Genomic DNA, 143,698 nt, shown 5'->3' with positions numbered 1-143,698 from the left:
GTTATTTCCTCATCAGTGAAGAGTTGTGATAGCCATTACTTGCCTTGTGTCCACAGACTTCTGACTCTGCCATAGAGGAAACTATGCTGTATGGCACAGTTTGCTCCTGACAAAATCACACTGGCTGTTATTTGCCTCCTCGAGTTATATACATAAACCGGTTTGTTGTTCCTGTATTTTCTTAGAAGCCAATCTTAAAAAGTGGTCTGTTGTAGAATTCTCCAGTTCTTTCTTTTTCCTGTTTTGCTGAAAGAATCACTACATTTACTTTTTCCCAGTCTTTCAAAACCTCAGAAGATCCTTCATTAGTTGTCAGAAAAAAGACATTAAGAGTTTAGAGGTTATTTTACACAATCCTCTAAGACTTCATCTTTTCAGTAATTTTCTTGATATTCTTGCTCTTCCATATATGATAAACAGAAAATGTTCATTGCCTTTCATATTCCTAATTTAACCTCATATTCGACCTTGAGTTTTCTGACTTTCCATTTTTACTTGTTCATGGTATTTTTATACACATCTTCAATAATTTCACCACTTTCACTTACACACTTTCTGCCTGCTTTTCTCTTAAGATTAACAAGAACACATAATTTACAAAATGGCCTATTTTTTCCAGTTTGAAACTTTTGTTTCATGGTCTTACTCACCTAAACTGTCTTCCACCATCATTTCTCAGCTAGTTCTTCCCATTGCCTCCAGACAAAAATGAAGAAAATTCCCTCTTGCCCTTTCTGCCACCCTTTGAACCTAGAAAACTGCTGCAACATATGAAACCTTGCTGAACAGCCTGCAACCTGAAGTGCTGCTGTCCCTACTAAAATTCTCCGTTGCCACCAAGCCCTATGCTTGGGATAGTCCTGCTTGTTGCTCACAAAACACTTCATGCACCTCCTATCCTGGAGGCCTGGAGCAGACCCCACCATGCCAGATCTGAGTAGGTCCTTGTTCCTCTGCTAGAACATGGTTGTGGAACATGTGTGCGGCACACACCACCTCCTCCAAGTCTTCTTGAGCAATAATTCTATTTTGATATTCTGACTGTGAGAATTACCAGAACAAGCCACCTTCCTCCCAGGCAATCATATTCACATTTGGGCTGGATTGAGCCACTCCTGGCAGTAGTGGCAGTACTCAGAGACACAGGCAGCCTGGACCCTTAGACCCTTACTCCCTGAGCAGGTGAGCCTTGCTTATTTTCCAGCAATGTAGTAGATGGGATTCAGCCTTGCTCCCCAGTAATGAAAACTCCTGTGCATTGTTTAATTCTTCTGAGAAGTAATGGCCTCTGTAGCACTTTGCCTCCCAGTATCACACTGACCCTCACCTGCTGTTCGCAGCATTGTGACTTCATTGGTGTGAAATTGCTTCTGTTCCTCACAGCCATAATTCTCCCCCTTTCTCCACTGATAGTGATGAGGGAAATATTTCTACGTTCCTGGCTTGCTTGGGTTTTGCTTGGTGTTTGTTTTTTTGTTTTATCTGCAGGGCTTCCCATGTTTCTTCAGAGTGTTTAAATTCAGCAATCCCAAACAGAAGCTCTCCAGATTCTTTCCTAAAGGGATGCCACTAAGAGGCATGGTTTCCTGTTGTGGCTCTTACTAGCAAGAAATGAAGACCATAGACCTTGCAAATTCAGTTCAAACCCTGGACTAAAGCATTCAGGATTGGTGCTTCCCTTAGAGTACAGCCCTTACATGAGCTGCTGTAGAGCCATGCAATAGTAGAGAGAATCCTAAAGAGCAGCATTACCTCATTATTTTTGTTCTGGCCACTGACTTCTTTTGTGAAGGATACACTTCCTACTACTGCTGGGAGCTGGGAGAGCAGAAATAATAAGATGCTCACCTTGTTAGCCAAGGATTAGGCCCAAGCAGTATATATTTAATTAGACTTTAAAGAGCTTATTTCAATGTTAGGAGATGCACTCCTTCCCTGTTGCTGCTGCCTCAATAGAATTGTTTCAGTAAGCATTCTGTTTATCAAGAGAAAGGATAGTGTTTTCAGACATTGTGAGTACTCAGTTTTTGTTTGCAGTTAGATTAAGAGGAGGAAAGTTGACCCAAAGCTCTTGTAGAGGTCATCTAATCTCTTTGGTTGAGAAGATCTGTCCTCCCACAGACACACCTTCAGCATTATAAGGGAATACCTCTTCCTGATGACAAGCTCTCTTGACAGGGATACCTGAAACTTGGTCATTCCAGAAGCAGCATCTTCTATTACAAAAATTTAAGACATACATGAGAAATTAGAGTGCTGCTTGCACACCTTTGGACTGCTACTTACCCACAAGATCCAAGGCACTCACAATGAGCATTAGTGAAGACGACGTGGAGAAGTTTCTTGATGGCAACCCTGCTTTTGCCAAGCAGTACTTTGAGAAGAAACTAAAAACAGAGTCCTGGGATAACAATGAGAGCGAAATACTTTTTGAGTTGATCCAAGACATGCAAGAAAGCATCAACATGGAGAAAGTTGTTTTCAAGACCTTGAGAAGAATCAGGTCCCTTATTCATGCTGATCGCTGTAGTCTTTTCATGTATAGGCAGAGAAATGGAACTCCTGAACTGGCAACAAGGCTTTTCAACATCCAAGAGGGAAGTACTCTGGAGGAATGCCTGGTCTCTCCAGACTGCGAGATTGTCTATCCGTTGGACATAGGCATTGTGGGCCATGTTGCTCAGACCAAAAAAACCATGAACATCAAGGATGTCCACGAGGTATGTTTGCCTTTTATTCATTTTCTGGGTAGAAGAGAGGCTCACAGGGGTCAAGAGGCAGCAGCACACCTCAGTGCTTGTGATGTAGTAGCTGTGTATTGGAAACAAGTAGCAAGTCTGGAAGTTGCTTCCAATTTCATTAGTGGAGTGAGGTGAAACTAAGCACATTGATTACACTAGGTCTTACTGCCTGCAAACAGGGCACTGCTACACCTTGTCTGTCTAATTAAAAAAAAAATCACTTCTAGTCCAGCGGAGGAGAGTGAGGCAGCCAGTGCACTGAATGCACATGGAATTTTCCATACAATTTTATATTTTATGAGGAAGGGGCAAAGACAAAGAAATCCTTTACAGTGAGTCCAAAGACAGTTTTCCATCACGAAAGACCTTTGAAAATCAAAGCTGTGATGAAGATTTAGTTAAGGGCATTTAGAGGCATTATTATCAATCAGAGGGAGTGGACCCCAGAGCAGGTGCGTTAATGGCAATCTGTGTATGGGTGATCTTCATCAGAAGCAGCAAGAAACACGCTTTGACCAAAAAAAGTCTTTCAGCAAAAACTGCAATCTGCAATATCAGGAGGGATCTGAGGGATTTTAATGTTTTATGTTTATGCGTTCATGACAGTATTTACTTCCCATACTTCTGGTTCAATCATGTAAACCTGAGTGGCTGGAATAAGAATCTGCTTGTTCTAATCATAGATATAAAACTAAAATCCATGTGACCCAAATATGGCATTTGGGATTACTCCATCTATTGTTTGCTAGTTACAAAGAGGCCATCTGTTTATTCATTCATTTGTTGCTCAATGCAGGCATAGCCCAACCCTCCAGCAAAACCTTCCTTGTCTTCCACGGAACACACTGAGACACTCTTTTGGTTCTGCAACCTGTTTGTTTTTTTTTTTTTGCTGGGGGTATTGTTGGTGTTGGGGGAAGCATCAGAATGTGACTTAAACTTTTTAAAGTTGTTTGGTTTCTGATGTTTCTCCAAATATATGGAAGGCTTTCCGTGCTGTGAGATAAGTGCTGCACTCCAACCCTAGTGCTTTTAGACATTGCCATAAGACAATTCCTTTGAAGAAGACCCAGAGACAAAATAAATGCTTGGTCTACCCCATTTGGCAGAAAAGGCCAACAGAGGGGAAAGTATGGGCAGAAGATGCATTAGGGAGTGATCATTCTTTCTGGTGCAACCTTCTGAATATGATCAGAGCTGTGTGGCTTTTTCTAACCCAAATAGAAGAACTAATAGCTGACAAGCTATTCACCCGAGCAGGGAGAAGATCCTTTGTCAGCAAGACCATCCCTGCAATCCCCCGTGGCAGGTGATGACGGTATCAGTATGGCCCTGTGCAGGTGAAATCATTGGCCATCTGCTTTCTCTATACTATCCTTTCTCTGCTTTCCAAGAGAAACTAGGGGTAGATGCTGCAAGCTGACAACAAGCTTCACAGTAAAAGCAGATGAAAAATGAGGGTGAGTGAACTTGCCAGTCACTGCACTGGTTTATACACTGTGGCTGTGCAGTGCTACCTGGCTCTACCCACTCTGCAGTGCTAACAAGAAGTCAGAGGAAAGGATGGAGGAGGTACTGTGAAGAATGTCATTGATCTGAGAGTGACCAGTGGAGAGCCCCCTTGTTCTGAGAGAGTTTGACATGTTAAAGCTTATGATTTGCAAGATCTTTACAGAAAGTTAAAAGTATACATGTGGCAGTCAAAAGCCACAGCTTCTGCTCTTGATATTAGCTTTATCATCTGTACATTGTCCAATTTTCTGCTAATTCATTGCTTTTCCTGAGTAATTTTTAAGCAAAATTTTTTTAGGCAGCTTACTTCAAGGGGCTGTGCTTTGACTTGATTTCAAGACTACACATGTTGTGGAAAACGCTTATTTGTAAATTCTCTATTAAACAGTGTGCCCAGTTCAGCGCATTTGTTGACGAGCTCACCGACTACACTACAAAAAACATCCTTGCAACACCCATCTTGAATGGCAAAGATTTGGTTGCAGTCATTGTGGCTATAAATAAGCTGAACGGCCCACACTTCACCAGCTCTGATGAAACAGTAAGTGGTAGTAGATGAGTTCCTATCAAACAGCTGTTACTTCTGTCATGTAACAGAGATTCTTTTATGCTAGTGATGTCTGCTCTAGTGGGGCTCCACTGGTGTGCATTTCCCTAAAGAGCACTCACACCCTCATAGAAGAGGCTCATAATGAGGATACTTACCTCAGATCTTTCAGGGAAAGTACAGTGGGATAAGCCTCATGTCATGGCAGTGCAAAGCAAAGCATTTATCCTGGGAAATTACCTTGATGCTTGTAAAGCAGTGTTATGCAATACTGTACACATGAGGTTGATACTGCATTCAATTCAATCTCACAATTTGCCTTTTCAGCTCTTTCTGAAGTATCTGAATTTTGCATCCTTGAACCTGAAAATTTATCACTTGAGTTATCTTCACAACTGTGAGACTCGTAGGGGCCAGGTAAGAGTGAAAATGCAGATTGACTATCTCAAAAGCAAATGAATACATTCTTCTGTTTTAAAAGGTGATTTTGATTTTCTTCAGAGATTTGTTCCTGAAGAGCAGAAAGGAAAAGATGCCCTCAACTGTTTTGAGATACTGATCCTTTCCCTAGAGTCCTTCATTACTCTGCTGCTATTGGTGAAACTGCAGGACCTGATGCAGTGGCACCAGTTTCAGCAGGACTGACCTCTAGATGTTTTGTTGACTTGAGGCTGTGAAACACTCTTGGATCACTTAATCACTTCAGACAGCAGCACCAAGACGTTTTCTGAAACACTTAGGAATGTGGTATTTTTTCCTTATCTGCTCATTAAAAAGTGTTATTGGATTTCCTCTTAGAGGCAGTAAAATGGTTGCCATCTGCCTGTTGTATTGGCCTCCACCAGTAGAAAAGAACATATATTAAGGGTTTAGGATATTCTGGATTGAAGTAATTCAGGCACTATTCTTTTCCATTACTTGGGGTACAATAGAATTCTCAGATTTATTAGTATAGATGTGAATCCTTGCAACCACTTTGTGCAGCAGGTATTGGTTATCACTGAAGAGGACCTGGAATTGTACCTGTGCTTCATGGCAGCCATGCTGTATTCTCCACTGGGATTCCCATGGAGAAATGCCTCTCTTAGCAAAACGGATGCAGAATGAAAGTTTATTTTGAAGCTTTGGGACAGCACTTATACTTTCTAATTCATTATGCTTTGCCTAATTTTTTTCACTTAACAAAACATGAATGATATTCCAGTGATACAGCCACCAGCAATGGTGAATAGTTAACTAAAGTAGAACTGGCAAAGGTTTATTCCCATTGAGAGCTTAGCAGTAGGACTAGTCAGGATAAAAAAGGGGCTAGAAGACAAAATGGTGTCCCAAAAAGTGGAAGGCCTAATGCTTCTGGTCTGGGACTGAACCCAGGAGTCCTGTGTTCATATATTAGTGCTGTCTGAGCAGGTCCCACAGAAAGGGAGGAAAGCAACAATGAGATGCAGAACACACTGCTCTAGTTCTGCCAACAGCTCAGTTGTCAAACCTCTGATTAATATAGGTCTTCAGGGCTTTGTGAAAGTTATTACAGTTCATTGTGTTAGAAATTAAAGTACTGAAGTACAGAGTGAGCAAATGACATTCTCAAAAGTGGTCTAGGATTTTAATATTGCAAATCCCAACAGCAAAGACTGGGCGATACCGTGGGTAAAATGGCTTGTGCAAAGACAGTTCAGTCTGCTTGCGCTCACATACTGTGTAAGAGTCTTACTAGAAGACCATGTAATACATTTTGACCAAATTCTTTGCAAGATTCCTTGACTTAGATATTTTTCAGCTGTTTCTCTCAGTCCTTCTCACTGGGCTTGTGGCTTTCAGCATTACCTATTGCATGCTGTAAAGTGCCAAAAAGCTAAACTGCTGCTCATTTTCATTTGTTTGTATGACAACACCACTACCCTGTTTGAGGGATGCTGTTATTGAATGACTCAGACTTCATACAAGTGGCAGAGTTGTCCCAATTTATGGATTAGAAACAGACCAGTGCATCTCAGAATTGCTCAAAAGACATCTACTAGTGCCCAGTGAAGAGGTGAGACACTTTTTCTGACTGTGGCCATGTAACAGTATTTCTTGGACAAAGCACAGGTCCAGTCTGCTTCAGGTTGCAGCTCTCAGTGCTTCTGAAGCACAGCTCCTCATATATCCTGGACTCGGAAAGCCAGGCACACACCTTGGATACAGGCACACGTGCATTAGCTAAGCTAAGCAAGAGTGTGGGTGCCCTCCTTATCATTTCAGAACAATATCTGTGTAACGTCTGCTTTTACAAATGAAAGGGCCTAATAGCAACAGCTTTCTTAAAGGTACATCTGTAGGCCAGAAGATGAGGAAAAGGATCATGGGCCGATGTACACAAAAAACAGCTGCTCAAAGTCTTTGAGGAAAGTGTTAATTCAGCTATTTCAAGCACGAGCCTCTGGAATTTGCAACATTTTTGGTGTTAACCGGTTTTGGATGCAAGATTTTACTAATGGGTGCAAAATTTAAGTGGGGACAGGTCTTTGCCTGACACTACTACTTTTTTGTGCTGTGTTGGTAACGTTTGACTTCTATATAACACTATGATGACCTGACTCTTCCTCCATAGTAATTCCCAGGGTGAACAAGCAGTGTAGGTTTTCTGCACTTTTCGGGGACTGTAACCCAACATTTGGGAAGCACATCTCTCTGAGAAAGGCTGTGCTTACATTTTGATTTTCTCCCGCAGGTGCTGTTGTGGTCAGCTAGTAAGGTTTTTGAGGAACTGACGGACATTGAGAGGCAGTTCCACAAAGCCTTTTATACAGTGCGGGCGTACCTGAACTGTGACCGGTACTCAGTCGGTCTCCTGGACATGACAAAGGAGAAGGTGAGTGTTCACATATGTGCTGTGCATCTTTCGGATTGCTGCTATCCCCTGAGGGGTGATGCATGGAGATAAGATTTACTGAGGCAGTGAAAGTTGGAGCTAACTTTGAGCTATTATTCTTACTTTGGTTGGCATTCTTTTATTGTGCAAAGATTAAGATAATGGGCTAACTAAAACAGAGGAAAGGCGAAGAGTTTATCACTGGAATGAGACTGTCTGAGACTGGGAATACATAGGAGGGGAAGATGTGTCTGAGTCTGGCAATCCTGGTCAAAGCCTGCAGCACAAACAAAACCTCACAAAGTCTGTGGGTATCAGAAGTGTAGTGAGACACCTGTGGAAACCCCCATCAACAAAGCAGCCATCTTCCTCAAGGACTCATTCATGCTCACAATATCCAGGTTTTTAGATGAAATTTGGCTTCACGAAAACAAGCTGACAGAATTGAAGTTACCTCTGATTTGGTCTGATTGTTTGCAAACTTTATGTGAGGGTTATACAGCATCCTTGCCAGTGGAGCCCTGTTTGTCCCACTGTCAGGCTGACTGTCTTGTTGACAGAGCTCTTGTAGCATATTGTCTTGTGAAGAGGAGTGTTAAAAGATGGTTAGTGTAAGATAAAGACACTTTGATCAACATTATAATGTAGCCTAACAGAACAAAAAGCAAAAGAAGTATTTCACTTCTTCAATCTGGCAAGCAGTAGGTCAGCCTATAGTCACACTCTGGAAAATGAAGAACATAAGAGCATTGTCATTGAGCACAGCTGTTTGCTGTGAGTACAGCCAGTACTCACTGTTCACCGAATGAAGTGTATAGGCAGTGTATGATCATATGCAGCCATATAAATGCACCTGACACTTCCAGATTTGGATATTTGGGTATCATTCTGCTGCCTAGTATTGAATTAGTTTTATTGTTTCCTGCCTTGCTTACACAACTCCAAACCCAGCATGGTAGAGCAATAGTTTGAGGCTCAAGACAGAATGCACTTTCCTACTCTAAAAATACTTTTTAAATTTTAAAACCAGGAATTTTTTGACCTGTGGCCAGTCCTGTTGGGAGAAGTACCCCCCTACTCAGGACCTCGAACCCCAGATGGCAGGGTATGTGAAAACAAGATTTCTTTAACTTTCTCTTGTCCGGATGGATTGCCTCACCAGTCATTTTAATGCCACTCTTTTTTTCACTTGTAGGAAATAGTCTTTTACAAGGTCATTGATTATATATTACATGGAAAAGAAGACATTAAAGTCATCCCGTAAGTGCCCAGTCCCTGTATGCTAGGTACTGACACAGGGTGTAGCTAAAAGCAAGGTTCCCCATAGTTTAAAGACATCCATGTGGAGAAATGCAAAGGACTGATAGAAGACCGAGAGTCAGAATGTAAGTTGGTGCTTCCACTCACATTTCTGTGGGGTAAAGATTCCCTCAAGGGCATTGGGATCCTGACTTGGAAGTCAAGCTCCAAAATCCATTGCAACCAGTGTTTGCTTTTGGCTGGAGAAGTGAGCTGCCTTGATTGCCTGCAGGTTTCCTCTCTCCTTGCCAAGCTGAGGCATCACTCCCCTCCATGCCTTTCCTGTGTCAGTGGGTGAGCCCCACCCAGGATGCCCTTGTGTTGAGGCTTCCTTGCTTCTCTCCAATCCTTCTATCCCTGACCCTATCTTAAGGCTACCGCTAGCCTTTTCTCCCCTCCTGACACGCTGGGACTCCCCCTCTTTGAGAACTGTCCTCTCTTCTTGCCACTGAATTTCTCAGAGAAGCCTTGGGCATCTTAGTGAAACCTGACATTAGAGGGGTTTTGCCCATTTCTTGTAACATTGCTTCACATTGGTGTATGTGCTGCAAAAAAGGCCCCCATTTCTTGGGTACAGCAGTGTTCAAAATTCAGGCTGGCAGACATCCTTAGCCAAGAATCTCCTTTTATCTTTCTCTGTGTTGAAGGTCTGAAACATGGCCCTCACTCTCAGGAGCAACTTTTTATTAAGTCTCTGCAAACTGATACTTTATCAGTCATTTTGTCTTGAATCCTTGAAGGGAAGTGTTTACTTATGTGGAAAATATTTGCCTGTGCACATGGATCCTTTGAAAGTGACAGGACCATTTATGGACTGGGGGTTCCAGGCCTAAACCTGGATTATGCAATCAGCTGAACATACTTCAGCTCCATGATCTTTCTTTAGTAAATGTATGTCTTTAATTTCCCTTATACCTTTTTCTTCCATTAGAAATCCTACCCCGGATCACTGGGCACTAGTAACTGGACTGCCAACGTATGTGGCTGAAAGTGGATTTGTAAGTACTTAAGCTAGGATTCATCAAGTCTTTCTGAGATGAATAATACCCATGCTGCTTTCTCAGCAATTCAGTCCTTTGTTCTGGCAGTTAAACTTCTCGTTGCCCATATTGTAATACTTTTTCTTTTGTGTGATCCCCTAGATCTGCAACATTATGAATGCTGCTGCAGATGAGATGTTTAACTTTCAGGTATTATGAAAACTTCCAGTTCTATCAAGGATTCAACATTTTTTTTGCAGAAATGTAATGTAGAGTCAATATTATGCATATAAATACTTTTTTTGTTTGTAGTCCTAATGTAAAACTGGAGTGCTCATTTATTTAGAAAACATATTAAGTACATGATGTCTTTCTGCTCGCTGTTGCTTCAAGGAAGGTCCTCTAGATGAATCAGGATGGACAATCAAAAACGTTCTCTCCATGCCAATAGTGAATAAAAGGGAAGAAATTGTTGGCGTTGTCACATTTTATAACAGAAAAGATGGGAAACCATTTGATGAACAGGATGAAACCCTCATGGAGGTATAGTTTCTTGCTGGAAGAAATTCATGTGGTTGAAGAGGTCACTATTGCTCCATGTACACCCGCAAAGCATCCCAAGTGTTTTGCAGCTAAGTGGGTACCTTTGTTGCTTAGAGAGGTGTTATACATCGGCTTGAAAATTTTGGGTTGTACACCTAGCCATGAGCAGCTGCTGTGTGCCAACACAACCATTCTCACCTGTGTTTGCATACCTGACCACTGGCTCTCACTGGCTGGGCAAGTGAAAAAATTACACAGAAACTGTCTGTGTAGGTAGGATACAAAGGGAAGCCAGCTATTGAATCTACCAACAGTGGCTGTGACTAAGGGCCTTGCTGTTTAGAAATGTTCCTTTGCTAGTTTCAATGAAATATAAGTATTTAGCTCTTGGCATCTGTTATCAATCAGGACATTTCCTGAAATAGACATTTATTATCAAACAAAAAGACTGTGGAAAAAAATTCCATTTGAATTGGCCATTGGACAGCAAACAAGTTGAAAGCAAGCACAGGATGTGAGTAAATACATGTGAGACATGTTGAGACCACCTTGCTCTCCTTTGATATGAGGGTTCCTGACCTGCTGTCACCATTGTGACAGAAACCTTTCCACAGGCATGGAGACACACAGAAATAGTCTTCTGTATCCTGAACTGGACAGAGGGTCCTTCAGTCTCCACAGCATGGATGCTGTCAAGGCTTGGGCAGATTCAACAGCTGGGGAGCTGCTTTGCTGAGGAGGAAGTCGCAGCTGGGAGCAAAGACATGGTTGCTCGTTGCTGGGATTGTGGCCAAAGTCGAGCTTGCATTTCTTTAAAAATGTATCATACAGTGTCATAAGGCTGTGTCTTTGAGGAACAGATGTTATGGCTATTTCACTCTTGCCTTCTCTTCCCTCACCAAGTCCTTGACGCAGTTCCTGGGTTGGTCTGTACTCAACACAGACACATATGATAAGATGAACAAGTTGGAGAACCGTAAGGACATTGCTCAGGACATGGTGCTCTACCACGTGAAATGTGACAAGGATGAAATCCAGGAAATTCTGGTAATGCCTCTCAACGTGAAACACACACCCAAGTACTGACCTGGCCCATGAGTTGTGGCACAGATACAGGTGTCCCATTTCACAGAAATGCTGCCAGCCACCACGACGTGGCAGCAGCACCTGGGCCCTAGTAACAGCACAGGGGCAGACAAAGCCTTTCTTTTTGTTCTGTGGTCTGCCCTCCACCTTGGCATACTGTGCCACTATGTTCTTTCTAATTTCCTCAGCAAAGCCAGCCTTGGAGGTGGGCTTGAATGAGTGCTACTCAGGGCAGGGCTGTAGGGGTGGAACAGAAACTGATTTGTTCTTCAAAACATTCTTAGTGCTGAGGATGTGAAATTAGAGGACCCAGTGGCAACACTGGGGAACATTTGCAAGTAAGGGAAACACAAAACAAAATTGAGGAGAGGGAGAACACTACCAGGAAAAATATGCTGAAAGACAAGAAACTGAAGTAAGGTCCAGGAAAGAAGCACAATTTGAATATGAGAGCTGCCCTAGATTGCCCCAAAGCTGCCCAGTGCAAAGTCCAGTGGAGTTCAGTTGTCTGCTTAACACACCCATGCTCTTTGCAGCCAACACGAGAAAAGCTGGGGAAGGAACCAAATGAGTGTGACGAAGAGGAGCTGGCAAGCATTCTGGTAAGAACAATGCACTGCTGAAAAGAACAGCCCGGGCAAACAAATATTGCCTGCATAGATGTAGGGAGGAATTCCCAGTGCTGGCATGCTGATCCCTGGTGAAGGGTAAAGGCAAAGCATACCCTGCCCTCCTCTGCTCCACGAGTTTGAGATTATCATTATTATGTCTCAGCAAGTGCCTTCCACAGCTCCTGGTTAGTCCCTGCTCTCTGCCACTTTATCTCAAGGGGTTCAAAGTCTATCTGGAAACACGTCAGCCACCTTGGCTTGTCACACATTTTGATCTTCAGAGTAATTAAGGAAGGCTGTAAGTCTTCTCCCATTCTGAGTCTTCAAATTATATCAAATCAAGTGCTTAACAGGAAACAAACAATATTTCCTGCACTTAACCAAAATTGCCCTCCCTCTTCCTCCACTTAATGGGGTTATCATGAAAAGCTTAATATCAATCTATTTCTGTGTTATGTTCTAGAAGAAAAGCAGCATCTGACTGATATATTTTTATTTAGCAAAGCTTAGGAATGACATAAGTAGAACAGCAATAAACCTGCCCACCTCTCTTACAGAAAGAAGAACTCCCGGGGCCCACTAAGTTTGAAATCTATGAGTTCAGGTTCTCTGATTTTGACTGCACCGAGCTAGAGCTGGTGAAATGTGGCATTCAGATGTACTACGAGCTTGGCGTGGTGAAAAAGTTCCAGATCCCGCAGGAGGTATGAGCTGGAAAAAGCTAGGATCTCCTGTCTTAGATGTACAGCAGACTCACCCATGCTGGTGCTGGGACTGAGGTTCCCGTGTGTACCCAGCCCAGCTCAGAGAGCAGCCACAGAACTGGGTTCACGGGGACTTGCCGGGAGGGGGTCACTGTCCTGAGCCCCCTCACACTGCTGAGGGCAGGAACGGTCTCTCATGTGGGACTGGAGCGTAAAGCTGGCCTCTTCTGCTCTCTTCTGCTCTCTTCTGCTCCTCACTGCCTGCCACAGGAGCAGGTTTGCTATGAGGTCTGTATGGATGGGTGGTGGCCCCTGAAAAAGATTGCTTGCACTTTCTGTATCCAGTGCCACTCACAGCTGCAGTGTAAAAACACATCCCAGCAGCAACACGGGGAGTTCCCACCTGCGTGCCTGTTTCCTTTGCCAGAGTGTGTACCCTGCAGCTTTCAGCCAGCATGTGCTGAAACCCGCTCTGCCAAGTCCCTCTGTTTTTCATTCCCATGCAAACATGGATGTGCCTTCATTTGGCGCAGTTGGCACCAATTTGTCGATGGGAATGGTGTGGCCTTGTGGGAACAAGGACCCCATAAGCCCTGACGTGGGAACTCACGACTTCTGCAGTCCAAAACCCTACAGGAATTGTGAAACTGGTGTTCCAGCAGCTCCATGCTCCCCAAGGGATTTCTCTGCACATCACGTGAAGTCGATTTCCATCTAGTGGGATCTGGCGGTAACTGCAGGAAGAGTTTACACCCTGGAAAAGCAGGATCGCAACTGAGGGGGAAGTGAATGAGAGTTAACTCTGTGCTTCTTACATGTAGAATGTCAGTGTCAAAAATACTCAAAATATCTACTCCGGAACAACTAACCCCTGGAACAGGTGTGAAAAGCAGTAATTCTCATGGTTGAGATTTTAAGAAATGAATACTCATTCATAAATAATTTGCTCTTTAATGAGAAAACCTGCATAGCTACAAGAGGTAGTACACATGGCGAAGTAGACTGCAGAGGGAAAAAAACATTTCTCTGTTTAGTGCCCTATATTGTAATTCTTTAGGTGATATAAATGTCATTCATCTCTACATCTATGGATCCATATCTCTTGAAGAGAGATATCAGTATTAATACATCACAAGACAAAAGGAAAAATCTTATGACTGAGAACTTAGAGAAACATAACCATTCAATAAATTCACAAAAAGTAAGATGAAATTGCTTTTTCTTTAGGCAGAGCTGATTCTTGTTTACCACATAGGCATCTCTTTGGTTTTATTTTTCTTACCAAAAAAAAAAAAAAAGACAGAGAGAGAGAGATTAGAAAACAGCTACATTTTAGTGTCCCCTTTTGCTCTCGACTAGGCTTTATTCTAACAACATTGTCAGGGTAGCCTGATGGTATTACAGCTTCTGATCCCTTTCTGGGCCCACCTGGCTGGTTTGAGCCTCATCCATGATTTCTGTACATGACCCTTATGGCTAGATAAACAGGCAGCAGCATCATCACCCACACTAACATCCTCTTCCCCTCTGGCAGGTTCTGGTAAGGTTTGTGTACTCCATCAGCAAAGGCTACCGGAAGATAACTTACCACAACTGGCGCCATGGCTTCAATGTTGCACAGACCATGTTCACACTCCTGATGGTAAGGTGACACCCCCACGGTTAATTCTGTGGCACAGCTTCACTTACAGCAGGTCTTCTGCTGCACCTGGGAATTATGCAGGGCTCCCTTTGAAACTCCCTTTTGGTGTAGGAAAAAGGTTTGTCACTCCTAGCACAGGTCCTGCTAAAGAAGGTCTCCATTTCCCTGAAGTGACAGTCACTACATTACATGTGAAGAAATCTTTGGTCAATATTGGCCAATGAATGGAGAGCTTTAATTCTCATAGACGCAGATGTGTATGGTGTTGAATAGACTCCAGATTAAATCCTTCTGCAGAATAGAGGAGAGAGACTGCAGGACTTCCATTCTTCCAATAGATTCTGACAGTAAGAGCCAGACTGAAGTCAGCTGGCTGGGATGGACACAACCTTATGCTTTCCATTTCCACCCAGGACAGACGCAGGTACAAGTCTATTGCCAGTGTGAACATAGAGAGTGCCATTTCTCACAGGTCCCCAGGGCAACAGATACCTCAACAAGAAAAACAGGTGTCAGACTGCTGCTCCATACCAGGGACTGATCAGCCAGGAACCAGTGAAGATGGTCACGTCTGTCACACATCTGCTCACACATCTGGCAGCAGACTTATGCCTACCACCCCTGGACAATCCTTTGGGTGATTCAGCTTGACAGCCACACTGACCTGAAAGATGCAGAGCCTTTTCACAAAGTACTTTGTGTGCAGTGTCTGGGAGGGGCACTCATGACAGCCTGGGTGAATCCTAGGGCACAAGGCTCCTATAGCAGTGGGTAGCCAACCCTACAGGTGTGCATCAAGCAGATAAACACTACAGATGTGCCTGCCTGGGTCTGAAATATTTTGTTCCCAGCTGATTCCCCATTCTAACCTAAGTGTACTGTGCATTGCATTTCTGTTCACAAATACTTTGAGTTGTCCTGGACTGTGCCAGGACATCCCCAGCACAGAGCAGTCACTGCTCAGTACCTTTTCCTGTTAGAGATGCTAACATATGGCATTTAAATTCTCTCCCTCCAGACTGGCAAACTGAAGCGTTACTACACAGACCTCGAAGCCCTTGCAATGGTAACTGCTGCTCTGTGCCACGATATTGACCACAGGGGAACCAACAACCTCTACCAAATGAAGTAAGCATTTTCTCACCACTTCAAACCATTTTCTGTTTCTCCTACTTGGCGTGGAATCTGGCTGTGATCACACCAAACTCCAGTACAGCTCTGTTTAATACACAAAGGTGACAACCTTCTTTGACAAGTTACCTTGCTTTTCAGCTTGCTGCAGTGTTTGAGCTCATGCTTTGGCTGCTGGGGAAAATTCACGGTGCTCTCTGGGGCTTTCTTTACCTCCTAGCAAACCTCCTCTGGTTAAAGCAAAACTCTACATTACCATTACCGTGTGGAACAGGTGCAGAGCAGGCACTCAGTATCCTGAGCACTACAGGAGACTTAGGATGCCAATAGAAGCATCCTGGATGTAAGATGACCAGTTTTTCTGTATCTATGGAGAAAGCACCATGAATGGCATTGCCCTCACCACCTACAGAAACAAAGCACCTATGAGAATGCTGCTCTCAGTAGGCGGTCATTAGCTACAGATAAACAACTGCATAATTTTGTTGCCTAGTCAGGACTCTGTTGCTCACTTTAGGAAGTCAGATCACAGCTCTTCTGCAATGCTTGCTGGCTGTATTGTCTTACTTCCTGGAGCTTTGAAAAAACATTAAGTGAAGTTGGCTTGAGTTTTTGATACAAGAGGGCCTTGCTTTTCAGCTAGGAAGGTGTCCAAGGGTTGCAGGTTTTTCTGTTCCTATTACCAGATATCAACATGTAATTATTCAGGAATTATACTTACTTAGCTGAGTAATTACACTGCAGTCATAAAGAAGAGTTGGAGTGATATTTCCAGTTGGAAGACTGTTTTACACAGTGTCCAAAGAGTTATAAGCAACGTCACATAAGTCTTATTAGACTAAAGTCATTACCTACTAAAAAGTTCTACTCACAGGCCTTTTAAAAATAATTGAACTTATGTGTGTGACAGAAATTAAATACGAAATGAGACGCTTCTTTTCAATTTTAAGTGCTGCACTAATATCTTCATTTTTTCCTTTATGCAACCAGATCTCAAAATCCTTTAGCTAAACTTCATGGATCTTCAATTTTAGAGAGACATCACTTGGAATTCGGAAAATTCTTGCTCTCTGAGGAGGTCGGTAATGAACAGTAGTATAAGGGCATGAATAATTTTCTTTTAGGGAGATTTTTCATTAACGACCGAGCTGTCAGCACAAGACTTTTCTCTGGTTTGGATGCCAACAAACTGCAACTGCTTCATTTCCTAAGGATTCTATGCTCGGCCAGGACCAAAGCACATAGGCTTCCTAAATGCATGACTTGGTTTCTTCAGAAGCTACATTGTTATCCCCATAGGAATACATTAAATACAGGGTTGTTCTCCTGTAGCCCCTCTGGCAGGACCAAGGCTAACACATTCCCACAGCTAACTTTCAATTTCGGGCAAATTTCCCCTGTAGCCAGGGGATGGGGTTTGTGTAGACGCTGTGTAACAACCTCCCCCTGTTCAGTGAACTAAAGGGGAAATGGCACCACACCATGAATGGGCTCACACCCTTTGCACCTGAGGGGACCAAGGTAAACAATTGAAAGAAAAAAAGTGAATATATTTGGGAAAGGGAGGTGGCCAGGAACTCATAACAACACAGAGCTTGGATTTTGCAACTCCCTTTCTTTTGCTTTTCAGTCACTGAATATATGTCAGAACCTCAACCGCAGACAGCACGAGCATGTGATTCACCTGATGGAAATTGCCATTATAGCAACAGACCTGGCACTCTACTTCAAGTAAGTTGGTCATGCACACTGTGTGAGAGGCAGAAAGCAGCTGGCCTTTTACAAAGGCCAAATGTGATGCTTTGCTCTGAAAGCCACTCACCAGTGCAGCAGTTCTCTTCATGGACACTGGCTCTAGGAGACTGCCCTTAATACTGACCTCAGAGCTGGTGGGAGAACTCAAATCATTCAAAAGAATTTTGAACCTCTGCTCAATTAAATCATATACATGACTTTTTAACCCTCTATTTCCAACAAGGGAGGGCTATGTGATCCCCTATGGGAAGAAATGTCAGGATTGTTTTGGCTTGTTTTTTTTTACCTAGCATTTCAGCTCTGAAAATACTCCTAGGTGGCAAATGGCCTGGCCAGAACTATACTAACTTCTCTGTGAGAGAGGCATGACACAAATAACAAGTAGTCCATTGTAGGTTAATGTCCAGCTCATAGTCTGTTTCACACCCAAGGGCCAAAAAAGCCAAAATCTTGGAGCAGTGCATGCTAACTTTCTGGGACATAAGACTAAAACTCAATGACATAGAACTTTCTAATTAGCAAGGAGCTTTCAAAATGTGGTTTCAAAATACTGTGTCAAGACCAGAAACTGCTTCTGTGTTTTGCACTGCAGTATAATTACACTAAATTTAAACAGCCCTAAAGAGAGGAATTTAAGGGAGGTTGGAATAACCAGAACTCTTTCTGTGGAGATGCAATATCTGTTTGGCACCATCTATCTGTATAGTACCATTTCCTCACCAGCTGGGAGCAAACTGGTCCTTGCCCTCCTTGGGCAAAGTGAACTGCAAGCAGAGGCTTGGTTGAGCTGACACAGGATTATTTATGTGAGAACACATGCACAAGTCACTTTGTGATATGGCCTGTTTTCTCTGCTAATATTGAAACATCGGGTTTCTTCAGATCTTACGCCACTCCAAACAAGGGTGTATTGTGTATAAACCATTCCTCAGAATTCCCTATATATATTTAGATTATATAAATAAGTCTAACAATGCTTGACTAAGTATATAAAGCCAGGTAGCTTTAAAAATACTCCGGCTAGCTCTAGGTTTCTGCAGTTTGCTTAACATTTAAGGAAAAATGCTTCTTGTACTGCCAACTAAGGTGGAAGCATTTCTCAGCTGACATAGCTTGCAGTAGGTCATACTTTCAAGGACCTGCTCATGTCTCACCACTATACGTATTTTTAAGGCATTTACAATAGTTAAGAGACCAGATGATGGTTCTTGGTTTTGATGGGGGCTTCCTTGAGGACATAAAGTGTCAGGACAGCAACTACTGGAAACCCTTCTGGAAGGGTTACCAATATCAGGATCAGCCACCTGTATTTAACATATTTGTTTCCTTGTTTAATAGATTTTTCTTTTTTTCCTTTTTTTTTTTACCTTCCTCCCCTACCCCCCCAAAGAAAGAGAACAATGTTTCAAAAGATCGTGGATGAGTCTAAGACCTATGACAGTGTCACTGCCTGGACTGAGTATCTGTCTCTGGAGACAACAAAGAAAGAGGTTGTCATGTGAGTAGTTGGCTCTGGGGAAAGGTTAGTGAGGTGGACACCTGATGAGAGTTCCACCACACACTTTGTGCTGCACTTAGTGCAAAGTCAGTGAGTGATACATTACTGGCCACTCAGATTTGATCTTCTGGAGAAGCAGGGAAAATTAAACAGGGGAAAAAAACCTTAAAGTGGTTCTTCATCCAAATAAGTGTCATGTTGGTCATATACTCCTAAGGAGATGCAGGATCCCTTCTGGTTATATACTCCTACCAGGTCACCCTGTAGGCCACAGACAGGGACATCCGATCCATTAGCTGTTCTTCCCAGTGGCAACGAATCTGAGTTGCACAATGCTGCTCTTGTGACCAGACAGACACTTTGCAGGATGAAGTGCTGCTACACTGGCGATGAAGTGCCCTCACAACCTCACCGCAGACTGCACTGCTACACACCCATGAGGGAGCCAAGGTGTTACTCTAAAGTCATGGAGTTCAGCTCAGCAATGACTAAAGAAGTAAATATCTTAGTGCCAGAAGCAAGTAGTTCCTCATCATAATTGCATTTTAATCAAGAGAGCAACCTTTGATGATTGTTCCAGTCAGAACCAAGGCTGTTGCGGCAATACATCTTTTTTTGTCTATCAATTCACCAGGGGCCAGGGTAGACCTGATACAGTACTGAGGTGTGAGGGTCCTGAGCCTGAAAAAATAGGGAATAAATTAATTTCTTTCCTGTTTTTAGGGCCATGATGATGACTGCTTGTGACTTGTCGGCTATCACAAAACCTTGGGAAGTCCAGAGTAAGGTCAGGTGCTTGAAATCCTGTTAGATTTCTGTACTTATACTTCAAAGTAATGCAATTTCTAAGCTGCCTAGAAGTTAAATCAAAGTCTCCTACCAAAATTACCAAAAGGAATAGCTATGGTTTTGATGGATTAACCAGTCTTTCAGATCATAGTTGTGAGTTCCTCAAAAAATTCATGTTTACAAAAAAACCCCCCATCAAAACAAAAAGCAAAACAAACCTCCCAGTAATATAGATTTTTGGGTCACAGTGAGATTTTTTAGATATAACATATGCACTGGCTTTATTACAGCAATACCTACCTCCAGTTTGCTCAGTTGTTTGATTTCCTTAAGGAGTTCATTCCTGAACTGTACTTGAGTAATTGCTAAATAATAAACACTTGTGCCAGTTTGGTCAAATTTAGAAATATATCCTCTGAGAGAAGGTACAACCACCCCTCCCCTCACCAGGTTCAGGAAAAATAAATTTCCTAGAAGGAAATTGAAAGAGATAAAAACTATTTATTTAACAAACACACAGGAAAAGGATAATAATGCTAAATAATAAAACCCCTTGCCCTGCTGAGAGAAACCTGGGAAAATTTCAGAGTCCTTCCGCAGTCTCTCTCTCCCCCTCCTTGGAGCTGGGATTGGGTGGTGAGCCCACCTCCAGGGTCAAGGCCTTGGTGGAAAGTCCTCCCAATGTATTCTGATGTTGAAAGAGTCCAGCAGAGAGAAAAGAAAAAAAATGAAGTCCCAGGAAAACAAAAGTTCAACTCTCCAAAGGAAAAAGAGCTGAGGAAAAAAAACTGCTGAAAGCTGGCTGGAAAGAAAAGCAAGCCGGGTGCTTCCCTTCCCTCCCGCTCTCCTGCTGCAGCTGAAAATAAAAGCCTCTATCTCTGTGTCTCCTTGAACAAGCTGCAAATTGCTTTGAAAAAGTTTTGCTCAATTTTTCCTTCCCCCTCTCAGGCTCAGTTTAAAGGCATAGAAAGGTACAAAAATTAATTCCTGGGCATAGGGCAGTGATATGGGATACACATCATAAAGTCACCCCAAGACAACACTAAAATTTAAAGGAGGGTAAAAGAAATAAAGCCTACCTTCCTGTTCAGCATGAAGAAAAGACAACAGAAAAAAAAAATAAAATAGACACCCACAAGGCGACCAGTAAGCAAATCCTAAAGAGGAATACATTGGAAATATTTCTTAATAGATGAGGAGTGGACTAATGAGATCCAGTGCAACAGGACTGTTGAGTTGTCACTAGACAGGTGCAATCCTATTGCCACAGCTGCCCTTCCCAGGAGAAAGAGTGGGGCTATGGTTGGACTAGAAGAAACAGAAGGATTACAAGTGAGATTTGCTTCAGAATGGAGATGTGAAGTGCATCAAGTTACGAGGCTGAAGTTAGTGCTAACTTTTCTTTTTCCTTCTTTATCAATGTAGGTAGCTCTACTGGTGGCAGCTGAGTTCTGGGAGCAAGGAGATTTGGAAATAAGCGTCCTTCAGCAGCAGCCCATTGTAAGTACCGTGCAAGAACCAGGCAGTTCAATTCAGACAGCAAGCAGTGCTGCTCTGAACTACACACTTACCACAAGCAGTGCTGTTCTGACTGCTCTATGTCTGCCTGAAATCATCATGCTTGCCAAAATCCAATAGAAAACTGTGTTCTGAGATAGTGAAGAGCATCTCTGACTGTGCCCAGTGCTCTCTTGTCCAGCTGTCCGTATAGTTAGATGGGTTCAGTAGCTGTGAACCATCAAAGGGTGACTAACCCCCTGGAGATTTTGTGCAGGTCCCTTACAGAAAAAGTGAAAAACTGAATAGACAGGTCACAGAAGAAAGAAGAGTTTCTAATAAAGAGAAAAAACACAAACACAGACTCCATAGAGTCAAGGAATTATTGATAAATGGAAGGGCATTTCTAACTTTTTTTTTTTAGATAAATTTGACATTGAAAGAACCAGGAGTTTTTCCTTGATGTGGCATCCACCTGTGTGGTTTGGGGTTTTTTTTAAAGTAGATTTTCATGCACCCCCTCTACCTACAGTGGCATCACAAATTATATAGTTATCAACAAGATCTTGTAGAAATATAATTTCTTGTTCAGTCATGTTTTAGAGTATTTAAAACCTCTTCAACGTTTTATAACATGAACCTTTTCTGGTATCTGTTTGGGAGGCACAAGGGAAAAACTTGTTGTTCTCCTCCCCATCTGTAGATGCTTGAAATGCTGCCTCAAATTTCTGCTAAAATGGCAATAGAAATGAGCCCACTTCACTCCTCTGCAGCTGAGGAAGAGATCTGTGATGGACAGTCTTTAGGGTAGCATGACAAAACTGCCAGGCTGACACAACAAGGCAGTTTTGGGGAGAAGATAGAGGTGTGTTTTTCAATTAAGTGGTCTCATAAATCATGGTGAATTTGTGTCCTCCCACAGCCCATGATGGACCGAAGGAAAGCTGCTGAGCTTCCAAAGCTTCAAGTGGGTTTCATTGACTTTGTGTGCACATTTGTCTATAAGGTAAGTAACGTGCACCCTTACACACCTCATCCTTATCAACAGGGGTTCAAATCCCAGGTGACTGAGTCCTGGTGCAGCAACATCACTCCTGGGGAGAGGGATATGTTGATGAGGGAACATCTGCCCTTTTCTGGGGCATTGCAACATGGTGCCTTTTTCTGCCATTAATGCTTTCTGCAAAGCATCAGCTTTGGATGCAAAGTGTCAGGGTCTATCCTGGGGTGTGATGGACAAGCATTCCCTCTGCATTGCATTGTACTGAGAGGTGTGTTTGGATTAGGAATTTTCCCGTTTCCATGAGGAAATTCAGCCTATGCTTGATGGGCTTCTGAACAACAGGAATGAGTGGGAGACTCGTGCTGATGAGTATGATGCAAAAATTAAAGCTCTGGAGGAAGAGAAGAAAAAAGAGGAAGAGAGAATGGCTGCAAAGAGAGGTCAGAAAAAGTAATTAGCTTTTCATTCGTAACTCAAAAACATACTTATGAATACTCTCACAGATCTACAGCAAGCTTTGCTGAAACAGCAGAGTAAGACACCCAGAACAAGTTTCATATATTTGGCTCCACTGGCAAGGCTGAAGGCACCTTGCCTTCAAACCTGACACCATGACAGGTTGTCAAAAAGGCCACCAGCTTAAATTCCCAAACACTAGTATCTGAGAAACTAGTGAGAATACATTCAGCATGAATTCCCATGCACCTGAGGACAGCAGAATATCATTTGCTGTCCCTGGAAAACAGCAGGGAGACATCCCTTTGTACACAGGGGCTGTGGCTGATCTGCTGTCCCACAGGTCATGAAGCAGAAGCTAAGAAAAGTTAACACAGTCCTAGGAGAACACTTAAGAAATAATGGTTCATCCCATTTCTAGCCCGGATTAAGTACTACCTAGAAGCAAGCAGTCCTGGCAGTACCCAGTAGCAATTTATTTTGGTTGAACATGGTTTTCTTTTTCTGTTGGCCCAGCCTGTGCCGTACTGAAATCCATCAGCTGTAGTGGGCTTTGGGTGAAAGCTTGTCTGATAGCCTGAGGATTTGTTTGACTCTCAGAAAGGGAGAAGCAGATGGTTCTCCTGGCCTCTCCCAAATGTCTGACCAAATATCTGCCACGACTGGGTGCTTTCACTCCCCAGAGACTGTATCTGAACTCTTCTTTTGTTACAAACTGGACCAAAATTCCAACAGCCCATGGTGTGGACATTGCTCAAATGACACAGTTTAGAAATTATTAGAGTTGTCTAGATGTTTTATTTCAGTTTAACTCACAGTAGTTAACTTAAAATATCAAAAGTAAGTGTTTTAACTACAATTTAGACAATTTCTGAAGAATTATTTCCTGAATAAGTAATTGATATTCAAGTAAGGAAGATTTTCACTAACTCCACAATACTCTTTCCAATACTCTTTCCAAGCACAATTACTTTGCAGCTCTAGGTAGGGCGCCATAGGCATGATCTACACCAATCACTGGATAACATAAGAGTTCTAAAAAACTCCTGCAATGACTGAGAAGGAAATTTATGACTGTGCCTCTAATTCTGTGTTTCTTTTTATATGGCAGGTGAAATAACATGTAATGGAGGAACAGCTCCAGCTTCCAGAACCTGTAGTATACTTTAGACCTATTATAACTGCAGTATATGCCACCCAAAATGAGAATGCTCACACTTAAAAACAAACAAAAAAAATCATAGCATACAAATATATTCCTGATTGGACTACTCTGGTAATTTATTAGGCTTGTGACCAACCAGGGAAGGGCTAGATCTTGTTTGCCTTAATTACATCTCTTCCTGACGGTAAGGAGCCATTTCTGTCTTGTCTCCTGTCCTCCATTTAATGCACCTGCTGTCAGATGGCATGTGGCAACTCAGAACAACATTTGGCCCAGTAAATCAGGTTGCAAGATTATGATTATTTCCCTGCATTTTTCCTGCAGGGAAACACTTCTTACCCCAAAGCTGATGGGGATAGTCCTGCTCTATACAACCCCATGAGACTGACAGTGAATGCAACCATAGCCTGCAGGGTAGGAAAACTGAAGAAGAGATATTTATCATTTATCATATCTAAGTCTGTATCTGTCAGGATATTAGAAAGAAATCTGAGGGTAAAGATAAAGCATGAAAACTGACCATAGGAAACTTTTGAACTGCTCTAAAATGTTACTATTCCATGTAAATCCAAGAAAAAATCAGACAGATAATAGCTCTGTATTCACTTCAAGAATCTGGATGGGTTGCTATCCCAAAGCTTGGAGCCATCCATGCAACACACAGTAGCTACCTTATTCAGGAGCAGGATCCACACTGTGTGCTAATTGAAGATTTGCTCTTTCACATGTCATTTAAAGAAGACAGTGTTATCATCACCCATTACAGTTCCTCATACAATTAACCAAGCAACCTGAGTTATGGCATCTCATAAATTTGTTCTGTTTTGCCTCTTAATACTAGTTATTTAACACAATTGATCAGAACCAGCTGTCCTTCCTTTCCTCCTCCTGTTCTGAGATGTCTGGTTTTTAGATTATCCTCCAGACTTGTGACTCTTTTATTTCAGATGAATGTTATTTTTCATGTTTATTCATGCAAATATATTAGAACATTCAATCACACTCTTGTACTAGTAAACACACCCTTCTCTGCTCCTGCTTCCCCCCCCCCACCCCCTTCTCTTTCTTTTTTGAAACTGTTTGGAGATCTGTTTTGCTGGGGATTTTCTTCTTCTTCTATTACTCCTGCTACCTTCACGGCTTTACCCTCCAGTATATTGTTTTGCATTGCAAAAATACTGCAAGTAAAAGGAAAACTAGAGCTATGGTGGTATCTGGTGATCATTTATCTGTCTCGGTGTAGTAAGCAAGCTGTAATCTTCAATCACTATGCAGCAATTCTGCGAGAGGCAACTTATCTTTTGGGAAAACACAGAAACTTGTCCACTTGCATGAAAGCTAACATGCCACAGGTAGTGACTCCATGCTGTATGTCCCAGTTTCATTAAGAATCTTAGCATGTTAAGGGTTGGAAGGGACCTTCAAGGTCATCTAGTGGCAACCTCACTGCCATGGGCAAGGACACCTCTCAATAGATCAGGTTGCTCAAGACCTTATCCAGCCTGGCTTTGATCAGGGTTGGGGCATCCGCAGCCTCCCTGGGCAACCTGTTCCAGTGTCTCATCACCTTCGTAGGAAAGAATTTCTTCCCAATATTTAACGCAAATTTCTCTTCTTTCAGTTTGTACCCATTACTCCTTGCCCTGTCACTACAGTTCCTGACGAAGAGTCCCTCTCCAGCTTCCCTGTAGGACCCTTAAGATACTGCAAGGTTGCTAGGGGGTCTCCAACAGCCTTCTCTTCTCCAGGCTGAACAGCCCCAGCTTTCTCAGCCTGTCTAGGGGAGGTGCTCCAGTTCTCTTATCAAGATCGTCACCTCCTCTGGACTTGCTCCTACAGTTCCATGTCCTTATTATGTTGGGGGCACTGGAACTGCTCACAGTACTCCAGGTGGGGTCTCACAAGAGCAGAGGACCATGTGGAAAGCTTTTATCATACAGCAGAAGAAGTCAAATAAGTTTGTTCTTCCGTTTTTAAGTGGAAAAAATGCCACAAGTTTATTGCACAGTGGAGCGGTAAGCAGTGGGCTTTTGAAGATCACCACAAGACACTGTACACTTAAATGCTGAGAAAAGCTCCTCCTGTTCTCAAATGTTTTCTGGGAAATAAAACCTGGAGGCTAACCCTCCTGCTCCCTGCGCCCAATGTGAAGCACTCAGAGCACTGCAGGGTGCTCCAGCAGGGCTGCTCACACAAGGAGCATGGGGTGCCTGCCCAGCACACCCTGTGAGCTGTGGGTGGCTGTGCCCTGTCTGCCCACATGCACTTGGGAGCACAGCTTGTCCTCAAAGCCTCAGGGTGGCCATGCTGCCAGGTATTTCCAAAGGGGACCATGAATGCATGCATGCAGAGGGGTGTCCATGGACACTCAGAGTGGAGTACCAGTGCAGGAGGCTGTTTCTCAAGGGTGGACCCTTTCCAGGGGGGTTGTGAATGTTTCTCACTGGAGGTATTGGCCAGTTAGATGCAGATGAAACTTGGCATAGTTCCTCCTGCAGTGGTCTCCCTTTGCAACTGGGAGCTGACTGCCTGGATATATTAGACATGGATAAAGAAAGGGCCAAGAGACAGATTTGTCCACTGTTTTCCCAGGCGTGATGGACCGAATTTTGCTTGGGTGGGCTGGTTGTGCCACTTGCCATGATTACCTGGGACTGATGTCTTAAACAAAGTGTTTTCACATCAGATAGTGAAAAAGGCAGATAAGAAGCAGATCCTGCAGAGGTAGGGTAATGCTTTTTATCATGCCAATCTCCTTCCTTTTGGTGAGGCACAACCACATCTAACAATGTAAAACTCCCCCTCCAGCGGAGATATGGGGGTGTTCACACATAGGCCTGAGGTTATTCCTCTTTTCTGATAAGGCACAACTGGCAAAACTATGCAGTCACAAGAAGCAGGGCCAAACAGCTCTTGTGCCATTAGAAGGCAACATAAGCCATCAAAGACCCCTGAAGAACCACCCTGACTCATTTCCACAGTGTTGCATCAGACAGTGTAAAACCCTTCTCCAGGGGCAGTATCAGGCTGTTCCCACATAGGCTTGAACACATAACAACTCATCAAACTCTTTGTTGTGTGGGCCTCCACCCACAATGGATCAAAACTGCAACCATCAGAGTGATGACCATGGACACCAAAATTGAAATGATCGAGTCTTGTCACTGGATCCTTCCTCTCCACTATCTACGCTTGTCCTTTCCTTCTGCTTCTTTCTTTTCCTTATGTATTTCCCTTGGGATATTTTTATATATATTTTTAATAGAAAAGAACCAAAACAGCTACATAAGTCCTTTTCCACTGCAACCAAATTGTTTTAAAATAAACCTGCCTCATATACATACCAGTCATTCAGTGTTGTTTCACTCTAATCTACCCAAGGGATCTATTAACAAGAACCTCAGTTAGCCTACCTCAAAGGCAGGTCATAACACCAGGTCTGAAAAAAATGTATGTCATTGCAACACAATTTTGGGAAAAGTCTGTTGAGGGCTGTAGATAATTTAAATCTGCTTATGTCATATTTGCCTACCCTCCAGTTAACTGTTTTCACCTCTGGCTTGATGCAGCTCTCAAGTCCAGTGGGAGACAAGAGGGGATCTGTTTTGTAAGTGCCTCACTGAAGCAGGTAATGCATACAGACCTCCATTCTTGTTTATGAAGGTGGCTGTTAGGGGGTAGGAAAATTAAAATCTCTGTGAGACTGGCAGGAGAGGTTTCTCAGAGAGATGCTCAGGGGTGAAGTGTATATCTTCCCTCCATGCAGGAGAAGAGGCTTGCTTGAGTGAGAAACTGTGAAGGGACTTTTAGTCCTGCATCTTGGCCATCATCTGATGTCCTTGGTGGAAGGGGTAGGACAAGCTGACACAAGACAGGACCTCTTTGCTACTGAAAAAGAGCATGTGTATGCCCTTCAGCCATTCCTTCTGCTGGAGCCTAGACTGCTGCTGGGTTGTGAGTGGACATACCTGACCTGGCACGGTCAGACATGTGGGAGCATGTACAAGGCCTCTGCTGCTGGCAGAGCTGTGAGGATGGCAGTTCTAGCAGAGAGGAAAGGATAAAATTCCAGGGAGAACGGAGAATGTGGTCCTCAGCCACCTCTTGTGAATTTGAGCAAAATGCTTACTGTCTTTTCCCAGTCAGCCACAGTCTGACTCAGGCTAAGGCTGGGAAGTGCTCCTCTCCTCCCAGGCAGGCAGGACAGGAACAACTCAACCTTCAATCAGTTCTTCAAACAAAGAGATAGTATTGAGCACTACAGTGTGGGTATGGATCTCGGCTCCACCCTTCAGGCAGATGGGTTGCATGTCTTGCTGCTCAGTAAAGGGGCTCTGTCCTATCAGCATCTCCAGATCCTGTATAAGGAAATCTCCATGAAAGCCCAGAGACTACTAGATCCAAGATTTTATTGTTGTCTGGGCTGAGTGTAGTTTGCATCATCTATCATAAAACTTGCAAGAGGAAGATCTTTTTTCTCTGTACCTCTTCCTCTACTCCTTCCACAAAACTATAGGATTAGAAAAAACTTCCAGTAGATTCAGTAGAAAACTATTCAACTCTGTCTCAAGAAGCAGCAGAGTACTCAGGAGTCACACAAATGTAGTTCCAGCAGAAGAAAACGTGAATGTAGTGTTTTCCAGAATATGGAACAAACATGAGGGGTCTTCCCTCTCATACCCTTTGACAGGAAAGAAATTTTTTCTTTGCTTCCTTCCTTTTCTTGGCCTTTTTTTGACTTGAACCCGATAATCATCTACTTTCTGGCCAAAATGGGGTGGCAGAGAACTAATTTGGTCCCCATGGGATGGCTGTAAAGAGATACATGGTACCTTTCCCAGCCCACATAGGAATTCTTCCCAATCTAAGAGGTATTACCAGGACAGCTTTCTTGCCTGGAGCCAGTATTTGAAGACAGTATGGAAAGTGCAGCAGACCTCTCCTGCATAATCAGGATGCATAAATGGTCACTCCCTATAAAAGAGACAGACTACCATTTGGCTGTACTTAGTTTGAGGAACAACATCTGTCCATCTGTAGTGTTCAGAATATCTGACTATTGGGTCAGCACCAATTCCTCAGATCACAGCACAGTTTGACAAGCCAGAATCAAATCTGACTGCCCTGTCACATGCAAGAATTGAGCAATAATCCACTGTGATAGCAAAGCTGAAAAAAAGATGTCAGAAAGGCAGAATTGTGATCAACATGCAGACCAGTGACAGATGGTCACTGACTCTCAAGGGACAGTACTGGGGCTGATACTGTTCAACACTTTGGTCAGCGTCATGGACAGTGGGATTGAGGGCACCCTCAGCAAGTTTGCCACCAACACCAAGCTGCGTGGGGCAGTCGACACGCTGGAGGGAAGGGATGTCATCCACAGGGACCTGGACAGGCTGGAGAGGTGGGGCTGTGCAAACCCCATGAAGTTCAGCAAGGCCAAGTGCAAGGTCCTGCACCTGGGTTGTGGCAACACCTGACACAGCTACAGGCTGGGTGGACAAGTGATTGACAGCAGCCCTGAGGAGAAGGACTTGGGGGTGGTGGTGGATGAAAAACCCAGCAAGACCCAGCCAGGTGCACTCACAGCCCAGAAAGGCAATGGGATCCTGGGCTGCATCCAAAGCAGCGTGGGCAGCAGGGCACGGGAGGGGATTCTGCCCCTCTGCTCTGCTCTGGTGAGGCCGCCCCTGGAACACTGCATCCAGCTCTGGGGTCCCAGCATAAGGACACGGAACTGTTGGAGCAAGTCCAGAGGAGGGCACAATGTTGGTAAGAGGACTGGAGCACCTTCGCTATGCAGACAAACTGAGGAAGCTGGGTCTGCTCAGCCTGGAGAAGACTGTGTGGAGACCCCCTAGCAACCTTGCAGTATCTGAAGGGTCCTACAGGGAAGCTGGAGAGGGACTCTGTCAGTAAGTGTAGTGATAGGGCAAGGAGTAATGGGTACAAACTGAAAGAAGAGAAATTTGCATTAAATATTGGGAAGAAATTCTTTCCTGCGAAGGTGATGAGACACTGGAACAGGTTGCCCAGGGAGGCTGCGGATGCCCCAACCCTGGCACTGATCAAAGCCAGGTTGGATAAGGTCTTGAGCAACCTGATCTAGTGGGAGGTGTGGCCATGGCAGGAGGATGTTGAAATTAGATGCTCCTGAAGGTCCCTTCCAACCCTTAACATTCTGATTCTATGAAACTCCCCAGCCAAGTCATTAAAGTAACACATTCAGGCAGTCAATGCCTCACCAGCCTCCCCCATCTGCCCATATATATCAAATTGTATGTATTTTCTGATCACAATCACTACCTGTGGGTAATGGGCGTTGTGACTGGCTACTGCTGGGGGAATACAAGATTGTGACAAATGGCTCCTGTCACATTCTGTAAGCATTTCTGCTGCTGTTCTGTGCAATTCACTCAAAAAATACCAACTGAAGTGTAGTAAACACTTTATTGATAGAATATCACACAGAGTTCAGAAACCACAGGTCAGCTCAGAGCCTAGCCATGTATTTCCATGTGCGAAATTCAGATGAAATCTGTTTTTATTTCAGTATGGAATCTTCACTTGCTAAAAGGGAAGGAAACAAAAACATGGTTAGGAATATTAGCCACTCCCATGAAGAACTAAAATATGCAAAGCACTAGTGGAACCAAAGATTATCTTTATGTATTTTTTTTCTAGCTAGTATTTATAATTCTCACTTTGTTTATTCAACAGAATTGTAATTCATAGCTTTGGGATAAAGGCAAACTTTTAAGTTTACTCCCTAGTAAAAGGAGTTTTCAGAACTGACAAGTCAAATAAGCCCAGAAAAAGCTATCACTGCAGGTATGTTCATCTTTAAGGAACAATCTTCAGCAACTGCTCTCCACATAGTGAGAGTTTAAGAACAGCTTTTCTGAAAAAAGCACACCAAAACCATTGTTGGGAACAACAGACCTGTCACACTGCCACTTTAAAACAGATTAAGCACTCTAAAGAAATAATAAAGAAAATTTCCTTTCTAAGTGCCCTGGCAACATTACAGCACAGCCTCTACCTCCAAAAACACAGGAAGTTTCATCTAACTAGAGGACATCTAAAAGATCCATTTATTTAGTCCATGACCAATGGAGATCATATGTTTAAGATGGCAAAACAGCTTTATCTCTAATGAGTGATACACATCATGTTTGATTTTCTGTGTGTGTAGTTAATTTAATTTTAATGTTTTGTTCAACACTAGTTTTGTTTAGGACGATGCAAATGTCACTCCTTCCCATGGGAAGAGTTACTGAGTGTGTATCTGCACCAAGAACAGCTTATTATTCAATTTTCTTAAAATTCTTCTTAGGTTTAACTCTACCTAAAAACCCTAGGTGAAACAAAACCAGAGAACACATTCCTCTGTACAGCAGCAGAGTTCTGTTAGAACTGTACAGGGAACACAAGAAATAATCCCAAAGACAAGGGAAACAATGCTGCAGCAAGAATACAACAGATGGAAAGGAATGAAAACAAAAGCAGCAGTATTAATCGCCAAGTAATGCCCTACAGGACACCCTCTTAATGTGAGAGATACAAAAAATGAAGCTGACCTCTAACAATACACCACTTAAAAGCCTCAAGTTGCAATTACATGCAGTTCCCTATGGCTTATAGCCTAGACAGTCATATTTTTGAGGTTTCTACACTGCATGGAGAAAAGGGCTCATACATCCAGATGAATAAGGGACATCGTGCTACAGTTAATACATGGATTCAGTTATTCCTCACAGAATAACCAGCAGCTCTTGGCAGTTTCTTTTTGCAGTGGAAATTCAGCCATTTAACAAGTCCTGACTGTCGCAAAAACGTTAACTCTTGCTCTGATGACCTTTTCAAAATGCAAGCATCATTAAACAGCAGCACTATTTACTCCTCACACGGCCCTAACCACTGCCTCCAGGGATTAGCCACAGGCCTCAATTACTCCTAAGAGCACTGCGGTGGAACAGGCAGTCCTGCAGCCAAACACCTGCAAGGCAGCGTGGGATGAATAACCTACACCGAGGAACTACCTTCTGCAAGCTCTTTTGCAATCCGCTCCAGTTCTTCACGTTTCTTTTTCTCCTCCGCCTCTATTCTTCTCTCTTCTTCAGCAATCGGCTTCAGGTAGTCTGCCATCAACACAATCCCTTTAAAACACAACTTCCCGAACCCCCGATGGAAAGCTCCGCGCCTGCAGGCTCGCCCAAAAAGGAGGAAAAGCCAGTTCTGCTGGCACAAAGGCACATTTCACACGGATCTGTGGCTTCACACCAGCAGGTCCGTCCTGGCAGGGCCGCGGCCGGGCCGGGGGAGGCAAATGGCGGCCGGACCATTTCAAGGTGCCCTTGCGCGGCGGGCGCGGGGGAACGGGGAGCGGCCGCCCGGGACGCCACACTCACCGTATCTCTTCTTGCCGTAGATCATCCCCACGAGAAGCGCCGAGTACCGGGTGAACTGCGGGAAGCAGAGACAAGGACGCGCCCTTCACTCAGCCCACAGGCACAGCCGGCCCCCGCCGGCCCCCGCCGCCCCCCGCCCCGGCCCGCCGAGGCCGCCGGCCCCGCCAGCCCTCCCCGCGCCCCGGGACACGCGGGACAGTCCGGGTGATCCGCGCACCGCCCTCACCTTGATGAGCGGGGAGACCTGCACCGGAGGGATCATCCTGGCGGCGGCGGCGGCGGCCGGAACTGAGCGCGGCGGCAGGAAGGGGCGGGGAGCAGCCGTGACCGGGAAGCCGAATGCCTGCGCTGTCCTCTGCTTCCCGAGTGCGGGCGAGTCCAGCGCTCAAAGAGCTCCGGCGGCGGAGGCACCGCAGCGGCTCTGCCGCAAGGAGGGGCTGAGGGAGCTGCGACTGTGCAGCCTGTGAGAAGGATCGAGGGGACCTCATCGATGTTTATCAATGATAAACAGACACAGACTGAAATGCAGGAAATTCCTTTTAAATGGAAGAAAAAACCCCACTTCTTCCTTTTTTCTCCCCCCTCATAAGGGTAATTGAACATTAGAACGGGTTGAGCCCTTTGAAAACAGACACTGGAAAAAATTTTCACTGTCAGAGTGGTCAGGTATTGGCATAGGTTGGCCAGGGAGGTGGTGGAGTCCCCATCCCTGGAGGTGTTCAAGAGGCACGCGGATCTGGTGCAGGTGAGGTGGGTTAGTGGGTTAGAGGTTACAGTGGCAGTGCTGGGTGGATGGTTGGACTGGATGATTTTAAAGGTCTCTTCCAACCTTGATTCCATCATGCTATAAACTACTGAGTGGTTATGGTGTCTCTGTGCAGATGCTCAGTCGGACTGGACACACACCTCTGCAACCAGTCTAGCCAATCCTACTTTAAACTGGAGGGTTGGACTACATGGTTTTCAGAGGCCCCTTCCAACGACATCCATTCTGTGATTCTGGGATTGTAATAATCATTGTATTTCACTTTAATTTTCATAGATACAAAATCCTGTGGTCATTAGTAATTCTATAAAGAACAGCTAGTTACAGTTACATTTAGGAATGATCTTTCTAACTTGAGAATGACACAATTCAAATTAATGCAGTTTGTTTCTCAAGAACTTTAAAATTATGCCGGATGAGCTCTGTTTATACAAAGTCTCGAATGGTTTGTCCTCAGGTTTAGGTTCTGAGAATAAATTACTTATTTATAAGTAAGGTAAACAACAACAACAACAAAAAAACCCAACAAAAAACCCCAAACCAAAACAAAAATCAAAAAGGAAAAATGCATTATTGAGCCAATACAGTGCCTTGTAGTATTTATGCGCTGCTTTATACAAAGCATCCTTGTGAACACTGAAATGAAACTCCTTGGTCAGATTCAGATTTTGGGTTTCATTTTCTTCAGATACCAAAAGAAGTAGAATCAACATTTCTTTACATCACATTAAAAGCATTTTGGTGTTTTATAAAAAAATCACAAAACTGCTGAGGTTGGAAGGGACCTTGCTGATTTTGAAGGAAAACACCCATCTAACAATTTTAATTACAGACATCGGACTTAGGGTTCACCTACAGAGAAGAAATAAATGACTTAAAAGTTTTGTTTTTCCGCTGATTGCAATTTATTACAAATACACATATTCACTACTTACTGTGTGCCTGCTGCACATTAGAAACAAAACCATACAGAACCAAAAGTGCTTTTATTAAGTATCAGAAAAAAACGTTATACACAACACAAGTCATTTAACCACAACTAGGTATAAATCCCCTTGAATAGCTGAACATACTCTTCACAAGAAGTATGTAATAGTCACAATTAGATATCGGTATCAAGGTGCTTCAAAACAAAAGCACAAGTGCTTTCAAGACTGATGTCAACTGAAACAAGATATTTGAATTTGTTTTCACCTATACGTTCTTCAGGCATACTTTGCCACAGTATTTTTTTTTTTTTATGATGAACAACAAAATCCCCCAAATGCCTTTAATTATGGCATTAAAGTTATCAGGCACTAAGACAATTCAAGATACAAATTAACTGCTCCGCCAGAAGGAAATATAATGGCTTCTAGGACAGCCAGAGGTTAGATGACTTGATAAGCACAAAACTTATCCAGCTGCAGGTAAGTGTAAAAAACCAACTTCAACGTATCATGGACAGGAACTTCTACGGGGTTAGTTTCTTCTGCTGGCTTTCTGAGACTCAGAAATCTGTGGGATCCCTTAGTTATGCACAACTCAGGAGAAAGCTGAACTCCCTTACCTGATGTGGAACTCTTACACATGGCAGTCTCATACTCTGCCTGAATATGACACCATGCCTTCTGAATAACAGAAGGATGTTACATTGACAGACACAAAAAGCCTTAGAAATTCAAACATTTCAGATGAGCAGCTGCTGCAGAACAGAAAAAAACCTCACCTCTAGTCACAGAGCTCTTTTCCCTCAGAAATTATCAAAGCTAGTTGAAACTTGAATGCAAAGCCACGTGAATCCTCATTTGTTACATATATCGTTTTTTAGAATAGATATGCTAAAAGAACTTGTGTTCAGGTAGCTTGGAAGACTGCTATCACAATTGCAACTCCCATCTAAACTCACACACAGAACCACTCAAACACAGGTAGATTTCCAGCTGCTATCCCCTTTTTGTAACTATGCAGAACAGACAGTGCAACGATTGAAAAAAAATTAAGAAAAAACAAAGAAAAGGAAACCAGCAACTTGTATGCGCATATGTTCTACTATGATGCGCCATCCAGAAATCCAGCAGTCTCCATGTCTTCCATGCCTCACATTCTCTTGCATAGAAGCACAAGTAGCTTCTATGTCTGTGTTTGGCTGCCATTTTGCTGGGCATCTGTGCACTTCTTAATCAATCATCACTGCGGTTACATGTCAAGCAGCATTTTTTCCTATAGGGTAACCCTAAACGAGAGGGAACATGCTTTTCTTTGTATCCCCTGTTTACCCAATATTTTCAATAGCAGATTTTGGACAAAAGGGTCTTGAGCTAAAACATAAATATGCCCCAGTTATGGCCAATACAGGCTTTGGTTTACATCAATATAATCCACACATGAATATAATGCGAGTCAGAGGAAATGAAGTTGCTCTTGTAACTTCACATGCACTGTGCGGAAATTTAGGACAGTGTTTCATTTGGAGACAAACATGCCTCCTCTTCTTCTAACAATACAACCTTCCGTCTGGAGAGAGACATCACAGACTTTATGGCAGTTAAAGAAATTCTAACAAAGATGCGCAAGGCAAGAAAAGCAAATGGTATTACAATCTGCATAAGATGGAAAATTGCTGTGCTAAATTCACTTAACAAGCAAGTTAGAAAGAAGGCCCCAAGGCTTACGCAAGGGTAGAGAGCCAGCTTGGCAAACATGAAGGCATGCTCCTTGCCACCATATCTTGCAAAGGCATGCAAAGTTTCCTCTTCATTGAGAAGGGCTGTAGTCCATATGGCAAACTGAAATATGCTGGCAAAGAAAGTGATAACGCAGCTGACCTGAATGGCTTCTATTTCATTATGAGACTTTTCTGCGAATTCACTGGTCAGCTGGTAAGCTAGTGGAAGCCCACCAATGAAAGCCAATGAAAGTATGTTAAGCAGTCCCATTAATCGGGTAGCTTTTGTTACATAAAGGAAAAGTGAGTGATGGACAAACCACAGGAGACCAATTGTGACAAATGAGCCAAAGTAAGCAAGGTAGTTTGGCCCATATTCACTTAAAGCTTCAAGAAGACTGCTGTGGAACTTCTCCTCAACTTCTCTGGGATCAGGAACATTGTCTTCACTGTGGAGAGAAAAATTACTGGAGGAACACTGAACTGCTTTACTTTGAGGAAGTAGTGAACAACAAGCATCCACTCCATAGTTTTCTAATTTATAACTTAGTATTTTAAATAACACCTCTGCAAAGAAATTCTATAGAAAAGGAAATCTGAATGTAAGTTGGCATTCCTTTGGGTTAATTATCACAGTGACTAAACAGCTTTTATTGATAAAAGCCTTTCATCTGAAAACTAAGCTAAAAAGTTTTGTTCTTCAAGACTCTAGATCCCAACATGTATTACACACACTGATGATCATTACTGCTGTAACGTGAGTGTTAGAAGCATCTTTGGTTTGTGCTCTGTGTCGTTCCAGAAAATCATACTTTAAAGTAACCACTGCAGATTTTAGAAGTTAAAGACAATGTTTGATTAATTTTATTTCCTCAAATATTACATACAGACAAAAGTTACTATATTTAACAAGACAAAGTGTAAAAATCAGCACAAAGCCTTACCATATATCCAAAATGAGCAGGGTTGCTACAATGGCATAGACTCCATCACTGAATGCTTCTACCCGTTCCTTACTCAGAGGCTCACTGAGGTAAAAACTGAAGGTTTCCATGCTATGATGTTCCTCCTCTTCACTTCTCTGACCTGGTAACAAATCCAGAGGCTTAATAATGAGAAGAAGTATAAAACAAGGTAGTTCAACAACCTACTGTGACCCACCCTTTTTCCCCATTGCCAAATATTTTCTTTAGAAAAAAGGATGCCTGTCATCAACAAATGTCAGTCACTCCACTTTTTTGGCCTATGTGCCTCTTCCTGAAGTTTATGTTTCTTTCAAGGAAAGTGCTTCAGGAACAAAAAAAAATCCCTGTCCTTTAAACCATATGGCAAACCATTATCACCACGTGAATAATGATTCAAAGCTGTAATTGAACAAAACAAATCAGATGCTGTGCCTCAGAAAGCCCTAACAGCTGTAGGGCCTCTATGCCAGCTCAGAGAACTTACACTACATGGCAGAAAAAAACCTGTCTTGAGTGTGAGGCTGAACTGGGATATCAAATGACCTGATTTAAAATAACACAAGCCTTTTGTCAAAAGGTGTAGCTTTTATAGTAAATGTCAAATACATCTCTTAAGACTGAACTCAGAACTGCCTAGCTAGCCAAAATACACTGCTTCGTGTGTATAGACTGGACAAAGAAAAAGGTTAAGGTTCCACAGGAACGCAAAGCAGGTGTAACGACAAGAAACTAAATAAAGCAGTAAATCAGCCATCTGACAGGGTGAGAGGTACAGACATGACATGACCACAAACCACAGTGGCCCCATTGCAATAAGCACACTCAATATTTGTATGTGCTTATTCTCAGGCTCTGAGAACTCTCTGGCTTCATCCTTTCAGAGCATTTCTGCCTCCCTACTATTGCTACCACATGAGGGAGTCAAGAGTATGCTCCCGTTTGCACTGTAGACAGACAGACTTGTACTAATCTGAACAGCAGCACCAGAAACACAAAGGTGTTATTCTTCTGACCCAGCTCAGGAGTGTCAGTTCCAAAGACATTATCTGTTCAGTGGTTTTGTGGTCCCTCTCAGAGGGACACTGCACCTTTTGGCCAAGTAGGTTACATGATATCCCCTTCTCCTTTTATTTTGGCAAAGGCAACCTCTTTCTCAGCAGGATTTAAGCGCAGTTCAGGTTGTTGGTATGGTTGTGCAATTGTTAGTCCTGACACAAGGAGGGCAGAAAGCACGTGAGGGAAGGAAGCATGGATTTAGGCTAACTTAAGACGTGTTAAGGCACCTCTTTAGACCACAGCAGTTAGATTACTGAGATGTAATACCCTCAGTTAGATTACTGAGATGTAATACCCTGAACAGTTAACTATTGTGACGAAGTTTGATTTACAGCTGCAGCGCTTGCTGGTTTGAAAATGTGTGACTATTCAGCATTGCAGAGAAGTGATAACGGCACAGAGCTTGCTTCCTTATGTTCTTCCATCTCCATGCTCTCTCTTGAGGAGGGAAAAGGGATAGATGGCCTGCAGCCATCATCCATATAGCTCTGTGTGTCTGCATGCACTTGCATTATCAGGACAAACCAGGAAGGTTTCGCACAGGGAAATGATCTTTAAATGTGTTGTGCCTTGCACAAATCACATCATAATGATGGAAAACCATGGAGCAAGGGAGACACTGTTTAGAAGCACATCAACAAACCCTAAAATCATTATGTTCTGAGACTGAAAATGAAAGCCGAACTAAAATTACTTCATTCTGGGCTGTATGCATAACATGTTGACAACCTAATCTGAACATATGCCTAGGAGTTTTGTTACTCACCAAGAACTTTGGTTTTACACCATGTAATTAATCGAGTGAGATGCGGAAAAACAATTACGAGTCCAAGAAGTACGTAAGACTGTTGGAGAAGAAGATGAACAGTTTAAATATAGTTATCAAAATACAAATTACCTTCCAACTTTAGTATGAAAATAACTGTCAATCTTACATCTAGTGACATTGAGAAAAACAAATCATGACTTTCAAAAAGAAAAAACGGCTCAGCTGAAATGCACATGCACCTCCTGAATACTGCATGTGGAACCAAGCACTGCTTTTTCCTATCTAATTTAGTACCAGTAATAAAGAAAGCTAAAACAAACATTACAAAACAATTCTGCTAACAAAAAGTGTAGGAATAACTGCTTTAGAAGCTAAAGAATTATCCCAAATGATCCTTATGGGTCCTTCCAATTAATGATATCCTAAGAATCTACTGTTTGTGTCACAAAAACACATTGGTGGGTCCTAAGTGGTTCACAGGCTTTGTACAGGTCTAAGCACACACAGGAGCAACTTGGAGACTAATTTCACTGTTGTTAATATTAAAACAAACAACCAAATTACAGTGAACAGAGTGAGGAAGAAGAAAACATACTTTCAGATAAAACTAGATTTTTTCACCTTTGGACTCCTAAATGCTCCTTTCATCAACAGCAACCTGATTTCTCACAAATTTGGGGATTTTTTTAAATACTGCTAATTCCTGTGGAATCTTCCTCAAAATTCAGTTAAATCCATCTTTTCCTAAAGAATATGAGGAATGGAAGCTCAGGATACATTCAAAAAACTAGCTTTCAGTTCCAAATAGGGGTTCCAAAAAAGACTTAAAGCTATTAATAAGGAGGAGCACCTCATTGACCTTAATTAAAGATGGAAGAGAAAAAGGCTGTGTAAAAGCAGGCCGTAGCCAAAACTACTTGTTTTGAGATGCAGGCTGTCTAACCGGTCTCCTTACTCTATTTGCTCTTACACCCTGAGTTAGTGCAGCAATTGCATTCACTTCTCTTCAGTTTGTGCAATGTGGTGTTTATTTCGTGCACTTTCCATATTATCTCAACTACTTCTGATGCGTAAGATACTAAGGTAGAATTGAGAAGACTTTACTAAAACGAAAAAAGCAGGCATAGCAAGTAATATTGTAGCAGAATATTATTTTTAAATGATACAAATTCATGGATCAAGTTACAGGTTGATACATGTGATTAAAAACATTCAATGCAAAATAGCAGTCATGATTACAACACCACAGAACGAGCAACTGAGAAAGTCTGCATAAGTAATGCAGACATCATTATTTTCATACACAGTCCTAAAGACAACTAATACAAACTGCTGCATCAAAGTTTTCAGTTAACTGGGAGAACTTACCAAAGGAATAAAGAAAAAAGAAAAGATGGCTGCTAAAAAGCATAAAACTGGTCCTCTTAGAATAATCTTTAAGATATGACGTTTATAGAAATCCTGATTTTCAGACTCCTGTATCTGTTGATTCAGTAAGTATGGGTGATAGAATCCATATGCTACTATCACAGCCTGCAAGGAAAAGAGCATTACTGAAATTATTACATATAAGTATATGCAGCATTTCAAATATAAGACATAGAACTATAAATCAACAAATTCCAAAACACTTCCAAACTTATTCTTCACTTCCATATCAAAGGCTGGTCCTAGAAACTCTGAGATTTGACAACATGCTGCATGTCAAGACTTTAATCTCCTCTGCAGAGCCTGTCATGACCTTTGATCCTTGATGAAGAGGAATGAAAATCGCTGTAATAAGGAACTGAAAGTGACAAAGCACTGCACCAGGAGGAAGAGTGCTGCTGGACTTGAGGCTGAAAGTCTGTGTTCCCTCACCCACTGCTGCACAGCTCAGAAATACCTCTGCAGGAAAACTCAATTGTTCTTTCCCCACGGCATTTCTACAACGAGTGGGAAAGCAATTCTGTGAACTTTGAGATCAGCATGAAACAGCTTCACATGACTGAACTTTCATCTTACATACCGGCACTGTATTATCATAACGGGCACAACATTGAAGAAGAATGCTATACAAACAACACATTTAGCAATTTATGCCCCTCACTAAGAAACTTAATTTCAGTTCTACACAAGAAAGTCTATTTAAAAGTGAAAATGTAAATGGATAGCTCCAATACCTGTATAAGGCCAATGACAACAGCACAGACACTGAACAGGAAGATGCCAAAAGGTACCCCTGGAAAGGAGGCCATTAAGGAAAACTGGAAAAAAATGCAACAAGATCAAATATTTAATTAAGAAGTGATGTAGGAATAGCAGTAAACAAACAGAAGCACTCTTCATTCAATAGTGAAACTCATATATCTAAGTAATAATTTGTATTTCACCATAATTCCATTAAATGCAATTTCTACCAACTAATATCCCAACCAAAAGCATCTGGAGAGAGGGTTTTGCTCTGACATTGATAGTGCTAAACCTTAACCACTCTGGCACTGTGCCTCCATAGTAATTACAGACTGGCTTGTACCCGAGCGTAAAGTTTAACTGGCTTTGGTCAACATGTCATAGCTGTGAAAATTCTTGATATTAGGATACCTTTTTGAATCTTTTATTTTGTCTATCTCCATGGCTCCCTGTTGTATTAATTTCTGCAGCTTCTTTAGGGGAGGATAAAAAAAAAAAGAAAAGCAGAGTGTAGTAGTAAAGTAACATTGACAGCTTTCCAAAACTTATTTCAGCTTCAAGACAAAATGAAAAGTATGTTCTCTTGCTGCTAAAGATCATTTTACTGACCACAGCCTTATTTTTTGCAGACTAAATGTAGGACATATATATCCATAGAGAAACAGGTGCCTGTCTTACACATACAACAGTCAAGATGCATTTTAAGCAACTGTTTTGTTCTGTTAATGTAGCATTCAGTTAATATATATTCAGCAAATATTCCTTTGAGGTCATCTGACCAAAAATTGTGCAGATTTTAAACATGAACTATCAGCTGCCAGAATCAACCTTGCGGAGCAAGTCAGAAGTGATACCACAAACTTGGTCTAAATTACAAAAGGAAAATGTCCTGCCATATACGGAGGAGTTTGAAACACAGTTTTATTTATCTTGCCAAAATTCTCATCAGATAACTTGGTTGCTTTTTTAAAAGAAATCATGGGAATTTTTTTACCATGAGGGTGGTGAAACATTGGCACAGGTTGCCCAGTCCCTGGAGACAGACAAGGTGAGGTTGGATGGGGCTTTGAGCAACCTCATCTAGTTGAAGATGTTCCTGATCTTTGCAGGGGTTGGACTACATGACCTTTAATGGCCCCTCCCAATCCAAACTGTTCTATGATTCTATGATACTGTGACTTCCCATGACTGTAATTTTTGTTCCAGTCATGGAAAATGGAACAAATTTTCTGCCCATTTTCTGCCAGGTCTAAAACATGCAATATTTGAAGGTTATAAAATAGGTTAATGAATTTTAAAGAAGAAACACTTGACTATGATAATGGATTCAGGGTTTACACTATAACAACATTTTCCTGGGTTTCTGAATACTTTGGTAAAGTCTTTCCAAATAAATAAAGAAACAAACACTTTAATTTAAACATATGACAGATTTTAGAAAATTACTTACTGTATATGGCAAGAAGGTTATGATCATCATACAAGCCTAAAATAGAAAAAAAGCATATTGAAACACTATATATTTTCTGGACACATCTTCAATGAGGGTATTGCTTGCTTTGTATTTTACAAAGAGATCAAATGCTTGCGCTGCATAATGAAAACCACCCACATTTCTGAAGTTACTGAGTTTTGACTAAAACAAATGGCTAGTTTTGTACACATCTTCCATGTTCTCTATCCGAATTGTACATGCTTATTTTAGAAAACATTGCAGTTTTTTACCAATACCCCAGGTAAAAGTTTTGCTATGGTTTTTAAGAGACTTCTCTCTAAAGTAGCAATGCTAAATGTACCACACCTTCTAAATAGGTGTTTCTGATTTGTCAAGAACATTAATATGTGATCCCAAAGACTTCATATCTAAAAAAGCAAAATTAAAAAAACCCAACCAACCAAACAAAAGCGTAAAGAAATGCATTGCTTTGAAAGCTACATTAGGTAAGAATTAGATGTCTTAGGATATTCTTTTAGAAGAATTTCCTCTAATGTTATCTCATGGAGCTCCAACAGTGCTCCATGAGTAACAAAATTAAATTAACTGTGTGGTTGCATACTTTCAGAGAACAGAGTTTTAAACAACATAGCAAAATACTCAGTTCCCTCAGATGAACTTCAGACTAACCTGCTGCAGAGCTTCTATTGGCTTACAGTAAAACATTTTTAAGTTAAACGCAAGCTACTTATGAATCAGTCATAACTGATTGGAACTAAAGATCTTTGTATTTTCCTGACTTGGAAATATGACAGAGTTACGCTATTTAAAGTAGAAACTTTTGGATATTCACAGACACACTTAAGAAAAAGTGACCTGTATCTGCTAGGTTAAACATCCAGCCTGTCTGACATGACTTACCAGATTTAGAAGAGCCAGGACATCATCTATATGCTCTATCACCTGAAACAACCTGGCAAGGCAAGGCAAGGTAAGGTTATTATGAACAAGCCAACTCACAAAATATATTTTACAACACTACATATGAATTGTACATTTCTCATAGTGTAGGGGAACCCAATTTCCTTTGCTCCGGAATTAATACAAGTGCTCCAGGTGCTACCAAAACTCATGTAGCTCAAATACAAAAGTAATTTCTTAGAAAAATATGAAAAGTGAGATACAATCAAGTCACTCATGAAGCAGTTATCAAGAACCTTGTTTCTATTTGAACAGCAGAGTATCTTCAAAATATTGTAAATTTCAAAATTCAAACAAAAACTGCCCTGGTTCCAGTATGATGCCTACATGCCAATTTCTTTTTAACCACCAAGACACGGCAGGTGGGGATGTCCACAGCTCTATAAAATTCAGAATCTGCAACATTACAATTGATTTTGTGACAAGTACTTCTGAGGACAGAGAGATGAGTTTTGCCCAGCTGGTACTATATCAGTTCCTTTGTTGTGGAGTATGTAAGTTACAAATTCCTGTTTTTTCAGCATAATTAGAAGTCTACTTCCATCTAGACTTTGAAGTAAAATGAAAAGTAACTCTAAAAGCTATATAATTCTTGTGTTTCTCTGTATCACCATGGCAGTGGTGTAAGAGTAACTATTCACTGGTAAGAGTAACATTTCTTTACAATGATTTTCTAATATTATTCAACAAAAGACATTTCACAAGTCTGGCAGCAAGACAGAAATGTATCAGAGACATGGTTATCTCCTGCACTTTCTAACTTTTAACTTTAGATTTAAACACTGTGATCCTACCTTACATGAGCTGCCCATGCCACTGTGACTATTAAAAAGGTCATCAAGTAGACTGCAATTTTTGCTAGAAGAAGTTGCTGAACACTTTCACCTAATTTCTGAAACAGAAAGTGACACCCAAGGAAACAAAATTTAAATGTTATATTACAAAATCATTACCAACATCTGCAAAAGAGATGTACAGTAATGTAATCTATTTTTTGAAAATGTCTCCCAAGAATGCAGTTCCCATTCAACAATCTCTTTAGTACATTGCAGAGAAACCAGTTTATTAGGAACTTGTTAAGTAGGCTGAAATATGGCATGTGATATGCCAACACATCTCTTCAATCTGTAAAAGGGCTTCCCAATGCTCTGTTCACCTTGTGATTCATCTCTCATCACCGTTACTTTAATAATGCGTTTCAGAGAACTGGACACAACACGCCCCTTTTACTTTCACAGCACTGACTTCTGCACTAGAAGCCACACACAGGTTTTTGTGTAATGATTGTTAACAAGGAGAAAGGAGAGGGCTTAACCTCACTGAATTTTGCACATTTTACCACCAGAATGGCTTAAACAGACTCATGTAGTATATTTGCTGTGTTACAGATCTTATCTGAGCTCCTTAAATTAAGACTTAGGTCTGTTTGAGAGTAGAAAAACAAATAATGATTAAAAAAACCCATCTGTAAACATTCTCAAATTATTAATGTTTCCTAAAATTCCTGGGTATTTTCAGTATTAATTTATTTCCTACAGTCTTCTTTTTCAATCTCTGCTCATTCAAATTACATTTATTATGAACCTAACTTTAAAACTAGCATTCATATTGTGGTATAGAAGTGGCTTCACTAAGTGATGGTTTATTACTAAGAAGACCAGATGCTTTCTGAAAGATGTTTTGGTCAGATGGGCAATTCATTCTTCATAGAAAAGTAACTACATATAATCTATGGTCCATAACATATAGCTCATTCCGGCTTTATGTCAAAACATGTGCAGATAACACAAATATTCATCTTCAAGTTTTACACTCAAAGTTCACCAGTTCCTTGCCCTATGCAAAATTTCTGTTAGGTTTAATGTTCCTTAATGGTTTCTGCTTTTTAAAGCCTGTTACTTGAAATGAAGCAGGCGTGCTGAACGAGGCTGTCACATCTACTTGCGAGGACTCAAGAAACAACAAAAGCCACGTGATACCTGGTCAGGATGTATTTTTGTGTGAGCCACCGGCAAAATCTGAAATAACAAAATGTTTATTAGCACATGACGTTCTTTTCCTTGTTGAGCACTTCCCTAAAACCACACAACCCTCAGGTGCCCGCGGATCGCGTAGCCAGGAGCTACGCTCTGCAAGTCACAGCCGGTCTTGAGCCGTGGCCCGGCCCGGCCCGGCCCGGCCCGGCCGGCACTGCCGACACCGCCCCGAGACAGTCGCCGACATGTCGCGACAGCGGGGCCGGGCGGCACGGGCGGTCGCGGCCCCGCGGGGCGGGCCGGACAGGCACGGGCGCTACCCGGAAACCCAGGACCAGTCGCGGCTGCCCCAGGCTTCTCCCTCCCTCTCTCCCTCCCGCCGCCGGGCGCTCACCATCACGGTAGCGATGATGGAGAGCAGCGCGTCACTGTAGGCCAGCAGCCGGTGCGATGTCTGCGTGCTGCTGCCCGGCTCCGGCCCCAGCCCCAGGCCGCGCTCCGGCGCCGCAACTCGCGGAGCCGACATGGCCCCGCTGCGCTCAGCGGCGGCGGGGGCGGCGCTTCCCCTCGCCCTCAGAGGGGCGGGAGCCGCCCGGTGGCCCTGGGAGGCAGGGGAACGCTGCTCTGGGAAACAATGGGATAGATGTCCCTGAACCGTGGTGACGCTGGGCGTCCAGCGCCTGAAGCACCCAGCCCCTCTGATCTCCCAGGACCAGCTGAAAAACCAGGGGGTTTATCTTCTGCCATATTCTATATTCTTAACAGTGTACTCAGAAAGATTGACTTTTCTTTTGCATGTATTTTTTTTTTCCTTTTACGTTTAAGGTTGGAATTGGAGTATACCCTACTAAGGAGTATCTGTTGAATGAGAATGTTGTATGAGATACAATCACAGAATAGGTAAGGTTAGAAGGGGTCACTGGAGGATACCTAGTCCAACCTCTCTGCTCCAGCAGGGTCCCCTACAGTATGTTGCTTAGAACTGTGTCCATATGGCTTATTAATATCTCCAGAGAAGGAGACTCCGCAACCTCTCTGGAAAACCTGTTCCAGTGCACAGTCACCTGCACGGTAAAGGAGTTCTTGCTCATGTTCAAGTGGAACTTCCTGCACATCAGTTTCTGCCCATTGCATCTTGTCCTATTGCTAAACACCAAGAAGAGCCTGGATCCATCCTCTGACATCCTCCCTTCAGATATTTCTATGCAATGGTAAGATCCTCTGTCAATCTTCACTTTTCCAGGCTGAAGAGACTCAGCTCCCTCAACCTTTCCTTATACGAGAGATGCTCCAGGCCTCTCATCATCTTTGTCACCTTGTGCTCAACCCAATCCAGGAGCTCTATGTGTCTCTTCTACTGAGGAGCCCAGAAATGGACACAGCACTCCAGATGTGCCTCACCAGGGCTGAGTAGAGGGTCAGGATCACCCCCCTCAACCTGCAGGCAATGCTCTTCCTACTGCACCCCAGGCATTCTCAGCCACATGGACACACTGCTGGCTCATGGACAGCTTGTTGTCCACCAGGACCCCCAGGTCCTTCTCCCCAGAGCTGCTTTCCAGCAGGTCAGCCCCAGCCTGTGCTGGGGCCTGGGGTTATTCCTCCCCAGGTGCAGGACCCTGCACTGTCTTTTGTTGACCTTCAGACAGTTCCTCTCTACCGATTCCTCCAGCTTGTTGAGGTCCTTCTGAAGGGCTGCACAGCCCTCTGGGGCATTGGCCACTCCTCCCATCTTTGTCCCATCAACTTGCTGAGGAGGCCTCTGTCCCTTCATCCAAGTCATTGGTGAACAAGTTAAGCAACATTGGGCCCAGTATTGAACCTTGTGACAGGCCTGCAACTAGACCCTGTGCCACCGATTACAAAACCTCTGGGATCTGCCATTCAGCCAGGTCTCCATCCACTTTACCATCCATTCATCCAGCTTCCATTTATGGGCACATCATGAGAGATAGTGTTGAAATCCTTGTTGAAGTCACGGTAGACAATATCCACTGCTCTCATCCATCCAGGTAGTTGTCCCATTGTAGGAGGCAATCAGGTTGGTCAAGCATGATTTTCCTTTAGTGAATCCATGCTGACTACTCCTGATCATCTTCTTGTCATCCATTTGGATAGAGATATCCTTCAGGATCTGCTATTCCATCACCTTTTCACGTGGAACAATGTAAAGCACAAGTATTTTAGAATGCAGTATAAAATGAATTCCTGATGGAGGAAACTGAAATTATTCATTTGAATGTTGTCCCATGTGTTGTATGAAGTGTTTTACAGAAGATGTAACTTGAGCTCAAAGTGTATTTATTACACAGAATTGAAATATTTCCAGGCAAATACATACAAATCTCTGTATGGCTAGTTTAATTTTCTAGTTGTTGGGGTTTTAAGAGATCTAGTTTTTTTTCTGTTAAAGGAATTTTCCCCCATTCTGTTACTAAGACGATAAATTGCTGGGTGTTTAAGAGAAGACAAAAGGGCCTGGCCACTCTTTTGTTTCACCTGGGTGTGGGTTCAGTTCGCTCTCAGCGTCCGGAGAGAGAAGCTGGAGAGAAAGGAGCTGCTGGTTCCTTTTTTCGGCCGTTTTTCTTTTTGCTGGAAACAACGCCGGGATCCCAAAAGCCGCTTTCCCTGCCCTGCTGGAGGCCGGGCTGTGGCCGCCCTGCCCCGCTGCTGCTTCGAGCTTTCGCTGCGTTGTAGCCCTGCTCGCCCTGCCTGCCTGGACCTCCGGGGGGTTCCCCCTTTTGATACATCTCGTCTGCCACCCGGGATTTGTGTTTGTGCCTGCCGTTCCAGCCTGCCGTTCCAGCCTGCTGTTCCTGAGAGCCCGGGATCAGCTGCCCAGGGGTTTGTGAAGCCTTTGTTCCATCCTTCCCGGGATCCCAGGGCACCAGAGCCGCGGGTTTCCCGAGCTCGCTCCGGAGCGCCCCCTGCAGCCGCGGGGGAACCATCGCACCTGCCCTGCTCACCGGGAGCCGCCAGCGCCCCTGCCGGCTGCGAGCGGAACTGCACCCGAGGGGAAAGGGCCCGACAGCCGAGAGGGCTGGCACTGGGTTTGTGATTGCTGTTACTGCCATAGTTGTTGTTGTTTTGTTTGACTGGTTATATACATATAGATATATATATATATAGAGATATATATATATATATATATGTATGCATATATATGTAATATATATATATGTGTATATATATATAGTAAAGAACTGTTATTCCTATTTTCCTATTTCCCACATCTTTGCCTAAAGGCCCTTGATTTCAAAATTATAATAACTCAGAGGGAAAGGGGTTATATCTGCCACTTCAAGGGAGGCTTCTGCCTTCCTTAGCAGACACCTGTCTTTCAAAACCAAGACACTAGTGTATCATAATAAATTCTTAAACTAAAGAAAGGCAATTAAATAGATGAGCTAATGGATTTCACAGGGCATTTCTGATAATTGTGAATTTGGTTTAAAGTCTTTTCTTTAATGGTGTTCTCCACAAACACTTAAGCAATAATTGTTCTCTGGAGAACTGGTATTTTTTGGTGTTATGTGCTGAAAACTTTTGTTTGTAGGATTTAAAAAAAAAACAACAGGCAAGACAAAACCAAAAAGGGTACAGATGGTCTTTTTCCTTCAACTAACTCACCTCTTCACATATTGCTTTCCAGAGGGGTGGTTTTCACTGTTAGTGACTGGCCTCTTGCAGCACACTAGCTATCACTTGCATGGCCACAGCTAGGCTGTGCCTTCTCCAGTCATTGCAGCTGACATATAATTTTGCTTTATATTTTTGATGGTTGGCTTTGTCTCATTTGTTTAAGTGCTTTGCCTTCACTACTGATTTTATTATCTCATATACCTCACTACTGGGAAGTCTTCTGAAGTGAAGTCGTGTCTCTTCCTAGCATTGAAGACTTCAGAACGAACACACATCTCTTATGAGATGTTTGCTGGTGGCCTGGTAAGGAATGTGGTTTACTCGTGATGGCCAGCTGTAAAGCCTTCTGTTGTCAGTGAAGTTGTACCTGCATTTCAGTACCACTCTTGCTGCTGTTTAATACGCTTAGGTTATGGAGCAACATTTTCAGAAATGATGAATTATTTAGAGAAGCTGAGCTCAACATGATGTATAGCAGCAGTGTAGAGCTGCTCAGAAGGACAAGGGTTTTTAAGACCAGACACAACTGTTGTTACTCCTAGGTAGCTTTTTGACACTGCTGTATTCAGGTGCTCTGGTGTGTTGTTGCCCTGTGTTCTGAAAAAAGCCAAAGGGAAATAGTGCTTCCAAATGGGAAGCGCTTCTTTGCTTAGTTTGGATACTTGAGTCTATCTGTTTCCTACTAGTGTCTCTCAATCGAGACAAAAAGTATGAGAGAAGGGGTCTTTAAAATTAATTGTGAGAGCCTGATCATTAACGAATCAAAAATTTATTGAGCTAGGGTATAGCTTTCAGTTTCAGAATTCAAGGTAACTTGTAGTAAAGCTACTGCCTTCATCCCTGCTTCTACAGAGCATGCTGCTTTGTTGCTCTACAGGTCCTGACTTAGCCATAGTATTGTGGAAGAAGAGCACATTTCTTCCACCTGGAGCTGTTATGAACATTTGTTCTCACATAAAGAGAGATTTCTGCACAGTTCACTACTGCAGCTGAGTAAAAAGTATGGATATTATGCCTAGTTGAAAACATCATTTACCCCTACAGATTCAAATAAAATCTGTGTTCTGCATTACTATCTTGAAATGCTCTTTAGTTAGCACTTAGAATAAAGAGTAAGAGTGGAGGCTCAGGGAAGTCTGCAAGAGCACTGAACTCTGAATTAGCTATGTTCACCTTTCACGTAACGATACACTTCTGCACAGTTTAGGAGGTTACCCACACTGAAGTATTAGGAGAGAAGTCTCTGTAGCAGTGCACTGTAAAAGCCACACAGATCAGTCTTACCTATTGAACCTTTGGGGAACAAACAGGGAGGAGCAGTGACGTCAGCTGTTTGCATTAAGACATTAACCTTTCCGCTTCACCTTCTGCCTGTGCTTCTTCTGTAGTCCAGTTGCTTTGGTTCCTTCTCACTTGCAGGCCTGCTAAAGATATCAAAACATGTCAAATAAAGAAAAACTATTTCTTTTTACCTCAGAATCTGTTGCTGAAGGACATTCTGGTAAGTAAAAACTCTGATTGTATCCTTGCTTTTATGGATGCTTGCTCAGAAAAATGCTATCTGATGAAAGTTCAGTCATATCTCCCCTAATGGAGAAAAGAAAAATTAATTATTTTGAATAGACTTTGGATTAGTGTCTTTGTTCGCTTGACTAGGATTTGTCTTATTTGTTTAGCATGCAATACAATCTGGCACAGGTAACTTTAAACTTTTGCTTGAGAAAAGCATGGATTGGTCTACAGGTAGATGTGGAGCCGCCACATATACTAGAATTGCTATTTCATTTTTTATCCTGTAATGAAGAAACTAGTACCTTATGCACATGTATATTATAGGTGATCTTTGAACTTTGATTCTCTTAAATGTTTGGAATATTCAGCATTAATTTGCATCAGAGCTGCATTCCAGATACTGCTGTAATACTGCATATGTCCATTTGTCACACTGGTTTTGGTAACACAAGGTTACCACAAGCGTAGTATGTACAAAACCATTGTATTTTCCAGGTCTTGAACTGCAAGACAATGCTTCAGCTCTAATTGCTTACTAAATTCAGCTATTTGCCATATAGCTTTGTTTACAAAAATATTTATCTAGAAGCACTGCAGTTAACAAGAGGCACTGGAGGAAGTTTTGACCTTCAAAACACACGGTAATGACTCAAATTTACAGTAAAGATAGTACCTTCAAACGGAGCATTTTAATGTTAGGAGTAAAACTAACATTTCCTCTTACTTTTTCCATAGTAGAAGACAAAAAAAAAAAAAAAAAAAAAAGAGAAATAGAGGGTGGTGTCAAACGCTAAAAGTTTGCAGTGAGTTTTTCTTGTGTATCTGTATTCTTACTCATTAGATGGGAATGGTACAGTGTGAGACCAGTTACATGGTCTGTCCTGCCCCTAATGAATGGCTGAACAGCTTTGGGACCACTGCAGCATGTGGCACCATATCTTGAACCACCACTTGCTCACTGTAAAACAGTGTACTGCATGTTGTAATTGTGCACATAAGCAATAAAACTTAGCATTTGCTAAAGGTTATGCCATTCCTGCTTGAGCCTTGGACCCTTTGGTGTGAATCAATTTCTCAATCTTCGAAACTCAGTTCACTTCAGGGTATCAAACTGGCCAGGTGACATGGCATTTCTGATTTTATCCTTGCTTGCACAAATGGCTTCTGTGTCTGAAATTATGACCACATGTTGTTTCTGCCTTTCACCTTATTTCCTTGCATCTTCAATCAGTGGTCAATTTTTATCAGTGAAGGTGAAATATAACTTATAGAACTGATCAGGATTCTTAACCTTTGAGTAGCAAGAAATTTCATGAAGATGATGCCTAAGCTGGGAAATAATGCAGCACAAATAGCTGAAGATGGGCTTTACAGTTATGAAGATGGTGGTTTTTTTGTTTTCTTTTCCAAGCCTCTAAGTTGTTGGACTTACTTTGTGAATGATTAAGGAATACAGTTAGATGTTTACCTTTAGCTTGTTTGGGGAAAATGTTAGAAATAGAATGTAAAAAGTACAGACATTGCCGATTCATGTTGTGAAAATTATGTCAGTGAAGAAGCAACCTGTGCACTTCCATAAGAAAATCTCATGAAGACACTGAGACCACTGTAGCCTGTCTGAATAAAAGGGACACATGTATTTTTAGCACTCATGCTTTGCTTTTGATTATAGTTTGTATTTGAGTGTGGTGGTATTGATGGCACAATGGTTCATCAAAGCTACCTGCTAGTATTTCTCCCTTTTCCATGCTTTTAGATTGTGATGAAAGATAAGAGCAGTTACCATACTAAAATTCCATTGGTACTTAAACTCTGCTTTGAATTACAGCCCTTTCAGGGTACAGAATAACTCTACTCTTGATTTATAATTTCATGCTGATGTTTGTGTGCTTCCAGATGAGATTATCTGTAAAAGTAAAGAAGTAGTTTAAGGTGGACATTCAGTTATGCTTCTTCATTAATTTTCTCTGTGGGCCCTCAAAAGATAATATTTTCAATTGGCAATTATGTGTATAATTACATAGACTATTACAAACTCTATGGGCACCTGGCTCACTAATACAGATAATCTTGAAGATCCAGCTGTGTATTTGTGTGGCTGAACATATTTTGGATGGGGTTTTTTTGTAATGATGGTGGGTGAAAATTCATTCATATTCCTTATGTTGGTTCTGCAGATATGCTACCTCACAAACATGTAGTTCTGAGGTAATAATATGGATTGCTTTCAACTGGTTCAGTTATCCTGATGAGACAATCCCAATTTGTCCTGTAAATTGTTTTCATTAACTTTTAACAAACCCAATGCATTTGACATACTCAGGTCTCATGTGGACGACAGGTCATAGGTGCTAAAGATGGTATAGGTAAAACCTTTTTTCTCCAGTGCTTTTTTCCCAAAACAGAAAGACCAGCACCTCAGAAATATAACTGTAAAAAGTCGTGGGGGGGGAATGCTTGACTGAATGTTTGCAGAAGCTTTTCTGAACTTGAGTGATCCAGATAGCAGTGCATAATTGCAGGAACAGACTTCAATATAAGGCACCCTTTTGTAGGGATAGCAATTTCTCTTGTCATCCAAAAAATTGACACATGAGATTTCAGAGGTCCACACTGCAGGTAGAGAAGGGATAAACCCTCACTGAAGTGTAGACCTCTGACAGTTATAAGATGTGGATCAAAACAGGTAATCCACGCAGAAAATGCAATACAAAGTTTAAAATAAAAGAGGAGAAGAATGCAAAACTTCTAGGGAAAGGTCTTATCTTAAATACTTCTTCCAAAATTACTACAAGAGTAGTTTTTATCCTGAAATTATAATGATTATTTGAGATGCCTTTCCAGGCATTTTTCATTGTCCCCGCACCAAGGAGGCTGCTGGCCTGTGCAGGTGATAGTAAAATGTCAGAACTGACTTGAGGAGAGGAGTGAAAACAGGGTAAGATGTACCTTTCAGGATATAAGTTGATAAAATTACCTCTTGGCAGATGCCCAAAGAACTCTCTTGCCCGCTGGAAATTACACTTTATTAAGAAATCCTTTTTTTTTTTTTAAGTCACAAAAAAGAAACGTGTTATATGTCTTATTTTTATCTTCTAGATAAGATATGTGATCAGATAAGTGATGCTGTTCTAGATGCTCATCTCAGTATTGATCCAGATGCCAAGGTTGCCTGGGGTAAGTACAATACAGATAGAAAAACGGATTAATGAAGTATAACACATAATCAATGTTGATATAATGTCTTTTGTTCCAAAATTCCTCCAGTAGCTTGCTGCCACTCAAGACTTTCACAGTCAGTAAAGATGTCAGCTGTGACACTCTGATTCAGAAGAAAAGGAAAAGCAGGAAAAAAGCTGCAAAAAAAAGATCAGAATAAAGAGAATACATAGTACTTCTGTGCAAATTAAAAATTATGAAATATAAGAACTACACTAGGTGGTATCAAGGAAAAGTAGGGTTGTCAGGATGGATGATAATGAGGAATCTAATAAAACCAGGGAAAAAGAGAAGTGTGGAAAGATATATGTCAAAATATGTGTCTTCACAGAGTCATTACGGTGATGCCCTTTGTTCACAGGAGGATAAGATCATTTGAATGTGATTCTGGTCAAAGTGGCCTGCTTTTTTGTGTGATTTTCTATTAGGACGATGCACAGATATTGTCATTAGCAATAGAGACTATGAATGTGTTACCAAATTGGAAAGAGCTGGACTGCCACAGAAAAATGGACATGGAAAGGGAATGTACCTAAAGAGCTTTCCAAATACAGTAATTTTTTTTCCAGAACAAGCCACCAAGGCCATAGGTACAGCACAGAGGACTAGCTGTGTCTCATAAACACAATGATCTGATATTTTTCATCTGAAAAATCTCATGTGATCCTTCATGCACAGATGTGAGCAGTGAGATGTGAGGGAAGGGTTTAGCATATGTGTTAGACTCGATGAAGCATGTATTTCAATACTGCAGGCAGTTATGCTTCCAAAACTGCTGTAAAGATGACGATGGTAACCGAGGAATGCTGCAAAAATGTCAAGGAAAAATGTGTGTAAGAGATGTGAGAAACACCAACAGTTTGTCTTACTAAGATAAAAGACTGAGGTGTGACATGATTACATAGACCTAGAAGATCATATTGTTGTACCAGTTTTTTTTGTGATTGTCTGCTATATGTTTTTACATAAAACAGAAAAGTTTGGAGACCAGATGGACTCTTGAAACAAACAACAATGTAAAATATTGAATGATTCTGCACAAAATTTCTAATGAAGTTGCATAGCTTCCTGCTCCAGGATCTTGTCGAAGCTGAAAGTTTTTGTGGTTGCCAAGGACAACTGGGTGGATTACTGTAATAAAAATATATCAAAGACTGGTAGTACCATCTGTTAATAAATTATGTTCCTTTGGCTTCAGGAAAACCCTGAGCTGAAATTCTTGTATTTGGAGAAGCAGCCCTACACACTTGATCTGGTTTTGTAGACATTTGCTTCTAGCCAATGTGAAGATAGGATAATTGGCTATGATGGGCCCCCACCACATGCAGGCTTTTAAATGCTCATATCAGCTGAAGAGAAGGGTTGTTGCACAAAGACCCACAAGTGTGCTAAGGCTTTACACTGACTTTCCCCTGTAATCAAGCCTTTTTTCATAGAACCATCTTCAGGATCTCTCTGTTTAACTGTAAAATTCTGACATTTTACTGACATATTTTCTCCAGAGTGTGTGGCAAAAACTGGAGTGATTTTGCTCTGTGGAGAGATCACATCCCAGGCTATAGTGCATTATCAACAAATTGTAAGAGAGACCCTTAAGAAGATAGGATATGATGACTCTTCCAAAGGTGAGTGAGATGCATGGTGTTGGTAATACTGATTGTGGGTTCAAACCAGGTATGGGCCATTCACTTAAGAACTGGATGCGATGATCCTTGTGGGTCCCTTCCAACTCAGAATATTTGGTGATTCTCTGTGATTCTCTAATGAGATCCTACATGTGTTCATTCATGGATCTGTTCTGCATGTGGCCAAAGTCATGTTTCTATGGTCTTCTGAAGAATAAAATGAAGTGTGTATCCAGGCCTGGGAGAAGACTCACAGCTGTTGTTGTTGATATGTATTTCTCACTGCCTGGTATTGAAGGAGCTATTTCAAGTGGCATACTTGTAAAAGACTTATTCTTGAAAGCGTCAGGTTTCAAGAATGCTTCTCTGATGCAGAAAAGCTAGTGTTTGGACAAATGTCAGAAGGTGGTTACATCTGTAGGTTTGTACAATGAAAACTTTAACACTGATGTTCCTTGTCCTTGGAATGTACAGGCCCGTGACGCTGGAAGTTCACACCAAAGGACCTCTTTATGTGTTCTTAACATGTACCCTGAAGGAGTTTCCTTTCAGCAGTTGAACTACTTACATGACTACTCGCCTTCAGTCTTTCCTTTTCACGCATGATATATACTTCTTCTCAAATTCAATTGAATCCTAGAACATACTACAAGAAAAGCCAAATACCAGTTTCTGGTAACATTTTCTGCACTCCTCTCCCAGGTTTAATACCCAAATAGTTTGAACCCTAGTCAAAATAAGCTATGTCATAATAAGCAATACCATAATAAGCATAACAAGCTTTGGCAGGGTAGCTTGCAGGATTACACTTACCCGGTCAGTTTCAAGGATTCAAGTTTGTCCTAATAGCACTAACCTACCCATGTCCTGAAACTGTTTAGTAAATGTGCTGATTGTCTGCTTCTGTTAACAATAAAAAATGTACTACAGGAAGCTTACATGCTTAGAATTTTGAAAGTTTTAGCCAAGATAGCTAGATAATCCTTAAAAACTTCTCTAGCAATCTGTGAACTCCCAGGAATGTATGAGCTAACTTTACAAAATTCCTTTCACTAGGACTGGACTATAAGACTTGCACAGTTTTAGTGGCTCTAGAACAACAGTGTAAAAAATCAAGCATGCTGTCTCTGATGGCAAGACTGATGATGACATTGGAGCAGGGGATCAGGTAATTCCAGTCACTACTCAAATCTAGTTTAAGCACAAGCAGTTACAATTACAGTGGGCTGGAGACTTTCCTTAAAAGCTATTATGCAAATTGCAAGAATCAGCAGTTGACCGCTGTGCATTCTCTTAATCACCAGAAGTGTGAAAATGTATCACAGCCTTCACCAATTTCAAAGAAAGTGGCTTTCCCCATATTCAGTGGCCTTAGCAGGATACAGTCACAATTAGGATTTTTGTCAGTCAGTAACTTTCTGGTCTTTCAAGTCCTTTAGCCAGGCAGCAATTTCTGTGTCATGTGTGGGGAGAAGACTGAGCAGTCTTGATGAGCTTCATGTTTATTAAGCCTTTGCAGTGGGTTTTTATGGATGTGTAAGGCAGAGTCATTCTTGGGAACCAGCCCCTGTTGTGGCTGTGATTCTTGCACATATATGTTATTTTAGGCTGGTTATATGTCAAGGGTATTAACTCTGCATGTTACTGCTGCCTCTTGCTAAGCTTAGGTGATTCTAAAGTACTATGAGGCAAAAACAGGTGCAGAAATGGAAAGAGAACATGGAAATGAGTGGCTTATTTCCCCATTTTTCAATCCAGCTCCCCAATTTTCAATGCAGGGTTTGATGTTTGGCTATGCCACTGATGAAACTGAGGAATGTATGCCCTTAACAGTCTTCCTGGCACACAAACTGACTGCAAGCATAAGGGCTCTGGAACGGAATGGAACATGGCCCTGGGTTAGACCAGATGGGAAAACACAGGTGTGTAACAAATGCACCAACTGTAAGGGTGAGAAACAACAGAAACCATTTACCCTGTCTGCTACTATATTAGAATTTATATTTGTCAAAAATGGTACTGTCATTCTCATGTTCCAAGGTGATGTGAGTTTCATAAGCTACATTTGTATATAGCACATATGGTTTGTTTAAACTGTTCTATCAGTGTCTCAGCAGGTCTCTTCAAAACAATACTTGTATTTTCCTTCTTTTCCCCCGGAGATAAGGAAAATTAGCAAATTACCAACAATCAGGTTTAGGGGGTTTTCTGAATAAACATCAGCTACTGACAGCTGTGTTGCAGAGCTCAGTGAATTAGTCACTGAGCCTACTGTAAAAGTGATGCACTTTGGCTGTCTCAAAGATTGTAAGTTCTCTGTTTTCTGGGCTATGAAACCTGCAAGACAGGAAAGGGATTTCCAGTACAGCAAAGTGTTTTAGTCTTAATTTCTGTTATTTAGTGTGGATCAACTGCATTGAGTTATACTGCTGCTGTTGCAGTACAACATGGATTGTGCCTCTGCCTCTTGTCGGGAGTGTACAGAACATGCGAACAGGCTGATTTCTTTATGATGTATCTATTCAAGCATGTTTGAAGAGTAGGAAAGTAAAGAGACCACTCTAGTCTGTAAGAAAACAGATATTAAGGATGGAGCAATACCAGTTTATACTTGCACGTGCATAAAAGCCATGCACAAGGAAGCAAAAGATACAGCCTATCATATGATCTAGTTGTTCATTTTAGCAGTGTTCTCCAAAATTTATTTTGGCTTTACTTTGCTAATCCACAATTTGAAGTGATGTTAACATAGCAAACCAGATTGATTTCAGCATCAGCTGCTAAAATCATAGGATTTTGTAGCTTTCTTGTTATTTTGCTTCTCTGTGACAATACATGTAATATCCTGTAGTTAATCCTTTTGGCAGTGGTAGTTCAGTATTTTTTTGTTAAAGTGAGTTTAAGCATTGACAACAATCCATTATTTTTCATCCTATTTCTCTTCATCTGTTTATTTTTAGCTGCAGGAAATAACTGTGATGTTCATTTCCAGCTTTCAGACAGGTGCTTTTGGCCCTGAGTGCTCATTTTGGCCCTGACTGTTCATTGTCCATTTTTTTTTCCTCACTAGGTCACAGTGGAATAGAAAGAGTGTAATGGTGCACTGGAGCCCATCCGAGTGCACACACTTGTGATTTCAGTAAATCATGTGCCAGACATACCGCTACAACAAATACAGAATGAGCTGATGGAGAAAGTTGTTAAAAAAGTCATTCCAGAGAAGTATCTTGATGAGGACACCATTTATCATCTCCTTCCAAGTGAAAAGTTTGTAGAAGGTGGTCCTAAGTTACGGTACTTTGAAAAACAACAGCCTATGCAGACCTGGATTCCACTCATCACATGCTTGTAAATGTTCTCTTGAAAAATAGTGCAATGGAATGGTGTACCTTTAACCAAAAAGTCTTCGCATTTTTAAGGAAGCTTCAGTTATTTCTACTGGAGCTTTCCTGCTGTGCAGCTGTCATCTAAACTGAAGCTATATCTGCTTGGAGAGCCACATATACACATTCTTGGATCTTTGTCTTGCTTCCAGAAAGTATTTTAAATAATCAAAAGCCAGTTCTTAAGTTATGTGCTAAAATGGCTGGTTGGAAGTATCTCTTCACTTCCACAATAAAAATCAAAACCAGAAATAACAATCAATCTGATATCTACACTGAAATTATTCAGAAAGCTGAACAAATTTCAAGGGAGACTTAACATATTAAATATCAATAGTCGTTAGGATTTGACATATGTTCTACTTTCCAGGTGTTGGCACTAGATAAGAAGGCCATTGGTGTGAAATTGTAAAAAGTTAAGTTACACAAAACTGTCTAGCTTGTGTAAAGAGTTCATAAGGATTAAAACTACAAGGTGTGCTCTTGATCACACTGCAGTGATGTAGGGATACCACTTTAACTGAGAAATAAATGTTGGCTTTGCTCCCATATTACTTATTTGGAGATTTTAAAACAGTGGATTAGTGCTGTTTATCTTCTTTCAGGACGGAATTTATCAGCACTTGAGTTCATTTATCAGCATGTAGTTGCCAGCTTTACTAATCTGACAGGCAGTATTTCTCTCCTAGTTGAGTAAGTTGGATCAGCTCATAAAGTTGTAGGAGGCAGACAAAAATCTATGCAAGAGTTTGGGACTATTATCAGGGGCACAGGAGGGAAGGAAGAAGAAAGAAGTGTAGTATCACTTGTGTCACTACTGAACCATTAATTTGAAACTGATCTAGAATTTCTCAGTACTCCTGTGCTAACAACATTGAGCTGCATTTCCATGAAGCCCCTGCTTCCCATTCAGTGTGTGTATCTAATTGAAGCTTGTTAACCTTTTAGGTTGTATGTGATCTGTTTTTGTCTCTCTAAGTTCTTGGCCTTCATCAAAGTTTTGCTGAGTGAAGACTTTGACCAGTAACCCAGAGACAGTATTTCATAATTGCTGATTTGAAGGGAGCATTCTTTTTGTCATGTTTACAGGTGTGCTGTCTTGTTAAAGGTTTTCAAAAGTGACTGCAGCACAGACAACTTAGTACATTTCTGAAGAGGACTCCAGCCACCGAGTGAACTCTTTCATTAAGCAGTTGCATGGGAAAGTGAACACTGTGAACAGAATCATATACATGAAAAATAAAAAAGAAAGCCATACTCATTAACCTAATATGGGATTGGATGAGCTATTGTGTCTTGTGAATATATTTAGTTATTTTTCCTTCAGACTGATGCTGGACTGACTGGCCGGAAGATCGTTGTTGATACGTATGGAGGCTGGGGAGCCCACGGTGGAGGTGCATTCTCTGGAAAGATCCCTCCAAAGTTGATCGTTCTGCAGCATATGCAGCTTGCTGGATTGCAAAATCTTTGGTGAAAGCTAGTCTCTGTAAAAGGGTATTAATCCAGGTAAGAGCAACCGTAAAAGTAATATACCAAATTCTGAAACAGAAATTCTGTCTCAGAGTAAATATGACCAACGTAACAGCATTGCTCCAGTTTCAGAAAACCTCATAGTAGAATGGGGCTCCAGGAATTTTTTAGGACCCTTATGAGGGAAACCAAAGACATGGGCCAGGATGGTCCTGAAACAAGGAATTTGTTCTCAGTAATGTGCTTTCTCTAACTCCCTTGTCATCCCATGTCTAGGTACTTCTCTGCACAATCCTTACTTTTTAGGTGCTCTGCATACACCTGCATGCCCAGCACCCTGGCCTGGACTGCACAGCACATTACAGTTATGGGAGCACTTCCCAGATGTAGTTATGCAACTTGCAATAACTTAATCTGTTTTAAGCTGTATTTGAAATTACCTTGATTTGTTCCTAGTATTCTCCTATGGTGTAGGGTGTGACTAAAAGCAAAATTCAATTGGTTTAGAGTTTAAGACAAGAACAACTTTCATTAGTCTTACATACTCAGACAAAAAAAATGCACTTGTGCATGAATTTTTTTGACTACTAAGTAAAAGAAGTAAAAAGAGGTATTTTATTGACACCTTGACAGTTTCACCATTAAATGTGAACAGAATGTAACTCTTAAACAGTGAGATTTGCCTAGGTATTTTGCAATACTAGTTTTTACAAATACTTGTTCTGAGTAGCTGCTGTGTTCAAAGTAATTACATAGTATTTCCTAAGAAAGTAAAATGTAGCAGCAATCTGGCCAATGTTTTGCTGCAGTGGTGTGTTTAAGACCTTTTACTTTCTCTATGGAGCAGAGGAGAAGCCCACTGGATGTGGTTATGATCAACGACATAGTATCCAGGCATCCCAATTAGCAACAAGGCTGCCTGCTTTAGATGTTGTGCATGTGTTTGACACCTGGTAGTTTGCAGTTAGTTAAGAAAAGGGGAGACTGGGAATAAAGCAAGCACAAATAAGTTTTGGTTAACCAATTGTTGATGATTTCTTTTTCTGAGGGGAAAGAAGACAAACTTCTGATTTCTTGGTATGCACATTTTGAGTGTCATTTTTGAACAACTATGTCACTTATTTTTGAGTCAGGTGGGAATGTCGTTATTCCAGTAATTCCAAAGACCCTCCTTAAATCCCTGAACCTGTCTCTAGACAAGGAAAGACTGATCTTTTTAACAGCAAATTATGGAGATCTCAGATACTAGCAATGAAGATAAGATGAGAAGATAGGAGACCAGAAACTCCAATGTCCTTTGAAGTCTTCGAAGGCTGGATTAATGAAAGGAAAAATGTATCAAGTGGAAATGCTAAAATGATTTCAGCCCATTAATGTCTGTGTGCTATGCCGAGACCTTGCAAGCCTTCACTGAGGCTGACAAATGAGCTAGCTCTCGTATGGATATCGTTTCCATGCTAACCATCTCTCACAAGGAAAGAAAAAAATGGATAATAGAGGTAACTGCAGTCTAATTAGCTGTATATTAATACAATATTATTTAGTGTTACATAGAATTGTCAGCTTATTGGTTAACAGCAATCAGACATCGTAATCTCATAATTAGCTACGGGAAAGATAGTCATGATTAGAACAGTTTCTAAAACACCCCAATTCTTGGTTACTAAGATGCATATAGACAGAACAGAGCCATTAGACTACTCTTGAAATCTGCAGAAAGCAGACACAATTGTTACAGTGGGGATACTGCAACACGTGTATCAGACAACGAGGCCCGTGGAAAAGAAATATGTATAGGCTGATTATTGGTAGATGTTTCAGAGATGTTTATTTCTCCAGCCGCATGGCCGGCATCTGCCAAGGAACTCCCACAATCTGGACTGAGGGTCCTTGGCCACACCAGGGAACACAAACCAACCCATGGGAACGAGGCTGAGCAGGGGCAGGGAAACGCCGTGTCTGTCCCTCAGGGCCCCTCTCCCAGGGCTACATGGCGGGGGGAGACCCGTGAAGGGCAATGAGGAAGGCAACAATGAGGAAGACCAGTGAAAGGCACAAAATGGTTTGCATTATTTGGTGACCTTCAGTCAAAACATATTTTCATCCAAATAAACTGCAGCAGGAAAAAAATTAAGTGTATGTTAGCCTATACTGCAGCAGGGCTGTATTTTGGAAAGGGGGCTGAATGGTGAAAGAAAATAGATTTCAGGGGAACCTGCCAGTGCTGTGCTGAGCAGTGTTGTGGTGAAAAGAAGCTAGCATGACTCTTGGATGACAGAAAGGAGATGTAGAGCTGTACTTCCTGGGTTACTTTGTTTACTTCTGATAGCTATGTTTTAAAAAGTACATGGCACTATAGCATGAAGTTCTAGGGAGTGCATCGAAGTAACTCACTCTGGGGAAAAAAGTCTGTGAGTGCTTTAGGAACATGGAGCTTTTCCTTATCTTTTCCTAGATAATATTTTCTCTGCCTCAGAAAAGAAAAAAATCAAAACCAAACCATAAATATTTGTAGAATTCAGAGTCTCCAGTCTCAAAGGCATGAAATCCTTGTGTCTAGCTGAAACTGAAGGATGAAGAATGGCCATAGCTGAGGATGACAGAAAGTACCTCTTTTGTTTTAAAGGAATGTCACCTATGCCTCACATTTTACTAGGCTGAACACCCTCTGAGGAAAACATAATTTTCTAACATAAAGGACAAATAGCAAAAAGATATCTCCTAACTTTCTTTATGGAGACAGGATGTTAATAAACTCTACCCTGAGACATATGATAAGTCTTTTCTTTCTATTCAGCAAAAAGCAGGAAGGACTTTATTAACTGTATTTGTGTTGTATGCTTGTGTTCTACAGCTACCATATGCCATTGGCCTCAGTCACCCTCTTGCCATCTCAGTGTTTCATTATGGAACATCAGACAGATCTGAAGAAGAACTGCTTGAAATTGTCCAGAAAAACTTTGATCTATGCCTTGGAGCTATTATAAGGTTAGTGTGATGTTAGTACTTACTGTAGGGAATCATGTTTTTAATGCTCTCTCTAACAGTTTAATTATTTGGCTTATAACCTCAAGGATGTCACCTTCATCTTAAATCTCTAATTGATATAATTTCTGCTTTTTCCTCATCTGTGCATCCAGTACAACATACAAGAGCCAATTGATAAATCAGGTCACAAAGTGCACTGAATAAGTAAGACCCGCCTAAATTACACCATGTATATCTAACAGTAACCCTGATAGTGAGCTGTGTTGTAATTCATTAGCCAGGTGGTAGTGTGCCTGGTGAAGCAGAATTAAAATTTAGTAGTTAGGCTTTCCAGTCTGTTTACAGGGTGTGTAAGGCTCCAAATCTCTGCCTTATCTGAAGAGCAACAGAAATATGGCTCTTTCTGAAAAAAGTATTAGGCTAAGTATGGTCTCTGCACCTTTGGTATTCAGGTGGCAACAACTTATTAGACAGATGAAAGGCTCTGGTGCTCTCATGTCAGTTTGGAGTCAACTAAACTTAACTAAAAAGGAATCCAGGTTTCTTAAATGCTCTCTTAAGATCTGAACTATTGTAACGAAACTATTGTAATTGAATTACTGTAAAAATTTAGAAACCAGAACAAGGATAGCCATGAGAAGAACGTTCTTGAAGTGAAAATTCAGTTGTGATCAGAAGTGTCACTGAGGCTACCATGCAATCAGACAGCACATGCAAACCCAAACCTATTAACATTGCCTTTTGCAGCCCACTATTTCTGAAGTATTTCTGGGCCTGAAATAGCAGGTCTTTTAGACAAATACAATCCTTACATTTAAAGATGCATGGGAATTACTCTTTTCTTTGAGAGAAGATCAGCACTTGTCCTTATCAGCCATTACCGACCTCCATTCCAGTGAGCTGTAATTTGACCCTAGCATTTTTCACTATTCTTCTCCCATTTGTGACTCATATGTTTCTTTATGTAAACTTCAAGGCAGCAGAGTTTCTTGCTTTTTTTGTAGTATGGCTTCCTGAGACCTAAAGGTACAGGATCATCTTCTCAGTTCTGAATAACTTCCTGATCTTTTGGCTGATTTTCACCAAACCTGATAGACTGGCCCTCTTAGAAGTTTTGTGTAAGGGAGAGAAACACTATCTCCTTCCGCTTTTAAGGGAGCAACCACATAGTGAGTTCCCCCTTTATTTTAAGTCTCTGAAATTGACATAGAAGCTCAAGCCTGACATAGATACCAGCAAGAACTTGAGTCCATGCACATACTTTGTCATTTTGAGCAGTGCAGATTTTAAAAGCTCTGTTCTAAAATGCTAAAACATAAATGTTAGCCATCTCATTATTTGAGGAAAATGGTTTTAATTATTCACTTCTCGTTTAAATCCAGAGATATTAATACCATTCCTTTCCCTATATTCCAGAACAATCTTGAGCATATTTGTCTCTGAGGGAAAAAAATATCAACATGACCAGGAAGTCTCTTTTTTTCCCTTGAAAAAGGAAATACTTTTCTGACAAGCTACATCAACATTCTGCTGCTGTGCTCAGCCTTCTGCATTCCTTTTCAGAGTATCCGATATATATGCTGACAGCAGAGCTGACTTATAACTTTAATACTCAAAGATAATGGAAAGCATTATGGCAACTTCTATTGGTACGTAATGTTTTCCAAGTGTTATCAGTTCCTAAATATAATCAAAACTGTTTGTTAGCTTTATCATTATGGCAGTTCATTGCTAATGATTTTTGTGGGGATTCCCAGACACTCATCTTGATCTGTTGTAATGAAAAATGATGCATTTAAAAAATACACTATCATAATCCTGGAGGTGATGAAGGCAGTAGGAAAGGAAGAAAGCAGGGATTAAACCATGAGCATTGTTGAGTGAGTATTTCCTTGTTAAACATCACCTCATCATATTTAAAATCCTATAAATGGTGCTGGCTGTCCATTCTAATCAACTATTCATTGACATAATTCATGATGTCTTACTTTTCATTTAGTCAGCATTCGTAGTTCAACAGCATTTGGCTTAGGATCAAGCACAAATGACTCCCACAGTAGCCATTGCAGCATGTCCCTATGCTGCACAAAATATTACTTGAAACAAGACTTAACTGTTCTACATCATAAATGTCCACATAACTGCAAGAATGTGTAATCTCTTCACCTTCTGAAATGTCTTGATTATCCTGTCAGTATCTGTACTTCTTTTCTTATTTTGTCATTTCTCTACCAATCTTCTCTCCAGCAGTTTACAATATGAATCATCCATTTTAAGTATGCTTTCAAAGATAATTAAAGCAAGATAATACCAGACATAAGAAAGCCCAAGCACATGAAAATGTTTCAGATCTTTCACGAAATGAAGAGAAACTTCTATATAGATACCTGTAGCTAACCCTTTAGCACTGCTGCAATCCACTATGTTGTGTAGGCTAAAAGGCAACAAGCATGACTTGCACCTTCATTATGATTTATCTGGTCATAATTATGTCAGGTTATGCTCTATTCTAATGATAAGCTCTCTATTTTTCCTTCTGTAAATCTGTGTGGGGAAGGAAACAAGACCTAGGTTTTATTATCTTCCAGGGATGATACTGATTATCCCTCTGATGTGTCTAGATCATATTATACATTGGAGTAGAGTTAAGTGCAAGACTGTTCTTTTATTTTTCATTTAGGGAGCTGGATTTGAAGAAGCCAATCTATCAAAAAACAGCATGCTATGGGCACTTTGGAAGAGAAGAATTTACTTGGGAAATACCCAAAAAAGCATGTGTTTTAAGCTTTTCAAAATGTTCCATGTTATTGACATGTGGTTTAATAATCTGGTAAAATTTCAAGCAGTTGAAGGAAAGACTATATCTACTCTTTTAAAAATGACATTCTGTAGTTAATAGATACCCTGAAAATTATTTGTATTTGATTTCTAACTTTTATAGTCCCCTTACACTTTTAATGCACGCAGCTCTATCTAGGTAACATGAATAATTTAGACCTTTGACTGTGACCAGACATTAAAATGGTTGTGGGTATTGATGCCATCCCTATTCTGTCAGGGAAATCCACTATTGCTTACCCAATTTGCATAGCACTGAAGTGGATGAAGTTGGTGAGGTAACTTTAAGAGCTTCCTGTGAGAGGAGAGCAGAAATAGCACAAATTGCCATAATTATTTGGGCCAGAACTTCCATGACTACAGCTTTAGTTAAGGTGCTTCAGTTATGTTTAAACAAATCAGTAAAAATACCCATTTCTGAACACTGGTCATTGTAACCCTACATATATGTAGCTCTTAAGTAATGCTATTTGTTTGCTTTTAACATTATATTTTTGCAGTTGTATCTACAAAGCTTGATGAACTCCTATGTTGTGATTCTTTTATTCGTTTATAGTTATTCTCTCAAACTTGAATTTTCCATATCTGCATGAATTGAAATTGGTCATATAAATTTTCAACTAAATTTATTTTGGCCACTTCTGAAATGTAATAAAATGTAAAAAACACTTGGAGGATGTGACTTTCCTTTTGCTTTTCTGCCTGAAAGGATAAAATGGACAGAGAGCATTCAAAATCATTTAGCTTCTCTTCAAGGACTAGAGAAGAGGAAAATGCTTGAATATCAAAAATAGCAATTCTGGAAAGCAAATTTATCATTAAATTGATTCCTAAGACAGAATGTTGGAGTGTTACCACTGCTCTAATACCAGGGTATTTTAGTAGAACACTAAGCAAAATGGCTACCTTGCCCCTGTTAACAGAAAGATAAAGGCCCCAGTGGTAAGTCTAACCAAATGCAAGTAGTTGATTATATCATTAGTCTCAAGCAAGTTTTAAAAAGCTTCTTCCTTTTATGCAAAGACTGATCAATCCTTTGATAGACCAGAGCTGACATGAAGTCACTGTACAGCTGTACCTGCACCTTACCTGCCTTGGTACAGTTAACCTGATCTAGCACATTAGTGCTGCAGTCAGTTCTTGTGATCTATACATGAGGCACATTTTTCTTGCATAAGTAACGCTGTCCGAGTTATTAATTGCCGTCTTCCCTGGTGGGGGAGATGTTCAGATTTTTGCCAGGAGAAAAAAGGAGGCGAATGGGACTTCATGCTTCTCAGTCCCCAGAGAGGTGTTTATTAATTCTTATCTAAGGAGTACAAGCCACTGGCGTGGCCTAGACATAGCACAGAGCAGAGAATGTAGCAAGAAGACAACTTATCAAGATTTCACAGCCTTTTTAAAGGTAAATTACCCAATGAAAACTTAAAATGCAAGATATTTTCACTTTTTTACCAATGTCCAACAAGTTCCTAAATCATGTAGACAAGAACTGTGGAATTCTGTATCCAATCATCCCAAACTACTTCTACTGCAGAATATGGAGTAGTAGAAGAAGAAGAAGAAGGTTTGGAGAACAACAACAATCCTCTATTTTGATTTTTTTTGCTTTTATCTATTTACTATGCAAATAGACCTAAAAACTCGAAATTTTTCACCCTGTGATAATCTCACATAGTATTCTATCACCTAATTCACACCATTGTAGATTCAAATTCTTCCCAGAGGCTAGGCAAAAATTTTTGCGTGGACAAAGGCCAAAACCAGTACTGTCCAGGGGGGTAAAACCCTTCAAAACAGGCAGGGAAATATTCTCTGCATTCTGGGTTCCTGCCTATCCCCCTCCTGTTTGAATCAAAACCACTTCTTTGACAGCTTTGTCCATGGCTCGTCCAGCACAGTGAAGTATACATGGCACAAATACTAAAAGAATAACAACAACAATTAAGACATACAAACCTATCTTCATGAATTTCTCTGCATTCTGGGTTCCCACAATAAGAAACCAAAATTAATTTCTGCAATTCTTTTTTGGGCATTTTGGGCAGTTTTTTATTTAAGGAGAACTTTTCCTTTTTATCACAAGACCCTGGACCCTATCATTGCCTGAAAATAATCTAGTTTAGTTTGCGTATAGCTATGTAGGCATCAAACCTATCATTAACCTTTATTAAAATTTGTTCCAAGTAGTATTGTCTAATGTCTAATGTCTAATGTCTAATTAGCAAGCTAATGTAGCTTGCTAATTCTGAAACGTCAGAATAATTTCCACTTTTAGTAATATAGGGGTACAATGTTTAAATGGCAAGGGGTTGCAGAGATCACTACACAGTAAAATTACTATAATGACCTTTTAATAGAGATTGATTATACGGCATATAGTAAATGGGCATATAGTCTCAATTTTACAGCTGTCTCAATTACAGTTAATATCAATTTTACTGTCATAATACTTCACCCTTCCAAAGTGAAATAGTGATGCTTTGGTTATCACAGAAGAAGAGCATTTTGATAAAAAGTCTTTTGTTAAATTTAATAAAGAAACTGTTGTTCAGTGGAGGTGTCTGTTAATCACAGCTTATCATCAAACAAACAAACAAACAAGAAAAGCAACACCACCCAAAAACCCCACAGTGTATATCAGACAGGAAGAACACATTCCTGAAACGCTTCTTTCACCTTGCTTTCTGGCTTCCAAGTTAAAGACCTTTTCTTCAAGGAGTTGGATAGACCCCAAATCTTCCTTTCCCTTGTCATTGACTGGTGTTTCAAAGAAGCCAGAAGCACCAACTGCAGAAGAAATCCCTAATTACAGACTGGGACAGTGTACATTCAATCTCCAGAGACCCTGTCCACAAATTTCAGTGGGTTTTCTAATAACCAGTAAATTAATTTTAATTGTACGGGGTAGCTAATTTGCCCCATATGAAATTTTCCAAAAGAAGAGCAAAAAGATATATGCCTTATTTGAAGCCAGTGAACAGAGAAAAGATACCTCTGCTAACTTTGTAATGTCTAATCCAAAGCTAGAGACAAAACAATTGCTCCACAAAACCAGTGAAGTAATTTTTTTTGAAAGATTGGCATATTTTCCTATTATCATTCTAGAAATAATTAACTTAAACTAGAAACTAAACTATAAAGAAAGATTCCCAAATCAGACATAAGCATTAAGATGGCAGTTATTGCTGAAAATTTAGCTAAATTAGAATGTAGCATACATACGTAGAGATCAGTTGAAATATCTTTATTTCCAAATGCTTCAACTACTGCTTTATTAACCTTGTTATTTTAATATCAAATGAACAGGCTTTTATTTGAAATTTGCAGTTAAGAGTATGTTATAAAAATCTCCCAACATATAGCAGGTGATAATCTGCATATGAAAAAATGGTACATCAGAAGAAAACAACAACTTATGCATTGTGTTTTGAAACTAATACAAAAAGCCACATGAATGAAAAATTTGTACTGCACAAAATTACTTGGATGTAACGTGAAGGTACTACTGGCTGTTCACTTCCCAAAGTTGCTGATTCTTGGTGGATTGTGTGAGGCAGAGAATTAAGCCTAAATCTTTCAAAAGGGCATAGTTTCGCTCAAACCTAGGCTAGCCAATTAGGAAAGAAAATGACTGGACAGAAGTGCCACCTTGGCTATAAGAATGCCTTTGGTATATTTCTGTTCTCAGAAGAAATTGAGGGTCTCTGCATGCAAATTGAAGATACTAAATTAAGAATGGTCGAGCTTCTTTTGTTTGCTTTGTGTGAAGATTATTAGCTTTATGTCTCATTCTTTTGGAGTATATCACAAGAGCAATTGCAATAAAAAGTACAAACACTGAGGAAGTATATAATCTTCTTTCTGAGATGTACTTCTAAAATAGATTTTCAGCTGTGCTGAACCTAATGAACCCTATCTAGATCTATGGAGACATTATTCCATTTTCTAGTTATATTTTGATTAAAGGTTACGTAGAGAAATGCAAAGTAGAATGTTAATTCATTGCTATTTAATTAATTTAATCCCTAAGAAGCTGAAAGCAATTACTGGAATGAAAATAAAAGTGCTATCTTTACTACATGCTAATAGACAAAATGAACTTTTCATTTAATAATTCCCCAGATTATGGTTCTGCCCTGCCTTGAACTTATGATACAAAAGGAAATCCCTTCTTTACCGCCTTCCCCACCCAACATTTGTGGCCAAAATGATTTGTGGTGCATTCTGTGTGAAGCTGTAGAAGAAAGAGGACTAGGTGAGAGTTAAAATGGGAAGGCTGGAGGAGAGCTTTTTAATCAGGAGCTCAAGCATCCCACTGGAGTCCAGTGTGGTTGTCAGAACTGGGATCCAAACTAGTAAGAGATAGCACAACCTTACTTTCCTCTGCTTTTCAACAGGAACTGTGCCAGCATATAAATGGATAAACCTTACTGCTTTCAGCAACTTAAAAAAAATATCCATAGGCCTCTCAAGCTGCATAAATAAAAAGAATACATTACTTTTTTTCTGACCAAGTACTCTTTAAAACCTGGACCATTTTACCATACTTTTGCCTCAGCAATAAATGAAAATGTCAGCCCCCACCACTGCAGAGTCTTCTAGATTCACTGAATGATCTGCTTGACCTCCCCGGTATAGTCCTAGGTATTTAAAACCACAAGTCAGTAACATATTACCCAGGTATACTTTTAAACTTTTTAAATCCAGAAAAGCTGCATTTATATCAAGGGTCTCCTATCTTATCTGCAGTGGTTACAGTACCAAATCCATCCTGATTTTTTCAAATGTAACATTCCTGCTGCCTATCCTATGTTTTTTCTTATACCTCCTTCATGTGTAACAGATACTGTTCCTTCAATCTTTCTGAGAACAAGCTCCCACTGCAAGCTATGACTGACCTATCTGAGCAATTTCAAGCAACAATTGGTTGAGCTTTTAGTATCAAATCTCACACTTGGTGCCTACCTGCATATAATTTTTGGAATGGAATTTTGATTATTTGTGTCAAGAGCCTTTCTCAACAGTCAAATTAAATCTCTTGCATAAGCAGTAAACCTATAAAGTTTTAAATACAATCAGTTTTCGTGGATGGACTTTTATTTACTAATTTTTATACATTAAGAAGATACACATTGATACAGAATAACGATTCTCAGACAATACATTTAATGGCATTTCAGTCAGGCAGGCTGCTGCTGAAACAAATAAAGTCTTGCTGCCTTGTCATCTTCAGCTGTTTCTTTTGACTTTAGGACACCTCTTCTGCACTGAGCTAAATGTGAGGCTTATCAGTGAAACAGGGAATTTTAGTGCGGCGTTGAAGCTGGTTAGCAAAAAACCCTCAAATAACCAAACATCCAAAGAGGTTATTTTAGCCCAGGTCACTCAGTCTGTTACTGAAGTTACATTAGAAACCTCAGTCTTCATTTAAGATGAACTAATATGAAGTAGTTGTCTCATATTCTATCTACTACAGTGTTCCATTTGGGAACAAGAAAGCTACTACAATAAAACCTAGACCTTCAAAAACAGAAGGATTGCTTCTGTGGCTCCTCATAGAAGTTCCTGTCCTTTTTCCAGTGGCCTTTTATGAACGAGTCTTTGAAGGGGTAGGTGCAGGTGAATGATATAAGAGATAGTGACTGGAACCGTATGGTGTAGCATGCCTAACTAGCAGTGTTTGTTTGTAAAAAATAATTCCAGCATTTCCCTGAACAAAAATAACCAGAAAGGTCAGAAACCAAAACAGGACTGAAGGTAAGATGCTCCTGCAGGTAGGAATTTTCTGCAAAGAAGTAATTGTGGTATGATTTACTGTAACAAAAGAAGTTTTATTACAGTGAGAATTGAAAAATAGCAGCTGAGCTGACCTCTGCTACAGATAGAAGGAAGCTATCATAATCTTTGATAATTTGGGGTTTTTAAAAATTAAAGTATGAAAACATGGGATGTCCATGTAAATCTATTGGCCTTTAGAACAACACTTCTTGATTGATCAAGCACTACAGAACAGTGAAGGAATCACAAGAGGCCATGCCCCTTTAATTTACACAGTGCGTGAAGAACAGCAAGTTCTTAGTTTATGGAAGTTGATTGAGAAATATAACTTTAAAAAATTTAACCAGTCATCTGTGCAGGAGAAAGTAACCATGGCCACCTGAAATCTTACAGAATTTGGGGATGTCTGGGGTCGTCTCAAAGTAATGACTGTTGGCAGGGTGCAGACAGTAAAGACTGAACTTCTGAAAGAGAATCTTGACTATCAGTGTTATTTCTGAAACAAAAAGTTTGGAGAAAAGCCTTGCTTGTAGTGATCTGCTGATCAGGTCATACAGCCTTATTCAAAAAATGGGCTGGCCAGTTTGGGATCTGCCGAACACACAGAGGCATCAGCCCTACCTGTAAAAACACAGGCTGACACTCTCTGTGGATACGGCAATTCCCAACATTCATGTGTGTGTTGGTTTTTGCATTCATGTGCATGGCCTGGTTTTTGGTAGTGGTGGGGGGCCCAGACATGGCTTCTGTGAGAAGCTACTGGAAGCTTCCACCATGTCCAGCAGAGCCAATCTCTGATGGCTCTGAAGATGGACATGCTGCTGCCCAAGGCTGGGCCAATTAGAGAGGCTGGTAACGCCTTTGTGATAACATATTTAAGAAATTAAAACACAAGTAGGGACACAGTTTTAATTCTAGCCAAAGAGGAGGAGGTGAGAACATGTGAGGGAAACAACATGGCAACACCAAGGTCAGTGAAAAGGAGGGGGTGGAGGTGCTCCAGGGCCCGGAGCTGAGATGCCTCTGCAGGCCGTGGTGATGGCCATAGTGAAGCAGCTGTGCCCCCGCAGCCCACCGGCTCCACGGGGGATGCAGAGATCCACCCGCAGCCCCTGGGGGAGGTGCCCGTGCCGGAGCGGGGGGATGCCTGGAGGGGGCTGTGATCCAGTGGGAGACCCAGTGGAGAGAGAGGGCCCTGCTTCCAGGCTGGAGCAGCCTGTCCTTGGAGGACTGCACCCCGTGGAAGAGAGACCCACGGCGCAGCAGTTTTGGGAGGACTGCTGCTCATGAGATTGGAACCATGCTGGAGAAGTTCACGGAGAACTGTCTCAAGTGGGAAGGGACCCCATGGCATAGCAGGGGAATGCCTTCTCTGTCTGACTAGCGGAAGAAAACCTCGGGTGATGAACTGACCAAAACCCCCATGCTCTGTCTCCCCGCACTGTCGGTGGGAAGGAGGGAGGGGTTGCGGAAAAAAAGGTGTTAAGGTCTTGTTTTGCTGCTCATCATCCTCCTCTCACTTTGTTACTAATAAACTCTCTTTGTATCTCTACGTTGAGCCTGTTTTGCCCTTGGAGTGTTTTCTCCCGGTCCTTATGTCAACTCGTGAACCCTTCATTAAATTTTTCTCTTCTCTGCCCAGCTGTGGCACGGGAGGGTGAGTGAGCGGCTTTCGTGGGTGCCTGGCGTTTGGCCAGCGTCAAAGCGTGACAGTGCTCCCCGGACGCCCTCCGGTGAGTCCCGCTGCTGGCAGTGGGGGTGCAGGGAGGGCAGCGGCTGGAGGACCTGCCGTCAGGGCTGCAGGGGAAAGCGACAGACGTGGTAAGAACCTGAGGGCAGACGAAGAGGGAAAGAACGCCAGCAATGTTCTGTGGGAAAAGCGCAGGCGCTGCCCAAGCGCCAGCAGTGCCGGCGAACAGAAGAACATTTATCTCTCGCCGACTGCCAGCTTAAGTGTTAACTTGGGGAAACGCACGGCTGCCTAGGAAATGGAAACCCTTCCTGGGGGGAAAAAAGCCGCGGGCAGGCCAGGAAGGCGAACTCCGCGCATCTCCCGGGACCGGCGGGAGTGGGAGCCCGGGCGGGAGCCGGGAGCAGCAGCGGAGGCCGCAGCAGGAGCGGGAGCCGATGAAGGAACGGGGCGGGAGCCGGAGCTCCTCCCGCGGGGCGGGGCCGCGCCCGGCCTGGCTGCGGCGGGCGGGCGGGCGGGCGGCACCGGGAGCGCGTAAATGACGCAGCGTTCCCGGAAGCCGCCCGGAGCTGAGGGAAGGGCAGTTGAGGAGACGGCAGGAGGAGGCAGGTGGGCTCTCGCCGCGGCTGTTGGTAGCTCGGCGGAGCCCTCCAACTCCATCCCACCCTGCTTCCATCCCTTTCCGTCCTGCCCCATTCTGTTCCATTCCTACGCGCCCGGCCGCCGCCGGGCATTGCCTGCCGGGGGCCATGTCGCTCTTCCAGTCCGCCCTGGACTTCCTGGCGGGCCCCGGCTCCCTGGGAGCCGCCAGCCGCGACCAGAACGATTTCGTGGGACAGACGGTGGAGATGGGCGAGATGAAGCTGCGCATCAAGCGGGTCATCGCCGAAGGTAAGAGCGGGCGGCGGGGCCGGGCCGTGCGGGGCGGACCCCGGCGCTGCGGGGCTGGGATGGGCTTTCCCGCGGGCCTCCTGGTGCCCTTCTCCCCGTCTTCTCTTCCTAGATCGGGAGGGTTTCCTCCTTGGCAGGCCGCGCCCGGGTGGGGGCGGGCGGGGCGGCGGTTCCGGCCTCTCGGGAAGGGCTGGCGGTGTCCGTGCCGCTCCGCGCCGAGCCAGTGTCACAGGCACGGCGGGACGGTGCCCCAGGCCCCGTCGGAGCCGTGCCTGGTGTTACTGTCCCGCCCGAGGAATAGCCGCCCGAGAGCCGCTGTGTTGTGTGGCCACTTCTTCGCTTGTTTCGTGGTTTAAAATGCTTTCACCGCATAACAGAAGTCAGAGGAGTTTATAATCTATCAAGGTCTCTGTAATCTACCAAGGACCTCATGGAAATTCTGGATTGCTTGTCGGCTTTGTTTTTCTTTTTAATAACAATGTATATATAATATTATGCCAAACATACAAGATTGCCTCTGTTGTTTGGAAGACTATGGAATGCAGGAAATGTGTTTGCTTTAAACACATGTGTTATAGAAGGCTGATCTAACTGTGCACATAGAGTGTGCTAGAGTACAAGGAGATAAATACCTGGGCAGTTTTCAGTTTCAGGGAAGTTTTGGGTAGGCAGCCTGGCACACGACTTGTTAATCTGTTTTAGAATAGATGCTATGTTTGATGGATGCAAATTACTTAGGTATTAGCAGAAATTTGGATTGTCTTATGCTTGTGGTCCGAGAAAATACTTTATTTCCTCAAGCAGAAGAACTGTTGAAGGCTAGTCTCAGAGGACTAAACTCTGAACTTTTCCGTACTACTGCACTTAAATATTTCATTAACTTTATAGAGGTGGTTGATGTTACTTAGGTTAAATACCTCAAAGCTCTATTTAGAGCTCCTTTTCATTATTGGAGTTACTTCTGCAGTTTCTTCTTGTAATTATCTGGTACTAAGTAGTCTTCTGTTGAAATCTTGGTGATCAGCACAGAAGAAAAATTTGGCTCTTTAAGATTCGCTCCCTCAAACTACTTATAAGCTACTTATAAAATTTTTGTTCTTTAAAACTACAGCAAATAGATCTTCACCTCTGATGTATCTTCTTAAGGGCAATAATTTGTCACTTGAATGCTCAAGCGTTTTTGGCATATGATCTTAGAGAAAACCTGGCAGTTTCTTATGTAGTAAGTTGCATTTAAAACAGTACTAAATGTCACGTCCTCCTGTTCTGCCTTTGGCCTTTACTTACAGCTTCTTTACAGTCAACTTTACAGAGCTGTGAGTGAAATGTAAGCACTAGGTAGGATGTGAAGGCTAAAAGAACTGTCTGTGCTGCTGATACTGTAACATTCTTGCAGGCAGTGACCACAGCAGTTACCAAAGGACAAAGGAAAGTTAGGGCAGGAAGCTATTTTTGAGGCATACATGCTATTTGGTTTTTGGTTCTGGAGCAGGTATTTTAGCACTTTGACAGCAGCCTACTGTTTCCCAGGATCTGACACAGGCATTGTAAAATGTCAGGGGAAAGATGCCAGGTTGGAGCAAACGGAGACATGTTTTAACTCTACAGTTCTTAACAATTTCTCTGCAACCACTGCTTTGTGTTCCATGTTTGTCTCAGTGCTATGGTTTCATTTTATGTTGTTTTCCTTCCTTTGCTAACTGAAGTTGGGCTAGTTGCTTGCTTTTTCTGGAAAGTGTAATTTTCTGGCCAGCACAGCTGGTCTAAAAGAGCACTTGCGGCATATAGAGTATAAAGGTAAACTAGACATAAAATGTAGAAGTCCCAGCCTCTTTTGCTATCTTCAGACTTGAATTTGTCTGTAGTGTATTGTTTAATTTGTTGCTCAACTTGCATTTATCTGTCATCTCTGGACCTGTTGTGGTACCTTCTGATACATGGGTCCACAGTTGTGGCTTGTATGTATTCCCTTCCATATTTACAAATACAGAATCTGTTTTTCTTCTAGATGAGCTCTTTCATGCCAGATTCCCTACTGGAAAGTCAAGTGCAGCTTTCTGAGTTTGGATTTCAAATCCACGGTGAACTGCGTGTCATCTGCCAATGCAGAGAGAGAGCCTTTTCTGTAGGCTCGTACGTTCAGCTTTGTTTGTAGCTGGTGTGAACAGAGCCTGTGGTTTAGCATTGCACAGTATCATGTGGCAGCACAGGTTCAATTGTTCCCATAGTGCACAGCTCCTTGCAGCTCTGTAGTGTGCTGGACACCAGCGCTGGTGCAAGGCCACGTTTGGCAGTGCTCTAAGCTGAGACTCGTTGCACGGGTCTCTTGGACGCGTTTCCCTGGTGGTTTCACAGAGGTGTTGTGCTGGGGTGGGACTGGACTGATTGAAAGTACGGTGTGCTGCTGCAGGAGGCTGACATCCCTGTGGGGGTTGAGCTTGGTCATGATCTCTAGTGCTGATCCTACTTCTAAATGCAAGAACAGACTAAGTGTGTCACAGACTGGATTGAGCACTCCTAGAATATGGTATCCTTTTTTTTTTTCTGCTTGGATGTTTCAGTAGCTCACTGCAGGTAAGATTTTAGAGGATCTTGGTGGGGGCCTTTATGTATAATCCCTACTTGCCTTAGGTATGATGGTGGCTTCAGATGTCATGGCTCTCTTGGGTCCTCCAGTTAAGTGTACAGACCCCCCCACAATTTTACTCAAGTAAAATAGTCACAGATTTCCTACTTAATTAGTGAATATTGTTGCTTCTTTTGTGTATGAGGCTGAACAATTTAGAATAAACCGGGTGTTTGGTTGTGTGAAAAACAAGGAACAAGCAAGTTCTGTAGCACACGTTTAACAACCATTCTGCATGTGCAGTGATTTCTAATGCTTCCTTTGAGCAACAAACATTGACAACAGAGCACACAAAAAGAGAAACACGATGAGAAAAAGAATGCACTATTCAAACTGTTTGATCTGAGTTTAAAACTTTTATCATAATGAAAAAATCATTCCTTGGTCAGAAAGATAGCAATAGGCTACAGACTTAAACAATGTTAATATTTTTTTTGAGTTTAAAAATAGATGTCATTGAAACCATGTACGTAGGGGCTTGTTACAGGCTGCTTTCTGTCAAGGTGAAACTTCTGCAATTAAAGCAAGTTTTCTTTTCTTTGGTACTTCAAGGCTTCCTCAGTATTTTGAGCGTGAACAGGCAGTATTACAGTTTGCCAAGCTTGTAGGAACAATTTTATTGTCTCTGCAACTACTGGATTCATAGGATAATGATAACCTAATTAGGTCCAGGTTTTTGGGTGGATTTAATTTGTGAAACTCTAGCAGCAGAGGCACAATGCATGCTTAATGTCAAGTTTCTGTGAACATTGTTAGTTTTGTTTGCTGACAGATAGGAATAATCTTTTTTTTTCCCCCCTAAAGAACAACTGAAGCACCTGACCTAGCAGCTTTCCAGTTTGCATTCTCTTTACTGTAAATGTAGACAATGTTTTCAACATGGAGCAGAACAGTTCTATTTTTCAAAGCTGTTGTTTCTTGGCTCTAGCAGTTCCTGCTGCCAGGGGAGCTCTGAAAGTTTCAAGATATTCTACCTCTCTGCTTCTCAAGGGTGTGGGAAAATGTACAGATCTTTAAGTTTGGGCCATCTTTCATTCTTGAGGCAGTTTCATCTTGTTCCTAGGACTTTGCAATGGACACAAATGCATGACTGGGCTTAAAAAAAAACTTGGCAACAGTAACAGAGCATCTTTTCTGTTTTGATACTCTGATAGAAAAGCTTTCAGGTAAGATGCACTGTAACTTACAGTCCAGGCTATAATTATAGTCTTTCAGTCAAGTTATAGTTGAAACATAAACCACTGAAAATTGATATAGAAACAAATTTGGTCAGTGTTTGGGAGGGGAGTAGACAAGTCGTTCCAAATGGTTACAAACAGGAAGCTACTCACACCACCGCTTTCTCATGACTTGTTAAGTGTGTAATGAAACAGTGAGTGAATTACAGTAGCAAGCAGTGTTACTGTTGTGGCTGATGTCCCTATTTTGACCCTTCTCTAGCTGTCATTTTACTGAAGCCGCTTATCTGAAAAAATAATTAGTGAAGATGTGAAAAACAGGGACAGGATAAAGAAGAACAGTTTTAAATCAAACTTGATGTGTAAGTGCACTGAAGTTATTCAGTATTATGTGACACCTAGGTTTGATTTGAGGGAGAATCCAAATCTCTTGGTTGGAAAAGCAAGGGTCTTCAAATCGTTGTAAGAGAATGATGAAGTACTGACAGGAGCAGTGCCTGAGGCCTGTGATGATGTAAGGATAAGTGTAGAGTGCTCACTAATAAAGCAAATGAGGTAGGGCTAGTTCCTGGTTTTCATGACATGGTGTGGTGCTCTGTACTGAGCTTTGATGTGTGAGAGCTTGTGTCTACAAAAAAGAAATAAACCCAGTTTTCTTCTGCTGTAATTTCTGTGGCAGAAAGCATTATCTGAGACAACTTTGGAGGGCTTGGGCTGTGTTCTGAGAATGGGGCTCTGAAATGCCTCAGCAAAGCAAAACCTGTCTCTCTGGGCAATAGCTGGGATGGGTGTATCCGTATCTACAATGGTAATCTTTATGGGGGAATACTAAGATGATTTTGCTGAGACAGAAAGGTTCAGAAAACTGTTTTAAAACCATCTACAAACATTTACATGAGTGGAAAAAAGTGAGTGAGAACACCCCAAATGTAATTACATTCTTCAGACACCCCTAGAAGTTGTTCTACTCTTAACCTCCATTTTACCATTTGCCTCAGTTAGGTCTGCTGTACGAGTGTTTGTTTGTACAGGTTTGTTGAAAGTGCTTTTAAAATTATTTTTTCTGATTTTTTTCTGCAAAATATTGGTCAGAGGGCTTGGCGTAAACTGTTATGGCAGAGAAGAAGTTTTGCCAGTAAACTTGTCCCTACTGAGGGTATATTAAAACTGCTTTAATGGACTACTTCTTCAAGAGAGCCAGCATCAAATTATAAATGAAACTTCATTTAAGAATGAAGCAGTAGGACTAGTTTCACCTTTTGTGTAAGAATTGTTTTCATCAAAACCAGACGGTTTTAAAAAAATAAATTAAAAGTACCTTTATAACATGCTCTAACTCCTTTAGTATCCCAGAAAATCCATGGATTTAAATATGGTATCTGCTGTAGTGCTGCAGTAGTAGTGAACCAAACACTACATGGAATGAGCTGTGTTGTGTAGAGCTGAATTGTGTTCAGGTAAAAGAGTGAAATGACAGAATGGGAAACTTACTTGAAGCTGATGTTTTGAGAGGAGCATAGTTGTAAAAGGTGAGCTTGTAGACCATAGCAGTTGGATTCTCTATAAAGCAGGTGCAATGAAGTAGGAATTAACCAGGTGTGATACCACCGGCTTTTCTCTGGAAATCTGCAAAATTTGATGAACTTTATTCTTGTTTAGCACTTCAGTACTTGATAATAGGGTGCAATCACTGAAGTAAAAATGTGTATTTTAAGCTTGTTATGTACTCTCAAACTTCTGCTATCTCAGTGCGGTTTGCACACTGTTCTTGAGCAAAGGGAAGTGTTTGAGAAAATAGTTTGACAAAAGGAGCCGGAAGGAAAATATTTTATGGAATAACACATTGCAATTTAGTAACAATATTACCCTTATTGGAATGTGTGCTTCAGTGCTTTAAAATGCTTTCTGCTTTTAATACGAAGCTTGAAGAAAGACAATTGTTTTAAAAATAGGAGGTGTATGTTTAACACTTATCTTTCTTGGTTATTGCTGCTTTTATAGGATGTGTTAGCAGTGTAATACCAAAACGTTTAATTGAAATTATCAGGTAATATTGGCTGTACTGGATTTTAGTTTTATAAGGATCTTTTTTAAAAAATGGCTTAATAAGAAATCTGCATATGCAGACTTAACAAAATGCAGGAGAGTAACAATGTCAGTGTGCTCTTGGCATATATACAAGAAAGGAATCGAGTATTTGAACTCTCATGTGCAGGTAACCAGAAATCTTGACCAGATGCTGAAAAATGTGTGCTTGGTACATTCAGAAATGTATCTAAATTCATGTATTTATTCTATTAGACTAAAAAGAATGATGTACCTGAATATTGAAATTAAAACTAACTTCATGTGCCTTCTTCTTGTAGGGGGCTTTGCTTTTGTCTATGAAGCTCAAGATCTTGGAAGTGGGAAAGATTATGCTTTGAAGGTAAAATTAATTTACTATAGGTTTATAAGGTCTGTCTTTTAGCTTGACATTTTAGCATGACAGTTAATCCTTGATGTATGCCACTGAACAAGAAACTTGGAAAAATCCAGTATAATAGTGATGTTTGTAGCCCACTATTTAGAATAGTCGTTCCAGGTAGAACCCTGCACTTCATACTTAGATGACAAACATGGGAATTGGTCTTTTAGGTGCCACTGGTCTTTATTTTTCACTTGATCTAGAAATTCATGACCCAGTCCAAAACATTTTTTTTGCATGGGTAAAAAGAAAATTTCATAGTTACCTGAAGTGGGGTGCAGGGATCTTTTTCACTCGTCAGAAACAGATTTAGCCTATCTTCTTGCTTTAGGAGTAAGTTTTATTAGTGTTAAAAGTAATGCTCCAAACTTTCACTCATTGTTTAAACATTCAGCCTGGTACTTTTTAGAGATACTTCTCTGGATTCTTGGTTTCAAGAGGCTTCTGGTAATCAGCTGTAAACAGGGTAGTTGTATGAGGGGTGAGAGAGGTAAGATCGCATTATACCACCAGTAATAAGATTGTTTTTTTCCATTTCATGCCACATCCTACAGTAACAAAGCATGTGACCAAAGCCATATACTATATGTGTTCAAAAGGTCCCCTAGAAGTAGCCCCATTAAAAAATAACAGGTGAAAGGTGAACCATTACTATACTTCCTCTGTTCTGTAAAACTGGTACTTTTGTAGCAAATGCTCAGGCTGATTGTAGTCAAATGTTGACTGCAAATTCAGGTAATACTAGAAAGAGTAATGCTTAATTTTTTTACTGATTACTCAAGTACCATTGAAAAAGTTGGGCTACATAATTTGGAGGAGTTTTGTCTAGAGTGAGTTGAAGGTTGTTGCTGAATATTTCAGACAGAAGGTGAATCTTTCCTTGTTAGCCCACAATGCTGCAGCCAAGAGACTTTAGTGTTTTATATATCAGAACTGTCAGAGCTGTTACTTCGAAGAGTGTCAAAACTTATAACTGCTCAATTACCACTAAACCTGAATAGTCCAGGTAACTGGAAAACTGGGTATTATTTATGGCAGAATGTCAAAATGGACAATAAGCCAGCTCTGTTTACTGCCCCATTACAGTTCTTCAGGTTTTTGACTATAGTTCATCCTTCGTATTCTGTGAAAAAAAATCTATGCACTGTTATTCTGTAAGTTTTAGTAACTTTGTCTTCTCAATTGTTTTGTTTTTTTTTGACAGCGATTGTTGTCTAATGAAGAAGAAAAGAACAAAGCCATCATTCAGGAAGTTTGTTTTATGGTATCCTTTTCTGTAATATATTTAACTGTCTGATATTTTTGGGAAACAAAGGACTGCTGTACAGATTCTGGTTTTTTTCATGCCATACACTGCCTAAGAGGACTGATGTTCTGGAGGTCTGGGTTCATGGTTTGTCATGAATCTGGTACCAACATCCAGAATTCTGTTCTTCAAAAATTGCTGTAATACAGTGTGTGCAGATAGTTCTGGTAGCTGGTGTAGACTGTGCCACATACCTCTAGCAAGAAGTGAAATTCTTGTTTGGGCTTTCTTGCAGCCCTATGAATGTAGTCAGGAGACCTTTTGACTATTCAGATGATACTTAGATGCACTCAATTTATTGCTCTTTGCTTTTACTCTGAATGTTTATTAATTTCTGCTTGGATACATCTGGCTTTAAGAAGTAATGCTGGATGTTAAGGAAGAAATTTCAGTAGACTATATGCATCAGAAACAAGAAGCAGATGTTTCTCAGTGTCCTTGCTGTTCTTCTTGTCTTCAGTCAGATAGTAGGGTATAATGTAATCTCAAAGTATTTTCAATCCTTGATTTTAGTAAATTCAATATTTTCTCCTTGGCCTGGCTCCTCTTAGACCCTCAGTTTGTTTCAAGAGTCAGTGAGTAGCTCTGGTATGCTGATGTGTTCCACTCTGTGTATTCAGCTTCATTTTGAATTAGCAGGCAAACCCACTGATCTTAATTTAAGCTACTCAAACATTTATTTTTATGATTGCTGATATGTTTGGCGAAATCTTAGCCTAAACATCACTTACTAGAAATTCACTTCCAAGAACAGAGTACCATAGCACTATATATTTTCTATATACTCTGAGTTCTTTACTCTTGGCAAGATAATGTCAATGTTCTTTGAATGTTTTTCACAACTCAGAGTCATGAAAGCATGCGTACAACATGATGAAGGGTTAATTGTTGCTAACTTTCTGAGATAAGACTGTGAAATGCAATTAATTCCTGCAGCTCTGAATAGAAGGTTGTGGAGAGATGTGTAAGATAAGATTCATGCAAATTGCATGGATCCAACTTGCTCTTTTGTAATAGCTTTGTTCTACTTACAATCTTTGCTTTTCTCTCTTCAGACTTGGTGAATGCATCCTGTAAATAGATTGTCTTTGTCTCATAGGCATGAGTCTCAGTGTATGCACACACAGGCATAATGCAACATAACTTCCACTGGCAGGAGCTGAGATCACTTACACTGTACTCCCCTTTGCATAGCTCAAAAATGATACCTCGAATTTTTGAACTGGAAGTGAAACATGATAAAGGTTTTAGCATGAAGAATATTACCAGTGATGGGAGGATAAGTTCCTTGCGCTTTTAGACCTCTAATTCTTTTGAACTTTATTTTAATTACTTAAAATTGAAGGATGGCATGCTTAATACTTCCTTGGGAAAGATAGATGAGGAGACAATAGCCCTTTCTTGATCAGCCATCCGGAGAAGTAGCAGATAATTACAAGATGTCCCTCCCTGCTGCTCATGCTAGGGTCTTGCAGTCACTGTCAAAAGACAAAAAGCACTAGACCTGTTATTGAGTCCAGTTTCCTCTAAGCTGTAATCACAAGGACTTTTAAAATACTTTGTCTTGACTTTTTATTACATTACCTTAGGCTGCTTTCTCAGCAAAGGCATGGATTTTCCTGTTTTTCTTAGGGTATTGATTGCAGCTTTTATGCTTTCTGTGGTTTTAAGCTGACATTTCAAATGGACTACTGGATGCAGTAGTATCAATGAACTTGGCAGTCATCTTCCTTGAGCGTGTTATCTCCAGAAAAAACTTTCAGGTCATCCCAACATTGTCCAGTTTTGTTCTGCAGCATCTATAGGAAAAGAAGAATCAGACACGGGGCAGGGAGAGTTCCTTCTGCTTACAGAGCTGTGTAAAGGTAAACTTTATTTCTTTTCCCAGCAGACCACATAGCTTCTGGCAGCTGTTTTGCACAGGTTGCTTGTTAACTTACAAGCTTTGAATGACTGTAGAAGATAGCATGGTTCAGTGGAGCTAGAGTTCAACCTTATCTTTTATAGGATAAAGATCATGGTTTTTTAGACTACAGTTTAACCTTGTCTTAAATATGAGGTAATCATTAAGTTTTTTGTGTTGGAGACTAGTCAGAGAAAGGAAGAATAGGAGTAGTTTCTTAGAGGTCTCATTCTTTTGTCACTGTAGTCAGTGTGGACTTGCCATTTTCAGAATATCTATTAAATGCAACTCACGACTGTAAATCTTTCTTGACAAGGGCCTATTTGTGTCAGGTTTTCAGAATTTGCAGTGTTCTCTGTGTGCTTATGTGAATTTCTCTGATTTCCTGCAGGACAGCTGGTGGAATTCTTAAAGAAAGTAGAATCCAAAGGACCCATCTCTTGTGACACAGTTTTGAAGATCTTTTATCAAACCTGCAGAGCAGTGCAGCATATGCATAAGCAGAAGCCTCCTATTATCCATAGAGACTTAAAGGTGCGTTACAATATTTAAATAAAGGCTGAACTTCTAGACAACAAAGGAGCCTCTTGGGCTGGATCAGTGTTAAAAGCGACTCTTGAGCATGTTGCTTAGATCTATTGCCTTGCCACAACTGAGTTAGTGAAGTCCATCACTGAAATACTTGCATCTCTTCAAACAACATCTTTTCTTTGTGCTTGGGGTTAAGAACTGCTTGTACTCTGTCTGAAACAAGCTGGCAGAAAAGTAGTGTATCACGTTTGCTGATTGAGTTAGCCTAAGTATGTGTTTGATAAAATAGCCAGTTACAACTGGGGAACTGCAGTTCTTGGATAAATAGGTATCTTACTAGAAGAGAGAAAGCTTTGAAAGAGAAGAATGTTGAATTATCTGTGAAGGATTGCATTGCCATTGAGAATGTGTAGTAAGCTGTTAGTTTTAGAACTGGCAACTTGCATTGTACTTCAGTGCTTGTTTTTAAGTTGAATTTTAAAATTTGTTAGGCATAATTCATGTTAGATCTTGTTTCTTAGGGTTTTTGTGTTTGTTTGTTTTTGTGTTTGCTTGTTTTATTAGCTTTCACCTGGAGTCTATAGGGTTATGCTGTAAAAGGTGTTCTACCTGTAAGAGCTTTGGGGATTGGAAAGAACTTACCTGAGTTTGAATTTTGTATTTTGAAGACAGGGTTCCACCTTCACTTGTTCACTTAGATGAAGAAGCCCTAATCATCAGTGAGATTCTGCTGTACCATGAATATATTTGAATTTTCATTAACATAAAATAAGAGAGAGAAGATTCTTACTCTTGGAACAGTGTCTGAATTTCACATGTGTCTGTATCCAGCCTGATGTGATTTCATTTGAATATAAAAATAGGAAAATTCGTTCCTCCTTAAATAAGCATGTAGTCAGTTACTTTGGGGAAAGGAAAATAAGACCACTCTTTTAGAAGTTAATGTGTTAAGTGTTTTCAACACTCTTGATGACAGCTTTGATGTTAGCTGTTAGTATAGCCCATAAATATAAACCTAGTTTTTGTGACAGAGCACTCCTTTTTTTTTTTTTTTTTTTACTTCATACCGTTTTTTGCTTTGAACAGGCTTTTAGGTTGTGAGGTCATGTCAAAGACATGTTAATCATTCGTCACTGAAATTTCTATAAGCCAGTCCCTAGCTTGTAGAAAAGGTGCATCTTTCTTCTGGGGAAAAAAAAAGTAAAATCCGTATTTCTTTCATAGATGTTGAGCTAATGCTGTAATTCAGTAACTGTTTTTTCTTCTCAAGGAGCGTATGTTCCTGACAGAGATAAAACATGGGAAAAGACAAGAATTTGGTTTTGTGTTGGTATCATGTTGCAGAGACTGCAAAGCAAGGTTAAATGATTGTTGTGCTCCAAGTGGCAGAGGCCTTACTACAGCCAGGAGCCAAATAGGGATCATTTAACTGTGCTACCCTTTTTAGCAGGCTAAACTAAGGTCAGCAGCGTAGACAACTGTAAATCAAAAGTTTTGAGCCAATTAACTTTGACCCCTTTTCCTAACATTATACAGAGGTACAAATTTCATTTTTCAGCCCTTCAGTGATTATCATTCCAAGTACATCTGCCCAATACATTTACTCTTTCCTTAAGTTTCTTCCATGTTCAATTAACAATACAGGAAGGTTGGAATTTATGTAGTAGAAAAAGGCAGGGATAATGGATGATAAACTATTCAGGCAACACATGGTCCTCAAATAGCTGTATTCTGTCTCTGTACAGGTGACAGCTGCCTCTTCATGGGTGTCTCCCATGAAGCAGCCTGCTTCTCTACTAGTACCTTCCTCTTTTGTGTCTCTAGCAATTCTAACCTCCGCTCCACTGGAGTTAAGCTAAAAGTGTTCAATTTTATGCCTGAAAACATTTGGATTCTAAGACACTGCTTCTACAAGTTCTCATCTGAAAATCTGGCCTATTCTTAGGCTCTAATGAAATTATTTTTTTCCCCCTGGGGTTTATTTCTTGCTCTCCTGAATGTTTCCTGCTCATGGTGTGCTTGGTGCTTCCTTTTAAAATTTGGCTATGTTGCTACCCTATAAAACTACAGTATTGTAAGAAATCTGTGTTCTCCTGTAAACAGTATTTTTGGCTCAAGTGATTAGTTTTTATATGTATGCACAAGTAAGATGATGTGTAAAAACGTGTGTCTTAGCATACAGGGCAAAAAAGATGCATTTTTTAATCTATTATTCTACATCTTCTTGAAGGTGGAAAACTTGCTTATTAGTAACCAGGGGACAATTAAACTTTGTGACTTCGGTAGTGCTACAACTATAGCTTACTATCCTGACTACAACTGGTCTGCACAGAAGAGAGCACTGGTCGAAGAAGAGGTGAGATTATTTTAATGTGATTTAAATTTAATGACTAAATTTAACTGTTAGTATTAATCTGGTATTAATTCATGAGGCTTCTAAGACAACTGAAGATTGTTTCAGTTAGAGTGTTGTTTATAAAGTTTTGGGTTTGTATTTGTTCTGCTGGAGTTCAAAAGCTGTCTGCTTGTGTTCTCTAGCTACATATAGAAACACTGCTTCAGCATGGTCAGTGTCCATTCTGCAATTTGCTGTGAAAATGGAAGTGATTACTAGAACTTCTTCTAATTGTGCTCTTGACAAGAAATTGGTTGTGCCAGACTGGTTGTGCCACTGGTTGTCGCATCTTCCTTCTGATCTGTTTTTCTCAGTTGAATGATAGATAAAGGAGGGGCAAATCTGCTCAGCAGAACAGGAACGGGCAACGTTACAGTGCCTTGGACTACAGTGGCCAAGTCTAGCGTGCAGTGTGCTTTTGCAAAGTACTTTTGTTCTTAGAGTTGAGAGTAATGCTGGTAAATCTAATGTAGTACATCAACAGGAGAAATACTCCTAAGTTCATGTGTGCAACTTCAGACATCACAAATCTCTTTAAAAGTCCCCTGTTTTGCAGTCTGGCATTCTTGGAAAGCACTGCACTGGTTTCTGGTGAAATTATGATGTTGTACCCACTGTCTTGTATAGTCTATGCAAAAAGATGGTAGAAAAAGTCTCTTCAGGTGTCCTTACGACCAGAATTTCTCTTTGGATGTGTCTGCACTGTCATTAAGTGTACTGAGAAAGAGAGAGACATACTGGAGCATGAATTCACTTATTGGCTTATTGTTAATTTTTGGTATCAGTGTTCCTATCCATTTTTGCCTCATTTAGAACAATCATGTTATGTGCTTTGCTGTTTGGGAGGGCTCTTGGCTATCACAATGTTATTTGAGTACTACTGTCTTCATCTGACCTTATGTCAAAGCTGTTGTGACTATTGCAGGATTAAATTGATGGTTTTTTCCTTGACAAGTGTTTCTGAAATTAATTTTAAAATTTAGAGTACTATCTATTCTACATGGAGAGCTGTTTCCTTGGTTGAATGCTGTTAGAGCTCATTGTTCAAGATTGTTTCAATAAAGTCTGTTTTCTCCAGATCACAAGGAATACAACACCAATGTACAGGACACCAGAAATGATAGACTTGTATTCAAATTTTCCAATTGGTGAAAAGCAGGACATTTGGGTAAGAAGTTTTTTTTTCTTGCTGCATCATAATTGCTCACGTCATAGTGAAACTGATTTTGCAGGCTTCATGTTAGTTTGTTGATTAAATAACTAAAGCACCAAAATAAATGTAGGATGCTGTCTTAAATCAATGTAAATAGTATGGACCGTATCTAAATGTTAAAGGAATGAGACATACTGTTCAAGGTTTTCTCCCAGATCAAGCTTGACTTCCATTTGAGAGGCAGTGCTGAACTTCCCTAACATTCACTGGAACTGTTGCCTAGCTGGAACTTGCCACCATAAATCCAGAATTCTTAGAGTCCTTAGATTCAAATTCTTGCCCTTCATACTCTGCTATGCATATAATCCTGGGACAGCCTACTGCTGAGTTCAAAATGGTTATGTTGAGGTATGGCATGCAGCTAAAATACTCAGATAGCAAGGATGAGAACGATGCAGAGGTCATTCATGCTTTGTATAGAAAGGATGATAAGCTGTTCCCATTCACTAAAAATCTGTAGTGGGAATTAAAGGTAAATATTAAATCCTCAATTGTACCTTTTCTGGCTGCATAATATTGCAGTACTGAGGTACTCCCCAGTAGTGTAGTTCTTAGGGACTTAGTTTACGGAGTGTTTTTTACAGAGGCAGATGTCAAGCTGTTCAGTTCTTACCTGTATGGGCAATGTGTCGAAAGACATATTGAGAAAATGTGATGCTGGTGCTTTAAAAGTTTTCATATGGAATCTTAGAACTTTGTTCAGTTTATTAAATTAGTTGCAAAATATTGTGGATACTCTTGTTTGGTTTCTACAGCTGTTGGTGATGTTCTTGTGGCATGTGAAGAAACACCAAGTAAAGCACATTTTTCTGACCACTTGGTCACTTAACGTGCACAAAATACTGTCAGTCTGAGCCAGGATTACATCCAGTTAAAGATAAAACTAGAAATATGTTTGATAAAAGCCTCACTCAAAAGGACAATTGCAGTTTATTTTTTTGTTTAAAATAACTCTGTATGTTAATATGGTGATTGTTGCCTTTTGTATCTTGGGAAGATCTATTTCATTTACCATGCCTGGATTGGAACATGTTGTTCCATATTTTTTTCTTTATGCTTTGGGTTCAATAAAAATAGGCAAAGTATTTGGCAGTAGAATATGGCTCTGTCTCTAGAAGCATAAATGATTTGTAGTTTGTGGTTAGGATAAGCAAAGCAGTTTCCCGAAGAAAGCAGGTAGAGTGATTAATACTCTTGAGTTTGTGTGCTTGTCACTGTGTGACCTTAAAAACAAAGGAAGTAATGTCTGTCATGGAACAGCAGGACAGATGAAATTATCAACTGCATTGACTCCACAATGGGGATGTGATTAGGTATTGATTATAAGACTAAAGGTTCTTAGACTTGTCTGACTGCTTTCTGTACATTTCCTACCTAAGTCTGAAGATCAGGAAATAAACACTAAATCCAAATAACTACATGTTTTAGTTACATGTTTTCAAAATTAATGTGAATTCCTGACCTGAAATTCAACTAAGTGACAGGCTTTTTCCTTGTCAAGTGATTTTTCTCTCATTGAGATTATCTTTTGCTTGAAAGGCCCTTCATAACCTCTCACTCTCAAAGATTTCTGAAAGAGCAAAGTAGTTTACTTCGGAAATGTTTTGTAAAGGAGCAAAACTTCAAAGTTGGGTTCTCGTTACCAATATCTAATTAAAAAATCTTAGTGGTCCATGCAAGACATCCTGCAGGTTTTAATTCAGTGTGAGCTGAACAATCTCTGTAGGTTTCATGTAGTTCAATTTGACTTAGAAAGTACTTCGGTGTAATATCTTGGTGTCATCCTGCAGCTGTACTGTAGAACTTTGTGTGCTGCTTGTTGCCTGAAGCTAGTCAGGGGAAAAACAACAATGTTTTCATTTGTTCCAAACAATCCCACCCCTTCCTTATTCCCTCAATCCCCAAACACTATATCAACCCTCCAAAAACTGCACTGTTCCCTTAAGGAAGGTTTAAATTAGTTTCTGGTAAGGGCCCAGTAGCAGGTCAGAAAGTTATTCCCAGTTATTTTTGGTCACTTTATGGTTCTGCTTTTTTACCTTCTGGCATATGAGTGCTCAGACTGATCTAGGTAACTTCTGTAGAGGGACTATGCAACTTTGGGACAACATCTTGGGCTCTTTGGTTAACTGTAGCGGTGCTGAGGCTGTGTGGTTGGTGTTGGCTTTGAGGAGTTGCCTTGCTGCACCTGAAGTTGCCTTCTAGCCAAATTGAATGATGGTGTTTAAAATAGGACTGTAACTGTGATAAATTTTGGCTAGGTTACAGGTAAAATAAGGAAATGAAAAACATTCTCTAGCAATTGAACCAAAAATCAAATTTGGGTGGCCCTCCCTTTCCTGTGTGTTCAACTGATTGCCTTGGTGCTTTTCTCTCCTGTGTGGCTGTGGGGGCTCTCTCCTCATCACTGCCGAGTGTCTTGGACTGCACAGGGAGTAGTTTTGTTCCTCTAAGTAAGTGATGATCGGCTTTGTAAGCAGGCATTTCTGTGGAAGAGTAGATGCTATTTTCTGTACTCCCCTGCTGGATTAGTTTGTGTGGACTCTCAGATGCTTCACTGTATACATTATAGGGAGTTTTTTTCAACAGCCTGACAAAAATGCGCAGGAATATACAGAATTAACACATGTACTTTATTTCTGGCCCTGGACTGAGAGACTCACTAAGTGTTTTGGCGACTTCAATAACCTTCAGACCTTAGAAGCTGTTCTTGGGATAAATTGACAACCAAGGGCAGTTAGAGATGGTGCACACAGAGGACTGGAGGCATTGGGCAGTTTTCTTGGGTAACATCTAAAATGGCTTGCTTTATTTGTGGCGACTATAAAAGCCCATATGCTTAAGCAGCCATATTTACTGGGGTTCAGAAGAAACTTTGAGGAGGAATTTTCCAACTCATTGTGACAGCTGTTGCTTGGAGGCATTGGGTGCTTTATTATCAAACTTTTATAGGTGACATGGAACATGTTTCTGTTACAATAGTATAACTCTGCCAGCATATTTCATATCTTAATTTATTTGAAAAAATATGTATCAACTTACATTTACTTTAGTAACAGATACAGTCATCCTAGCTAATCCGTAACACCTAGATTAGAGATTAGAATTCAAAACTGGCTTCTGTCTTTGTTAGTTGTTCCCTTCTCAGTTTACATAAATGTCAAGTTAGACACATGAAGGAACCTTGAAGTTCCCAGGATGTGGTAGTCCAGGTTTTGTGATTTTTGAGGCTTGAATGAACTTACCTGAAAATGATCTTAAATTTAATTTGTTCCAAGAGCTGAGTAGCCATCTGACTGTAGCGAATAAAGGGACTGTCATTTCGGGCTTGTTTTCTTCAAACCTTTACTGGAAGATGTGTTTTAGAGAGATTGTTGTGTGTCTCCCTAGCGTCATTTAAGTAATTTGCTTAACCCTTATATAATCACCTAGCTGTTGTATTGCGTAACAGTGTATCTAAGTTAGACCAAATTCTGTTCTCACAAATAAAATGTGTCTCCTTGCAGCACAGGATGAAGATACGAAATAAAACTTCTGAACTTAGTTTTAAGGAATAATCTGTTCTTGAACATGTTCAATATGGCAAAACTACTCATTTTTGTATCGTGCGAAGTCTTGTAATGACTTCTAAATGATTTTTAAAAATAGACAGGAATACTTTTCACAAGTAACAAGTATTAGGACGAGAGGAAATGGCCTCAAGTTGCACAAGGGGATGTTTAAGTTGGATGTTAGAAAAGATTCCTTCACTGCAAGGGCTACTGGGCATTGGAAGAGACTGTCCAGGGCAGTTACCATGCCTGGAGGTGTTTAAAAGACATGTAGATGTGGTACTGAGGGACATGGTTTAATGGTGGACTTGGCAGTGCTGAGTTAACGTTTGAACTTAAGGACTGTAAAGGTCTTTTCCAGCCTAAATGACTCCATGATTCTACGCAGTATTTCTGTTTATCTCTGTAGGCTCTGGGCTGTATCCTGTACTTGCTGTGCTTTAGGCAACACCCATTTGAAGATGGAGCTAAACTTCGCATAGTCAATGGGAAATATGTCATCCCACAAAATGACACCCGCTATTCTGTGTTTCATGATCTCATTCGTAAGTTTACAGTGTTGTTTAATTCTGTGTCATTGTAGATACATGTTGTTATTGAGAATTGTTTTACTGATACTTGAATGTTATTGACGTGGTGGTGAAAAAGGTAAACTGCAGCAACTCATTTTATTAATAATCTTAATCCATTATAAAAAATGATGAAATTTTATGTGAAAATTGCTTTTTTAGTTCTGTTAATTGTCTTGCTTAGTATGTGAATTAGTCCATTGGCACAACTAGTGTTTTGATTTGGTTTCTCTGAACTTGCTTAAAAAATTCTATTTTCTTTAGATTTCAGATAGATTACTGGAAGTGTTAATTACTGGTCCAGAAATTTATCTGACTCCAGCAGTATTAGACACAAAGCTACCTGTGATGTTCTTTATTAACTGATCCTAAGGTGTATTCTTTGAAATATTATTGACCCTAAGTAGTGTTGTGGTTTTTTTCTAATGGATACTATTATGAAAATTATATTTAGATACTGATTTAGCAGTTTCTCCACTCTGTTCATGCATTTGCTTATTGCACTGGAATGTTTTGAAGAAATCATTACCAGTTGGGAGAAAAGCTCTGAATGATTTGTTACGTTGTCTGAATATCCTTCTTTTAGGCTCCACTTTGAAGGTGAACCCAGAGGAGAGGTTGTCAATCACTGAACTTGTGAACCAACTGCAGGAGATTGCAGCAGCTAGGAATGTCAATCCTAAATCCCCCATCACAGAGGTAAAAATGTCTCATAAGGAGTATTATTGATTAGGCTTCCTTTCTGTCCCCTGCAGTGTATGTGCATTTACTAACAGATTTCAGAGCAGGTCCCCTGTTCCTCGGTATTTTTGGAAATTTTGCACTAATTTATTTTGAGGTTCAGTTGAATTGATAGGACCTTTGAAAATATGCACTTTAAAGAACAGAGACATTAAAGGGAATTTAGTATTTCTTACTCCTTTTTGAAAATCTTTTCATCCTCTTGGTTTATTCTTTAGTATGCTAGCACTCTGTTTGACATGCTGTATTTTATCCTAATTAACTTGCACAGAAAAATTTCATATATGAAGGCTCTGCCTGCACTAACTTGAAACCCACTTAGGCATCTCCTGTTCAATGCTTAATTTGCACAATACTTCAGGTGAGTCAATTAGTGTATCTTAACTTCCTGGCTTTGTCCTGAGCTTCAGTTTGCTTGTTCTCACCAAGTAGCAGTAATTTGCCAAGCATAGCAAGATGGCTAAAGTAGCAAGAAAATACTGATCTGGGGTATTATTCTCCTTAGCTCCTGGAACAGAATGGAGGCTATGGAAACAATGCTCAGTCTCGGACATCTGTGACCTCTGTTTCACAGAGCTCCAAGCCTGCAGGGCAGCTCAACAATTTGTACAATGCAGGTATGTTCAAAAAGAGATGTCATTTTAGTGTAAAGACAATCGCATATCTTCTGTGGGGGGGAAAAAAAGTCATTTGGGGTTTTAGGTATTTTGCGCTAGTACTAGCTATTTGGCATTTATATGATTGCTTCTAGCCTTGTATATTTTTTTTTTGGCAAGGTTTCTTTTTATGTTGATACATGCAAATATGAATTTCTCAAGTCCATTGCTGTGCAAGAGAAAAATTGTTTCCTATGGAAAATAATTTAAAGTGCACTATTGACCTGTAGAGGCAGGAGTGTTGACATAAGTGAACTAAAACTGGGTGAAAGTGTGGCTATGAGAAGCAATAATAGTCTAAAGGATAAGAGCTGTAGAGGAAGAGTCTGCAGGTTATGACAAACAGGTGAAAATAGCTTATTTTAAACCTCAAAATTTTTTGATTCAATGCGGCAACCATACTGAAAGTGCATTGTCTAAAGAGTAGCATTTAAAAGGAGTTTGAATTTGAACTGTTAAAAATCTTCAAGTTCTGTATTTTAATTGAAACATTACCTTGTGGAAGAAGGTCCTGAAATCAGGACACATCCTGAGTTTGTGTTCAACACAGTCTCTGAGGTAAAAAAGACAAGAGTTGCCTTTGCTTATCTGATTTAACATCAGATATGTTACAACATAAAAAGATAGCAGCTGTTTGTGGTGTGTTGGTATCACCTTGTGCTAAAATGGGCTTTATGTCTGGCTTCATGAGAGAGCTTAATAAAGAAGTGCAGAAGCAATTGTAGGGATTCTGGCTATGGACCATAATAATTCAGTAATGCTCGAAAGTCGCTGACCTCACATGTGTTTATTTTAGAAGGCAAAAATCCTACATGAGGAAGAAATACTTCCATAAGCGTCTGGGTCCACCTCTCTCTCCTTTTCTCTCGTGCCCAAAAAGACTTTTGACCACCCCCCCACCATGATATTTTGAAGTGCATCTGACAGCGATAGTAGCCTAAAGCTATTTAGTTTTTCACTTCCGAAAAATCCATGTCTGACAGCCTGAAAGGGAAAAGGCAGCAGTCTTTCAATCTAAACTAATTTCGATCTAAATGCGGTCTAGTGACTATCCAGTCAGCACTGGATACTAGAAACACTATAGCTGCTACTGCCTTGAGCCCTGCTGATTATGGGAGCATTGTCCAGGCCAGACGTCAGGAGATGGTTGCACCATAGGACATCAGTGGTGAGGAGAAGGAGTTGGGGTTCCATCTGGGAAAAACAGAGGTTGGACTAGCAGAACTAAATGGAATCAACCAAAACATGTCTCCAAATTACACATTTAAAAGCTGAAGTACTTATTCTGTAGAAATGGATATTCCAGAGTACATTCAGTTGAAAATACTTAATATAGTAAAGAAAATAAGATGCTTGATAGGTTTATTTACATCTAGTTTTTTACTACTCTTTCTGCACCCATATTAACTATTACATATGAATATGAAGCACTTCAATTAATGTGGAAGATATCAAGGGACTATTTCATATTGTATTCAGTTTTCCTTCCAGCTTGATATTTCTTGCTTGATATTAATTATGGTGAAGTGTCAATGAGACAATGGATATTAATTTTCCAGGGGAAATGTTAATATTGGGTAATAATTATAGCACTAATATTATGTGTATATCTATTTCTGTGGAAGAATCCAGCTTCCTAATGCAATTATAATCAAAAGTCTGCCTAGTCATCTGTTTCGTGCTAGAATGCCTACTGTTTGTTGTATGCAATGGTGTTAATAGGAATATTGTGCTGTGATGTGCTATCTGGGATGTTGTGCTTAAACCTTAAGCTTATTCCAGCTGCTTTTTTCTGCATTAAGGTGTGTCTACTGGAGACAAGTTGTTCTGCTAATGATAAGCTGCACTTTAAGATGTTGATACTTAAGCAAAGCAATGTTTTGCTGCATTGACAATATGAAACATATGCCTTACTTGCAGAATTTTTTTACCTTGTTGTCTCATAATACAGACAGCAAATTGAACACTGTGTTAGTTATATCACTAGTACCTCCTGACTGCAGGAAGTACTATTTTTTTGCATAGGTCATAGTTAAGGAGAGCTTTAGAACTGTGAGCCTTACAGCAAAGTGTAGCCTGTATGTGTATTCACTTCCTTCCAGCTTTATAGGCAATATACTTTAAGTCATATCCTGGAATGGGCTCCATAATAAAGTACAATTATTTTTATTCGACTACTCTAGGCCTGACCGTTGCGGAATGTGACCAGACTTATGGAGGGTTCTTTGATATTCTGAGGGGTGGAACAGAACGATTTTTCACTAATATTAAGGATACATCTTCTAAAGTTATCCAGTCTGTGGCCAAGTGAGTAAAAAAAAAAAAAAAAAAAAAAAAAATTGTACTGGTAAGAGTTCTAAATGAAGGCTCAGGAGTTTACTCCAAAAATGGTAAATTCAGCATATTTTTCCAAGTTTGAGCTGTAATAGCTGGTAGCTAACCCCTGAGATTTTATGAATGATATTAATACAAAAGTTACTTCATCAGTTATATATGAGAATTGACAATGTTGCAGCAAGAGCCTGTCCATAAGTATTACTTGCCCTGCTGTATTTTAAATAGTGAAAACTTGTAAGAGATGAGCAGGTGGGACTGGAGCAGCATGGAGAATTGAAATATTAGATAGGGCCTTAATGAATAAGAAACAAATTAAAAAGATTGAGTGGTGAAAGGTGCAAATCAAGGGAATGGATATTAGGAGGGGAAAAAAACTTCAGGGAAATAAGCCCTTCAGTTTAGTTTTCAGGTGGAATCCTATGCATTCAAGACAGTCTGAGAGGAACTCCACTGTTTGTCTCCTTTGCCCTGCATTGCCTGGATGAATACTCTCATGTTTAGATGTGTATGTTTTCAGATTCGTATTGTGTGATTATTCTTTTCTAATCAGGTTGTCAGTCCCATTTCAAATGTTTCTAATACTTCCTTATGATCAATATTAATCAATCTGTACAATTTATACATTTTTAGCTCATAATAAAATTCTATGCAGTGTTAAAGGGTTTTCTTAGTTCTAGTAAGAGCAGGTAGGTCACTACTGAGTACCATGTCGGAACTAGAGCCTTTGAAAGAACACTGAACTCTTTCTCATTGTAGGCTTTGTGTCCCTTTAATTGGGCTATTGTGTTACAGCTTGTGAAATCTATTTCTTCCTATGTAGGCTTTTTCAGAACTTATGCATAGTACTGCTCTAAAGTATTTTTAATGATCAGGTAAGTCAGATTTGTAGATACTGCACCTCTGTAGCCACTTTGAGTGTGTTTTTAATTGTTTGCTCTTACACTTAGTCTGTTTTAACTTCTATATATGGCTCAGAAAGGCCAGGTCCTCTATTTTTTAAAGGTTGCAAAAGCTGCGCAGCTTTGGTTTGTCCTTAGCTTTCTATAGAAGTAACTGGGATGATGCCTTTTTCTGGTCTTAAAATCAAGAGTCAAACATGGTTAGAAGGGATTTTACCTTGGTATTTATTTAAAGGATCCCTAATAGGTGCATCATGTCCAGGTCGAATGCACAGAAATGCACACCTCAATAGATCTGGTGTAACATTATAGGTCTTACTAATTAGCATATCTATCAAAAATTCCCTAGTGAGAGGCTTGAATGAGCCGCCCTCCCCAAGGAACCTTCCCTTGGATGGTTCTATCTTAATTTACAGAATGTGTTCTGGAGAGGACCTTGGGGTCTGGGGCACACTAACCCTTACTTACAAAGCTTCTAAAATGTTTAGTCTTCTAGCTGAACAAACAAGTCCAAGAATGTAGGCAAAAAGCACTAAGAATACAGAAGTTGTAAAAAGGTATAAAAGAAAAGGCAAAAAATCTTCATGGCAGCAGGGACAGTGGCATCAAACTCTTCTCCCACGGACACAGGACAGGGAGGTGTACAAGGGCTACAAACTATTGCATGATGAAAAGCAGCTTTGACAAAGTTACAAGCCCTACTTTCCCATGGCTTAGATCTTACTATGTTTTTATTGTACACTACATACATCTGAAGTGCTCCTACACTTCACTTTCTTATTCTCTTGACTCCACGTGACTTTCTGGGTGTGCCTCCATCACTTATTTATGTTGGAAGAAGTTTTCTCTTCCTGCCCTTGCAAGTGGTTTCTTCTTTAAAGGCTACTGGAAGTTCAATTACTTTTTTGAATTTCATCTTATGCCTCTTTTCCCTTTTCTAGCAGTGTATTAGGACTGTCTAAAACTGTCATTTTAATATGGAATGGCTTATGCTATGCCTACACCTTATTTTTATTTCTTTTACCTTACAGATGTGTATAGCTTTTTGCTTTGTGTGATTTCCTTTGCTTCCATAGTAAGTGTAGTGGGCAAGGAGTAAAAACAGTAACTGTACATCCAACCACATCTGCAGAGCTCATCTAGCAACTTCTGAAGTACTGGACAGTGAGTACTTGCTGTCTGAAAAGGTTCTGGTCAGTTCTCATGCTCTTCTCTGCAATTGTTTGTGTAGATTATGGTGACTGCCTGAAATAAGTCTTGCGTCTGTCTTCTTGTTGAGACTTAGTATGCCTCTTTACAGTTGCTAGTTAGTGTTCTGTGGCTGAACACAACAGCTTAGTGCATGGCTTGTGGAACTTACTAAATATTAGTCAAAGGAAAACCCACTATTTTTCCTCTTGCTTGAATTGCGGAAAGTCACATGTGGATGTTTACTAGAATTATCTTGAAAATGTAGTTGTTTTACCTCATGCTGGTTTGTAGCTTTTAATGGGTGAGTATTGTCATATCCAAGTAAGATCAATTAGCCACAGACCATTTCAAGCTACTGAGGGATACACATTTGTATGGACTGTGGTGGTTTGACAGAGGATTGTCAGACAGTGTATGCTATGTCCCAAGATTCATCATGAGGTGATCAGTCCCTCTCAGATATTTTGGACTTGGTTGGTTGAATAAGGGTCTATGTTTAGGTGACTCTTGAACATCACCTTTGACACAATATGTGAAACTGTCAAATTTTTGTTTGAGTTCTGCACTATCATAAGCAAATCTGGGTTTTGTGGAGCACCTTCTGTCTCCATACAACTGTTTTTCTTTTCTTGTGTTATCTAAGTGGATTTAGTCATTGGGCTGAGGAGTGGAAAAAAAAAGGGAATGTGCCAAGCATGTAATTCTTCTAGTGAGAATCAATTACTTCAATACTTATTTTCCAGTGACTGAAAGAGAAACTCTCTCCACTTGTAATTTGCCAGTATTATTTAGCAGCCCTGAGTTATGTAGCTTTCATTCTTTGTATTGTCTTTTATTTTGAATCCTTACTGTATTTAACAGTTCAGGGAAATGGCAAAACATGAATTAGCATGACCAATACTTACTGTTCTGTAGGGCCTAAGGTAGGCTTCGGTATTTAACATTGCTAGAATTGAACATTGTGTGTTGCTGAGAGTTCCACCACTGGGCTTGTACAATCTTAAAGTGTGTTTAATCAAGCTGAATTGTTAATTCTTTCTTTGCATCTATGGTGGGGCATGTCTGTTTGTCATGTTCTTTCTCTGCCTTCACAAACTTGTCTTGTGGATACGTGTGATCAATGATGTGAGATGACCTCTTCTCCTGTTGCATCTTTGACTGCCTTTCTTTCCAAAACTCTTCAACCAACATAAGAAGCAGACATTCTGGAAAAATTAAAATGTCTCTTCTTTGTCATGCATATTCCTCACCCCACTTAAGCACTTTTCATGTTGGAGTCTGTCATTTCATTAGGTAGGCTCTCTCCTTCCTACTTACCATTGCTTTTCTGAATTATGGAATTGCTTCCTTTGTGTGCAGACAGACTTCTCTCTCACTGAATCCAAACTATGGTGTAAGATTTAAGTGTTTTGTAGTTATGACAAAGTAAGTTAATTTTTTCTTTTCTGTAGCTACCTTTAGCTTGATTCTGATTTTGATCTCTTGTTAGTCCTAATAAATAAATAATAAATAAAATCTAACAACTAAAACACACATTACAGGCTGGTAGGAACAGGAGAGTGAACATCTTCGTTGTCACCCAAGCCACCTCAGTTGCAAGTGTCATAACCTGTATTACAGATTCAGGTCAGGCTGATGCAGCAGCTTATAGTTATATGAGAGAGAACAAAGAGCAGCAGAGGTTCAGCCCTCGTTACAAACGGACTTAAAAGCAGGTACCAGGGTGGAGATGGAGAAGATATGCACTGCTTTATGAAATGACACCATCTGCGCCGATGGGGACTTGGATCCGGCAGATGTGCCCTTGTGTGCCTGAAAGCTCAGCCTTGCAGTGGTGCAGCCACAGCATATCTCTAAGATGATCAGTTTCTTGCATATGGAGCTTCTGTGCCCTTGATCAGTTTTTATGCTTGAGACCTTCATCCATACAGGTTACAAATGCCCTGGCAAAAAACATAGCTAAATGTTTTAAGTATCTGATCTTCACTGGTATTGAAAGCAGCTGGCAAAACTTGTGATCAGTCTACTTTGTCAGAACGATCTCTTTTGCTGAAGAGGTTATAATGTAGTAATCTAGGAACAATTAGCAACCTTTTATGCTTGCTTTCTTTGCTTTTAATGTTATTTTATTTTTGTTTAATACTTTATTTCATGGATCTTTGCATTGCACTAGGTAGTTGAATGATTAATTCAGTTTTATGAAGCAAAACCAAGTGGGAACAGATTGATGTGAATTTTATTGCTTCATGGTAGGGCAGTATTTAACTTAATGGTTTATATGCTCACATTGTAGCTATGCTGGTTAGTCTGTCATTCTTTGTTCTTTCTCATCTTCAGTTGTTAGTAAACAGAAGGTAACTATGCACTATTGTAGAATTTTGTTCTGTATGTTAAGTAGTTTATTCTGTGAATTCAGTTGCTAATTTTAGTTTCGTTGTTTTTAATTTGCTGGAATGGCCTTTTGTTTAATATTACTTATGGTCTTTAGGTGCAGCTACTCTCTGGCAGGAATGATAATGCCAACCATTTACACAGTGAGAAGTTTTTAACGCGTGTTTTTGCAAAATCAGGATTCATGTCTTATTTGCTACATTTCATAGACTCAAACAGTGGTTTGGATTGGAAGAAGCATCTGATTCTAACCCCTGAGCAATGGGCACCTTCAATTAGACCAGATTAATATCAATCTGCCCTCTTTCAGTTTAAAGCCATTCCCTCATATCCTGCCCTTGCAAAAAGTCCCTCTCCAGCTTTCTTGTAGGCTGCCATTAGATATGGTAAGGAAAAAGTGGACTAGTCTAGTCCACTAGACTGTGAAGTAGTCCCAGTTTTGAAGTAGCCTGCTATCATCAGAAAAGTGACTAAATGTTGGTGTCATATTGTACTTTTTTGTTGAGCTTAATTAGACCCTTAAAAGCACACAGAATTTCCCATGTTGAATCACAGGCTGGAAACCCTCTATGTATGTCCATGTTTCCATGCTTTCCATCTCTTATCACCTGCCTACAAAACTGCTATGTAAACGAAATTTCTGCTGTTAAGGATATGAAAGGAAAGACCTTATTTATGATTTTTAGTTAAGCGAGTTGTATCTTGAAATGCATAGGAATTCTTACCAATGTGAAGAATACACATTTTTTTCTTCTTCTGAAGAAGAATTTTCTTCTTCTAAAGTAAGAAAATTCTTTAAATTTCTTACCATTTAAAGAAATCTCAGTTACCATTCTGATGTAAAACACTTCACTGGAAACAGACTACCTTGTGTTCAGCTCTTACTACTGAAATAGCTGTGAAATCTTCAGAAAAAGTTCAATGAATTCAAGGACATGGACGTGTTCTGAAGACTTGCGTTGATTTTGCAGTTAGAAGCTTCATTTTAATTAAGAGTGCGCAAACATTCTGAAGCTTTTTCAGTGTAACAGTCACATGCTTGGAATACTCCTGGAAAATAAAAAGCTTGAGTTGGCTGTGCTGTGCTCTGTTGTTCATGTACTAAACTGCACTCTTACATCAATATGTATATGGTGAGATCCACGCTCCTTGTGTTGCTTTTCAATTTAGACAAATGTAAAAACCACAGCTGAGTTGAGTGGTATGGGTAGTAAGAACTCAGTATCTGGAAGTCTTCCCAAGGAAATGGGTGTGAGTACTGTTGGTTTTTTTGCTCTTCAGTTCTGTGCCTGTTACAAGTTGCTGCTTAACCTCAGGATAGTGGTTCTGTGTTCTACAGCTGTTGTATTAGGTGGTCCTTTATCTTGATACAAAAAAATGGATATTACAATGATAACATATTTTCTTGCTTGAAGTTGTTTGATGTAGCCAACAAATAGCATTTGACACTTCTCATCTGTATAAAGGACAACAATCATCACAAATTTTAGTAAGCAATCATTATTAACTCTGAATGTAAATTTCTGCCTTCATTAGTTTGGCTGCAACAGGATTACCACCTGATCTTACATAATGACTTATGTCCTTCCAAAGGCGCAAAAAATTTTGAAATTGTGGCCATTTGTCTACCTCCTTCTGCAGGGTTTCTCAAGCCTGAGGTTTTGTTTTTTGTTTTTTATTTATTGCTTTGTCTACACAAACTTCCTTGTGGTTTCAGTTTGAGACAATGAGTCATTATCATTGCTAGGATGCTGATTATGCCTTTCTGCATAAATACTGTTTAATGGCCTTGAATTCAGGAATTTTTTCCCCCTAATATAAAATTCTCCTCCCTATCCTTGTATATTCAATAGTCTTTTAATCAATCCTCCCTCTAACCTCCATGATTACTAGCAAGCAGTAAAGAATCAAAACTTAATGTTCTCTCTTGGTGTGTCAAAAGTTGAGTGTAGTATCTGAGGTCTGCTAAGTAGTGTCTTGAAACTTTGTTGGGATATAAAAGTTTTGTTAATGTCTCTGAATTCACTAAATCTGCATCATAGTGTTTTGATGACATTTTGATATTCTGGAGTTAATAGGCTACTGAGATGTTTAAGTTAGGGATGTTTAAATCAAATTCTGTAGGTGAGATTTGTTCTTACTTTGCCAATCCAGGAGTGCAGACCTATGTAGTTATACTCAAGGGTGCTGGCCCGCACTGTGTCTCTTCAGTTTTTTTCTCTTGCTTTTCCGTTCTGCTACATAGCAGGTACCATAGAAACAAAAAAATTATAGTGGTCTTAAATTAGTTAATTACTGACATAATGTGGATGATTAGGTAAAGGTGCAGTGAATAGACCTAAATAAATTAAAAATATTACTACTGAGAGATTATTTTTTTAAAAGGCTGCTCTTTTAAACTGTGCACAGTTGTATGAGAGAGAAATGATTAATGATTAATGCCTTGCTCACTAGGGGAGTTCTGGAAGTGAATTTTTGGAAGAATGATTTAAATGAGGAAAGAGATTCTGGTACCCTCTATGTTGAGTGGAGGTAGCTCAGGGTGCTGCAGCTGCAGTGGGAGCTGCAGGTTGAACTCTGGGTGGGAGCCTGAGGCAAGAGGTCAGGAACTGCCAACCCTTGGCACAGGAACCTGTGACCCAGCCAGGTGAGACACAGCAGGAGCTGAGGACTCAGCAGGAAGACCCCAGACTTTGGCACCCGTAGACTGTGGGAGTATAAAAGCCCACTGTTTCCTTCGTTCACAGTCCCTCCTGGGAGGCAGCCGCTGCAGCTGTTACTCTGTTGCTGCACCAGGATTAAATTACTTAAAGCAACCAGAGATCTGGGACTCTGCTGTGGGAAACCTGGGGTCCAACTGGTAAGGAAGCCTGGTCTGGCTGTATGAGTGCAGGGTGTGTAGGGAATCAAGCGGGGCACCCATCGACTCACCAGCTGCAAAGGAACTTCAGTCCTGGCAGTGACAAGTCTGGTGGTGGTTTGAGTGTGACTGCCAGAGTCCTTCCTGAATGGCTAGCAGGCAAGTGTTCTTAACACTCCGTTGGCGTGGAATTTGGATATTGGGCAGCATGGCCATCTGCCAGATAGTAACATGCCAGAGTTACGTAATTTAAACTTTGATGTTCAACTAGTAGTCTTTCTTTTAAGCATTGAGATAATCTTCATTAAAGATGTTAATGTATCCTCATTAGGCTTTCAAACTGACACCCTACGGTGAATATTTATCGGTAAGAGCAGGGGCTGGAGGAGTGAGTTAAAGAGTAAAGGAGGCATCTGTACAAAATCCCACAGATGGTTTTGGTGCAAGTTATTTAAAGGAGTAACTGCTTATACACAGTATCTGTTCTGAAAGCTCTGTTCTGAAACTCTTGAAGTGTGAGGTAACAAGCCTCAGATGGAAGAAATGAAACATTATTCATGGTGGCGTGTGCAGCCTGAAGAGAGATGGCTTTTAGACTTATGGCTTGAATGGTTATATCTCCCAGTATTAATGCCGAGTTGTTCTGTTTCAGTTATGCAAAAGGAGACTTGGATATATCGTACATCACTTCCAGAATTGCTGGTATGATAGCTGTATCTTTCTTAAATATAATTTCTCATTGTTCTTATATAATGTAATTTCTCATTGAAAAATTTCACCTTCTGTTTGTTCTGTCTTCAGTGATGTCCTTTCCAGCGGAAGGTGTGGAATCTGCTATCAAAAATAACATAGAAGATGTGCGGTTGTGTCTGGACTCTAAACATCCTGGCCATTATGCTGTGTACAATCTCTCTCCAAGAACATACAGGCCTTCAAGATTCCATAACAGGGTGTGTATAATTTTTGTGTATTTCTCTAAAAGGCCTTGCAATAGAATGTTTTCATGATACCTTCAGCTTTTTATTGTAAAATAGGTTAAAGTAGGTTAATCAAAAAGATGACAAAAGAATAAGTATAAACACAAGCTTGAAGAGTAACCTTTACTCTGCTTGTCTTTGCTTTAAATCCAGACTTAACTGGTAGCAGACTAATCCTTAATCTTACTGACTAAAGTCTGTTTTTTCTCGGATGGTGGTATCTTTGAAAAAAAGCCCAGGTACCTTATGTGTTTCAAATTTAAGTGGAGAATCCTTAAAGTAATTAAAGTCTTACTAAAATTTCAATCTCTCGTGTATTCTGCCATTTTCCTTTATCAAGGATGTGGTGACTGATTTGCATAACCTGTTCCCTGGAATTTCTCCTTGTCCCACTACATACCATTTGATTCTCATTATGACTCAGCCATAACTGACTGATTCTTCCCACTGTCATCAGTATTACTGTAGCTTAGCTGAGCCTCCATCACCCTTTCTGGCAATTTCTCTGATACTAATATGAAGGCGTTGCCTAATTCAGCCACAAGGTATTGAGAACATCGTGTTAGGTGCTGAGGTACTGGACTTCAGTCTCTGCTTCTAAGTAAACCTCAACTGTCCTGTAAGAGGCTCAACAGTTGAGACTGTTACTGTGTTGTGAATTGTCCAGCACCTTAACAGTCTGTAGTGATCATGCCCCTTCCACACAATATTGTCTGCTAAGAAGAGAGTCTAGAACCATTATTTATTACAGAATAATAATGCCTTTTGGTCCTTATTATGCAGAGCCATCCTTAGCATTACTTCAGTTTTCAGAGTTGACTTAACATATCAGGGTGAGGTATATTTAATATATTCTTTCTGGTGCTATCACTTCCTTTTGTTTCCTTGTAAACAAGATAAAGGACTGTCACACATGAAAGAAATTACTGCCTCTTTGGATGAATGCAATCAGCTTCTTTATCTGTATCTGGTTCAGTATGAGGTTAAGGCAGAAGCTATTCAAGATGGGAGGCAAAAAAAGCTTGATTATGCAGGACATCTATTCATGATTTTTTGTAGCAGGTTCCTCAAAGCAAAATGTTCAGCAATTCTTTTTAGCACTAAATTGCTGGAAAGTCTGATGTAGTGAACTGATTTATTCCTCATCCTACCAAGTGATCAGTTTGTTTGTGGAATGATAAATTCTGTGACTTGGAATTTGCTTACTCTGGAAATGGATTTTTTGGTTATGCAAGTCTGAGGTGTTTATACACCTGATATTTCTGATGTGTTGGTACTAAGAATGGTAATATGATTTTTGTTTTGTTGGCAAGTCATAGTAGGTCATAACTTGTTGAAACATTACAGGTTCATGACAACTTTAGGAAGGCAAGTATTTTACTTGGAAACAAACTCTTTAATTGTATTTGGGAATGCTGACCTGCCTATATTTAAAATTGAGATCTCCAACGGTACTCACTAACTTCATTGCTCAGTGCTGGATGAGAGCAGCTGTGTAGGAACCCATAGAAGCTTAGTTTTACTTTAGTGCCTGCAGAAGATGATAGTGGCAAGCCTTAAACATGATCAGAGAAGAACAGCTTCTAAAATTCTTAATTCTGACACTTTGCTTAGAAGGTATTTATGAAATTACATATTACTGGTTTCTTGCTGTTTGCTATGTGTGGAACTTCTATGAATTTCTTTAATCTTGGTTAAAATTAATGGTAGTTTTGAAGTCTTCTCTGCTAGTTTTGAGTCTTGCTTGGAATGGGTTGCTCTGACAGTTTGTGCACTATCCATCATTCTGCTAATTATCGGGACGCTTTGAGCTTAAAGCCAAAGAAGCAGAAAGTGGTGTTGTTTTTCTTACATCTTGTAAGAAAACTAGGGTTTGAGTAGAAAGTAAATGGTAAATAAAAAGGAAAAAAGTTAGTACTCTTTGCTTTTTTGAATACACCTGTTTTTCTAGGCTCTGTTCTGTTCTGAAGCTGCAGTGCTTCAATATGATTCTTTTGCAGTGTTGTGATTTAACTTCAGCCAGCAACCAAACCCACACAGCTGCTACCTTATTTCTCCCTGGTAGGATTGGGGAGAGAATCACAAGCTAAAAGTGAGAACTTGTGGGTTGAAACAAAGTCAGTTTAATAGGTAAGGCAAAAACCACAGGTGCAAGCAAAACAAAACAAGGAATTCATTTGCCTTTTCCCATGGCCAGGCAGGTATACAGCCATCTCCAGGAATGCAAGGCTCCATCATGCATGATGGTTACTTGGGAAGACAAAAACCATTGCTGTGAATGTTTCCCCTTACCTTCTTCCCCTTACCCAGCTTTATGGGTTGGGCATGATGTCCTGTGTAACGGAATATTCCTTTGGATAGCTGGGGTCAGGTGTCCTGGCTGTGTCCCTTCCCAGTTTCTTGTGCACCCCAAGCCTGCTTGCTGGTGAGGTGATGTGAGAGGCAGAAAATACCTCAACTCTGTGTAAGCCCTGCTTACCAATTAAAAAAAAAAATCCCAGTGTTATCAGCACTGTTTCCCTCACAAATACAAAACACAGCCTCATTTAGTTACTATGAAGAAAATTACTCCTGCTGAAACCAGCACACACTACTGTTGTAATATTTGAGATGTACTTAAGCCCATGTTGAATCCTGTGGTGAACAGGGATAGAAAGGACTTTTTGCCTTAGCTTTTCTTTGTTTACTGGTGACTTTACATAAGCTTGCACTAACAAAGGAATGCGCTATTTAAATCTCTTACAAAGTGATGCTTTCTGAAATTATCTTATTTATAAATTAAAATACTAGAGTACAATGAAAAGTTGTAGGAGACTTAGACTGTTTATTTCAGCCTTTTTTCCTGTGCTTGGCACAAACACAATTTTTTGTGATAATCAGTTCAGGTAATTCATCTCAGTAACCCTTGAACTCCTTATCTGGATAGGAAGACATGTTGCTGATAGGAAAACTTGGTCTTCAACATCTGGCAATTGAGGTTGAGACTTAAAACAAAAAGAAGAAGCTTCGTTTGTAACTTGCTTCCTTGATCCTGAATATATCTACTCTTTAGGTGTTTTGAGTGCCCCAAGAATCGAGTTTCATATACTACATCCTTACTGGACAGTTGATTTCAAGGATATAGGTTCTTAGCAGTAAAGTTGATTTTTTGTTAGTGTTTTGAAGCACCAAAGGAATATTACTGAACCATTCAAGCTTTTTGAACAAAGGACAAATATTAAAAGAAGCCTAATCTTTCTTTTTTTTGTTGTTTTGTTTGGGGGTTTTTTTTGTTATTTGTTTTTGGGGTTTTAAAATTTTTTCTGGCTTAAATATATGTGCACAAATTAAGTTGAAAGCTGTTTTACTTTATTCCTTGCTTTAAGAATATTTCAGATAGTAATCTGAGTTGTTGATACTTCTAGTGCAGCAGAGTTGTAGGCAGGACTGAAGTTTTATTGCACTTCATTCTAAAAAGTGGTGTTTACACTGTGTAACACTACTTTTGTTGAGCATCTTGCTTAATTTCAACATGAAGGTGGCAATAAAGTGTAAAATTGCTTCTTAGACATTTGCATAACCTAAGTTGTGTATATGTGACTATATAATACTGTTTCTCACATCTACTGTCTCTTGTCTCTCTCACTGCAGGTTTCTGAATGTGGCTGGCCAGCAAGACGAGCACCAAATCTTCAGAATCTCTATAGCATATGCAAGAACATGCATTTATGGCTGAAACAAGACCAGAAAAATGTTTGCATTGTGCATTGCCTTGTAAGAAATTGGTCTTAGTCTGAAGTGCTTTGTTCAATAGAGCTTTAAACTGTGAATAAGGGTGCTAGTATCCATTCAGTTGGGGACTGTTACAGGCTTTCTTTGATGGAAGCCCCAAGGTCAATTCTTTCCTACTGTGTTTGTAGGGAAGTTACTTGCATCAATTTTCTCCTTAGGGAAATTAGTAGGGTAATGTAGTCCTTGCTTACTTGCATTTAGAGTGAAATGCAGTGTAGAGGTGGTATTAAGGCGAATAAGGTTGTATTAAGATATTTGGGAGAAAAAGAAATCAACTGCACTCTTTCGCTATTTGCTCCCTTTTTTTGTCTTCTGTGTGATAGATGGGTGTACACTGCATATCCCACTACTGTCCATTCAGAATGTAATCTGTAGCCACAGAATGTCAGAAACTGACTGTGAGACTTCTGGTTTACTTCCTTTTGCTGGCAGCAGATTGCTCTGTAACTTTCACTATTCTCCAAAGTATTATTAACTTTGATACAACCAAAAAAAGCAATAAAACTGTCTATAGAGCCACTTCATGTCAAACATGGTGTGGGGAAGGAATGAATTTAAAGGATAGTAACTCTGCTCAGGTTTTAAAAATGAGGTCACTCTTACACTTAAGGGAATTGAATGTGAAATTTTGACATTTTACTGTACAGTAAAAAGAGAAACATGACTGTGACAATGCTTGCAATGCTGCTGGAAAGCATTCAAAACCTGTTTGTTGATATGGTATAGCAGTCAATAGGGAATATCACTATCAGAGTCAAAATCAGGATTTGTTAATCTGACAAACCATACTTGTGTGTTATGCAGTGTTTTGCAAGTAAAAAGTCAGTTAATGTCATCTCCTGGAAACCAACATATTTTTTGGTGCTGCTGTGAGGTTAGGCATCTAGTTCTATATTAATGTGATACTTCTAATACCTCAGTGTCACATGATTGTGTCAAGTAGGTAAGAAGCTCATGTGATGAATTAGCGCCAGGTTTTGTAACATCTTTCCTTCGAAGTCTTTTGTTCAAGGCACCTAACTCATTCATTTTCCTCACGTGTGAGGGAAACTTTTTTATATATGTGGCTGTGTGCCAGATGTGATGTAAAAAGTGTACACCAGGACTATCAGAAATCAATGATAAAAATTCTGTTCCATGTTGCTAGCAAACAAACCTGGAGAAGTGCTGTTTTGTTAACCATTACCTCTTTCAAATCTTCTGCCTTTTAAAATATAGGGATGTATCTATGGATATGTATGTAGCTGGGGTTCCTGCAGAAAGAAGTTCAGTGTTTTAATCTCCTTCTCTTGGTTTCTTGGCAAGCTATTAACAGCTTTAGACAGAAGTCTAAAGAGTTTAGTGTGGTTTAGTTCTTCTGAATCTTTGTACTTCCCTTTGAGCAGAAGCCCATGGCTGTCAGTCAAAAATAGCACTGATCTGGGATTTCAGATAGCAGCCAGGAAACAAACCTAAAAAATGGGTATTACTGACAGTAAGGTACAGAACCTCAATTGAAAATTTCAAATAGTGTTCAGCTAAAGTAATTATTTGCATTTGAAGAAGGTAATACGTAATATATTTTGTGTTGTGTGGAAATGAAATGAAAACGTCTCACATTCAGATACAAACTTCAAATCAAATCATGGCACTGGACCTTGGACGTCACGACATTAAATAATGACAGGATATAGGATACATAATAGGATGTTCTTCAGTAACTTGTATAATGCTTTTTCCACTAGGTTTACTAACAAAGCTATTTTTTTTTATTAGGATGGAAGAGCAGCATCTGCTGTTGTAGTTTGTTCCTTCCTGTGTTTTTGTCGTCTTTTCACTACTGCTGAAGCTGCTGTTTATATGTTCAGTATGAAACGCTGTCCACCTGGCATTTGGCCTTCTCATAAAAGGTACTGTTGAAGCAAGTAGTTATTAAATTCTGAATATGGCATAGGATGTTTTTAGAAAGATAGATTATTTCAGTAATGTCTGCGTTCAAACGTGTTTTTCCACGTATTTTGCTTTATTGTGTATAGAAGGTAGTTCTGAATTTTCTGAGCCTGTAAGTACCCATCAGAAGTGGGTCAAGTATGACCTGTAGTGAAGAAGTGTCAGGAATGAAGACAAGGGTATGCAGAGCTTTTGAATGCTTTCTTAATTACACAATCCTCTTCCACATGTGTAAGAATTACTTCATATTTCCTGGTTGTTACAGTAGGTTTTATTGTGTCAGAACACTGCAAGGTCTATGGGAATACCAGAAGTTTTTTCAGTCAGTTGGGTAAAAATGCCTAGTGCTTTTTAAAGGAGTGTATGCAGAGGTGACTTGCATATACTTTGACAAATGTTTTCAACTGGTTATTTGATTTAATTTGATAGATCTTACAACCATAAAGTCTGAATAGCAAGTGACACTGGTAGTAAGGGTGTTTCCTACAAAAAGGATTAAATTTTGAGGGGTGGGTAAAGTATTAGTTCACTATAAATGACAGATTATGTTTTTGTACACATTTAGTTTGAGTATACTGAAGGGGTTCTCCACAAAATAATATCTATTAGGACAAATTTAAAGCCTTTAGGAAGATTTGAGTGATCCATTATGTATAAGACACAAAATAAGTAGTTCTCCTAGTTTAGTGTTTTAAGACCTTTTGAAATAGCAGCTAGTTTGTTTTAGAAGTCAATATATGTAAAGCTACAAACCCTTTTGTGTCATTCTATCAGGTTTGAAAATCTGTTCACTGGAGGTGGTCTTAAGTGTTCCCTCTGTTTCACTGTTAACACTTACCAAGGCTTAGCGACTGGATAAGAACAGAAGTAACTCGCTTGTGCCTTCACCCGTTTCTTAGAATTTTGTGCTCTGACTAAATGAGTACCTTCTGGTTTGGCAGATACATTGAATACATGTGTGACATGATGGCTGAAGAACCCATTATTCCTCACAGCAAGCCCATCCTGGTCAGATCAATTGTCATGACTCCTGTTCCGCTTTTCAGTAAGCAGCGTAATGGCTGCAGGCCTTTTTGTGAGGTTTATGTGGGGGATGAAAGAGTAACCACTACGTCCCAGGAATATGACAAAATGAAGTAAGTACAGATTACAACTTGCTCTGAAGCAAGTTTTGTTTTTCTAGATTATACCATTTACATGTTTCTAGATTCCTCTGTCCCCTTTTACCTGATCTTGAAAAGTAAATCATCGGGAAGAGAATGTGGTTGTTACAGCAGCTTGGATCTAGTCTTGCAGAACAGTGGGTGTGATGGTGGGGTGACACCCTGGACACTGCAAGACAGTGAGCAAGACCCTCTTCTCACTCCATGTGATGTAAGACTGGGAACTTTGATCCCTGATGTACTTGTGCTAAGCACAGTGTTATGTCTCAGTCATGGAAACTGTAAGGATCCCACAGGCATGGCAGCTGCAAGGTGACTGCTTATTAGCCCCTGTACAGCTCTGGTGTCTGTACAAGAATTGCAAATACTAACACTATTAGATGTGGGTAATCATAGACATGAGAAATGAGAGAATACAGAAATCTGTCTAGCTTTTCAGCTACTGAAGGCCTTGGAGAAAGCAGGCTAAATACTAAGGTAGTACTCTGTTTAATCTCTTTTAAATTAAATTAACTGTGGTTATGTCTTTTTTTTTTTTTTTTTTTTCTTTAGGGAGTTTAAAATTGAAGATGGGAAAGCAGTAATCCCACTGGGTATAACAGTCCAAGGAGATGTTCTCATTGTGATCTATCATGCCAGGTCAACTCTAGGAGGACGACTACAAGCCAAGGTAATTGATAAATTTAAGAGCCTAAATGGAGGATTTGCTTTTTTCGTTGCAGTTTTGTATCCTACTAGTTATCTCCTAAGTACTTTGCTATATTTACTGTTCTTCATTCATAGAAATGTTTGAGGTTTTCATTCACTTGTGAATTCAACCTTTTCAAGCCTTCTGAGTATGTCCACTCCTAATGCTGTACATGTAGATGCTTTTGTAAGCATTTTTGGAAAGTACTTCAGTATTGATAATTATTATATTTGTAAGGAAAGCCACTAGCCAGCTTTTTTGAGGCAGCAATTATTGTCTGTTAAGTTACACAACAAGCCAGAACTTTTTGATTCTGTGCGCACAAACTGCAAACAAAGGAAAAATACCACTCAGCAGAAAAGTGGGATTCCAGAGACTGCCTATACAAAACAGGCTAGAAAAATCCATGTGGTTTTATAACCTATTTCTAAAGTCAGGTTCAGTTTTTATAGCTAATTTTCTTACTTTTGTTCTACTAGGGAGAATGCATATTTTATTTTTTAATTCAACTATGGATGCAAATAAGATCACAAGAAACTTGTTAATGAAGCCTGTCTTCAAATTTTTTAAAAGAGAGGCATGTTCTTTTTTCTCCAGATGAGTAACCCAAATTAAACTTGGAAATCTGTGTAAAAGATAAGGAGGGGAAGTGCAAAGTTTAGAGCTTGGAGCTTTGTGGAAATTGATCCAGTTTTTCAACCAGTTTCTGTACATGTGGGACATACATATATATTCATACATAGTTACTGTTACTGAAATTGTTTTCCCTATGGTTTTTTTCTGCTTTTTGAGTAGGAAGGTGAGTATCAAATCTTGTCATGTTGCAGAGGTTCAACAAAACCTTCCAGAACACCTTAAAACTAAAAACTCAGTGAAATGATTCCTTAATGCACAAAAATAACTACTGTATGGATCAACATCATCAGGAAAAGGGCATAAAACTGATAAAATTTAGTGAAGGTTAGGTTATGCTCCTTGTACAACCTCACCTTTATTCATGATAGAGTTTCTTTGATGTGGTTTCTCTGGCATTTATTCACTAATAGAAAAGACTAGAATTTTCTCAGCTGTCAGCTATAGCACGATACATCAACAGTGTGTGTGATGATCTGAGTTTGGAGGTTTGATGGAACAATATTCAATGTGTCCTTAGTTTTATGTACTGTAAATTTCCCCCTGTAGTTCTCTGCAGGTCTCTTACAGAGATCAGCCACCACATTTCAGGATTTCTCTTGTGTTTAGAGCTGAGCATTGTGAATGTCTTCTGCTTGCTCACAGCTAATTTGAGAGAGGGTTTAGTTTATCTTCTAGGAAAGCGATGGTAGGGATGGAAGAATCAGAGAAGCTCTCTCCAGTGTATCCATGTCTCTTGGAGTAAGGAGCCCAGCACTGGACACAATTACAGATGGGGCTTCACTGGTGCTGAATAGAGGGGAATGATCAACCCCCCCTTAACCTGTGGCAGTGCTTTTTGTATTATTTGATTTCTGGCTATGATGTTCGGTAAACGCTCATTTACAAGGAAAGCTTTCATAATTCAAATTATTGTATCGTATTTTCTGGACTATTACTGTATTACTTCTTTGTAAGAACTGGCAAGACTATTTCACAGGTGTTGTAACTAAGGCCGGGAAACAAATGCAGGCTATGTTGATCAGTGAGCTGTAATTTGGATTTGTGCAAGACCAGGAGCTACATGAATCTTCTATAGTAGCCTTTTCTGGGCACTCACATTCCCATCAGGCATGGGAAAGTAGTTTTTCTCTCAACAGTTGAGTGATTAAAATGAGTCAGTTCAGAAAAGCCCTAAAATTCTGTCTGGAATGAATGGCTGACTTGAAGTTGCACTTGAAGAAAAAAACCCTTGCACGCCTTCTGAAGTGCTCTTTTAAATGTGCTACATTTAAAACTGTTTTCAGTCGATTCCTTTATATGTGACATAAGTATATTTCTTGGCTACTGTATTGCACAATGGATTTTTCTGAGCATGTGTTACTCAGAAATGGAACAAAGGTCATGCAATTTTAGCCTCCAGAACAGGATCTGGAAGTACATTAGACTTTGGTAGTGTGTTTTGAGGTTAGTGATGAGACGTATCTTACTGAGGGTCATTTGGTTTATTAGTGGTAGTAATAGATCTATGTTCTGTCTCAACTGCATTTAAATCTTTCAAGATAAAGTATACTGCTAATTAAATGGAAGTTTTTTGTAGCAAAGCAAATACTAAAATATTTTAATACAGTTAATACTTTGCATTATGTTAAAGGCAGAACATTGTACATACTGTTCGTGTTGGTTTATGCAGTTTCCTGTTTCTTTTCAACAGATGGCTTCAATGAAGATGTTTCAGATTCAGTTCCATACAGGTTTTGTGCCCCGAAATGCCACTACAGTGAAATTTGCCAAGTATGTTGACACCTTTTTGTAGGAGACTGGAAGAAATTTTCTTTGAAACTGCTTAACCTGCCAAACATCAACATATAGCAGGGAGAAGGAAATATAGTCAGTGTAGGAAGTAGATGACTTTGATTGCAGTAAGATTATTTTGTTTACTCACATTAAGGAAACTAAATGTTTTGTTAATGATACAAAAAAACCCTGTGTGCAAAAATACCACCTGTTTAAAATGGGAAAAGTAAACAAATACAGCATTTTTTATGTCTTATACTAAATGCTTTGAAGTTTTGTTTTGGACTGCAGTAGGTCTAATCCAGTTAGCCCTCAGTATCAAGAAACTTCTTGTCCGTGTCTTTACAGGTATGATCTGGATGCCTGTGACATACAAGAGAAATACCCTGATTTATTTCAAGTCAATCTGGAAGTAGAGGTGGAGCCCAGAGATAGGCCCAGCTGTGAACAGCCACCTTGGGATAACATGAATATAAAGGGACTAAATCCCAAGATCCTCTTCTCCACCCGAGAGGAACAACAAGAGATTTTATCCAAATTTGGTAATGAATCCCTTGAAAAACTAAAGAACGTGAAAAAATTTTCAATGTACTTAGTGTTTGAGGCTTTTGTTTAATTTTTGATATTCCATTAATTGAAAGAAATTTAAAAGGTGGTTTTTTTTGTAAATACCAGTTTAAAATATGCTTTGTATGGAGGAGCTTAAGTTATCCTCCAGTAGTGGATTATAATTATCCCTGTCTTACTTTCACTGTGCTTACTTGTGCTTGCTTTAAAGCTATGAATAGGCCATTTGCAGGGAGGGACTTTTAGCAAATGGAATTGTAAAAGTCGGTATTTGTAGACACAAATACTTGAAAGAGATTTATTTGGCTAAACTGGCATCAGTATCATTTCAGTTAAAATTATGTGAGCATGCCTCACAAATGGTTTTAGGTAAGAATGTTTTTATCAACATACTTATGCATAGCCATGTAATGTTATAATTAATTTCCCCAACTTTTCCTAATATGTTCTAGCAGAGTTTTTTTGTTAATGCTGCTTATTCAGTGCTTCATCTGTAGATGCCTGCATTAATTCCGGTTAATGCTATTCAGTATCTTTCTTCTTCTCCTGATATCAGTAATTAGCTTTTACATTTTCATTCAGGCTCTTAAGCCTTCTCTGTGTTTTGAGGATAAAGAGGCATTATGAAGATTACTATGGTGATTTTAGTGATACGTGAGATCTCACCCTATGTTAATGTGGTACATGTCAAGTACGTTTCTTTTCATATAAGGTGGTTGCTGCTGGCCTTTTTTTCTTTTATGCAGGATATATGTTGTTTGTATTATGATTTTGACCATTTTCTATTTAGCTTAATCCTATTGTGAACACAACTCTCAGCTCTCTAAAGCTAAGGTGTGTAGCTTTGCATCATTGTTACTCTTGTGTTCTTAAGTCACTTCCATTTTCTGATTGATACATGAAATGTAAGGATTTCAAATTACACTGAAAGTATTTCTTAAGATTGGTGGGAAGGGAATAGGACAAAAGCAAGTGCTGTGAAGTGATTTTATTAAACTTGCCATTAAAATTGAATTTACTCTTTCATTAGTCATGATCTTTCATGTATGGTTTGAGACATACTATTTATTCAGCATCTCTGAACTAAAACTGAGAATGTGGAGGAAGAGTGAAAAAGTGCTCTACTAGTTGCGTATTTCAATTTAGATAAATAGGTTTCTCCCAGCCATTCATCCATTTTTTTCAAACAGTAGATGAATATTGACTAATTTAGGAAGTCTTCTTAATTTGCCTTGAGAAAACTTTGGTTTTGAGAGCTAATACAACAGTAGGTAACTGCCCTGCTAGGTCTTACACAAGAGTCACTTAATATCTGATTTCAGTAAAATAAGAAATATAAGAAGCAGTTAATAGCAGCATACAATGTATTAACCCCTTTTGTGGTGTTTTTTAATAGCTCCATGTTCTTCACTAGCTTTGTATATTCTGAGTCTTTCTACAGCTGCATTTGCTTTTTTCTGTTTTTCTGTCTCTTATTTCAGATACTGTTCATAGCCCTTGCATGTTTTAGGGGATGGTTGGTACAAGTGAGGTGTTAATTACATTTTTCTACAAATATAAATAGAATGCTTGAGTGTTACACTATGATTCTGATTTAATGTCCTAGTTCAAAACAGGATCTTGCCAGTTTTTGCAGTTGAAACAAAGTTAATAATGCTAATTTCAGAGATGGTGGGGCAGGAATTTGCATTTGCAGAGCAATAGATTGGAGGTAATTGTCTTCCTACAGCAGTCAGCCTGAAAGATAAGTATCAGCTGCCATGTGGAGGATTGAGAAGTTTCTCTCTAAGTGTTCTGGCTTAAATTCTGTTTTATAGGGAAACCAGAGTTGCCTAGACAGCCAGGTTCCACTGCACAATATGAAGCAGAGGCATCCCAGCTGGAGCAGTCTTCAGAAAGTGCACCTACTGATACAGAATCCCCACACAGCGGTAGTACTGATGCCAATAACTTCTTTCACTCTCTGGACTGGAAAGGTAGGTTTTCCTCTGAAGTAACTGTGTGGCTTATGTTTGTCTTGTATGCTTTCCAGTGAATGCTTAAGCCTTCTTAGGCAGCAAGAGTCTCTAATTCACTAACCATGAGGAAAAGCTATTTAAAGAGTGAGCCCTGCAGAATAACAAGCGGTTGTTCTGCTTCATTTGGATAAACACCAAGTAAGGGGGTTTGGTGTTGAGTTTAACTTAAATGCTGAGCTAAATTTTTCTTTTTCTGTAGAAATCTTAACCTTTAAGGTCTGCAAGGAAGCTTTTTACTCCCACAGCCCCACGCTGGCTGAGGAACAGAGGAAACAAAGTAGACTAGCCAGTAGGGTCCAGATCAGTAAAGAGGACTAAGAAAATGTAATTTTATAGCACATGTGTGACTCCCTTTTCTGGGCGCTCCTTTGTTGGCAAAAATGACAGCAGCTGATTATGCTTTTATTGAGTGGAGAAGCAATTACTGAGAAATCTTATAAGCTCTGAGTGGCACAGAGATCTGAGGTGAATGTCCAAGTCAGTCTAATTTTGAAAAAATTTGTAATGCCTACTATTGTGGAGTGGCAAGTAGGGTAGTCAGCTGCTGCTTCGCCTGCCCTGTACAAACAGGTGGCAGGCAACACTTAGTTCCTTTTTCATCAATTCTTATGTGAGTTTTGGTTAGTTAGGAATTAATTTCGTATGATGTCACCATGAAAGTCTCTCTTACCCTAGTCAGAAGAATAACCCTGGTCATTTAAAGATGTTATTCTTTTTTTCTATTCAAGAAGGAAAAACTCCAGAAAGTGGAATAGAAGACAGTTCATCTAAAAATGATCCTGTTCAGCTATCTGATGACAGAGAAGAGAGTGATCCTTCAGATGAGGAGTTCCCTACATTTCCAGATGAAGGAAATGCAGTAATTGTTGATGAAAAAGACTCTACTCCAGAAGGAGAGTTGCTTTTTGAAACTAGTTTTGAAGCTCCATCTGCACCGTTACAAAAATCTCTCCCTGAAGAGAATGTAGACTTGCTGGGACTAGACTCTGATATTTCAGCAGAACAGAAACAACCTGTCTCAGAAATTAACTCTTCATCAAGTAATGCTGACTTGTTGAACAATCTGTTTGTGAGTAGTGTGTCACAGGTTTCAGAGCCCACTGGAGATCTTCTTGGACAAGGAACAGATTTCTTTTTCAGCAGTCAGTGTCCAGCTGCTACTCAGGGTACGTCTTCAGCAGCAGCCATGTCTTCAGGTATGTGAGTTTTAACATCAGTACTTGTCGCCTGGGCAACACATGAATTGCTGCTTGCACTGTGCTTAGAAAATAAGTACCATGTTTCAACAGTACTGTGAAGACGTGTCAGTCTATAGCAAGACTGTGAATAGAATAGATATTATTTCTGCATGAAGGAGAGAAATTCCTGTACATTATCCAGGCATTCTATTATGTTGCCAGTATCCTATTAACTTTAAATTCCGTAAACAGAAAAGTAAAAAATTTTGAATTTAAAGGAAATTCAGTATCTTAAAGAATTCTTAGCTTTCCCATATGAATGTTATGTGCTAGATCCTTTTCTAAATCTAGAACTTTCCTTGCTAAGGCATAGAATTGTCATAACTTACTGCTTTTTTGAACTTTACATAAAGCGATGGCATTAGATGCACAGAGCTGTCTGCTTAGGTCAAATGTGTGCGTGGGATTTTTAAGTGTTAATCACATAAGACTGCTGAGCAACTGGAAATCCTGTAGATTATTGTCCAAAACAGTAGGATAATGATACTGCTAAAAGATGTTTTCTTGCTGATTTTACTGATGTTGTTGGCAGGTCAGTATCCTTAAAGAGCATGCTAGGTAGTGCTGTCTATTTGGTATTTAAACAAGATGTTTTCGTTCAGAGATTCTGTTCCTCTTACCAGTGAATATTTAGCTCTTTGTCACTTTACTGAACTTTTGGTAATAACAATTCTCTGCCTGAAGTTAATATTAAGATTTCTGGGAATATTGGTTGGTAATCTGGGAAACCATTACAAGGCTTTGTTTGTTTGCACAAAGATAATTCATAGGGACTAAAAGCTTTCATCTATAGACAACTAAAAGTATTTTTTACAGAGTATTTAGATGATTTAAAATATTTACTTATTTTGAGGAATTCACTGTTGAACTTAGTTACTGTGGTCAGGGAGAAATTATTTTAATTTACCATTTTTACATAGGTAGTAATAAAGGTTCCCTTTTATAGAATTCTTTATCTTTCTTTACTCATATCCACTGCATGAAGCACCTGAGCAGTAGTCATGTATGTATCCCATTCTTGTAGTCATTGTCATTCAGTGTATTTCATTGAATTGTATTGAGAGGTAAGTGCAAAAGTGAGAATATTTGGCCACTGTTACACGTTGTCTTGCACAACAAACTTGTACTTGAGCTTTTGTTTATGTGCGATGTTATAGTAAGTTTGCTTGAAATGTTGTTGAGTCCTGCACAACGTGGTTATTACCTGAGGACGTGCTGGGGTATTATAGCAGGATTATTCCTTCTCTTCAGCTTCTGAGTGAGTCTGGCAGGACTCCCTGGGCTCTTGAGGGTTCTTGACCCTAGAGGGCAGCAGAAACAGGAAGCTCTAAAGCCGTGATTCCAGCTGACTGTCACATGTTACTCCATGCTGACTATAAATACTCTTCCAGTTAGTTTTTTTCTTCATTGGAATCACTAGAGACCTGCTGCAGTCTTACTTCTATTGGTTTTCATTCTTGGGTTGACGTGCTTTCTGCCCCAGAATCATCGATGCCTTCAAGTCTAAATGGTAGTATGAATGTTTCACTTCATATTCTTTCTAATAGTATAATAGTCCATTTTCTTAAAATCTGTTGCAAATTTGGTGTTATAGAGTATTTAACAAATGTAATTCTTCTTTGTGTATGTAGGTGATCACTCAAACTTAAGGTGTGTCTTAAATGGATGAAATTAACAATGCTGATGAATTGTATGCAGTCTTGCTGCTTGTATTTGAAGACATAGCTATTAATATTATGTATGGCTGAGATCCTTTTTGTACCAATGTGAAAGTTCATTTGTCTAGAGGAAGGAATAGGTGATTACTCTTCGCCACAAAAAGTTGTCAGAAGGCTGCTGCAGTTACTAGCATGAACTTTACTTTTTGTCTGTGCCCTCAGAGGAGTAAGGCTTTTCCAGCTTCATTTATTCTGCAATTTGTCATAAGATAATTTTGTTTTCTGCTTCTTTTTTAGCCGACCCATTTGACCCATTCACAATGTCATCAAGTTCAGAGAATCAAGCCCTGTCTGGTCCAGACCTCTTTGGGGACTTTCTTAATCCAACCTCAACATCTACAGCTAATGCAGTTCCTTCCACACAAAGTTCACTTCCACCTTCTTCCAGCTCAGATTTCTTAAATTTAGGTAAGTGTGCTTCTGTTGTTCTGTTTCTCAACAGTTTCCTCTCCTCTGTGCATTTATCTTTCAGCTTAGTGGATTAGTGTCTTAATAGATCCACTTGTGATTGCTGTTTTAATTAGCTTTGTATTCTGGAAGTGCAGATGCAAATGCACCAAGAAGCAAGTGTTTCCTGTATAATGTTATGCTATTATTTATGATGTGACAGAATTTCTAGTATTGCTAACCATATGTTAGGAGATGGAGTCTCCTCTCAATGATCTAAGAACTGAGGGTACACAAACATCTGGAAACTTACTTTATAGGTGATAGTATGCTATGTTGACTGTTCAGATTTTAAAGATTTTATGGAAACGTAGGAAGAGAAGTGAGCAAGTCAAGTTATAATATAGCCAGTTGACAAAGTGCAGGCTGGGGCTAGCTAGCGCCTTCCTGACCTGAATGCATTCTGGTAATATACTCACAAAGTACATTATGTAATACTCTAATCTTATTTGTTTCATTTCTCTGATATATTCTTGGCAAAGCCTTTCCCTCATGCATTTATTTTAAAATCTATTAATCTTTAAACAAAAATGTTTGTGATATGTTCAGTCTTCCCATCATTCTTTAAAGAGAAACAGACATTTGCAAAAATGGTGGAGTGGTAGAGCCACTAGTGTTAGAGCTTTTTAAAATCTGACTTTGAAAGAAAGGTATGAGTTCTCTCCATAGGAATATGAGCTGTGATCAGTCTGTAAGAGCTCTTCTCTGCAGCTCTCTCATTCCTCTCTTTCTGCATAGGCCCTTCCCATGGGATACAATCTTTTAAGAACATGGGTCTCTGTAGGGTACAGTCCCTTAGGAAGAGATTGATATAGGGGTGTGGTTCTCCCAGGGACTGCAGCTTTTGCCAGGAACCTGCTGCTGCATGGGCTGCTCTCCCTGGGCTGTGGCTTCATCCAGGACATATCCACCTGTGTAGCGTCCTCCACAGGCTACAGTGTGAATATTTGTTCCCCTGTGGTTCCCGTGTGTTGCAGGGCAATCCCTGCTCTTGGCATCTGGAGCACCTCCTTCCATTCCTTCTCTACCAACCTTAATGTCTGCAGGCCTGTTTCTCGCACATCTCTCCCTTCTCTTACAGCTGCTGTGCAGTATTTTTTGCTTTTTCTAGCATGTTTTCTCAAAGACATCTAGTCTGGGAGGCTCAGCTGTGGCTTGTGGTGAATCTGTTGGAGCTGGCTCTTTCCAACAGAGAAGCCCAGGCCTCTTCTCCCACAGACACCTACTTACAATGTGCAGGTAGCTAGGAATGGTGGTATCACACACCTTATCCTGAATCTAGAATGATTTCTTCCCAGGGCTTATTGCATGCAGCTTTGACTTGCCCCTCCTTGTTTAGCAGTTGCTCTAGTTGACCCTGCCTCTGAGTGACGCAGTCTGAGTATTAGCTACAGATAAACTGGACAGAAAAAAATGCATTATTTGTCTGACTGACAGAAGGGCTTCTTCTTTGAAATAAAAGGCTACCCAGCTGACTGCTCTCTCTACCATATTATTAATCATTATATTCCAGCTGTGCTTGATTCTGCTGAGAAGATTCCACTTGCTGCCTCCTTTGCAATGTTTTTGTTCTGTCCTGTAGATAGTAACAGCCATATGTTTCAGTTGTATAGTTGCCAGTTTTATGCCACTATTGCTGTCCCTGGGTGAGGTTACCAAACATAAATGTTTTGCTCAATAGAAGATTTTATCAATACTGATCTGTGGAGCATTATCTCCAGCAGACTCTGCACCTGGGATGGGGCAACTCTGGATGCAGACAGACTGGGGAATGAGATGCTGGAGAGGAGCACCATGGAAGGGGACCTGGGAGTCCTGGTCGATGGCAAGCTGAATGAGTCAGCAGTGCCCTGGCAGCCAGGAGAGCCAACCATGTCCTGGGGGTATCAGGCACAGCATCGACAGCTGGGCAAGGGAGGGGATTGTCCTGCTCTGCTCTGCACTGGGGAAGCCTCACCTTGAGTGCTGAGGGCAGTTTTGGGTGCCACAATATAAAAAAGACATTAAGCTGTTAGAGAGTGTCCAAAGGAGGGCCATGAGGATGGTGAAGGTTCTTGAGCGGAAGCTGTATGAGGAGCAGCTGAGGTCACTTGGTCTGTTGAGCTTGGAGGAGACTGAGGGGAGACCTCATTGCAGTTAAAACTTCCTTGTGAGGGGAAGAGGAGAAGCAGACACTGATCTGATCTCTGTGGTGACCAGTGACAGGACCCAAGGGAATGGCTTGAAGTTGTGTCAGAGGAGGTTTAGGTCGGATATCAGGAAAAGGTTTTTCTCCCAGAGGCTGGTTGGGCATTGGAACAGTGGGAAGTGGTCACAGCACCAGCCTGACAAGGTGCTGTAGAAGCTGTAGAAGTGTTTGGAAAACACTGTTAGGCACATGGTATGATTCTTGGGGCTGCCCTGTGCAGAGCTGGGAGCTGGACTTCATGGTCCTTGTGGTTCCCTTGCAGCTCAACATATTTTATGGTCTCAGCCAAAATTTAACTCACTTGAGTGGCAGGACCTCTGGAGATACTCTAGTTGATGTGCTTAAAGCCAGGGTCAAGTAAAGTAGGCTATTCAGGACCATGTCCTTGCTGATTTTTAGTATTTCCAGGGCTGTAGACTCTGCAGCTGGGCAACCTATGCCAGTGTTGGAGAGATCTTAGAGTAAAGAAAGTGTTTTTTAATGGAGTTCCTTGTGGTTCAGTTTGTGCCCATTGCCTCTTGTCCTTCCACTGGGCAACACAGATAAGAGTCTGTCTCAGTCTTTTTTTGTTTATTCACATTAAGTATTTTTACACATTTATAAGAGCGTTCCCAGTTCTTTTCTCCAAGTTTAATAGTACCAGAACCCCCATATCAGAGAGGAGACAAAAAACCCTTTTATGTATTAAAGTGGGGAAAAAAATTACAGATTTCTGTTCACTAGATGTTTATCTGCAGTCTTAAGGAGAACAGCATCAATATTCAGCTGTTAATAATATTTGAGCAAGTACAGAAAAAAAAGGAATATTTTTACATCTAACTTCAATGCTTATTGTTTTGTGGTTACTCCTTCTGATTTTACTTGATAGCTTGCGCCCCATTAAGTGCGTTAGGATACCTGCTATTTTAATGTAATTTATGGGGCTTTCTGTCAACATAGGAAAAGATACTTAAAATGTACCCATTTTCTCTTCAGCCTGCTGTTTTACACTGTTTTCCCAATATTTCTCTATTGCTATGCAGTCTTTAAAAACCATATGGAAGTGGAGAAACTGGGGTAACATTTCATGCTTTTTTATATTTATCTTTCAAATGAGAGCTTTTATCTGTGTTTAGCTGAAATGATGTATGTATTTGAGTCTTTAGCATTCTATCCGGTTGCAGTTACCAATTTAATCAAGTAAGTTAGGAATATTAAAAGTTATATTGCTTTTAATGTGAATTTGTGAGTCCTGAAAGGACAGGATCACTAGTAACTGGAGAAGAAAGGAGAAATAAGAACATGTTCTCAAATGACGTATTTGGAAGAGTTGTGTTAAGTGAGCAGAAGACAGTGCAAACATGAGGTCATTAAAGGGAGAAAAAAAGTTAGTAGTAATGGCAGTGACCATTGAAAATAAGCTGCAGTAATGAGATTTGATCAATCTGTTAGAGCAGTTTTATAAGTGTCTAGAATCGAATTTTAGTGGTGGGTACGCTTTGTTAGTAAATGATTACTAAACGGCTATAGATACCAGGAGAAAAGCTGTTTCAGTGAACACAAGTTCAAGACACAGAATTTTAACCTTGTATTTCTCAAACGTTGGCTTAAAATTTAAAATCACAGGGGTTTTAAAATGAAAGATAGTTCTTTGTGCTAGTTCGGCCAAATTTAGAAATACATCCTCTGAGAGATGGCACAACCCCACCAGGTTCAGGAAAAAATAAATTTTCCTCGAAGGAAAGTGAAAGAGATAAAAACTATTTATTTAACAAACACATGGGAAAGGAAAATAATGCTAAATAATAAAATCTTTCGCTGTGGGGGAAAAACCTGGGAAAGTGTTCGAGTCCTCCCTTTGGTCTCCTTGGAGCTGGGGCTTGGCCCAGGGCCAGGCCCTCTGTGCTCAGTGGAAAGCCCTCCCAATGTGTTCTGATATTGAAGCAGTCCAGCAGAAAAGAGAGAAAATCTGAAATTCCAGAGAAGGAAAAAAAAGTTCAACTCTCAGTCTCTCTCCGGAGAAAAAAGTTGAAAAAGTGGCCAAAAGCTGACTGGAGAGCCGCAAGCCGGGTGCTTCCTCGTTCTCCTGCTGCAGCTGGGGAAAAAAGTCGCTATCTCTGTGTGACTTTGAACAAGCTGCAAACTGCTTTGAAAAAGTTTTGCTCAGTTTTTCCTTCCCCCTCTCAGGCTCAGTTTAAAGGCATTAAAAGGCACAAAAATTAATTCCTGGGCGTAGGGCAGCGATATGGGATACACATCATAAAGTCACCCCAAGACATTCTTATACAATATCTGGTCTCTTAAGGCATTCTGTCCTGTAATAGGAAAATGTTGTGCTGTTGCTGCTAAACAGCTGTGCATTTACAAGGTAACTTAATTTTCTTTTGGATTTTTCAAGATCATCTTTAATGCAGGTTGAGTCAGGAATGTATTTCCCTCGAAGACAGCACAAGATCTAGGAGGTGATCAAAAGAAACCAGAGTGATCAGTGTAGTTTTTTCTTGAGCAGAAGTTAGTTTCTGTGAACTTGTGTTCTCAAACAGGCTTTAGACAAGGCTAAAAAAACTTGCATCATACTAAACCAGCCTCTTGGTTCACAGAAAATCCTGTTGTCGTCTGTGATTAAAGGATTTCCTGTAGACATGACAAGTTAAATAAAGAAATAATAATATTTTATATTATTAATATAAATATATATTTATATATATTATAGAAAGAATATAATAAATAAAGAAAATAAAGATAAATAAAGAAATAAAGAAAACCTTATGTGAAGTTGTGTGTAGGATATAGTAAAATGCAGATCTCTTACTTTGGGAAGCTGGAAAGTGTGATCTGATTACCACCAACTTATTCTTGCATCTTAGCTTAGTTTGAGCAGTGTTAGTAATGAACACAGTTCTTTGCCCTGACCTCCAGTGGTTCATTGCTGTATGGCTAAGGAGTATCAATATGCATATTAAAAACTTGGAACAACCAGGTTTGGGTCTGCATGCCCATGATCTTAGTTGCTTCCATTTTTGGAATACTGAGCTATAGTTCATGTTTTACCATTTCTTCAGATATGCTGCTCCTTTATCTTAATGTGTCTGTATGAACTCCAGTGTGCCAGTTATAAAAATAGGGAATCATTATGTGGTCTCATCATACCTTTTCAGAATATGTAGAAGTCAGAGAATCATGTTAATAACACTTTTTCTTGATGTTAAAATCTGACATATAATAGTGCCCAGGTTTTAGAACTAAACAGAAGATAGCATAAGAATAAAAAGTTTCCAGAGGAATGGGTTATCTGTTCAGTATATTGTACATTGCATGTTTCAGCTTTTTCTGGTAAGCGTAGTGGATGTATATGTGTTTTTACTATTAATAGTGAATTTACTGCTGTGCGTAGCAGTAGGCTACTTCCTGCTTAGTTCAGGGTGGGGGAGGTGATGAACTTGACTGCTCTTAAGCCAACTGTTATAAAACAGCTCAATTTCCACAGTATGTTCCCGATCTTTCAAATGCACTCAGCTGTAATTTAATTTATTCTTACTTCTCTCCACTTGTATTCATAATAGTTAATTTTATGTGTTGTTGTTAATTTTCTTATGCCCCTGTAAGAAGACTTTCAATAGCAGAGATTGTAGAACAAAGTAATTTCTAGTCTAAAAATCAATATTAGTATTAATTCAAGGCCTGCTAAACTTTTGGGAGTGGTATATGATACAGCAGACTTCTGAGCTGGTGAATAGGTCCTGGTTTATAGCCTGACACTGCTGTTTAGCAGATAGCTGGGGTCCTGAGTATTGAGGCAAATACGTACTGTTTCTCTCGTGGTTTCAGAGGCAGGGAGATGAAGCTTGGGTGTGGAGAACGGGCTGGAAATGGTGGGTACTTCTTGCATTTTATTGTGATGTTTTCCTTCCCATGCAGCAGAGAATACTGCTGAAATACAGGCTTTCTGCAGATATTTGTGCAGTATTTGATGTGCTTCCTTTGCAGCTGTAAGATCTAATTATAAATAGTATTACTAGATTGAGGTACTGGAGGGGTATTTAATTTGCTTCTAATTATTTCCTTGATTAAGAGGATTTGATATCAATATTTACAGAATGTAAAGTTGAGAAGCTGAGACAAGTGAAAGGCTGTGATGTAGTAGTTGAAACAGTCAAACCCTCAAAATGTCATTGCTTTTTTAAGGATGGGTGGGTTTGGGTTTAGAAAGTTATGTCTGTGAAATGTCTTAGAGCACCACTAAATGTTCTGGCTTTACTGAAATATCACCTCTCACTCTAGCACTGACTGTTGTTGTAGCATTAAAGTAGGGGTTCCATTCAAGAGCTGTCCTGCTTCACTGTAAGTCTCCAAAAGCTGTGCTTAAGAACAATGCTCAGAACTGTCATGCAGCTTTGAGCGTTCCATACATAGCATATCTCGTTCTGAGGATGGCTCACCTCACAGTATGTGTGAGTGTGTAAGTGGAGAATCATTTGCAAGCATCAGGGATGGCAGTTATATCTTTAGGTGGGATGTGGCATTTTCCAGGAGTTAGTGGCAGCACCTTGCATGCTTTTAAATACGACTTTTTCATGTCATGGTGGGTTTGTTTTGCATGTAGAAGAGCGATTTTTATCCATGGAGCTAGAGATTCTTAACCTTTCCCCAGAAAAAAACCCATTCTTCCTGTATCCTGGTCTTCAATTCTGTGCATTTGTTTGTGTGTTACACCTAAAAGGGTCTATTAGTTGTCCAAGAGGCCCCTTTGTCACAAGAGGCTTAGGTTAGGATTACCTGCAGTTTGAACTGACCTGGCTTCACCTGTGTAGCACCCAGACTGCTGAGTGATTAAGAGCACCATTCATGAAGCACTGCTGCTTCCCGCTTATCTGCTGTGTTGTCAGAAACAGCAGCATGCGCTAGACCTGTACCTGAGCTAGTCCTTTTTGTCAGGAGACCTAAGCTGTTAAATTCAAAGCATTGCTTGTGCATGAAAATACTTTATTTATGAAGTGTGTGGGATGTTTTAAAATAGAGATGAAGGAATCCCAGTGGTAAAACCCTTCTGAGTCCTGCTTAAGACTGCACAACTGTTATCAAGAGATTTAAGCAAGCTGTGCAGCTGACAATGTGGTACCCGTTCTGTTGGAATTGGTAAAATATGTTGTTGTGATGGTTTTCTTAAACATAAAAATATTTCTTTTTTCTTCTGTAGGCAATTTGACACCAGAGCCACCTAAAATATCATCATCTACAAGCCACCCAGATCTCTTAAGTGGTTGGGATTCTTGGGCAGATTCCTCAACAACCAGCAGTGTAGCATCACCACAGCTGAAGCCTGTTTGTGAAGGTATTATGAAATAAAATGTTTCCATTAGAGGAGTACTCCAGACTGGGTCAGTTTAACCACCTGAACATGTCTTCAAGCATTTCTGGTTTGTTGCTTAAAAGCTCCTTTAGTAAGGCACTCATGTAGTTTTTCAGATTTAAGTTCATGACACAGGAATTAAATTGTTTCAGTTCTCTGTAGTAATGGTGATTCTTGTTGTGGGAAAAGATGTGAAGCAGGATGCTGGGGAGGTTTGCATGAGGCATTGTGGAGATACTACTTTTATTCTTTCCCTCAATTTCCAAACAGACCAAGTACGTGATGTGTTTTCTTATTATTCAGGCCAAGCTTTTACCACCGGAAGCCAGTCCAGTGTGTCTTCAGGTCTGTCTTTCAACCAGGCGAAATCTCAGAACTTTGATCCTTTTGCTGATCTTGCAAATCTGGGATCTGGTCTTCCAGGTGAGATCTTACTTTTTTAGACTATACTTAGTGCTTCTACTGTTCGATTTGCTTCTTGTACCAATAAATGTTACTGACAGCCTATAAAGGAAAGTTTTTCCTTTTAATTCTTAATGACCAGCTTGAGGTATTTGCTGAGAGCTGGTGAGTAACAAGAAAAGATTGAATCTTACAGATATTGTGTGAAACATCCAGAATAATATTTGAGAAGATAACTACAGCTAACAGTGATATAGAAACAGTAAAAATAAGCAATGCTTCAGAATCTAGTTGAGATGGTAAGAGAAACCAGGAGTTACTGATTCAATAAGTGAGCATGAGGTTTCTTACCTTGCATCGATTAATACTGTTCTCAAAGGATTTAAAATGAAAGCAGGATTAAGTTAGTTAAATTTGTTAGTTCCAAAGTGACAATTGTTTTCCTGTTAGTTCAGTACTTTGAATTCAGCGGACTTTCATAGCTCTGCTACTCAGATCTACCGTGTCTGTAAGATGAGCACAAAGTAAACCTCTGTGTGCACACCAGTACCAAAAGCATTATGAACATTTGTCAGTTTGCAATGGAGGGCACAAGGAGTTCTGGAAGATAAGACACATTGCAGAGTAACTCCCATTCCAGGGTGTTTTGTTGGCCTGAAATTCAGGAATTAGTCCTGCAGTATTCTCAAAAGGGCTGGAAAAAGGAAGGGCAGTGAAAAGAGCGGAGGTCCTTGCATTTCAGAACCTATACTACCATAACAAATGTGACCAGCTGCCCAGAATACAAGGAATGATTCAGAACAGCCTAGTGTCACTGAATTGCACAAACCTGCTCTTCCCTTAGCTTGGAGCCTGTTGCTTCCCTGTTGCCTTGGAAGTTAGTGTTCTGTATTGAATTGAGTAGCAGTGGAATTCTTGTAGAAACACTAGGTAACATGCAGTGTTTGACTTCGTGTTGTTGCTTGTGCATAATCACTGCCAAAATTCTGGTGTTGAAGCAGTACCCATGAGGCTGCTTTGCAGTAAACAATTTTCAAAAATTTTCTAGTTTAATAACTCAGGTTAATACAGATCGTTAAATATACAGATAGTGTGACAGTAAAAAAGGTCAATTTATCTTTGACTTGAAGATGTAGGTATAGCCTACACTGAATCCAGTGAAAGAAATCACACTAATTTTAGCAGGACTTAGGTCAATTAATTATTCTTTCAGTTAGCTTCCAACAGGAAAAATGACTGCATTAAAAAGTAGCCAGATGTCGTTGTCCTAGTTAACGTTTGCAAGCTTGAAATGAATTTTCAAGTCGTCACAAGAACTGTAGTTCAGTTTTGGAATACAACTGGAATGCCCACACTGTGTTGTATTTTTCATGGGAGTTTTTTGGCTTCCTCATACAAACCATTGTTCTGGAAGAAAATTTGAGAGTTCAAGCTGCTTAATTATGAATGCTATATAAACCCAAAAGAAACAGTAGCTAAAAGTAGTTAATAGTGGTGTATTAGCATAGTGGTAGGATACCAATAGTGCTCTGTCCTGGTTGGTGTTATCACACTCTTCCTTAGGAACGGTCTTGTATCAGAAAGTAGGAGTGTGGTGTTGAAAAGTTTCTGTGAGCAGTGAGGCATTGACTTGTCCTACAGGAAGAATTCGTTGACCTTGGAAACTGGAATAATGAACGTAGAATGCTTTGAAAGAATAAGAGAAATAGAATTTTTCAGTATGCAGGGTTATTTGCTCTGACTACTAACAAATTTTTTTCTGTAAATTTCACAAGTTATCAATGACTGAAAACTGAGTTGACTGCAATTGAGTGATTTCATGAAAAAACAGTGCATTCCTAGATGTTATTAGGTGTTGTATTGCAACACTGGGTTTTATCAGGTGTGGTATTTCAAGATACAGTATGGTATCTCGTACATGGCCCTGCGGAGACATCGTCTTGTGCAAGTTAGAACTACGAGCAGCCGCTACAAAAGAAGAGGTATCAGGAGAGCTGAAGTGTGAGCAGCCATTTTTGAAAGAGCAAGCCAAGTTTACATTGCTGTGCATACCCAGACAAGCTTGGCCTATGCCACAGCAGGGTGGTTAATGTATCTCCTGCAGGCTGCTGTGCTTTTCTTACTCATGTGCAGTATTCCTTGTCAATGCTGCTGTAGAATAATCTTCCCATCTTCCTTTGAAAGCATTCATTTGAAAATAATATCAGCCTGTTACCTTTTTTTGTAATTAGTTATTTATTGTGCACTGCATGTTACCAGAAGTATAATGAAGTGGGAGACAGAGCTACTGTCACAACGAAATTATCTACTGGCCTGACACATGCCTGACCCTTCAGATAAAGGTGCATGTTTTTGCTAAAACTGACAGTCAAGACCTTGAGTTGTAAGAGAAGAACTTTAGTAATGCCTCCAGCTCCTGCCATCCAAGTTACTTGTTAATGAGACTCTTAACTTCATTTACCCACACTTTCCTGTTGTATTTTGTCTTGTATGATGGTATCGCTGTGAGCTATGTGGTTATATGTCAAGACCAAACTGTCCTACTCGTGTTAAAAGGGTGACAGGCACTGAACTGACCAACTAACTTAGTATTTATTGTTAGGTTCATCCACTGGTGGACTTCTGGGTAGTGGATTTAGTCAGAAGACTGCTCCATCTCAGAAGCTGGGAAATCAGTGGCAGAAGTCCCCGAAACTACAGAGTACTTCATGGCAGTCCCGGACTAAGTCCAGCACAGCAGCTAAGCCCAACTACACAGTAAACTTGAGTGTTATTGCAGGACGAGAAGAAAGAGGAGTCAGAGCCCCAAGCTTTGGTAAGTTTTCTGAATGCATATTACTTGTAATGTCCCATGTTGTCTTGGTTTTTGAGACAAAACTTCAGGAGGAAACACTCTGGAATGAGTGTTGCTCCCCTTTTCCTCCATCAATGAGACAAATGGGTCACAAGGAGTGAAAGTGGGATAAAGAGACCAAACTTTTTATTAACACACAAACAAAACAGGGTAGAACAGGATAAAAAAAAAGCAAGCTCAAAATACAACAAATTCTCAGAGAGGGAACAGACACCTGGGCTTGGACCAGCCGGGGCCGCCCCTGCAGGCTCCCTGGACCAGCAAGGAGGGAAGGGAGGCAGTGAGGCAAGAGGAAGGGAAGGGAAAAAAGAACAAGAAAAAAAGCCAACAGAACCTTTTCCCAGCTAGCTGGAACACAAAGGGAACCCAGAAAAACAGCACAGCGCTCCTGAGCCCTTGGGCTGAACATTTCCACTGCCCCCTCGGGTCCGTGGCTCTGGCCCCGGGTCCATCTTAAAGGCACAGCGTTCTTGGGCATTGAGTGGATGGTTAAGGAATAAAGCGGCTTCATAACATCACCCCAGGACACGTGTGAAGTTAGTTAGGTGTGCTGTTACCTGCAGAAGCGCTTTTAACTTCATATTTTTATTTACATTTAAGTTGTGTCTAGTAGAAAACAGAAAAACCCTTGCCAAATTTGGTATCCTGCTTTTCCAAAGCTATCCCAGTACGTAACAGACAAGCTGAAGATGGCACAAGTGTATGCAATTTTGGGCATAAAGTCTCAAGGCTGTAGTAACTTGCCCACATGCGTAGGGGTTTTGTGTCACTGGTTTAGAGTAAATTTGATCCATCTGGGGAGGCATGATTGATAATGTTGCTTCATGTTAGCCTATTTGTGATACACAGGTAAAGGGATACAGTATTTTTCCTATCTGAAGCTAGAAGTAGCTAGTCTTGAGAAACATTGAGATTAAAATGACTGAAAATTCTTGTGCTTGAACGAGATACAGGGACAGGACCAGTCCTTTAAGGTGTTCCAACTGAATAGGCAAACCTAGAGTTACAGGGATAGACTTGGCCTCTTTTATATGAACTTTATTGGTAAATTTTATTTTCTGGTGTTTGGTATTAGGATTATGCCTCCCTTAAACTGGCATGTAAGTGAATAGCAGGTACTTCTTAAGGTGAAATTATTCTGTTGATCCATATCTGGGAAGAGGTGTCAGGAGAGAGAGGCAGTGGGCATAGGCTGCAGCATGGGAAAGTCTGTAGAACAAGACAAAAAAATCAATTGGCACAATGAAATGCTGAAGAAAGATGGTGTAGTTCCTGTCCCTTGAAAACAGATGGGCCTCAGCTGAACAAGGATCTAACAAATATGCCTAGGTGTCATTGCTTTGAGTGGGGATTGGACTAGACAACATCCAGAGGCCTCTTCAAAGTTGAGTTATTCTACAGTTCTCTGAAATTTGTTGGCTCTGTAATGAATATTCATGTTGGTGTTTTATACCTTCATTATTCTGTGTAAGTTTTGACGTACTTAGGTGTTGACTACATGCTTTGAATGAGAATATAGAGTATATGGTTACTTGAAAAACTGCCGCGTAGTATTTGGAACTAACTTAGAGTGGAAAAATGGAGCCATTTCCAAAATCATGGATAGTTGTGTGCTCCCTCAAATCTACTCAACTGTTTTAAAAAGGAGGGCATGCAACCATTTAGTCAGAGGTTAGCATGTGAGGTTGTCTGCTCTGCTGGACTGAAAGTTTGTTAATGATCCATTTTATTTCTATCCTTCTTAGTTTTGTGGCATCTGTCATCACAGAAGGGTATTTATCATGGTAGTGATAAATGCCATCCAAGTGAATATAAGTGCAATATATTTCCCCTGTAAATGTGTTCTCCTGTGGAACTTTGCATTTAATGTTTTTTCTCCTTTCATAGGTCAAAAGCCAAAAGTTTCAGAAAATGACTTTGAGGATCTCTTATCTAATCAAGGATTTTCAGCAAAATCTGATAAAAAGGGACCGAAGACAATTGCTGAGATGAGAAAACAAGAGATGTCTAAAGATATGGACCCCTTGAAACTCAAGGTTTGTTTAACAGTGATTTTAAGTGAAAATCTGATCTTATGCTTAGAACTGCAGATAACAGAGCAGAAGGATACAATGACTAACAGAGAAACTAATGGTCATGGTTTAGAAAAGACGGATTTAGCTGATAATACAAAAATATACATTAAAAATGAGGCATGTGGGAATAGCTGTCTTCAGGGTGACCATGTACTTTCACTTTCTGGTTAACAAGTGCTGCTGCTGTCCTAAGATATTACTAGAAGGTGCAATTCTGGAGGTAGGCTGTGTAACTAGTTTGGGAGGTGTTCCTTGCTGTTCAGATTTTTTTTGATGCTTTAGTCATTGATAACTTCACATATTAATACACTTCCTGTTTTGTGGTCTTTATGGGTGCTTTAGAAAAGTTTGTAAAAACTTCAGAGGGATGCTGAAGCTTGTTTTCAGAAAGTGTCCTTCCTGAAGAGAGAGTGCATAGCTTGTATGGGTAGCTTTTAACACAAATCACCACAGATGGAAATAAGTACAGATATGTACAGATACTCTATCACTACTGGTGATAGAGGGCAGAGATTTTCATACTATGTAAGTGTTCAATGAAAACACTGCATCCCTATATCATGGCTTGAATATTGCTGTTAAAGTCTGAAAAGTTACTCTGATTGACTTCGGGGATATCTCAAAGAACACTTCCATTTGTGCACCTCTGCAGGTTGCTTAAGTAAACATGAAATATTAATAGACTTGATCTTTTGCACAAAGCTTGTACAATAGAAGTTTTAAAATATATTTACACTTTTGTACAAATCAAGTAATACTTTCAATATGCATGCCCTGGCAGGGACAAGATGAATGTAATATCTAATTGTAACAGATGTTTTAAATTACTCCTGTCAGTTCTCTTGCCATTACTTTTACAGGGGTTTGTAACATGTAACTGTCTCATTAATTTCTCTTGCGGTAACTGAATTTCTTCAATAAACTAGTTACAGTGAGCTATTCCCTAGTGGTAGATGCAAAATACCACTTTTGGGTGGCTAAGACAATTGAATGTGGGGAGTGAGTGCAGTTGGACAACTGTACTTGAGTCGTGATCATACAGTCTTGCAGAGAGTGAAGATCATATCTGTAGAGGCTGAGAATGCATTCACTTCTGTATATTCTGATTTTCCCAGATTCTTGAATGGATTGAAGGAAAGGAGAGAAATATCAGAGCATTAATATCCACTCTTCATACAGTGCTTTGGGAAGGGGAAAATAAGTGGAAACCAGTCAGCATGGCAGATTTAGTAACTCCTGAACAAGTAAAGAAGTACTACAGGAGAGCAGTGCTTGTGGTTCATCCCGATAAGGTGAGTGTGTTCCTCTGATCTTCTTTATTTTAGAAGGAATACAAACTGCTTTTATCACACCATACTGGTTACTGGCAAATGCCTTGCTTTTTGATCAGCAGCCTAGATGTTCTTCAGTTTGTTTCCAATGTCTTCTGAATCTACCTACTGCATTCAGGTAGCACAGGATTATTCTTGTCATCCTGACACAGCACGGAATTCAACAGAGAAGTATTAACAAATGAAAGATCCCACGAAGGTTGTACTGAGCATCAAAGTCAGTCATGCTGGGTTCTGACTGACAGCTGGCAGATTTCATGCTGTTTAGTGGAATCTGTTTCATTTCTGTGAGCTGATACTTCAAGTTTTTTAGAACTAATATGGAAATTCAGGGGCTGCCACAGCAAAACTGGTAGGAAAAACCTGCCAAACCTCATTTACTAAATCATTTTTACTTGCAGAAGTAAACTTACTAGAATGAACAGATTATTGAATGAAAAATATGTAATGAATATTGCATTGCAGTTGTCTTTTTAAAAATACTTAATGCATCCCAATGTTTCAAGGTAGCTTCTTGTTCTGAGCAGTTGCATTAGATATAAAGATAAGTATTGGATATACCTGGTTTGAATTTTCAGATTTGCATTCACTGGTGAGTAGTAGTCTAAATCCTATGTTATCTGTGAGAAATGAGACAACTCTTAGAAAGATTAATTAATTGAAAACAGAAAAATCGAAAAATTACAGAAATTAGAAAAATATAAAAATTTGGGATCCTATGGCTCAGTAGATGGTATGCCCCAGGAGCGCAGGGATTTGAGATCTTCTGGCTGAGACAGCACTAGACCTCAGGTAGAGAAAAAGAACTTGCAGTGCTGGGCTGACTTTTAGCTGGTCCAAAGTCAAAAAAAAATTACTAATAGCTCCTTAATAGGAGTAGGCTTTTAACACCCAGCACCGACGTCTCCCACAGCTGGTCTGGAGAGAGCAAGAGGGGAAAAGAAGCCTCTCGGCTTCATCCTTTTTATAGTTTTTGCGCTGCCCCCAGCCCGCCCCCAGCCCACCCCTTCGGTCCAAAGCGATTGGTGCTTTCTCTTTGATGGATCATCTCTGTCCACCAATGGCTCATCGTTGTCGGGGGGGGGGGGGGGGTGTGGTATTAGTTGAGATAAGGGGAATACAGTGCCATCATTAAAATTCAGGTATTCAGGTTGCCATTGAGCTTGCCTGCAGAGTAATGGCTCTGTAGCTAAAAATAGCTGCTGGCTATTAAGACTGGGTGGGGTTTTGGCCTTGGAATCAGAATGCAAGTCCAACACATCTCAAAACACTTGTAAAAGTATACAGTAAACACAGGAAAGGTAACTCTTACGGTGTGTAGGTGGTTTGAAGTTTGAGAAGGGGCAAGTTTGTGATTTTTAACTGGGAAAGTTTTAACTGGGAAGGGTGCAACTCTCTTAATAAACTACTTTGAACAATTGAAAACACTGATAATGGAACTGGATTTTTGTACCTGGGCTGATGGGTTAATTGTAGCATTCAATTTAAAGATAATTAACTCAAAATTAATTAATTAAAGCACTTAATATGCAAAGACCAAGCACAAATAGGGATTTCATGTATGACATTATCTTGTGTCCATAACAGAAAAAAACATAACATTTTTTGGTTTTTTAATTCCCCCTGTCCCTCAGTGTTCTTGGCCATGTGACTTCTTCCACCTTTGTGGTGGTTTTTTAGGTGTTTTCTTTAAGCCCCGTAACACATCAGGGTCAGAACACAGCTCTCTTTAAGCCGTATTTGTCTTCTTTGTTCTTTTATTCTGCCACTTATCCATTAAAGCACTCTCTAAAAGGGTGAATAAAGTACTGCAGGTGGCAAAAGCTAAGCAGCAGGAGAAGGGGAAGGATACTGGAGGGGGCTCTGGGATTTCCTTTTCATGTTGGAGAGAACCATCTTTTGGGACTGGATCTTTATGAACCACAAGGGTTGGATTGTGTTGGCGCAGAGTCAGGGCTACTGTGAAACCGGCAGAGAATCAGGAGCATACTATCTTTGAGTATGGAAGCAAACACACAGGAAGTGCTATGGCAGTTATATTGAGTCTTAACATCATTCACAACCAGCAACAGATTTTTCTCCAGGGAATCCCATTCAAAAGAAGTTGTCTTAAATAAGACTCAGATTTTATTGTTGTACACTACTGCAAGATCTCTCAGGAAGCAATTCCAAAAATTACTTAATTTGATTAGTAAGTAATAATAACTAAAACTATTTATGAAAAGAACAGCTTTGAAAACTGTTTTTAGTTAAGTTTCAATTATTCATGAATTGTACTGAAAGCTTGAAGATAAAGTAAGGAAACCAAGGATTTGGATTTGTTTAAATACTCATGGCAAGCTTTGGATAAGGTTGGAGAGGGTTCTGTGTCTGTAAAATTACATTCACAAAGTAGTCTGCAGCTGTTGAATAAGTGCAAATATAAAAAGAGTGGGATATCTCCTAAGTGACCTTATTCCTTATATTTTTATGCTTATGGTACCTTCTGTTTGTTTCCAGGCCACAGGACAACCTTATGAGCAATATGCCAAAATGATCTTCATGGAATTGAATGATGCATGGTCAGAGTTCGAAAACCAGGGATCAAAGTCCCTTTTCTGAAGCTTCACCTTTCACAGAACTGCTTCCAGAAACTGGAGCTGAGCATTGTTATGACTCCATTGCACCTGAGATTTATGAAGCGCTTTTCCATGATTTCAGCACAGTTTCTAGTCATGCACTTAAATGTGGGGATGTATTTTGTAAGATGTAGAGTACAAAGCATTACATAGATGCATTAAGACAAAAGCTGCTGAGTACCTGTAGAAATCACAGTCTGGGAGTAAAGGTTTCTCTTCAGTTTTGTATAAGAAAAATTGAATTTTAATGAAGCTAAATAATTCCTGATAGGCTAGTATTAGTTATAAATCATTCCAACTTAACTGATCTTTGCTGTACCTCTACCTTCCCAAATTTGTCTGTTACTTTGAGTAGTTTTGTGATTCAATTTTGATATTTGGTGCCTGTCGCCTTAGTTAGCAGCAGTGAATTTGCTTGGCTTATTTCAAACCTAAGGGTGTATATTTTCATCTGTATTTTATATAATCAATCTGATAATCAGTCTGTAAATAATGTTTTCTGGTAATATGTGTGTTCCCTACACATAGAGTAACAGTTGTTTAGTCAAAAAGACACCACATGCGGGAAAGTCAGACAGGGTTGTTCTTGATGAAATTTTTTTTTTTTTTTCATATCATGAATCTCAAAAGAAATTTTGACTCTTAACGTCTGCATGTTCCTGCTGTTTCGTTATTTATTGCAGTACTCTGACCTGTGCTTATTTTCCTAGTTCTTTAAATGGTGTCTCTTGCTTCTGAATTCAGTGGAATGTTCCTTTTCAGATACTCTGATAGAAACAATGTTACTCTGAAACTTGAAGTGTAAGCACAAACCTTTTACTGTGCTTTGATTTGTCTGAGTATTAAATCACTCATCATCATCTGGAGAGCATTTAAAGTGCTTTAACAAACGTTTTGCTGCATGTTTTAACTTCTGTATTTTTGAGATACGCATGGCATCAGTGCATGTGAAAACATGGTGTGTCTTGGTAGACTGTTGAATTTCTGCTCACCTATTTCCATGCACTGCTTAGTGCAAGATGAGTAGAGACACAACGTGGTAACAAAACTTGCCTTGTTTTCTCATCCCTGTTCAGAAGGCACTTTTTCACTAGTGCTGGGGTGTATGATGCAAACGACCAATGACTGTTATACTCTGTGTAATAACAAAATGCAATTTTCATATCAAGTTTGAAAATGTTGAAATTTAGTGCTGGGGTATTAAATCTTCAGCAGCAGTCTCTTAATACCGTGCAGTTGGGCATTCAAGGGGATATTTTGATCACTTGCCTTTTTATATATTTTTGCATGCTTAACTGAGAGGGAAGCTGTATTATTAGCAGCTGAGCAACATCTGAACAGGAAACACAAGATTCTAATGCCACCTGAAAGGTGTGTTGGAAGAGATTTTCCACTGCTGCGCCAGCCTGAGAGCTGATGGGTTAGAGTCTGCTGAACATTTGCAATGTCTAGTCTCTAGCTCTGATAAAACACAGTTACTTATTAACCTCCGATCAAAGGTTTTGTTTGTGTATATTTGCATATATATTCAGCTGCTGTGATTTTTTTTTTTTTTTTTTTTAAGATGAAGCTAGGATCAGTTATGGATCAGGAAGGTTATATATTATTCATAGCTGCTGTTGTATTTCAGTTACTGCTTTGAAGCAGTCTTAAATCTCAATAGATTTCTTCATAAAAATATGTAATTTGCTGTCTGATTTAAAGTAAGAGTTAATCTTTTTTCCTTTGGACACTTCATTAATTCTTTGTATATGTGTTCTGCATCCATGGAAATTAAAGGCTTCTGCTGGTAGGATAGGTTTGTGGGAGACCTGCATGGCTCTTTACAGTTCTAGGGCAAATCATATCTAGTAATAGATTTAAAAGGATAGATGCAGATATATAATAAATTTGTAGTGCTATATACAGTTGAGAGATAAAGCATTTCTGAGGGAGCTGCTTAGAATAGGGAGGGACTGCTTTAAAAACCCATGTTCATTCAGCACGTACAGGCAATTTAATTCTGAGGCATACATTTTTAATTGCTCTTTTCTTGAGATATGTGTTTAAAAAATTAAAACGTGAAAATTGGGAGGAAAATATCTTCCTCTGCTGTGTGTATTTGGTAGCATTTTCTGGATGATGTCTACACTAATCTTTTTTAAATTTCTCTAGTCTCGCTTGCAAAATCATCTTGAAACATCAGAGGAGAACCTTAGATGTGATTTAAGTAAGCAGGGAAAACATGAGTGCAAGTATTTTACCTGGAACTGAAGATGTCTTGAAATTAGCTCTCTCTTTTTTAAATTATGGAAAATCAAGACATTTGGCTGTGGATTCTTCCAAGAGCCATTACATAATTACTGAAACTTCAGTCAGGTTGACAGAGCCACTCAGCTTATTTTATGGCTTAGGCAGCTCTGGTTCTCAGTGGGGGAACTGACTGATTTCTCTGTCCTGCTCCTCTCTACGTAGTTGAATTTTGCTGCTAAGAATCTGGGAGACACTTGGTTTGGTAAACCGATAAATCTTGACAATGAAACTACTTCAGGTAGGGTGTTTTGGTTGTTTTTTTTTTTTTTTTGTAGGTGTGCCATTTATCTGTGTTACATACAAGAATGTGCAAACAATGGGGATTTCACTAAGGTTCTGTAAGCAAACTGTAATTTGGAAATTAAAAAAAGTTCAAGTGGTGAATATAAACATAATAAACTGAAGTTTTGTTTTCTGTGAAATACAAAGCAGCATGAGGACCATTAAGTGTTTCTTTGTGTAAGGCTTTTATGTTAGATACAAGAATCTGGGAAGAGGGAAGTATATTTCATATAAATGTGTATTGAGTCTTAATGTCACTTTTATAGGAGAGGGTCATTTGGAAGAAAAAGTCCAGCAGTTGTATGAATTCATCTTAAAACAGTAGAAAAAAAATGGTAGAAAATCTGGGAATGAGGGCTTTTCAACCTTTTGCATGCTTTGTACTTGGTCGTTGTCTGTCTGCTCTATGGGCTAGGAGTGCACTCAAATGATTACACACACATTTCACTGTAGCTGTATTCTTAGTGTCCACAAACTGAAAAGCTTTTAGAACGGGCTTCAGAAAAAATAATTAACCAGTGACTTGGCTGGATTCTCTCTTTGCTAAAAATGTATATTTTCCATTCATGTTAATTCTTCACTGCACGGTTTTGAAGTGTTGAAGCTGTGCCCTGGATGCTGGACTTTGTATCTGCTTCTGCTGGCTATGAAGCTTCAAGCTGTTGCCAGCAGGTTGATACTGTGCCTACCAGGCTTTGCCTGTGGAACTTGATGTTCTCTTGTGAAGCACCTCCTTGACTCTTGCAGCAAATCGTGGTGCCTGCTGGCCCGTGTTGGTTGTTCCTCTGTCTGGTAACAGCACCTGACTAAAGTCATGCACTGTTTGCAGCCTACCAGAGCTCACTTTCCAAAAGTAAGGAGGCTGAGATGGTTATTGCAAGGAAAAAGGAAAACAGCACAAGAGAGATTTAAAGGAAGAGTAGAGAAAACCACCAGGGCTCTAAAGTACATCTGAAATACTGTTTTCTAATTCTCTGTCCACTGACCTGTTGCTACCTACCTCTGCTAAAAACAGGTCTGGGCTAGCAGAGAACCTGGTTTGCAGCCTGCTTTTCCAGCCCTTTTAGAATGCTGCTGTCTGACTGTAACAGGCGGGAGTACCAAGGGTCCTTAGCTTTTTTTCCCCCCAGAAGTTTCTGTAAAGCAGGTTTAAAAAATGATTGGGCAGGTTTCCAGTAGTTACTTTTTAATTAAATTACTTGTGTTACATTGCTGTTAGATCTGGGGAGTCCAGCAACATAACTTTTAAAACGGAGATCTGTGAAGAAGAATTGGTGTGCAGAGTGTGTGTGGCTGGAGTCTCTCTGATAGAAGCAAGTGGTGTATTTTATCCTTGATGGAGGAAATCAGTTGGTGTCTTCAACCTCGGGCATGCCTGTTTGGTGTTTCCTAGTGCTGTCAGAGTTCCTTACGAGCAGCAAAGAGTGTTAGTGGTTAGTTAGACAAAAAGCCTGGAAGGAAAAGTTCTTCAGCATTGTTAGTTGGGTCAAGTTCAGCTATTAACTAATCAATGGTAGCTTCTTCAGCTACAGTACAGGAAACAGTACAGAACAGGAAACCTCCAACAGTGCTGTTGAAGTGCATATCCTTGGAACAGTGGCAGAGTCCTTGGCGTTGTACTTGTGAGGGTAGCTAGTGCTCATGAAAAATGCCTTGTTTACCTCCATTTTCTTGGTAATTCTGGACAGTTCCTCCCATTTTGTGTTGCCAAGCACAGAGCAGCAGTTTGTTTGTGAAAGCTACGGGCACAAGATTAGTATTTTGCACAAACCAAAGCGGAGTTTGAGCGTAACAGAAATCTCATCAGGCCTTTGGGGCTGCTGGGTTCTGTGCACCTTTCCACCTCCCGAGGCCAGACTGCAGTTTCCCTAGCAGTGGCAGTGTTTGCATACTTGCTGGCCACTGCATTCTCTGCTGCTCACAGAAGTGTTTCAGGGATAACATAAATGTGGAAACTTGTTGCTCCTTAGCTGTGTCCTTAATTGTCTAACAATAGCAGTGTAACAGCTGCTTTGTAAATAAGCTCAAATAAATCTTGTATGAGTCAGTTGACATTTTCTGTCAAGAACTTGCAGGTGATTGACCTGCAAAAGCTGTAAAAGGAATGTATCACTTCCCACTCTTTTGAGCCTGTCTCTGGTGCAGAGCAGCTCTTGCACCCAGAAGCCCAATGACGACGAGCTGACCTCTGGTTCTGAACTTGATCAATCTTGCAATGCTTGCTTACTCTCTCTTTGGGTGAGCTTATCATGGACTACAGTTTACACTGCATTAAGCTTCCAACATATGCTCCAAAAATACGAATTCAGTAATTTTTATGAAGGATACATGTTGTCATAGAAGTTTTTATTACCAAAAGGGGATTAAGAGGCATTGTGGGAACTCCCAAAACTCTTTAGTGGAATGTACTGTATATTTGCAATGTAGATTTCTTGTAGTGATTGTCATCTCTCATAAGGTCTTGGCTTGCTCTGAGGTCCTTATTGTATTTACCTGTAGTTGTGACTGTACTTTCAATACCTGTGTTTATTTTCTGATTTGGAGTGTGTGGAAGGACAGAACAGACACTCAAGTCCTGTTTTTGCCATCTTTCAGGAAATGCAATGTACTGTGTAATTTTGCTACTAGTGAAATGAAACTTATACCTGTATGTATATAAGGTAAAATAGTCAAATTAAGCCTTGTTTAAAAGTAGATTTAATGTTTGGTACAATGTCCTTGAACAGATTATTTTGCTTTGAAATGTAGTACAATTTGACCAGTGATCAATTAAAACAAACAAAATAATTTTGTATGTTTCCTTCTTTACCAAGGGAGAAATGGCCTGAACACCCAAAGCATTTCCACTGCCTCTTCCAGAGCAATCTGCAAATGTTAGAGAAGTGGTTCTCATTACTATGTTCAGATTGTCTGAACCTGTTAGGAGCTAAGCGGCTCTTCAGAAGTGTCTCTCCTGTTGGAGAGGTGTTGCTGCAGTGTGCCCTGGGGTTTGGCAGCTGCATTTTCTAAGTGCTTGTGTTGGGTTGAGGGGGTCCTTGCACAGGATCTGGTGCAGTGCTTTTCTGTTGCCCAGGGGAAGCTCTGGCCTGAGTGTACAGCAGTAATCAAAGAGAAGAGGGCAAGAGAGAGGACTGAGCAGCCTGTAGAGATGGTGGGGGGACACATCCGGTACTGAAGGACTGCAGATGGCAGGAATCTGAGGGAATGTGGCATGGCAAAGGGTGAGCTGCTGCTGGGAGTGTACTGACAGGGGGCCCAGAAGCATCTTTTGGCTCCATATTCTCAAACAAGAATGGGCAAGCAGGGTCTTTCATACATTGGAACAAACCACTCAGTGACATTGAGAAAGCTTATTTTAAAGTTAAAAGCACAGAAGTACAGGATTACCATTGGGGGTCCCCAAGGGGAAGGGTGAAAAACAGGAAGGTGAAGAGAATGGACAGGTATGACCAAAGAAGTACAGGTGGAAATGCATGGGACAAGAAAGAGAAGCGCTAGCAAGCAAATGCCTTTCTTTTAAGGGGAAAGGCCATTGCTACTGGATAATGTTTTTCATATTCTGCTTACTACTTTGAATAATCTGATGGGTTTACAAGAATTTATGATAGATTACGCAGTGACAAGCTGCTAAAAGACCTTTCTCTATGTATCACATACAGAACAGGCTGCCACTTTTGCTGCTAATCAGTTTTTTTCTAACATGCAAAGATGCTGAAAAATGTATGGATACCTACTTCTGGTCCTTCACTGCAGCAAAGGAGGATAATGTTAGTCAAGGGCATCTTTCTCTGCCATATGAAAGGCTTTCTGGCTACTGTGACGTGTATTTAGAAAGACTTGAATTAGGAGAACACAGAAGATAGAAATCCTGAAGAGTCAAGCTAGCAAGTGTCAGTAATTGCACCAGGTAGGCAGAATGCATTACAAAGAAATAGCATGGCCATAAATTCAGTATCAAGCAAAACAAACAAAACAGAGTGAATGGGGGATTAAAAAAAGGCAGCAGAAACACTCTGTATTCTCTGGTGTGCAGAGCAGCCTGTAGCAGTCAAAGATTTCCAAGTCTGCACTTGTAGATGCCTGACCTGGTTACTGTAGTGTGGGAGAGGATATGATTTGCCCTGCCTCAGCACTGCCTCTCTTACGAGGGTGAGAGGAAGACTTCTGGTAGAGTTTTGGTCAAAAAAACACTGAAGAAGGGGAAATGGAGCATGCAGATAGGTGAAGACTTGAACTAGAAGGATCCCTTTTAGTACAAACTCCTCAACTCCTTTAATCTGTAAAGCTGCTGGGTGTTCTGGAGTGGCTTCAGCTCTGGGCACACACAAAATGAGGGCTGTGAAGTTTTCCAGTATATAACAGTGTTGGTAGACCCAAGATTTAAGTAATTGTCTGTGTGCGGGTGTTTGGGGGCTCACATTTAATAAGGCCATTAGTAATTGGTGAACTGCAGTGCTTGTTTCTTTGCACATGGCTCTGGTGAGCAGCAGGACAGCACAAGTACTCTGTAGGAGATGGGATTGTCAGTGCACTGCCTCCCTGACAATATGCA

At 40.1% G+C, this 143,698-nt stretch overlaps 4 protein-coding genes across 6 annotated transcripts; 2 read left to right on the top strand and 2 right to left on the bottom strand.

The window, feature by feature from the left end:
* Positions 1 to 1,912: 1,912 nt before the first annotated feature.
* PDE6B (phosphodiesterase 6B) lies at positions 1,913 to 25,014 on the top strand. 2 transcript variants are annotated; one of them, XM_048292243.1, is made up of 22 exons: positions 1,913 to 2,720; positions 4,642 to 4,794; positions 5,128 to 5,217; positions 7,514 to 7,654; positions 8,685 to 8,759; positions 8,850 to 8,914; positions 9,885 to 9,951; positions 10,096 to 10,143; positions 10,327 to 10,476; positions 11,380 to 11,523; positions 12,099 to 12,164; positions 12,731 to 12,877; positions 14,412 to 14,519; positions 15,538 to 15,647; positions 16,641 to 16,728; positions 17,281 to 17,381; positions 18,796 to 18,903; positions 19,627 to 19,690; positions 21,118 to 21,192; positions 22,112 to 22,195; positions 22,476 to 22,632; positions 23,760 to 25,014. In XM_048292243.1, exons 1-22 carry the CDS (start codon positions 2,310 to 2,312, stop codon positions 23,816 to 23,818), a joined length of 2,511 nt encoding a protein of 836 aa, XP_048148200.1. In that variant the 5' UTR covers positions 1,913 to 2,309; the 3' UTR covers positions 23,819 to 25,014. The 2 variants fall into 2 exon arrangements, with proteins under 2 accessions (XP_048148200.1, XP_048148201.1); XM_048292244.1 differs by having other exon boundaries at positions 22,476 to 22,642.
* A 5,233-nt stretch (positions 25,015 to 30,247) lies between these two features.
* On the bottom strand, positions 30,248 to 32,632 carry ATP5ME (ATP synthase membrane subunit e). The gene is made up of 4 exons (XM_048291717.1): positions 32,454 to 32,632; positions 32,228 to 32,282; positions 31,859 to 31,957; positions 30,248 to 30,386 (listed from the first exon to the last, which is right to left on the bottom strand). Exons 1-4 carry the CDS (start codon positions 32,487 to 32,489, stop codon positions 30,361 to 30,363), a joined length of 216 nt encoding a protein of 71 aa, XP_048147674.1. The 5' UTR covers positions 32,490 to 32,632; the 3' UTR covers positions 30,248 to 30,360.
* A 1,253-nt stretch (positions 32,633 to 33,885) lies between these two features.
* TMEM175 (transmembrane protein 175) lies at positions 33,886 to 45,550 on the bottom strand. The gene is made up of 10 exons (XM_048291716.1): positions 45,389 to 45,550; positions 44,998 to 45,036; positions 43,813 to 43,910; positions 42,959 to 43,010; positions 42,053 to 42,088; positions 40,593 to 40,676; positions 39,799 to 39,963; positions 38,428 to 38,506; positions 36,585 to 36,726; positions 33,886 to 36,089 (listed from the first exon to the last, which is right to left on the bottom strand). The coding sequence occupies exons 1-10, from the start codon at positions 45,518 to 45,520 to the stop codon at positions 35,426 to 35,428; spliced, it is 1,491 nt and encodes a 496-aa protein (XP_048147673.1). The 5' UTR covers positions 45,521 to 45,550; the 3' UTR covers positions 33,886 to 35,425.
* A 28,137-nt stretch (positions 45,551 to 73,687) lies between these two features.
* GAK (cyclin G associated kinase) lies at positions 73,688 to 141,933 on the top strand. Of its 2 annotated transcripts, none has more exons than XM_048291006.1 (28): positions 73,688 to 74,036; positions 80,207 to 80,268; positions 81,512 to 81,571; positions 83,364 to 83,478; positions 83,908 to 84,050; positions 86,278 to 86,403; positions 87,521 to 87,610; positions 91,616 to 91,751; positions 92,362 to 92,474; positions 93,022 to 93,133; positions 95,356 to 95,479; positions 103,503 to 103,552; positions 103,652 to 103,800; positions 107,458 to 107,580; positions 109,354 to 109,487; positions 110,469 to 110,663; positions 111,243 to 111,360; positions 113,705 to 113,784; positions 114,136 to 114,329; positions 116,172 to 116,330; positions 117,104 to 117,568; positions 119,566 to 119,736; positions 127,140 to 127,274; positions 127,596 to 127,715; positions 130,297 to 130,509; positions 132,436 to 132,584; positions 133,739 to 133,915; positions 136,454 to 141,933. In XM_048291006.1, the coding sequence occupies exons 1-28, from the start codon at positions 73,895 to 73,897 to the stop codon at positions 136,553 to 136,555; spliced, it is 3,957 nt and encodes a 1,318-aa protein (XP_048146963.1). In that variant the 5' UTR covers positions 73,688 to 73,894; the 3' UTR covers positions 136,556 to 141,933. The 2 variants fall into 2 exon arrangements, with proteins under 2 accessions (XP_048146963.1, XP_048146962.1); XM_048291005.1 differs by having other exon boundaries at positions 117,101 to 117,568.
* Positions 141,934 to 143,698: the final 1,765 nt, after the last annotated feature.

This window comes from Corvus hawaiiensis, chromosome Z (genome assembly GCF_020740725.1).
Source record: "Corvus hawaiiensis isolate bCorHaw1 chromosome Z, bCorHaw1.pri.cur, whole genome shotgun sequence".
Lineage (NCBI taxonomy): Eukaryota > Metazoa > Chordata > Aves > Passeriformes > Corvidae > Corvus > Corvus hawaiiensis.
Note: the sequence above shows the minus strand (reverse complement) of the source record. Positions and strands in the feature narration are given on the sequence as shown.

Bases quoted from the DNA above. Each gene is read 5' to 3' on its own strand.
- PDE6B (XM_048292243.1), top strand. From the start codon at position 2,310: ATGAGCATTAGTGAAGACGACGTGGAGAAGTTTCTTGATGGCAACCCT. The intron at 12,878-14,411 runs GTATGAGCTGGA...CCCCTCTGGCAG, and splicing joins AGTTCCAGATCCCGCAGGAG to GTTCTGGTAAGGTTTGTGTA. The intron at 19,691-21,117 runs GTCAGGTGCTTG...TTATCAATGTAG, and splicing joins CTTGGGAAGTCCAGAGTAAG to GTAGCTCTACTGGTGGCAGC.
- ATP5ME (XM_048291717.1), bottom strand. From the start codon at position 32,489: ATGATCCCTCCGGTGCAGGTCTCCCCGCTCATCAAG. The intron at 32,283-32,453 runs GTGAGGGCGGTG...TGCTTCCCGCAG, and splicing joins AGGTCTCCCCGCTCATCAAG to TTCACCCGGTACTCGGCGCT. The intron at 30,387-31,858 runs GTAGTTCCTCGG...CTTCCCTTTTAG, and splicing joins TGCAAAAGAGCTTGCAGAAG to CAAGTGAAGATTCCATACTG.
- TMEM175 (XM_048291716.1), bottom strand. From the start codon at position 45,520: ATGTCGGCTCCGCGAGTTGCGGCGCCGGAGCGCGGCCTGGGGCTGGGG. The intron at 42,089-42,958 runs GTAAGTCATGTC...TTTCTATTTTAG, and splicing joins TCCTGGCTCTTCTAAATCTG to GCTTGTATGATGATCATAAC. The intron at 36,090-36,584 runs GTAAGGCTTTGT...TTCTCTCCACAG, and splicing joins CTGCTCATTTTGGATATATG to TGAAGACAATGTTCCTGATC.
- GAK (XM_048291005.1), top strand. From the start codon at position 73,895: ATGTCGCTCTTCCAGTCCGCCCTGGACTTCCTGGCGGGCCCCGGCTCC. The intron at 91,752-92,361 runs GTAAGTTTACAG...TCCTTCTTTTAG, and splicing joins TGTGTTTCATGATCTCATTC to GCTCCACTTTGAAGGTGAAC. The intron at 111,361-113,704 runs GTAATTGATAAA...TCTTTTCAACAG, and splicing joins GAGGACGACTACAAGCCAAG to ATGGCTTCAATGAAGATGTT.